The sequence below is a fragment of the Fundulus heteroclitus genome, chromosome 14, assembly GCF_011125445.2.
Source record: "Fundulus heteroclitus isolate FHET01 chromosome 14, MU-UCD_Fhet_4.1, whole genome shotgun sequence".
In the NCBI taxonomy this organism is placed as follows: Eukaryota; Metazoa; Chordata; class Actinopteri; order Cyprinodontiformes; family Fundulidae; genus Fundulus; species Fundulus heteroclitus.
In genome coordinates, this window is record NC_046374.1 from 15401993 (window position 1) to 15545783 (window position 143791).

The 143791-nt window shown below is 41.7% G+C and overlaps 5 protein-coding genes across 6 annotated transcripts in view; 2 read left to right on the forward strand and 3 right to left on the reverse strand.

Annotated features, from left to right (window-relative positions):
- The window catches only part of dnajc3b (DnaJ (Hsp40) homolog, subfamily C, member 3b), a 10689-nt gene extending 5202 nt beyond the window's left edge, over positions 1-5487 (forward strand). The window contains exons 9-13 of the mRNA XM_021319069.2: positions 633-738; positions 842-962; positions 2710-2842; positions 2951-3099; positions 4241-5487. Of these exons, the coding sequence (XP_021174744.2) occupies positions 633-738; positions 842-962; positions 2710-2842; positions 2951-3099; positions 4241-4386 (655 nt within the window). The 3' untranslated portion in view covers positions 4387-5487. The remainder of the gene's footprint in view (positions 1-632; positions 739-841; positions 963-2709; positions 2843-2950; positions 3100-4240) is intronic.
- Positions 5488-5936: 449 nt separating this feature from the next.
- On the reverse strand, positions 5937-9609 carry naa38 (N-alpha-acetyltransferase 38, NatC auxiliary subunit). The gene is made up of 3 exons (XM_012867665.3): positions 9504-9609; positions 8379-8550; positions 5937-6329 (listed from the first exon to the last, which is right to left on the reverse strand). The coding sequence occupies exons 1-3, from the start codon at positions 9585-9587 to the stop codon at positions 6205-6207; spliced, it is 381 nt and encodes a 126-aa protein (XP_012723119.2). The 5' UTR covers positions 9588-9609; the 3' UTR covers positions 5937-6204.
- A 10786-nt stretch (positions 9610-20395) lies between these two features.
- On the forward strand, positions 20396-74167 carry chd3 (chromodomain helicase DNA binding protein 3). Of its 2 annotated transcripts, none has more exons than XM_036146380.1 (40): positions 20396-20955; positions 25209-25330; positions 25408-25596; positions 26010-26137; positions 28002-28240; positions 28371-28504; positions 28586-28715; positions 30332-30507; positions 35261-35530; positions 35900-36103; positions 37236-37459; positions 37545-37676; positions 37818-37914; positions 39336-39527; positions 39608-39805; positions 39905-40042; positions 40166-40287; positions 40381-40554; positions 41157-41298; positions 41773-41904; positions 42024-42141; positions 44449-44573; positions 44668-44899; positions 44991-45175; positions 47695-47872; positions 48099-48164; positions 48496-48581; positions 50352-50485; positions 50587-50731; positions 52174-52336; positions 52456-52604; positions 53719-53926; positions 54003-54113; positions 54199-54330; positions 55202-55310; positions 56649-56781; positions 61205-61400; positions 65519-65682; positions 65939-66065; positions 72149-74167. In XM_036146380.1, the coding sequence occupies exons 1-40, from the start codon at positions 20781-20783 to the stop codon at positions 72427-72429; spliced, it is 6360 nt and encodes a 2119-aa protein (XP_036002273.1). In that variant the 5' UTR covers positions 20396-20780; the 3' UTR covers positions 72430-74167. The 2 variants fall into 2 exon arrangements, with proteins under 2 accessions (XP_036002273.1, XP_036002272.1); XM_036146379.1 differs by having other exon boundaries at positions 20781-20955; positions 48078-48164; positions 72149-72429.
- Positions 74168-89340: 15173 nt separating this feature from the next.
- tnfsf12 (TNF superfamily member 12) lies at positions 89341-100472 on the reverse strand. Its single transcript, XM_012867685.3, has 6 exons — positions 99736-100472; positions 96186-96264; positions 94414-94470; positions 94241-94264; positions 94011-94138; positions 89341-89900 (listed from the first exon to the last, which is right to left on the reverse strand). The coding sequence occupies exons 1-6, from the start codon at positions 99907-99909 to the stop codon at positions 89640-89642; spliced, it is 723 nt and encodes a 240-aa protein (XP_012723139.1). The 5' UTR covers positions 99910-100472; the 3' UTR covers positions 89341-89639.
- Positions 100473-108325: 7853 nt separating this feature from the next.
- On the reverse strand, positions 108326-113513 carry LOC105929766 (diamine acetyltransferase 2). The gene is made up of 6 exons (XM_012867667.3): positions 113185-113513; positions 112850-112901; positions 111286-111369; positions 109914-110015; positions 109782-109822; positions 108326-109693 (listed from the first exon to the last, which is right to left on the reverse strand). Exons 1-6 carry the CDS (start codon positions 113245-113247, stop codon positions 109526-109528), a joined length of 510 nt encoding a protein of 169 aa, XP_012723121.3. The 5' UTR covers positions 113248-113513; the 3' UTR covers positions 108326-109525.
- Between the last annotated feature and the right edge of the window lie 30278 nt (positions 113514-143791).

Genomic DNA, 143791 nt, shown 5'->3' on the forward strand with positions numbered 1-143791 from the left:
TAATCTTTTGTTCTCAAAAACCTTAGCAATCAAGACACTTCAATCTGGAAACGTCTGTTTATGTTTTTTTGTATATATTTCCCTTCTAATAGATTTCTTTTCAGGCGAATCGTCTCATTAAAAATGGAAAACATTGTGCTCTTATACTTCTATTTCCCAAACAAACGGCCATTTAAACTGTCTTTGTCGTCCTTTAGCCGTTATTCTTTCTTTCTTTTTTTTTTTCTTTTTTTTTTAAGTTTCTGTTCGTTAAACGCCATCAAAACTCAGATCTGTTGCATCCATTTATTTTTTTTAACACGTTAGCTCTGAGCAGAGCGTCTGCTCCCTGGAATATATGAATCTGGGACATTTCTCCTCTTCCGTGTGTTGCAACAATAAACTGCCTCTAAAATAGAGGATCTCTGAGACGACTGCTCACTCTGTAGCAGATTTACAGCAACACGCTCCAGCCGTGTAGTTAAACCGAGCAGATGTTAGATCCACTCATCTACAAGCAGCCATTAGGACCAGCGTCCCGCCATCTGCTGCTAGTATTTATTCATCTCTATCAAGGTACCAGGCGATTGGTGCAGACAGCTGTAAGCTCAGGGAGCCACGTCAGCTCTCGTTAACCCTCTCTCTACAATCAGGTTTCGGGAAGCTATTGAAAAATACGAGTCGGCGATGAAGACGGAGCCAAATGTCCAGTTCTACACGAACCTGGCCAAGGAGAGGATCTGCTTCTGTCTCGTCAAGGTGAGAAGGGAGACGCCTCTGCTAGTTTATGATTGAAACGGAGGGATCGGCAGCTTTCTCCTGCTTTAGGCCTAACTCCCTGCTCCTCTTCATGCTGCTGCAGCTTCAGGTGGCCGCCGAGGCCATAGACGTCTGTTCAGAGGCCCACCAGAGAGACCCCCGCAACGCCAACATCCTCCGAGACCGAGCCGAGGCCTACATCCTCAACCAGGACTACGAGAAAGGTAAGGAGGCGAGATGTGCAGCAGACGTGGGTTGATTGGATTACCTGTTTAAACACAAAGAAGCCAGAGGAAGACAGGCCCAGTCAGACACCCTGCAAAAAGAGAACTAAAAATAAGTACAATTTTCTTGAAATTAATGTATTTGCCCTTGATTTGAGCAGGTAAATAAGGTTATTTGCCAATGGAATGAGTATTTTTACCCATAAAATAAGATAATTAGCAATACTGCACTTGAAATAAGGTGATGGAGATGAATTGTTCCCATTTTAAGTGCAAATATCTTATTCCATTGGCAAACAGTCCTATTTATCTGCTCAAATCAAGAAAAGATTTCTTATTTTTAGGTCTACTTTTGCAGTGCATACAACCCGCTAATGTTTGGATACAAGACTCAGAGAAATTGCGTCTCATCATGTATGATCCAAAGACATCAAGAACGAGCCAGAAACCACCGAGGCTCAGGTCTGTCGTAAACGCCAGCGTCGCTGTCCACAGTGAAGCCCGCTTAGCATCCGACCCGAGAGGGAGGCGATCCGGAAAGAAGCGCCCACTCCGAGATGCAGCCGCACACGCGGGTAAAGCGAATGCCTTCAGAGGAGAGAGCGGTACGGCCGCCATGACGGCAGAATGTTTGGAGGCGTAACGATGAGACTCTACGACCTAAGAGCGCTGCAGCATCATGCTGACGCTCAGGTCAACCTTTTCACAAATCTCTAGCTTGATGCTCGTAACTCTGACAAGTTTGGGGCTCCAGCAGGACAATGATCCCATACACACCTTAAAACAGGACCAGATGAAGCAGATTAACATCAGGCTCTCTGAAATGGACTGGAACCCAGTCTCCTGAGAAAAGGTTTGGACCCGTCTGTCAAACAGCCAAACTGAGCCCCGTCATTCCTGTTAGGAAGAGTGATCAGAAACCCAAGCAGATCGATGCCAGGGCCGCGTTAAGGGCTGCAGAAACGATGAGGTTTCACTACAAATGACCGAGGAGCGATCAAACAGAAACTTGTGTGTGTGTTGGAGCACAGGCGTGTAATTCTGACCCAGCTATGCATTAGAGAACGGCCACGATAAATTCAAAGCTGCGCGCCCAGTTCTTGCTTTTGAATTGCACCAAACTTGTTGGCTATAAACTAAAACCCTCCTCCCTGGAAGCGAGCAACTAAAATGCATCATTAAAACTAGGGCCGCACATTTATCGCAATATTGCATGTCTCAAAGAATCGCCTGAAGTGCAATAAGTGATATTTGTTTAATTCAACAAAGTTTGAGACGGCAAAAACTTGATAAAGTTGATCAACTAAAGCCAAGTAATTATATTGCAAAAAACATCACAAGACAGATGGCAATATTTTTATTAAAACCTTGTGTTTGATGGAAGTGATGAATGTTTTTTAGTGTTTGGATAGACTACTAATCATCTGTGGTCTGTGTTTGCTACGATCTTAAAGCAAAAAGACAAACACTTTATTTTATTACTAATATTGTCGCATATCGCAACTTTTCCTAACATGGTCTAATTAAAGCCCACAATTAACGAGCTACCCGCCCCCGGAGGTCAAGCCCTGATAAAGACGCAGCCATGGCCAGGGATCTGATTATTTAGGGACCATTTCTTCACCTGATGCACCGTAATGCAAGCAGGAGGATTTCTACTCCGGCTGTTTTTGTTGTACAGACACCTCGAAGCTTTACTGGATGCCATTTTTCCCTTAAATTAATCTTTTTTTTTCTGGTACTCCAGCTGTTGAGGACTACAAGGAGGCGAGGGATTTCGACGGCGACAGCAACGCCATCAGAGAGGGTCTGGAACGAGCTCAGAAGCTGCTCAAACTCTCTCGTAAGAGAGACTACTACAAGATCCTGGGCGTCAGCAGGTGACGTGTCCGTCCGCCTCCATTATGCGCGATATTAGGCTACTCTCTTTTTAACTAGACGTGGCCGCTGTGCTCAACCACAAACCGTCTGTTCCTGCCGTTCCTCAGGAGCGCCAACAAGCAGGAGATCATCAAGGCGTACAGGAAGCTGGCGCAGCAGTGGCACCCCGACAACTTCCAGTCCGAGGCGGACAAGAAGGAGGCCGAGAAGAAGTTTATCGACATCGCGTCGGCTAAAGAAGTCCTTACAGACCCAGGTCAGGAGCTGGTTTTACTCAACGCAACACTTGTGTGGTAGGAAACACCTTGCAGTGGGAGGGGAGGGGGGCTGCAGAAAGACTCACTTTTGTCCACAGAGCACATCTACACTGCAAAAAGAGAACTACAAATAAGTACAATTTTCTTGAAATGAATGTATTTGCCCTTGATTTGAGCAGGTAAATAAGGTTATTTGCCAATGGAATAAGTATTTTTACCCCTAAAATAAGATAATTAGCAATACTGCACTTGAAATAAGGTGATGGAGATGAATTGTTCCCATTTTAAGTGCAAAAATCTTATTCCATTGGCAAACAGTCCTATTTATCTGCTCAAATCAAGGACAAATACTTTAATTTCAAGAAAAGATTTCTTATTTTTAGGTCTATTTTTGCAGTGTGTGTGTGTGTAGCAGCTGCTTGCATAGCAACAAAATGCTCCTTTTAGCATACAGATCCATCATGCAGGGTTTGGTATGAAGAGGAGGCTGATAGCTTTATACTGAGGACCTCTAAGGCTGCAGCGTTTTAAAGAAGCGTCAAAGTAGAAAGCTTTGGTTTCTCGGGGGTCGTTAGGATCTCCAGTCACAATCTGTGCATCAACACCTTCATGTTGGTGCACAGACTGTGATCCATGAAACCTTTACTGTATTTCAGGACATGTGGATCTCTTTTTCTATAAATAACATTTTCTAAACAGCATGGCATAAATATAAGCCCTACTTACTCTGACATCCCTAAAATAAATGCAGTGCGTCCATCTGCCCTGACATTAGAGGGATTTAGTCACAGTCTGTGCGCAGCCTCTGTCAGTGAGCAAACAGCATCTGGCCTAGTCAAAGTCCACATGTGGGTCCAATGGAGAAGCTGAGGGAAGATTAATGATCATATATCCTCTCCATCCATCCAGCCTGACTGAACTTAGAGCCTTTCTGCAAAGGAGAGCGAGTAAAAGTGTCTTTTAGATGTGTAAAGCCGGTAGGGACACATCCCTAAAGTCGTGCAAATGCATGCCGCACTTTTCAGAAATGAAAAGCTTGAAAGCCACGTTTGTTCTTCTTTCTTTGGTCGGGTTCCTCTGACTTCTTCTTCTGAGTTTCCCCTCACCTCGTTCCTCCTCTCTTTCCCACCAACGGTGTAGAAATGAGGCAGAAGTTCGACGAAGGCGAGGACCCTCTGGACCCGGAGAACCAGCAGGGCGGCGGCGGCGGCCAGAGGGCCTGGCCGTTCCACTTCAACCCCTTCGAGTCCGGCGGCAGCTACCACTTCAAGTTCGAGTACAACTAGCGAGGCGGAGCGGAGCCGGCACCCGCAGACGGATCTGTGCCTCAGCCTGGACGCCGTCGGTTTAGTGACATAAACTAGGACTTTTATTTAACTTCTTCTTTTAGAGGGGGACCCGTGGCTCCTGTTCAACGGTGGATGAAGAAAGTTGAAGGCCTTTGCCTCGGCTCCTCTCTGGGAAGCTGAAAAGGCGTTGAACGAAAACCCGTGGACGTTTCTGCTCGTATTTCTCTTTCTTTGTGCCAAACTCTGAGCCCCGGGCGGACGAGGACGGTCAGCGTTATTCTCCTCGCTCGCAGTATTCTTCAAAGGAACCACGGCTTCGCTGACGGCCGTCGGCCCCCCTTCCACCGTCCCGCAGCGCCTTTGGGAGTCGAGACTTTTTATAGTCGGTGGCATTAACGGCGTTTTGTTGGTGAAACACTGAAACCTGTGGATTTTATATCTGCTTGCTTTTTGATTTTGCTTGAAACTGGTTTCTAGAGGTCCTTCTGTGAGGATAATATATTGGCTTGAGAATGTCGTGTGTGTACAGCAGCAAAAACAATGAACGAAAGCCTTTAAAATGTTTTTATTTTTATTTTTTTTGGTGGTGGTGGGGGAAACCCTCCACAGCCTCTTCCTGAAATGTTACTGCGTTTTTGGTTTTTCTCGGACTCTCTAGACCCAGAAGGCCTCGTTTCTAAATATGACGCTCGGCTGAAGCTTGGACTCCAGTGCACTCCGTGAACAGAATATTTGGATAATATTTATCTAAAACATGAAACTAAATTGTTGCAGGATGAGTTTGTAATCCAGACTCTTAACGTTGCAGCCGCTGAAGACGGACTAAGTAGGATTTTTTTTTTGTTTGCTTTCTCTTTTTGCACAATCTTAAGTTATTTTGTTACCGACATGTTGAAGACATACGCGACTGGAACTGCTTTATTTTGTGAACCAAAATGTGACCATGGGGGGGGCTGGTATTTAAAGATGAGAGGAACAGGTTTGGTTTCAGATTTTCTCTTTAGGGTTTCTGGTTGTGGCATCAATTTCTTCTTCTGCTGCCAAACTGACTGGGTGGAAGTGCTGCAGTGTATTAAAGGATAAAACACCCTCCCATCACCGCTGGTCGTTACTCCTTTGCCTGAACTGAACCTCACTAACCAGATGGATCGCTCTTGTTGGTGGATCCTGTCTCTCTACATGGTGGAACATTTACTGGTGGGTTAAAAGGTTTCTTTGAGCCCATAAAAGCAGGAGTTGTGCTCTTTGGGCCTGAGGGCCGCAGGTTTTCCGATGACCCCGGACACTGAAGCATGTGATCCGCTGGCGGATTGTTTTAATCAAACGCCAGCGGATCTTACAGCAGTTTGCATAAAAACAAAATAATAAAGAGGTTATTAAAGGTTGGTTTCAGCGAGATGACTTCAAAGGCAACAGTGAACGAGCCGCATCCCGGTTCCACGGCGACAAGATTCCTCCATCCGACGGGAAACTTGTACGGTGATCTCAGATTCTGCACAATTTTTAAACTTCTAAAAAAAAAAAAATAAATAAGTGCTGCTGTGTTATAGGATCATAAACCAAATGGTCAAACATCAATTTATTTTAAAACGCTAACAAAGGAAACTTGCAGCCACATATTTGCACAAAACTTTGTCATAAATGCACTTGGCCCGATGAGGCCACATCCACAACTGCTGGACTTCTCGTCCGTTCACCCGGGGGATGGGGTGGGATGCGTCCGGAGCGCTGGCACCGAGGTTCTGCGTCAGCCGCCCTGGAACGTGTTTGATTGTATTGCCCATGACAGGAAACAGTCACACCAATGCTGGCTGGTCAGTGGTTGGCTCCAAAGCCCTCGGCGTCCTCCAGGCTGTCGGCCTCCACCTCGATGGACACCACGTGGTGACCGGGGATCATGGCCAGGCCCAGGACTCTGGGTTCCCCCTGGGAGAACGTGTCTGAGGGCAGAAAACACACAAAAGCTTCAGAACCAATCGCTGCTTCCTAAAAACTAAGTAGTTCACATCTCTGCTGTTATTTCAGCTTTTTTTTTTTTTTTTGTAATACGTTGTTCTGTTTTAATGCATAATCGCACATATACCAATATTTAATAATTTCCTGCTGATGCGGCTGAATTTCAGGCTGTGGGACAATAAAGGATTTGTCCCCTCTATAAAGCATCCCAACCACCAGCCAAACCTTTCCAGGGGCTGGACAATACAGAAAAAAAACATATCGCTAAAATAGGAATCGGACTGATCGATATCGATAATTATCAACAAATTCAAAACATGTATTTTAAGTGCAGCCCTGGCCGTTTTTAGATAAAGAACACTGAATTCAAACACAACCCTTTTTTCAACCAACTTTTCACTAAAACTAAGTCTTAAAAAAGAAAAACACGCGCTCTCTGAAGTCTTTGAAGCTTGGTGAAGGAGTTTTCCTGAATCTGCGGAGGATGCAGTGACTGTAGTATTAACCTAAACGATTGGCTAGAAAACAAAAAGGAAAACTGTTCTTCTATTGACTTTTTACTGACCCCTTTTTTTCTATTGAACTACTCGTCTATTGATCGATATGTCATTATTGAATTATTGTCCAGCCCTAACCGACTGCATTAAAACTCCCGCATCACCTCCTACAAGTCTAGTAGGAATGAGGAAATCCTTTAAGATATTTAGCCATGATTGATTTCAGCGTGTGAGGAAGGTAAATAGAGAAATACTCTGAGGCCTGTTTCTGCTACAAACGCACAAACTTGTTAATTGCAGCGAGCATTTGATCAACTCTAAAGCTCCATGGGGAGTATTTACATGTCTGTTGATAAGCAGAAGATAATTGTGCCAATTTCCACCATTACTATTCCAAACAGCATTCACAATTATTACTATTAGTGTCTTTGACATACAAGATAATATCAGGTTTCTGTGATTTTTTTTTCTCCACATGTGTGACAAATATTCTTCAATTAATCTTTCAAGTGAAAAAAAAACAAAGCAATTTGCTAAAAAGAGGAGAAAGCAGGTGAAATAACCAGGGTGCATCAGTGTTGTGTTCATTTTCAGCATTCAGACTTCTCTGGCAGCGATCACTGAGCCTCCCGGCATCTTGACTCGGTAACATTCCCACTCAAAATCTCTCTGAAGGGAAAATAAAGTTCTGGACTCTGGCTCGCCTTTCTTTTGTGATGTTAGATGCCCGTTTGGACTCGCTGTAATGATGGCAGGTAAAACCGTAGCTCAGGTTTAGCTTCCCAGCAGACACCTGGAGGATGGGGGTCAAAGTTGACTGCTAATGATTATAGACTATGAGGACAACCCCAGTTCCATCTGAGGAAAAGTGGCACCAGAGCACGATACTGCAATACTGTTCTATTGTTGTCTTTGTGCTAAACATCCATCCATTCATTGTATGGGCATGCCTGTCCCTATAAACAGACACACTGGGGGAAAAAACAACCTTACATGCACACACACACGCTGATCCACAAGTTCCATGTTGGTTTTTATCAGATCAAAACACGTTACCGACTGTGTAGGGGAAGGAAGGGCTCTTCTTCGTTTTAGTCTGTGGCTCTAATGTAAGCGTTCACGTTATTATGCTGTAACTGTAAGTGGAAGTTTGTGGCGTTATAGGAATCATTTTTGTGGGAACGAATTAAATTAGGCGCGATACCCGCAACCCTGCGATGAACTTCAGAACCTGAGCATAAATGTTGTTTACTATGAGGAAAATGTTATGTTGAAATTATATATATGAAACCTTTCATTCTTTTACCATAATAGATGAGATGCACAGACCACAACTGCTCTTGAGTAGGAAAAGCTTCCTTTTAGCCTATCAAACACTCCTGATTATTATCGTATAATTTGCTTAGTGTGGAACCAATCTGATGTGAATGCTTTAAAAACACCTCACAAAAAACACACTGGTGTTAAAAAAAATTAAATAAAAAATGGTTAGGAGGGGTGACGAGGTCCCGTGTTCTCCTCCGGCTCCTTTCCCACCTGAGGATTTGAGGAACTCCTGGGCCGAGCCCAGGATCACATTGCAGTCCCGGTCTGTGCAGAGGAAGAGCCCCACCAGGGTCCGCCCGTCCGTCATGCGGATCCTCATGTTCTTGTTGAGGAGCCCCTCCAGTTTCTGCCTGGCCTGGGACGAGGAGGACACTTCGGACTCCTGGATGAGACGACAAGAACGAAAATGAGAGCAAACTGATAGAAGAAGGAATTTGTATCTCATTATCACGACATAGTATCTCATAACAATAAGATCCAACATCATTACAGTGACTTCATCTAGTAATGGTAAAAGGTCTCAGAATGAAAACTATATTGCATTAATCTCATAGAAAAAGTCAAAAATATGTTACTTTTTCTTCTTTTGGATTTTCCCATTAAAGGGGTCGTCACAATAACAATAATAATACACTTTATTTAGAAAAAGGCCCCTTTGAGAACCATCAAGAACACTGTACGGTACAGAACGATAATGCTGAAACAACAATCAATAAAAGTTACAGGGAACCGGTAGCTAATCACAGAGAGAACAGATGGGTTTTGAGTTTTGGATGTTTTAATGACAATAATCATAATAAAGTATACCACAATAATTAGATAATATTTCATGATGTGTCCAATAATAAGGACATAGTATCTCTCATGAGTTTCTCCTGACTTTGCAACATGTAAAAATAACAAACATGATCATTTCTCATAATTAAGGTTTAGCCATCTCATTATTATGAGATATAGATATTTGTTTTTCCTTCCATCACAGTTGCAGAAATGGGCTGAACCGAACTAACCTATTTATCAACAAAACCAAATCCAACTCCGGACTGTTTCGGTGTTTACATTCAGCGGGAAGCGCGAGAAATACCTGAGAGGAATCCGCAGGACTTCTAGTACTTGGTCTAATATTCTGAACCGATGTGACAGACTGTGACAAGAAAACACATCAGATGTCCGAGCTCATCTGTTAGCCGCTAGCTAACGTTTAGCTTCGCCTGGAGCCCTCACAAAGCTCCATGTGTTTGCTATAAAACAAAGTTTGTGCTCCTATTATTCACATTGGAATCAGAATGAGCAAACTGCTGAATACTAAACCAAAACCACCAGAGATATACCTACATGTGCCGAAGGACCATTTTCCTCAATCATTGTGTCCGTTTTTCCTCCTGTTGTTGCTCGGGGAGCAGTTTCCCTGACGGACATGCGAAACCGGAAGTTGCGACATCTTTTTGTTTCACGGATTTTCAGATTAAACAGTTTCACAATTGACGTTTTTTAAAGATTTGATGGATGGAACATTTAGGCAACGTTACAAGGAAAACAGTCTTGGAATACTAATAAATAAATAAATAAATAAATAAATAAATAAATAAATAAATAAAATAACACTGGAGAAGTGTGTGAAATTCCACACTTCTCCAGACTCTAAAGCAGGGGTGTCCAAAGTGTGGCGCGGGGGTCACTTGTGGCCCCTGTGCTGTGTTTGTGTGGCCCTCCAACTAAATTTCAAGAAAGATTTGGCCAACCAGTGCTGGTGGCTTTTGCAGATGGAAACTTTTTATTTTTAATTATTTTATAAATAGAGTAAATCTATTATACAAAAGTTAAAATCTTGCAATTGAATGTTCGATACAACACAAAACATTTGTCTTTTAAAAAGCACGGTTTTTACATTCACTTTAAGTTCCTAGTAAACAGGGCAACTTTTACTCAAATGCAGACTTTGACACTTTAAAATCGGATTAAAATAGGCTAAATACAGTTTAATATATTTTCTTAAAATGGTCATGGTCTCAACAATATTTTTGCATTCAAATACTTTTTTCTTTAATTGAAAAGGGTTTTTTTTTCATTGAAGTGAAAATATTTTTTTGATTCAAGCAACCTTTTTTAATTGAATAATAAAGACACAAATCTACCTTCCTAGGTTAGTATTTTTGGCTATGTGATTTATTTTTATACATTTTTTGGCCCTCGAGCGCTTTCTATTTAACCATTTTGGCCCAATAGCTGAAAAGTTTGGACATCGCTGCTCTTTAGGAATACATTTTAAATAGCTCCAGTCTAAAAATGCAAACCAAACATCAGCGATCGCAGCGCTGTTACGCCTGGCTGTTGGACAGGAGACAAAGCTCCACCAGGAGACATCCCAGCTGAAGCAACAACAGGGATTTTCTCCAGGATTTACACACAGAAAAGTCAAACAAAACCATCACTGCAATTTAAAAATGAGAAATTCACTTCAGCCATGTATTGGTTATATTTGTATATGCAGATATTCCTCACCAGTGGATACAGTCATTAGCTGTATATGGTTGATACTGAAGTCTGATCCCCTGTTTTGATTAAAAATAGGGTTGGCTCGGATTCAGTCATTTTCTCCATGCCAGTATAGAAAAAGATATTCTTGTTTGTAAATTATAATTAAGATAAATCATATTAATTTATGTTGAAATATTTATTACCACTTACTTAAAGCAGGATTAGAGGATATTTGCAGGGAAAAATAAGATAAATAAATAAAATGAAATAAAACACAGAGTGAAAGTTCTGATTTCATATCTTCCTCTAGAGGGCGTGCTGATGCCACCAACACAGGTCAGCAGCGCAGTCGCTTCAGGGTCACACATCCTGCTGAGCCAGAATGGGAATGTTTTCAAACCCCTGACACACTTTTATGTAGTTTATCTGAGTGAAATTATTCAGAGGCATTTTGTCTTTGCTCGGTTTGTTGGATGTAGTTTTGATTTCTTCACAGAATTGTTTTATTCTTCTATTTTCTGGACTTGACCTGAGCCTCATCAAAGAGTGTCCATAAATAAATAAAAACTATTTACCTGCATTGTCATTTTCTTTCTAAAATTCCTATAAATATTGTGTCGTTCTATTCTCCTTTAAATTTGTATTTTTGTTTCAATCTTTTGCTAATTAAAATCCAAAACATTTTAAACTGTAAAATGTATGCATAATTGTTTATAATGATGATAATACATTTAATTTAAAAGCGCCTTTCAAGGCTCTCAATGTCGCTTTGCATGAATAACATAAAAACAAGACATTGTGAAAAAAGATAGAAAGTTTAAAACATTTGGGTCATTAAATAGTACGATTTTTCATAGCATTGGTATGTTTATAGAATCAAGATATTTTTTGTTTGTTTGTTTGCTTTAAACATGGTTTCAAAACCTCAAAAGAAATTCCTTGCCGCTGCAGTTTGAAGTCCTGTTAGACAAAGTGTTAGGATAGCACTACTACCCCTCCCCCAGCTGCTGCTGCTGCACACTGCCAGGCAGCTGGCTGAACAAAGATACTACCATTTCCCCGTGCATGGGAGGTGGATTTCTTTCCGGGTGGAAATATCCCCAGCTGCAAATACCCACAGACAGTCACGGTGTGGAAGCTAAACGGAGGACCACCCACTGTTTGTAAGATGATGCTGTTTTAAAACTACAGCTGGTTTCTGACTGCAGGTCAGAATAATTAACCAGCTAAAATCAGCAGATCGGTATATTTATGTCCCTCGGTAAAGACCGGATCGGTAAATCTCGATAGCGTTTTCCACAACAAGCACTTCAAAACTAATCATGACGCTGGCAGTTGTCTATATATTTTTCCTGAAAACAGCAATAAAAAACAGATACTTACTTCCACTGACAGGACACAACTAAATTTCTATCACTATCTGAGATTTGATCCGACGAAACCTTTTCTGTTTCAGGTCAGTTCAGATGTTCGCTTAAGTGGCAGAATTGCAGGACAGAGATTTTTTGAGACTGTTTTTTTTTTTTACACTTTATTCACAGTTACAAATTTACAAACACTAAGATTATCGTCATTTAAAACAAACTAAGAACACCCCCAGATGATGATGTCATGACTTAGTAAGCTTCTGATAGGTTAATTCACAACGTTTGAGTTAATTGGAGGCACAACTGGGATGTATTTCAAATCAACAACCCTCACGTGAACACCTTGCCTTTCTTTATGCGGAAGCTGAAACGGAAACTCCAAAAACACATCAGGCTGATCCTATGGGCTACAATCTCTCCACACCTGAAGGTGCCATGTTACTCTGCTTTAAACAGTTGTATGCAAGTATAAAACAGCCATCGTGTGGTTCAGGAAGGAGACGGGCTCTGTATCACGGAGATGAACGTGTTCTGGTGGGAAATGTATCAAGCCCAGAGGAAAAGACCTGCTGAAGATGGTAAACAAGATTTCTTATCCGCGGCGGAATGGCCACTCAGACCAGAGGAAAGCGAGATAAAAAGCCAAATCACCCATTTGCAGATGCACTCAGGGAACAAAGACCTTAATCTCTGGCGATGTGTCTGGTGGTACGATCACACTGAAAGTGAAGCCTTTGGGTACAAGATGGTAACATTTGGTGGTAAAAGTCGGCTCAGAACAGCAGCCTGGCTGGGAGCATGGGGTTGGCAGCGTATTATTATTCAAAGTAGATGGCCGGATGAGGGTGGAAACATCTCACCGCATTATTTAGGAAGTTAACGCCAGGGCGCAAAGAGGCCTTCCGAACAGAAAGCAACCCTAACCACGAACCCAGGTCAGTTACAAAGTGGTTTGAGGACAGGGTTTTGCAGAGCCCCTTCATAAAGCCCTGATCTCAGTAACATAACATTAGGTACGAGTGAACCTGACCCTGTTCAGACAGGAGGATTGGGCCTAAATGCCAGAAAAATTATGGAGGGGCGCCTAAAATGCTCGACCCAAGTTGTGCTGCTCAGAACGCAACACTGCTAATTGATAGAGAAGGGTATGTAAACTTCTTCTAGAGTGGATGTGTGCAAAAAGCCGATTCCTAAAACTGGATCAGTTAACCTCACAGCTAAAGGCGCTCAAGTCTCAACGAGAAAAGAAGGACTCCCGACTGAAACATGGCGAAGCGGCTACGATTGAGAAGGGAACTGGGCTCAGACAGGCAGCTCTGATGAGCCGGTGTCTTCCTCTCTGTGTCACGCTGCATAAAATCTGGGTTAGCTGGAGCGCGGCACCCAGGGGAGGCCCTTCCTCTCTCTCTCTCTCTCGCCCCTGACACGTCCTGCTGCCAAACGGATGGAGGAGGCGTTGGGGGGTGGGGGGGGGGGGAGCAGAGGGAGGGAGGCAGCCTGGTAGTCTCCAAAACCTGTGCCTGTGTGTTCCTTTTCTGTTCTGAACATCCACAGTCACGGCTGCAGATAATGTGGGTTAGTGGCGTACAAGCTGCACACTGAGCGAGGTCGTCTCGCCTGCCTCGCCGTCTGGCACCCGCCGACACCTCGCCGGCCAGGGTGTGTGTGTGTGTGTGTGTGTGTGTGTGTGTGTGTGTGTGTGTGTGAGGCGGCGTGGAGGCTCCAGACGCTGCTCTCCCATAGTGTCTCTTGCCGCGCGGCCTCACGGCTCGCTGTCTTGGCAGATGTTTGGGCTTGGCTAGGGCACAGACAAATTCCTCCTCTAGTCGCTAGCAGGAGCCGGGCCGGAGCGGCTCAGGCACCTGTTGCAGCAGGAGAGGAGGAAACCGGCAGGTTGTTGGAGCCGCAGCAGCCGGCCTGGGAAGAGGAGAGGAGGAGGAGGACGGAAAAGGTCATGAATGGGGGGGTCACCGTCCCAGCATTGCTGCTCTCGCCCAGAGGAACAGTCTTCCTTAGGCCAAAGCTGCATGCCGACACCATGGTATTAGGCCCTTAATAGATGATTTATTCAATTCAATTCAATTCAATTTTATTTATATAGCGCCAAATCATGAAACATGTCATCTCAAGGCACTTTACAAAGTCAACTTCAATCATATTATACAGATTGGGTCAGATTATACAGATTGGTCAAAAATTTCCTATATAAGGAAACCAGTTGATTGCATCAAAGTCCCGACAAGCAGCATTCACTCCTGGGGAACCGTAGAGCCACAGGAAGAGTCATCTGCATTGTACATGGCTTTGCTGCAATCCCTCATACTGAGCAAGCATGAAGCGACAGTGGGAAGAAAAACCACCCATTAACGGGAAAAAAAACCTCCGGCAGAACCGGGCTCAGTATGAACGGTCATCTGCCTCGACCGACTGGGGTTACAGAAGACAGAACAGAGACACAACAAGAGAAACAAAAAAAGCACAGAAGCACACATTGATCTAGTAATCTGTTCTACATTAGATGGTAGTAGCAGGTGAGTCGTCTTCTCTGGATGATGTCAAAGTTAACAGAACGCCAGACCAGGTGTACCTACTATGAAGAGAAAAGAGAGAGAACAGAAAGTTAAAGCAGAAATGACAACACATAATGCATAATTGAAGAACAGTAGAACTCAATATAGTGAGAAAATTAGATCCTGATATACTCCAGTAACCTAAGCCTATAGCAGTAAAACTAGCTGAGAGTAACATGAGTCACTAGTTATAATTTTTGTCAAAAAGAAAAGTTTTAAGCCTAGTCTTAAAAGTAGACAGGGTGTCTGCCTCACGGACCAAAACTGGGAGTTGGTTCCACAGGAGAGGAGCCTGATAGCTAAAGGATCTGCCTCCCATTCTACTTTTAGAGACTCTAGGAACCACCAGCAGACCTGCAGTCTGAGAGCGAAGTGCTCTGTTAGGAACATACGGGGTAATCAGAGCTCTGATATATGATGGAGCTTGATTATTAAGGGCTTTATACGTTAGAAGAAGAATTTTAAATTCTATTCTTGATTTAACAGGAAGCCAATGAAGGGAAGCTAAAATTGGAGAAATATGATCCCTCTTGTTGATTTTCATCAGAACTCTTGCTGCAGCATTTTGGATCAGCTGAAGGCTTTGAACTACATTTTGTGGACTTCCTGATAGTAAAGAATTACAATAGTCCAGCCTTGAAGTAACAAATGCATGGACCAGTTTTTCAGCATCACTCCTGGACAGAATGTTTCTAATTTTGGCGATATTCCGGAGGTGAAAAAAGGAAACTCTGGAAACCTGTTTAATATGGGATTTAAATGACATGTCTTGGTCAAAAATAACACCAAGATTTTTTACTTTATTACCAGAGGCCAGTTTAATGCCACCCAGATTAAGTGATTGGTTAAGAAGTTTATTTTTTGAGGACTCTGGCCCAAAGATTAAAACTTCGGTCTTGTCAGAATTTAGATGCAGGAAATTTAAAGTCATCCAGCTTTTGATGTCATCAAGACATGACTGCAGTCGAAGTAATTGATTGGATTCATCAGGATTTATGGATAAATATAGCTGAGTATCATCAGCATAACAGTGGAAATTAATCCCATGCTGTCTGATAATTTTGCCAATCGGAAGCATATATATAGTAAAGAGAATTGGTCCAAGGACTGAACCCTGTGGTACTCCACAGGTGACCCTAGAGTTTGAGGAAGATTTATTATTAACATGAACAAACTGGAATCTGTCCGACAGATAAGATTTAAACCAGCCTAATGCTTTTCCCTTAATCCCTACAGTATGCTCAAGTCTTTGTAGGAGAATATTGTGATCAACTGTATCAAACGCAGCACTGAGATCTAACAGGACAAGTATAGACACAAGTCCATTATCTGAGGCCATGAGAATATCATTAGTGACCTTCACCAGAGCTGTTTCAGTGCTATGATGAGCTCTGAAGCCTGACTGAAACTCCTCAAGTAGGTCATTACTTTGTAAATGTTCACAAAGTTGATTAGCAACTACTTTCTCAAGAATTTTAGATAAGAAAAGAAGATTAGATATAGGTCTGTAATTTACTAACTCATCTTGATCAAGAGAAGGTTTCTTAAGTAAAGGTTTAATAACAGCTACTTTCAAAACCTGTGGTACATATCCATTTACTAAGGATAGATTAATCATGTCTAAAATAGGACCACTGATCAAAGGGAATACCTCCTTAAACAACTTGGTTGGGATTGGGTCTAACATACAGGTAGAAGGTTTAGATGAAGCTAAAATTTTAGATAGCTCAGAAAGCTCTACTGCTTCTAAACAGTTCAAACACTGCGCAGATTCTAAAGATTCCTCCCATGCTGCCTCACTTACTGAGGACGAGGTAATCATGTTTGGGAGGATGCCAATTATTTTATTTTTAATGGCATCAATTTTATTTATGAAGAATCCCATAAAATCATTACTACTAAGAGCTAAGGGAATGGATGGATCAACAGAGCTGTGGCTCTGGGTAAGTTTGGCAACTGTACTAAAGAGAAATCTAGGATTATTTTTATTCTCTTCAATTAATGATGAAAAATATGCTACTCTAACTCTGCGGAGGGTCTTGTTATACAACAATAGTCTGTCCCTCCAGATTAAGTAGGATTCCTCTTGGTGTGTAGAGCGCCATTTTCTCTCCAATTTCCTAACATTGTGCTTCAAGGAACGCAGCTCTGAATTAAACCAAGGAGCCAGCTTCCTGTGAATAATCACCTTCTTTTTCAAGGGAGCTACATTGTCTAATGCAGAACGCAATGAGGAAGTCACATTGTTAGCAAAGGTATCGATTTGTGAATGGGAAGAAACAGCAATGCTGCCATCTACAGGGCATTTCTGCAATACTGAGGATATTAAGAAGGGGACAGACTCTTTAAGTTTTGATACAGCATTATCCGATAAAAATCTACTATAATGGAACCCTCTTTTGGGGGTGGAGAATTCAGTTAGATTAAACTCAAATGTTATTAAAAAATGATCAGACAGGACAGGGTTGTGAGAGAATACTGTTAATTCTTCACAATCAATGCCATATGTCAGAACAAGGTCTAAAGTATGGAGCCGAGAGTGCGTCGGTTTATGCACATTTTGAACAAAACCAATTGAATCTAGGATAGTTTTAAAGGCTACACTAAGGTTATCACATTCAGTGTCAACATGGATGTTAAAATCACCCACTATAATAACCTTATCAGTATTTAACACCAAATCAGATAAGAAATCTGACAACTCATCCAAAAACTGAGTGTAAGGGCCTGGTGGACGATACAAAACAACAAACAGAAGAGGTTTTATTGCTTTGCAGTTTGGATGAGGGAAACTGAGGGTTAAATGTTCAAAAGAACTGTAATTATTAGTTGGCCTGGGACTAATTAATAAATCAGACTGAAAGATAGTTGCCACTCCTCCTCCTCTTCCCACAGATCTGGGAATGTGGAAATTTGAATAACTGGAGGGGGTTGACTCATTTATACTAACGTAGTCCTCTTGTAGCCAGGTTTCTGTGAGACAAAACAAATCAATCTGATTATCAGAAATCAATTCATTAACTAACAAAGTCTTTGGAGGGAGAGACCTTATATTTAATAGACCACATTTTATTATTTTATTTTTAGGTTCAAGGTGAACCATATTGATTTTTATTAGGTTTTTATGATTTGTTCCTTTTAGATCAGTTTTTGATCTGTTAAGTTTTGGCCGTGGGAAAGACACTGTCTCAATAGGATAATGGATGGGTAACAGTACAGAAGCTGCAGAGAGGTGTGTTAAACTACGGCTCTGCTTCCTGGTCTGGACCCTGGGTTGTCAGCATTTAGGAGAACTAATAAATCCGACCAGATTCCTAGAAAGAAAAGCTGCACCATCCAAAGTTGGATGGATGCCGTCTCTCCGGATCAGACCAGGTTTTCCCCAGAAAGTTCTCCAGTTATCAATGTAGCCCACGTCGTTTTCTGGGCACCACCTAGACAACCAGCGGTTGAATGATGACATGCGGCTAAACATGTCATCACTGGTCAGATCAGGCAGGGGACCAGAGAAAATTACAGAGTCCGACATAGTTTTAGCAAACTCACAAACCGAAGCAACACCAACTTTGGTGACCTCTGATCGGCGTGACCGGGTGTCATTACCGCCAGCGTGAATAACAATTTTGCGGTATTTACGCTTATCCTTAGCCAGTAGTTTTAGGTAGGATTCTATGTCGCCTGTTCTGGCCCCTGGTAGGCATTTAACTATGGTCCCTGGTTTCTTTAGTGCCACATTTCTCATTATGGAGCTGCCAATAATTAAGGTCGGCTCCTCGGCGAGATTGTCGCTCAGAGGGGAAAATTTATTAGAAACGCAGATGGGTTGGTGGTGATCTGGGGTCTGTAATCTAGAGCTATGCTTCCTACGAACTGTCACCCAGCCAGCCTGGTTACCAGGCTGCTCGGGTGCTACTGCTTTAGGTTCGCTACGTGAAGTTACTCTATGCGGCTCCGCGCTAGCAAAAGAGCGGCTATCAGCTGGTTTTTCAACAGCACGGAGCCGGGTCTCCAATTCTGACACCCTCGCCTCCAAAGCTACAAAAACACTACATTTATTACATGTACCATCATCACTAAAGGAGGCAGAGGAATAACTGAACATCTGACACATCTGACACGGATTTATAAAGTGTAGATGAGCATTAATGTCATTGCTGCTATCTGTTGTTGTTTGTTTTTTAGTGCATTTCCATTGGTGCCCTCCTGCTCAGGTCTCCATTCTCAAAAGGGATCTTTGATCTTAGTGGGCATACCTTAGATTAAATAAGGGTTTCAACCCAAATAAAACACAATATCCGCAAACTGGGAACACCTGATGGAGCTCTAGTTCAGTCCCATCAGTCGAAAATTGAAAGAAACCCTTAACTTTTCACGTAAAACTGATGGGCTGGACATGGAGGAAGGGAACTCTGGAGGAGAAACAATGCACGGTGGAGGCGGCGTCATGCCACAGGTTTTTTTTTTTTTTTCTTTGGAAGGGACGCCGAAGCTCAGAGATGATGGGAAGATGGATGGAGCTGAATGCTGGACAAACCAGGAATAAGACCAGCAGAACATCGACCCCGAAAATGCAGCCAGCGCTATAATGGAGCGGTTTAGGCGAAAGCACATTTGGTTAGGATGGCCTAGTCAAAGTCCTGACCCAAATCCATCTGAGAATCTGTGTCAGGCCTCTACAATTGACATTCTCCAGCCAACCTGACTGAGCTTCAGTTTTGCAATGAAAATGGGAAAGATTCAGATAAATTCTAGTAAAAAGTCTTTTTTTTTCCTTTCCTAAAAGAAAACCATGTATTCGCCTTTAACTTCAAAATGATGCACTACTTTGTGTTGGTCTCGGTTTCTGTTCATAATGTAACAAAATGGGAAAAGCTTCCCGTCCATTCTGACCGTGTTTAAGTGAACAAAGGCAATCAAAAATAATCATTTAGTCAAAAAAACAAAAAAAGCGCCCTTAGCCACAGCAGCAGCAGCAGTAGCAGCCACCACTTGGGAGGGAGGGGGGGGAGGAGGAGGGGTCTATCTGGGGAGGGATTCCCATGGCCTTACTGCCATCCAGCTGAGCTGACACATCCCGCCGCTAATGAGAGCTGGGATTTACGGCTCACAAACCACGTCCCGCGCGCTCCTCAGACCCCCTGCGTGACTTTCACGCGCGCATTTGAGCGGCCCGCCACGCTCACGGCGGCCGCGGGTCAGAGTGAAGAAGACATCGCAGCTCAGCGAAACACTTCAATCCCCACCACAAGCAGTTAATTTTTAAGCAATACAATCTGATGTAAGTCTGGGCATGGCTGCGGCAGATTTTTTTTCTCCAACCCTCCCTCCCCCTTTCTCTCTCTCCCTCTCTCTCTCTTTCTCTCTCTCTCTGGATCCCTCCCCAGCACTCACTCTGACACGTGAGCGCGCACACGCACAAAGTGCTGCTCCAAAAAAAAAAACATTTTATTATATCCAGCGGTGGTAAGGATGGATTGGGGGGAGGGGGTGCTCAGGAGAATATATCTGATTTATTTGTGTCGGGCTCTGCAATGCAGACAGTGTGTGATCTTGGCAGTGACACTGACTGATCCGGATTCGTGACTGATCCGGACTTGGACGTGTGGGGGGAGAGAGAGAGAGAGAGAGAGAGAGAGAGAGAGAGAGAGAAAGGGAGAGAAAGAGAGGGAGAAAAATGGTGGGGTGGGGGGTTTAGACCGAGAAGAAACAAACAAGTAACAATGTAACTTACATGCAGTCTCATACGCACACACACACACACCCCTTTATTCTTGTAACAATGTGTACGTTTTTAAGGAGGGAGGGGGCGCGCGCAGAGGGAGAGAGAAGGAGAGAGAGAGATAGAGAAAAAGGGAGGGGGGCGCGTTCTGAAATAATATAGTCAGCCATTTTTTATGTAAGGGGATTTTTTTTTCTTATTGGGGGGGTTGTTAAAAAATAAATATAAGAGGGCGGCCATCTTTGTTGCTCTGCCTTAGTGTAAAATATTCCAAAACGCCCCCCCTACTTTTCTCCCGTGCCGATTTGAATATTAAATAAATAACACTCCATCCGCTGCAAGAATTAGAGCTTCGTTGTTTTTTTTTTACCCCCCGTTTTATTTCATTTTTTGTTTTGTTTTCTACGAAAAAAAACAAAAAACAAAAACAAACACTGAGCACAAGGACGGAGCCGCCAATGACAGCGAGGATATAATAATGTCCTCTCCTCTCCGCTCCTGCGAGGAAGACGAGGGCATGGTGGTTAATTCCGAGGGAGGAGATTTTGATGAAGAAGACGACGAGGAGGACGACGGAGAGCTGGACGGGAACGCAAGCGACATAAACTCGCCGGCGGCGCCTCGGGAAACTGCAACACCGCCAGCCGCGCCAGGTACGGTAGACTAGCTGCTAAAAAAAGGGGGGAAAAAAGAAGAAGAGGAAAGGGGGAGAGAGAGAGAGAGAGACTGGCGGACATTCGGGGTCGGGAACACGCTATAAAAAAAACCCGTAATAAATAATAAAACTCACTTTAGTAGCGGGAGGTTTTTTATTTACAGAAGTAACCCCGTTATCTGAGCTATCTCTATCCATGTCCTGTACAGTACGGGTAAGCTCGGGTGCGCGCGCACACACACACACACGCAACAAAAAAAAAAAAAACCGCAACACGAAATAGTTTGCAGCACCTAAATGTCAACGGGGTGCCATGTTTGCAGCTAAATATAAAGAAGGGACGACCACAACTCCTCTCCCGCTCGCTCCCTCCAACTTCCTCCTCCTCACCTCTTCACCTCCCTGCAAACTTTAACCAAACTCGCCGCAGCTTAAGCTCGCATGATGTTCCATCCTCCAGAAAGTTGCAGTCAAGTTGGCCACCACCGCCACAACCACATCTTTTTCTAATGACAGCAGCTCCCCCCTGACATGACAGCGGAGAGGGGGGGACACATGCAAATGAAGGCGTCGGGCTACCGGTGGGTAACACAAGGTCGCCCTTAAGGTGTAGGAAAGCTGCACGCTAGCGGAGGAGAGTTGAAAGAAAAAAAACGACACAAACATGGACTCCCTCGCCAGAGGCTATGTGTATTTGATACCCGAGGAGCTGGTTTCGCAGTGCAGCGCAGCCAAACGAGGAAGAAGCTGAGCCACTATATCCTCCTCTGACATACACAGGTTGAGATAAGGCTCCCCTTTTAATGGCCGCTCCGACTGACCCACTTTAATAAGGACGTTATTTAGACGTTATGAATGTAACGGTAGCCGGAGCTCGCGGCGAAGGCTGCCAGGCTGTGATTGACCGGCAGAGCGGGGATCCTTCTGGAAGTTTCTCCTCCTGACAGCCAACTTGCACTTTGCGCTGAACGTCAACTAACGGTCGCCTGGTCAGCCTCTAACGGCCGCGAAGGATAAACGCAACGGTTGCTTTAAATAAACCCTTAATATGGGGGTAATTGTTAGACTTTTTGGACGGACATGGGGTAATTGTTTGCTTTAAAAAGAAGAATAAATATGGCAGCTTTGGCTAGCCGAGACGGTCTCATGATTTCATGAATGAACATAACGGAGCAGTCCTCCATTGCTTTGTCTTTTCTCGCCGCTGAACCGTGCCAGACAGATAAATGAGTGTCCGTGTCGAGGACTTTAACCCCCTGACGACCTCTCTCAGCGGCCACAGCGGTCCCCCCTCCACCCCACACACACTCCACTCCATCACTACGTCTCCTTTGGGAATTACAGGAGTCGTTCCAGTTCACCGCACCGGTGGGCCTCTTTGAATCACCGAGCCCTGCGTGCGTGCAGCGGCCGCCCCCGGCGTTTCTTCGGCGGATCGCGCTGCTGCACGCTTAGGCGGGAAGCGCGGAGGAGGTGGAGGAGGTGGAGGTGGTGGAGGGTAGAATGTTGTTGCTGCTGCGCACCAACTAAGGCGGGCTGACAATAAAATCCGAAAGAAACGTAGCTTATCAAACAGCCCGTATTTTTTGGCTGCGCTTTAACGCTTTGCTGCTTCCTTTTTGTCAATTCAGCCTTTCTTGCCTGCTTTTAACCCGGGTCAGGAGGATGCGGGTTAAATTGTAAACTCTGTGGTAGAGTAGTCAAACATTGTCGCATGAGTAAAGTATTATTTAGGCCCCACTAAGTGTTATAATGAAAGTTTACTCCCCTAAAAAGTTTCATGGGTTCAGATTTTGGTCAGATTCTCATTTTACTATCAAATATCATGGATATAAGTAAAACAAACACCAAACTGTGCCTTGCAAAAAGTATTAGCAACTTTTTATACACTGACACGTTGATACATTCTATAGGATTAGATGTGACAGCTAACTAGCAGGGACCACGGCACAAAGATAAGAGATTAAAGGTTTACTGACTGAAGGGGCCCAAACTTAAATCAACATTAACTTCATACCAACAAGCATGTTTTGCAAAAATGCTTAAACAATGAATCACCTTTTGAAGCAAGCACAGCCCCAGGTCCTTTAAAAGCTGCGTCTCTGCCAGCCTTTGCTCATATAAAGACTTAATCTTTTTTTCCCCCCATGCTTCTCTGCAAACTAACCCAAGCTCAGTCAGTGTCTGTCAACCTTAGGCAGTCTCTCCGGAGGTCTTCTTTTGGATTTATGTCTAGACTGGGTTATTCTGACTCATGGACACCTTATAGGTCATTGTAGTCCTGGGAGGTGAACCTCAGCGCAGTTTCAAGTCTTTAACAGCCTCCAACAGTATCTCTCCCATCCCTGCAGAAGAAAAGCATCCCCACAACATGATGCTGCACCACCATGTCTCCCAGTGGCGTTATCCTACACCAGTGCTTTGCCTTTAGGCCAAAAGGTTCAGTATTGGTCTTATCTGTTTCTACTGTGTCTTCTGTAACCCCCAGTCGGTCGAGGAAGATTACCGTTCACACTGAGCCCGGTTCTGCTGGAGGTTTTTCCTTCTGGTTAAAGGGGAGTTTTCCTCTCCACTGTCGCTTCATGCTTGCTGAGTTTGAGGGATTGCTGCAAAGCCATGGACAATGCAGACGACTCTCCCTGTGGCTCTACGCTCTTTCAGGAGGAGTGAATGCTGCTTGTGAAGACTTCATGCAATCTACTGGGTTTCCTTAGATAGGAAACTTTTTGACCAATCTCTATGATTTAGTGTTGGGCTGATGCCATTTTTTGGCCCCGATACGATACCAGATACCTGGCTGTGCAGTATTTGCCCATACCATACCGATACCATCTGTCTGAAATTGATGTGTGTGTGTATATATGAAGAACTTTCTTTCTTTCTTTTTTATTTTATTTTGGAACATGATATGATTTAACAATGTTTACATTGAATGCTTCATAAACACGCATCATGTTTCAAAAAGGAGTAGGATGAAGCATAAGCCTATTAAGCCCTACCCCTCAGTTACATGTGTCATGGAGGTAAAGGAAAATATTTACAGTAAGACAAACCAACTTTTTATATATTACTCTTTTTTGTATTCATCAAAAATACTTTTCTTATATTCTTTTTTGAATTGCTGGATGCTTTTACATTGTTTAATGTTTACAGGCAAGCTGTTCCAGAGCTTCACTCCGCTAATTGATAAACTAAAACTTCTTTTCGTTGTTCGAACATACTTAGTTTTGAAATTTAATTTTCCTCTTAGATTATATTTTCCATCTCTATCAGAAAACACTTGTTGTATGCGTGCAGGAAGTAAGTTATTTCTTGCTTTATAAAGAATTTGAGCAGTTCTGAAACTGCATACTACTTAGGGTAGTAGAACTTTTATTGCCTACCTGGAATGGGTAACAGTAGTTGAATAAACTTTTGGCTCTCAAATGCTAAAATAGTGCAACTTTCATGAACTTATATAACATGTATAATACTAGTCGGGAGAGAGAAGGCTGCGTTCAAGTGACAAACATCAAAATGTTATCGGTGCCCTATTTGTTGGTACTCGCCAATACCTATACCACCATTTTAGTGCTCGATCGGGGCCCCATCCCATACTGGTATCGGTATCGGTGCAACACTAGTATAATTTGATTGAATTTGACTTTGTAAAGTGCGTAGAGATGACATGGATCATGAATTGACGCTACATCTATAAAATTGAATTGAATTCAAGTACTTGACCAGGGCACCTTGTTCCACACTCCTGTTGTCCTCTACAGGGCTAGTGGTAAACATTAAAGGGTTCTGATCATGAATAACGAGGTGATGTCTGATTTGCACTGGATTTTATCAAGAGTTTCAGATTTTGATTTGCACAAAAATGTTGAAAACCACGTATAGTTTCCCTGCCACCTCAAACCTAGACACTACTTTATGTTCAGCCAAATAGATCCCAATAAAATGCATTTAGTTTAGCAGTTATAACCTGAAAATACTTTTGCAAGGCGCTGTAAAGCTGATCACCAGGAACAGCTTTGCCACAGATCTGTCGGATCTCCGTGGGGCCGCGCTGTCGGACTAATTCAGCGAGTGTCCCTTGTTCAGATAAGGCCAAGGGTCACTGAGAGCTCTCTGGCTATATGGCTCTGCCCTTTGTTGGGAGTAATTATGTTTAGCAGGGATTAGCTGGTTTATTGGGAAGCGTTTTGACAAGATTATTCGGCTCGCTCTGATAACCCCTTGTTCCCTTTCACGCTCTCCTGAACCCAGAGGACGACCCAGAGATATCAGACAGGGAGGTCCCGTGCAAGAAGAAGGGCCGGCCCAAGAAGAAGAAGGACACAAAGAAGAAAGAGGGGAAGCCGGTCAAAACAAAGAAACGGAAGAAGATTGTAAGTTTAACAGGTTACCTGTGTGGATTTTGTGACTATTCGGCGACCTATTTGAGCTTTTTTTGTCTGCCGCTCAGGACAGCGATGTAGAGCGAAACTCGGACAGGGAAAGAGACTATGGGGAAAACTCGGACAGCCTGGCCAGCGACTATGGCTCAGGTGAGAAAAAGAAAAAGAAGAAACACAAAGAAAGGAAGGAGAAGAAAACCAAGAAAAAGAAAAAGGACGACGGGGACCGAGACAGTAGCCAGGAGGAAACAACAAAGGTAAAGATACTGATTAGCCTCTCTTGAAAAAAAAAAAAAGCCGAGGTATTTTTTTTATTGGGCTGCACAGTTTGGTAGCACCATTGTCTTGCAACAAGAAGGTCCTGGGTTCAAATCCCAGCCTGGGGTCTGTCTGCATGGAGTTTGCATGTTCTCCCTGTGCATGTGTGGGTTCTCTCCGGGTACTCTGGCTTCCTCCCACAGTCCAAAAACATGACTGTTAGGTTAATTGGTGTCTCCAAATTGCCCTTAGGTGTGTGTACCTGTGTGTCTCTGTGTCACCCTATCTGTCTAACCTCTTACCCATCGGCTGCTGGAGATAGGCCCCTATCCCTCCGCGCCCCTGCATGGATAAGCGGCTATAGACGATGGTTGGGTGATTTCTTTCCCTCTGACTGGTGGTGTCTTCTCAGCAACCGATAGAGCAGAAGACATCTGCCCAGCTGGCAAAGGAGTGGGGCCTGGAGGATGTTGACCATACCTTCACAGAGGACGACTACAGAGAGCTCACAAACTACAAAGCCTTCAGCCAGTTTATGAGGTATGGATTCTGTTCTCCCTGCCCAGGATTAAGTTTATGGTTGTAAGGCAGGGGGACATCAAGACCCGCTATAGAGTTTTGACTGAGTTATACTCGGTGTGCTTTCTTAGGGATGTCTGTTCAACAGTTAAAAAGCTTAAACCTCAACACCTCTCACTCCAACCTTTACAGTCTAGAAACGTTGTTTTGTAGTGACTCCCAAGGTTATACATACAATTGGAAATGTAATAATGTTCTAAAAGTGCTTGAAAACATTATACATTGCCTTCATAGCTTCATAATGCTTAGTTAATAGTATATTAAGGATGAGTTGCAGAGGTTTTCCAAAACTTCGATTGGATCTTTAGGGACTATTTTTGAACAAAGAAAGACTCAAAAAGTTGTAAGATACATTTAGGATGTACCTTTCAGACTTAACTTCTTAGCTTTTCTACACTTAATATGACAAAACTGTTTACAACCCCCCCCCCCCCCCAAAGCGTATTATGGGGTGGGAAGTGAAATAGCAACGTTGAGTTTATAGTCAGGAAATACTGCAAAGACTTGGAAATACACTCTGCAAATGTCACAAAGTGCTTAAAGGGGACCTTGGGGAGAGTGTAAAAAGTGTTTATTTCTTTAAAAACTTATTGTATCACTACAAATACCTTGTATTCTTTTCTTCGGAGGAGATGCTCGGAAAAAACAACTTAGTGGTAGAGGTGCTGTCGAAATGGACAAAAATAAAAATTACAAGAGAGTTGAAAATAAATCTTGATTTGTCGTAACTTTTGCAGCGCGACACAGCGAGCCACCGCAGGAAGTTAGAAAAGTAGCAGTTTTATTCTTTAATAGCCCGTTGGTTTAAAAATACAGCAGATTAATGTTGTTGTTAGTTCTACTACAAACTCAAGTGCCTTTTGCTAATTCTTTCATCTTTTACACACCGTGTGCAGGAGTTGGTATTAGCTCACCTGTAAAGGTGTAGCTCACCTGTTTCTCACGCTTTCCAACCTAACCCTCTGCCTGGCAGGGGGCAAATAAACATATGTGTGAAGGTCAATATATACTGTCCTTGACCCACCCTGCACCTGCTATCGGGTGATCTAATAAGGTAGATTAGAATTAGACATAGCAACCAACTCAAAATGACTGCGATACCAACATGGCTGGTCATAAGGATTTAAAACGACGTAAAACATTGTAAGCTAAGGAAATTGGAAAAACAACACCAAGGTGATACTCTTAAGGAACAGTTGAGGTGTTTTGTTATCGCTCTGTGTTTAATTACATGATCTGCTGTGAGACTGTACAGCGTTGTGTCCACCGGGCTGTTGCTTTACTCTAAACGCCCATTAAGGTTTTGAAGCACTTTACCAGAAATAACAGCTCTGGCCTGGCTACAAGCAGTGATATTAACATGTTTATTCTTACTACAGCTCACCCTGTGGGTAAATAAGGCTGAGCTTGTACTCTATTGGGCTTCTTGTTCTCGTGACGCTGTTAGTTTTGTGTCAGGCTCAAGTGACAGGCCTAGTTGGAAATACACACCGATAGTACCCAGTATTTCTTATCTTTCCTCTAATGTGTTCAAGGAGTTGGTTGCCTGTTAACATAGTGTTGGAGCTGCATCAGGTCAGGTTGTTGAATTTAAGAGGCAGCGATGCTGACAGGGTGTGACAAACAGCCCGGGCCTCAGGCTGTGTGGGTAACTCATACCTGGGTTGATGCTCACAACATGAATGAGCATAAAAATAACACGTTTATGTTGGAGACTGCTGTGGTATTTGGTTGCCTTGATTTCACTGAGCCAATACTGAGCTCGAAGCTTTGAGTTTCTGCATCTCGGTGACCGGGGGGTTCATCTCAACTGCCCCCCCCCCAGGCCCATGATAGCCAAGAAGAACCCGAAGATCCCCATGTCCAAGATGATGACCATCCTGGGGGCCAAGTGGCGGGAGTTCAGCTCCAACAACCCCTTCAAAGGCAACGCCGCCGCCGTCGCAGCCGCCGCAGCCGCCGCCGCCATCGCTGTTGCCGAGCAGGTCTCTGCAGCGACCGCCTCGCCCGAGCCCCCGCCTCAGCCGCCGCCCATCAGAAAGGCCAAGACGAAAGAGGGCAAAGGTCAGTGGTGGCTTTCGGTCTTCTGCAGCCCCTTTTTTCTCAGTGTTGTTTTTGCTGTGTTTTCATCAGAAGCAGGGAACTGAGTTGATCAGTGTATTTTTCAGTTTCCAGTTTTTAATTGTCTGTGCAGGTCCGGGATATAAAAAGCGCAGTAAAAGTCCTCGAGTGCCCGACAAGAAGAAAGCCGTCGCCAAGGCTAAAAAGATGGCCCCCATCCGTATTAAGCTACTACCTATAGCTGGGAAGAGGAAGAAGAGCTGCTCCGTGAGTACAATGTCGATACCGACGGAGATTTTCGCCTTCGTTTTATCGTTCCTCGAGCCCCTGCCCTCTTTCCTCCGTCAGAGCGACGACATGGACGAGGAGGAGTCTGAGCAGGAGGACTCCAGCGTCCACAGCTCCTCCGTCCGCTCCGACAGCTCGGGCCGAGTGAAGAAGAACAAGCGGGGACGGCCCGCCAAGAAGAAGAAGAAAGGTAAGAACGGCCACCGCATAAAGCAGGAGGAGCTCTGAAGGCGGTTATGCGTCTAAAAAGTTGATATTACAATTCGGATTCAATCATCTCAAGATGAATCTGTGCTTTTTGTTCGGTGGAGCTCATCTTTCTGTCTTTCTGCAAGTGAGAGAAATCTTTGGAGAGAGTTCAAACTAAAAGACGTTTCCAACAGGTCTCGTCCACGCTGTCTTACAAGACTAGTTAAGTGCATCCAGGCGTAGCGAGGCTTAGGATACCTTGCGGGCGTCAGTCACCCTGGCGCTCTTTTTGAGGTGATGCTGCCAGCTGCAGGAGGCAGGACACAAGCAGCATTTATGTAAAGCAGCGGGCTGCAGGCTGGCCACACGTTGCATTTATTGCATCTGTTTGCTCAAGTCCATGTATCAAAATATTACAAATATTTCAGTAGTAGCGGTGTTATACATACTCTGACTCTATTAGCCCCTCATGCTAATGTTTCACATAATTTTTTGCTTTTCTGTTTCAAATGCATCAATTAAAATACAACATATTATGGTTTTTATTTTTTTTTTATTTTTGTGTGAATATCTTGAAGCTGTTGAACTGGTGTCCTGCTTTAAGGTTATCGCAGCGTGGAAATCTCACACAGGCTCACCAGGATGAGACAGGCTATTGGTCTGTTTAGACCTGCGATTAACGGGCGCTCCGGCTCATCGGGGTGTAAAAAGCTGTCCATCTTTTCTTTTTTTAGAAATTTGTAGTAACGAAGAAGTTACATGTCCTTCAGTGTGTCCCAGTCTGGACTGCGTTCAGACTGCCAAGTTGTCCCCGGGCCCTGTCTGAAAAGTAAACGTGCCTCGATGCGTCCTGAGTTCCCTCACGCCTGGATTTACCTCGCATTTCTTTGGACACCTTCGTCCTCGTTATCTTTGCTTGCATCAATAAACTTTTTTGTGGCTGTACTGTTGAATGGCTGATGGCGGCCATTAGAAAAACAGAGCGATCTGTCTTTTTCTTTTGCAGAATGCCATTTATTTAATTTATTGTCATTGCGGCAATTTAGTCATTCAGGTGTTTGTCTAAAATCCAATATATTGCAGCTAGAAGACAGAAATGTAGTTTTACCCATTCTACCAAGTTCTAAATAATTTCTAGCTGTCAAAACAGGGTAATATTCATTGACCTGGGTGGATGGCTACTTTGTCCGGCCGTCTGCCAACATTTTTCTGTGTTTTCTTTTTCTAATTGCCTGCATATTTGTGGGCCGTTCCCCGAGTGCTTTTTCCAAATGTCTCCGTCAGACAGAGCGCTGTTGTTCTAGCCTTTGGTCGACGTTTAATCTCCATTAAATCCTTGCTTGTGTTGGATGTCCCATTTATAGACGTTGATAAGAGTTTTTCGGGACGTGTTCGTCATGCCTCGAGTTTCAAAAAGACCATTTCGGAGGAATCGGAACATTTAAAAAAACGAGATCCACATAATAACATGACTAGGTAAAGACTGTGTGTAGACTCGGCGTATGATTTTTACAGGATAATATCATCATCGTTGCTTTCCAGACCGCAACATTTTTCATCTACGTGTAAATGAATTAAATCAATGTGTATTCACCCGGTTCATGGCTCTGTTTCCAGTCGCCGGTGAGGAGGAAGGCGACGGCTACGAGACGGATCACCAGGACTACTGTGAGGTGTGTCAGCAGGGCGGTGAGATCATCCTGTGTGACACCTGTCCTCGAGCGTACCACCTGGTGTGTCTCGAACCCGAACTGGACAAGGCTCCCGAGGGCAAGTGGAGCTGCCCGCATTGTGTGAGTACAACGAGCTGAGAGGACCGTCGGCTCTTGTTCACCATTCATGGTTCTGCTTTTAATGTAGTTCAGAGGGCAAATCAGAGGGAAATTAGCCATTAGTCCATTTGAATGACACTCTTCAGAAAACCAGTGGGAAACTGCTGCGTAAATGCTCATTATATATATATATATATATATATATATATATATATATATATATATATATATATATATATATATATGCTCCTGGCTTTCCCATTTAGCAAAGTGGCTAAAAGTAATAGGCGTCTATGTCGCCTCATATTTATACACTGCAAAAAGAGAACTGAAAATAAGTAAACTTGTCTTGAAATTAATGTATTTGCCCTTGATTTGAGCAGGTAAATAAGATTATTTGCCAATGGAATGAGTATTTTTACCCCTAAAATGAGATAATTAGATATCCTGCACTTGAAATAAGACCATGGAGATGAATTGTTCCTGTTATAAGTGCAAAAATCTTATTCCATTGGCATTTAGTCTTATTTACCTGCTTAAACCAAGAAAAAATACTTTAATTTCAAGAAAATTTCTCTAATTTTTAGTTCTATTTTTGCAGTGTACCCCAGGGAAACCACAAAAGTAGAAGATTTTAAAACATCGTTTAGTTGCATATTTAAAAAAAATAATGTATCAGATTCCAAAAAGAATGACAGAGAGCAATTTAAAAAAACAAACAAGAAAAAAATGTGGGATTTATTTTTCCAAAAATATAAACATATTTGACTGAAAGGTTGAATTTTTCAATGTGTGATTGCAATGCTGCAATTAAAGTTACGTCTCTTCAGCAGACATGTCCTGCATGTGCAGCACGCCGTGGAACGTGTGGCTCTCAGGCCGACCTGTGGTCTGAATTATCACCTTTCATGGCCAGTTTTTTGCATGTTATTTCACCAAGTAACATTAAAAAAAGGTGAAACAGAGCGAAAAAGAGGAGAAGGGGTAAATAACAGTATTCTCTCATGGGTATAATTTATTTATTTTAGTTTAAGATCCCCATTAGTCTCTACCACAGTAAGGAGTATTCTTCCTGGGGTCCATCCTCATTATAAAAACATTAGCGAGTACAAAAACAAACACTTCATCACATCCATTTACAGACGTACATCACGTTTAACAACTAGGAGTAGCATCCAATAAAGCATTATAAAAACATTACAGAATACGGAAAGACAAACAGCTCATCACATCCTAACAACAGGCTTACATCCCATTTATTAACTAAGAATAATGCTAAAAAAAACAACAACACAACAAGTAAATAGTTTAAGCCTACGCTGGGATTATTTCCTTATAAACTATCGACTTCTTAAGATTTGTTTTAAAAGTAACGTGATTAGTTCTCGGACTAATGTCATGCAGTAAACTATTGGCAAGACTATTTGCCAGTGGAATGAGTGTTTTTACCCCTAAAATAAGATAATTTTATATTTAGCACTTGAAATAAGATGACGGAGATGAACTGTTCTTATTTTAAGTGCAAAACTCTTAATCCAATGGCAAATAGTCTTATTTAGCTGCTTAAATCAAGGAAAAATGCACTAATTTCAAGAAAATTTTACTTAATTTTAGTTTCCTTTTTGCAGTGAAGAGACTGCGGTACAAGGTACAACGAGTATTGCGACTGATCAGTGACGCGTTTCTACATTATTAATGGGGGTTGTCCATGATTTGGCTTTCATCCAAATCGACCCCCAAAAGTTTAATTTCCTTTACTTGTTCCATTGATTGTTTAGGCAACGAGAGAATCAGCTGTGGTTTCTCTTATAGTCCGTTTAGATCCCAATAGCACGCATTTACTTTTTAACACATTTAGCTTCAACCTGTTTTCCACCACCCACTCATAAGTGGGCATTAGATGCTGTTGTAGTAGATAATTGACCTCATCCTCACTAGAGACATATATACCGTAGTCTCATCATCTGCATAAATAGTGATAGAAGCCTTACTTAAAACAAATGGCATAGTCCCTGTTACCTCCTCCCAGAAAGGTCTGAGTTTAGCACAATGCCACATGCTGTGGGACCATTGTCCCTTTATCCTGACCGCGTTTTGTATTCATATCTGTTATATCTGTTCTATTTTACTGGTGTGATGCAAGTCCTCATGAGCCAGTTATGCCACACGAGTCTAAGTGGGGTTTCAAATGATGGTTCTCAGTTCCAGTGCTCCTGCCATATATTTCTTCTTAGCTTCTGGTTTCACACCCTTTGATTGGAAATTGAGTTTTCTGTCGAGTTAGACGGTAACAAATTTGACTCTGATTTAGTCTGCATTTAATTAGACTGTTTTTGGAAATAGTTTCCTCTAAGTTAGCTTTTTGAGGTTTGGTTAGAGTTTTACTCTGACTGGTTCTAAGGAAGCTTCTAGACTGAATGAACTTGAAAGTATGTTTTTTATTCATATTGTGTTTTTTTTTTTTTTTGGTGGATCATTTCCTTAAACTACATTGGGTTTTCCAAATAAGGCAGAAATACATGAACCATTTGCAACTCCTTTCAGGACCATTGTTGAATAGACAGGGTCTCACATCCCAGAGATACCAGGACAGCTGTTAGGGCGCTCTGACATGTTTGTGTTCCCTAAACTGGATATATATTTTACATATAATATAATCATATTTTTAACATTAGGGATTTGTAGTGGCCTGCCCAGGGTGGATCCCGCCTCTCGCCCATTGACCTCAGGAGATGGGGACCAGCCCCTCTGCAGTCCTGCACAGATAAGCGGGTACAGAAAACGGATAGATGGATGGGATTTGTAGTTTGTTTTACAAGATTAGACAAGTTATCTGAGTAAAGATATTGTGGCAGTAGCAAGTTTAGACCCTCTGACTCCATCACCTTCCAACAGGGGGGGGGCTCAAAATAAAACTTCATTGTTCTTAATCATACCAACCAATAATGCCAAATTATAGTTGGACATTTAGCACCCCCCTCTGGCCAATCTAACCTAAGCTCGACCATTTTTCTAAATAAATCCTATTAATAGTTTTTTAACCTTTGTGAAAGAATCCTCAGGTGGGGACAATGGTACATTCTGAAACAAATCTATTACACCGTTATATCATATTATTGAGCATGCTATTTTTTCTGTAGGGGTAATAATATCCACCTATCATCATTCAATAAGGTCTCAAAGTTAGATCTAATAATCAGATTCAATATCGGCCTTATTCCTATACCTAGGTACATACCATGATCCACCACCCTAAAACACAGAACCTCTGGGTCCTCGATTGGCTTCTCCTTTAGGATCAGAATGAAGACTAAGTTCTACATCCAGCAGCTTTAAGCTGCTTGTCCAGGGATGAAAAGTCATTTTCACCATCTGATGCCACCGGGTAAAGTCTAGGAGGGCAGCAGCAGGTTTATGCAGTGGTTTTAGTCTCGTTGCCCTTTAGGCAGCAAATATTTCCCTGTAGTTCTCTATATGTGGGCAAGCAGAAATCAAATAGTAAATGTTGTTTTTAACCAAGGCAATGTTATAGGCTAGAATTTGGTGAAAGATACAGGTTTGTGGTTTTCTGCGTGCCTAAATATTTCCACTCGTAAAAGGATCCCAGCTTATTAGCGTCAAAATGGGCTTTGTGGTCCGATCCGTGCTGTCGAACCTCCATTCAGTGTTTTTTCCAGCCTGGAGCTCAGGTACTTTAATATCCTCAGTATTGCAGAAATGCCCTGTAGATGGCAGCAATGCTGTAATGCTGTTTCTTTCCATTCACAAATCAATACCTTTGCTAACGGTGTGACTTCCTCATTGCGTTCTGCATTAGACAATGTAGCTTCCTTGATAAAGAAGGTGATTATTCACAGGAAGCTGGCTCCCTGGTATAATTCAGAGCTGCGTTCCTTGAAGCACAATGTTAGGAAATTGGAGAGAAAATGGCGCTCTACACACCAAGAGGAATCCTACTTAATCTGGAGGGACAGTCTATTGTTGTATAATAAGACCCTTCGCAGAGTTAGAGCAGCATATTTTTCATCATTAATTGAAGAGAATAAGAATAATCCTAGATTTCTTCTCCAGGAGTGAATGCTGCTTGTCGGGACTTTGATGCAATCAACTGGTTCCCTTATATAGGAACATTTTTGACCAATCTGTATAATATGATTGAACTTGACTTTGTAAAGTGCCTTGAGATGACATGTTTCATGAAGTGGCGCTATATAAATTAAAATTGAATTATATTGAATAGAAGCCGATGAAACACGCACCTTTGTATATTGTATGTTGTGGCGGCGTTTTTCCCCGCTTGTGAATCACAGACGGGCAGTTTAGGTTTTTTTTTATAGACAGAAAAACGATTTAAAACAGTTTGTATTACAAACACGACAAGTTGTCTGACAACACAGAGCTGGATTCGTCTGCATGAGGGAGAGTTGCACTCTGAGACACAGGGCCGTGAAGATGCGTTGCAGGAAGCAGGTAGGCCCTTTTCTATATGCTGAGCATCCAGGATGCTTTTGACATGGAGCATTGATCTATTTTCCATGAGCTCCTTGAGCCAGAGACACCTCCAGTAGAGGTCTCCTGAGTCCAACTCTCTGACATCCGGTGTCCCAGTAGCCACATTCACACACGAGGAGAACAAAGCAGCTCCGCTGTGTGCACTTGTCTCCAGGGTCCGGACCCTTCAGCGCTCTTGGTCTCAGGTTCCTACTATCGCCGCTGCCAAGTTCAAGTAAAGAGACACAAATCCTTCCCGTCGTCTTTTCTGTTGTCCGCGCAGGAAAAAGAGGGAATCCAGTGGGAGGCGAAGGATGAGGACTTTGAGGACTTCGAGGAGGACAGCGAGGACAGAGTGATATCAGAGGTCAGCATGGGGGTCCCCACGGGCGCGGAGGAAGAGGAGGACGACCACATGGAGTTCTGCCGGGTGTGTAAGGACGGTGGCGAGCTGTTGTGCTGCGACACGTGCACGTCCTCCTACCACATTCACTGTCTGAACCCTCCGCTGCCCGAGATCCCCAACGGGGAGTGGCTTTGTCCACGATGCACGGTCAGTTCGCCTGGCACGAAAACGCACAACGTACACCTGTCACTGCCAAAAGGGAGCTCAAAGTAGGGCAAACGTTCTCGAAATGAGCCTGTTTGTCCTCGATTTCCGCAAGCGTGTATAAATGATCTGCAGAATAAGATTTATTGCACTTCAAATAGAAACAACTCATCTCCATCATCTTATTTTAGGAGCCAAAATACTGATTCCATTGGCAGATATTCTTATTTACCTGCTCAGATCAGGGACAAATACGCTCATTTCAAGAAAACGTTGCTTACTCTCAGTTCCCGTTTTGCAGCTGTAGCTCTATTAGCGCCACAAATCTGAGGTCTGGTTCGATTTTTTTTGCACGTGCTCCCTTTGCTGCAGTGCCCGCCAATCAAAGGCAGGGTCCAGAAGATCCTCCACTGGAAATGGGGCGAACCTCCTCCTCCCATTCCTGTCCCGCCGCCTCCGGACGCCCCTCCTGACGCCCCGCCGCCGCCGCCCATGAAGGGCCGAGCAGAGAGGGAGTTTTTCGTGAAGCTGACCAACCAGTCGTACTGGCACTGCACCTGGATCACCGAGCTGCAGGTGAGAACAGGTGGTGACTCTGTGTTTGGAGTTTCAACTGTCTTTAGTCTAGAAAATGCATAATATGACAGAGAATAACACCCAAACCCCACAGGTGACTGAGTTAGCCTCCCACCAACATAGTCACGCAGTGTTTTGCAAAGGCGCCGGTGCTTTTTCTGGTTTTATTCAAACTATTGCATGGACACGGCTCAAGATGAGACAGATTGGATGAGGAGTTTTGCCTCCGAATCTCAATTATCTTAATTAGATCTAGGTTTGGACTCTAACATTTACGTGTCATTTAAACTAAACCAGAGGTGTCAGACAGCAGTCCTGTAACCCGTCCAATGCGGCTGAAATGCCTCCTCAGCAGTTTGATTACGCAGAGTCCTGCTGATGGCCAAATTGAACCAGAGACATATCTAAAAGTTAGAGGACATTGGCCCATGCTGGCTGGGAGTTTTGCACCCTTGATCTAAACTATTTAATTATAGCAGGACAGCATCTTCCTGCAGGTTCAGGAAGGCGACCCTCTGCTCCTGTGCAGAGTCTTTCTGCAGCCTCTACCATCTACTCGCATCAGCCTCCATGTCCCAACATCCATTATGTAAATAGATGTTGCATTGGGAATATTGCGCGGTGTTGGATTTTCCACCTTTTTTTGGTCCTTATCACCAGAGCATCCTCCTCTACACGTCTGGCTCACTTCTCGCCAGTCGTCCGTTAGGGTTAGATTTGTGGACTAATAGTTGTTTCTCTCACTTGAACCGTTGATCTCTGCAGCTACATGCGACTCCCATGTTTTAGTAATTAATTTTTTTATTCCAGGTCATAGATTGAGCAGATTTGCTCTATTTGCTAAACAGCTCGACTTCAGAGGGCAGCGGGTTGCACTACATAGGTTCTCAGTTGTTGAATAAATGCTCAATGCACTTTTCAGATATTTATTTGTATAAATTGGGAATAAATCATTGAATTTGTGGTTGAAAGGGGTATTTCTACTTTAGCAATATGGCCTATGAAAGAGTCACTGCATGTCAATGGAAAATCAGAAACCTTAAATATTAATCAAGATGACTTTAAAGCAAATACTAAATCTGGCTTCTTCTTCTTCTTATTATTATTATTCTCATGAACTTTCACCGTTCAGCTGGAGATCTTCCACTCAGTGATGTACAGAAACTACCAGAGGAAGACGGACATGGACGAGCCCCCCAGCCTGGACTACGGCTCGGGGGCGGAGGACGAGAACGGGGTGGGGAAGAGCGAGAAGAGACGGGCCAAAGATCCCCAGTACGCCCTGCTGGAGGAAAAATACTACAAGTACGGCATCAAGCCCGAGTGGATGATGATCCACCGCATCATAAACCACAGGTACGGACGACTGCGCCTCTGAGAGTGTGTGTGAGGCAAGCTGCGTGAGGCGCCGCTCACTGTCCCGCACGTGTCCCCCTGCCAGCGTGGATAAAAAGGGCGTCTACCACTACCTGGTAAAGTGGAAAGACCTGACCTACGACCAGTGCACCTGGGAGAGAGACGACATGGATATACCTGAATTTGAGCCCCACAAGGCCAACTACTGGAGGCACAGGTAGGATTCACGCTGGACACACACACGAGCTGATTTGAAACAGGAGATTAGCAAACATGTTAACCCTAATGGGCAGGAGTTTTATCAGAAATAGGTCTTTTCTCTCACAAAGTCCCGGATACCTCCGCTGTCATTTAACAGGGACAACATCATGAAGGAGGACCCCGACAAGCCCAGGAAGATGACGAGCAAGGAGGGAGACGGTGAAGAGGAGTCTCCTCCCTCCCCACTCACAGATGTAGGTGAATGGTGGCTGCGCTTTTCCTAAAAGATGGCTGCTTTCCTGAGCGATGAGGAGTTTTTGGTTTTTAAGTTGAAACTCACTCCAAAAACAGACCTTAAAATAAGTAAAATGTTCTTAAAATTTGAGTTTTTGTCCTTGAATGGAGCAGGTAAATGATATTATCTGCCAATGGATTGAGTATTTTGAACCCTAAAATAAGATAAATAGACATCCTGCACTTGAAATAAGACGATTTGGAGATGAGTTGTTCCTATTTTAAGTGCAAAAATCTCATTCCGTTGGCAGATCATCTTATTTACCTGCTCAAACCAAGGACAGATACACTCATTTTAAGAAAATTGTGCTTATTTTTACTTCAGTTTTTGCAGTGTTCTAACCTGATATTTTTCTGCACAGTTTGTGTCAGTCTCATTTTTTTCCCTTTATGCCCTTCCTAACTTCCTTCCTTACCCCGTTTTCCACAAGTCTCATCCGTCCATCTATAGATTGGATGAAAACGAGCCTCTCATAAGAAGATAATGATGACATTCACAGGGTTCCCACGGGTCCATGAAATCCTTGAAAGTTTGTGAATCTGAAAAAAATAAATTCAAGGCCCTTGAAAGTTCTTGAGAACAGCCAAAAAAACACCTTGTCCTTGAATTTTTTTGTGGGGTTGAAAGTTCACACGGATGACAACTCATGTGTCATTATTTTACTACCACACGATCTTTTTAAATTATGTTGATTCCGCAGACTTTTAATTTGCAAAAGTACGTTCGCTCTTCTTCGTTAGTTGGTAGGCTACGGTTTAGGCCTACGTGCGTCCAATAGGTGACATTCATGCAGTGTTGCCAACTCAGCGACTTTGTCGCTATATTTAGAGACTTTTCAGAGTCAAAAACTAGCTTAATCAAAGATGAAAGTAAGTGAAACAAATTGATATAATTCTGAACATCTCAATGCTGCACTTTTTTCCATAAAATTCTATGAAACGGTAGGCTAATGTACATCTTATATGTATTGTAGTATGGCATAGCCATGTACTGTGGATATAAATGTAGGCTATGAATATTATCAATATCAATGTAGGCTATAAATTAAGTCCACTTTCTTGCATTGCTTCTGACCTAACAACTGCTATGCTGTTTAGTCTTTTATTGAATTTGCATTGTATTAAAATATGATAACCTATTCAGTGGTCACAGTAGGTAAATGCTGCCACGTGTGGTCCTTGAATTTGAGGAAATTGGTCCTGGAAAGTCCTTGAAAGGTCCTTGAATTTGATGTTCACCAAGGTGTGGGAACCCTGCATTCAGTGGAGCTCTGACTCATTGAGGCCTTTAAGAGACTTCAAAAGTTTAAAAAGTAATGGCGTCTCATCGTAGAGCCCGGTTAAATAGACTCACGGTCTGATTCGCTGTCGTTCGCTCCAGCCGACCATAAAGTACGAGGAGCAGCCCGACTTCGTCACGGCGACGGGCGGCACCTTGCATCTCTACCAGCTGGAGGGCCTCAACTGGCTTCGCTTCTCCTGGGCTCAGGGCACCGACACCATCCTGGCGGATGAAATGGGCCTGGGCAAAACCATCCAGACCATCGTCTTTCTCTACTCGCTGTTCAAAGAGGTACCGTGACGCCTTTCTGATTTGTCCCCGTCACGGATTCTGTAGGCGCTCCCGACGCCATCCTGTGTTTTTTTCCTCAGGGCCACACTAAGGGCCCTTTCCTGGTGAGCGCGCCCCTCTCCACCATCATAAACTGGGAGAGGGAGTTTGAGATGTGGGCGCCGGATTTCTACGTGGTGACGTACACGGGAGACAAAGACAGCCGAGCGATCATCAGAGAGAACGAGTTCACGTTCGACGAGTCCGTCAAAGGAGGGAAGAAGGCCTTCAAACTCAGGGTGAGAAGGTGCTTTAAAATGACGGCGGCCATTTTTTTCTCCCCCCCCCCCCCAGAACACAGTCCGTTTATTCTCCTCCTGTCGTTTCCCGTCCTGCAGCGCGAGGCTCCGATTAAATTTCACGTCCTCCTGACCTCCTACGAGTTGGTGACCATCGATCAGACGGCGCTCAAGTCCATCGACTGGGCGTGCCTGGTGGTGGACGAGGCTCACCGCCTTAAGAACAACCAGTCCAAGGTAGCACCGCTCCGTTTGTCTCTGTCTAACAAACCAGATGTGTGACAGAAAAGAAAAGAGGCTGACTTTGTCTGTTTCTTTAACTGTGGAGCTCAGTTATTTCTTTTTATGGTGTATTTTTAGTTCTTCAGGCGCCTAAACGACTACAAAATCGACTACAAGCTGCTGCTGACGGGGACTCCTCTACAGAACAACCTGGAGGAGCTGTTTCACCTGCTCAACTTCCTCACGCCCAATCGCTTTAAGTACGACTTCCTTTTAATAAACAGATGCCTTCCCAACACAGCTGTTGGTAAAAATAAGACATGTTGTCACGTTGAGCCTTTGTCTCTCTGCAGCAACCTGGAGGGCTTCCTGGAAGAGTTCGCCGACATCTCCAAAGAGGACCAGATCAAGAAGCTCCACGACCTCCTGGGGCCTCACATGCTGCGGAGGCTCAAGGCCGACGTCTTCAAGAACATGCCGGCCAAGACTGAGCTGATAGTCAGGGTGGAGCTCAGCCCCATGCAGAAGTACGCTGCAGACTAATAAGCGCTGTAGCCATTCAAATACCAGACACCCCCGCAAAAAAACTAAACAAAGCCCTTTTTTATATGTCCAACACTATTGTTAAAAGGTTACATGTGTTGTACAGCACTGTCACATCAGCTAATTCAGTTTTTAACATTTATAGACCTTTTTGTGTGTGTTTTTTAATTATGGCGTTGTTCAGTTCTTTTTTTATTTTACATGAAATTTAGGCTAAACTCTTTTAAAAGGAACATGAATTGTTTATGTCGTTAGAAGAAAAATACCTGTCAGGTTTGGCTTTAATAAAACTTAGCGTAACAAATAGCTTGTGGGGCGTTTATCTAATTCTAACTGGAGGAATGTTTTTGTCATGTTTTTAAATATGATGAAAATTTACCAGGAAATTAATCTCGTCCTAATAAATTTAGCTTCAATAGAGCGTTCCTCACTAAATAGTTTTTTTTTTTAAATCCCTGTTTCTGTGAGAGACGTTTTCTGTGCATAGAAAATGGACCCTGCATTTGGGATTATTTTCTTTCTTTGTCTTCTCTGCATGATTAATTCGACTAATTTCATGACCTTGTCGTCATGCTTTTAAACACAGGAAGTACTACAAGCTGATTCTGACCAAGAACTTTGAGGCTTTGAACTCAAAAGGCGGAGGAAACCAGGTGTCTCTGCTCAACATCATGATGGACCTGAAGAAGTGCTGCAACCATCCGTATCTCTTCCCCGTCGCCTCCATGGTAAGAGCAGACTTACACAAACAGGTTCACCCCACTTTAAACACCCAGTTGTGCTTGAAATAACCAACAAACCTGAAGCTGCTGTACAGCGACACCCTGTGGTGAGGAGTGGCAGTGCTTCTCTGTGAGTGTTACGTTGTTTTCTGAAACACAGTTATGATTAATGGCAAATCTTGATGTTGCTCTTTGATGTTACCTTTGCTGTCTTTTTATTGCTTTCTTTATCAAAATCTGGGCTCCCTGTTGTCACTTCGTCACTTTTCCAGTTCTGTGTTTTTGTGTTAGACGATCTACTTTTAAAAATCCTTTATATTATTGATCAGCATGTCTGTCTTTATGGTGATTTATGTCCCTTCTGGCTGACTCCCTGTCCAAACAGAAAGGTTAAACTTTACTCCTGTAGGCCGTAAATCCAGCAGACCAGTTCAGATTACCCCCCCCCCCCCGTGCTGCTTCACGCTTGTGTCTTTGCAGGAAGCCCAGAAAACCCCGAGTGGGGCGTACGAAGGATCGGCCCTGACCAAGGCCTCTGGGAAACTGACCCTGCTGCAGAAGATGCTGAGGAAGCTGAAAGAGCAGGGGCACAGAGTGCTGGTCTTCTCCCAGGTAGCGCACACAGAGCCTGGCTAAACAGACGAGCAGCATCCTCTGAGCGCCTCATAAACGCCCTTAAACGTTTCAGCACTATGGTGAAAGATTTTCTCTGTCTCTTCTTTTTTTTTAAGATGACAAAGATGCTGGATTTATTAGAAGATTTCCTGGACTATGAGGGTTATAAGTATGAGAGAATCGACGGAGGCATCACCGGCGCGCTGAGACAAGAGGCCATCGACAGGTTCAACGGTAAGCCTGGAGTCTTGTTGTCATACGACGGGGATCTAAGGATGCCTTCATGCCTTCAGCTCATGGGGGGGGGGGGGGGGGGGGGTGGACACCATGCTGGGTGGAGCAATGAAGCAAGATTAGGTTTCACCAGGCTGTCGGAAACAACGCAAATAACCTTATTTTTCATGTCACAGATAAAGTTTAAAAGCAGTGTCCATCCCAGGCTGTGTTTATTAGGAATCTGCAGTTGGTGTCTGATTCAGTTCACCTTTCAGCTTTTTTAAATGATGCAATTTTCTAATGCCAAGAAAACATTGACCCTACACTATGAAGTCCAGGTTTCACATAGCAGACAGTTCAGTGATGTATATATATGTATTTTTTGCTTGTATATATATATATATATATATTATATATATATATATACACACAAGCAAAAAATATAGGGAAAAAAGTCCTGTGTTGGTCACTATTTGTTAAGTTTTAAACTAGAGACAATCAAATACAGTATGGATGCTTCACAACTTCACTGCCCTACATTATGTTTTCCTCCGGTAGATTAAAGGTTTAACAAACCATGCGTCATGCGTTAAGCAATGTGCAAAGATAATTTAGATCCAGTGTGGGCAGTGAAAGAAGGCTACCTTTGATTGTTTTATTTTATTCTTACTGTAATCAGGATGCAGCGAATCAGATGTCTGCTACCGTGTAAAAAGCCAGCTGAGGCGTTTGTTTATATTTTTCTCACAGGGCTACCCAAAAGTCTGCCACACAAATAATTCAAAACGATCAGAACTAATTCAGTAAAATCAAGCCTTTCACATCGTTGTGGTGTCTCGGGTCACAAGTTCTTGTTGCAGCCCAGTTATGCGCTGTTGGTTTCATCTGATTAAAGCAGAATATCAAGATAAGTCGGCCAGGGAGAGATAATAATCACAGAAGCGATGAAGCATTACTTTAGTTGCTCTTATTGGTTTCAGTTTCCATGTCCTATAAAATGAAAGAGAAACTTTCAAAGCGCATTGAAGCTTTTTTTGACAATAAAAACCTAAATGTCAGATTGTCCCCTGGAAACGGTTAGAGTCGGGTTGTGAAGCGACGACGGTCAGATTACAGCTGGCAACAAAATTTATGAAATTAACAAGATGCAGAGTTTGATCTGCTTGACTGTTTTAATATTGGTAAAACAAAAACACACAGACATCATACACTAGATATCCTGGTTTTGAAAAACAGGCTTAGTATTTCAATAAAGCTGCTGTACATATCTAATGCATTTCAAGGAGAGGTAGAAATAATTTTATTACACTTTATACTATACCCAGTTGATCATATCTATTTTGGACACTCCTCATATTGTTTGATCATTCGATCTCCTTTGCCATCAGACACTGGCTCGACAAAAGTCCAACAAAATCAGGGACAACTTCATTACCTCCAACATCCAGATCAGGTTTTTGCCTAATCTACCCAAAAAATACCTTCTGTAACTATCCTCCAGTCACAGCTAGGCATGAGGTTGATTTTAAAAATACAAAGATTTCACAGTATTTGCACACAAATGCAAATGAAAATCACTGTTACTTTAAACGGATAGAAAAAAACCATTAACAATAATGCTTTCTGCAGCTTTAGTGGTTTGATTTTGACACACAGACTTAAGCAAAGATATAGAGAAAAAAATGTCTTATTCAAATGAATAAACTTGTTGTGCTGGATATTATCCGTTTTTTTGTTCTTATGATTCTACATTCTACATAAACCACAGCACAGCAAGGCGATATGAGCTGTTTGGGCGGTCTGAACGTCTCCAAAGCTTTAAAACCAAGTTGCCTTAACAAAAGTGATGAATGGCTCCCACACAGCGGCTGTCGTTTGTTTCACACGGCTTAAATAGGGTTTTGTTTTCTTGTGAAATCAAAAAATAGTTTAATAGACTTTGTATAGTCAGCTGACCAGGAAGGGCAGCCGCTGCATTACTTTATGCTCCGTACAGCCGGAGAACGCTCTGGTTTCTCCAGGAGTTCACTCGGCACCTCAGTTCACAAGACTTTAACCTGTAGGGATGAATTTCAGGGTTAAACCTGTAATGTGCAGCAGAGCATTGTAGTGATTCACAAACAAGTTGTTAAAACCTCGGCGTACCTTCAAACCTGCAGCTGCCTGGTGTTAATGTCTTTGCTTATGATATTTGTTTTTTTTTTTCTCTGTTATAGGAATGAGGTCTAATCGCTTGTTTCTTATGTATATAAATGTGAAGGTAACATCTCAGCCCTAAGACTGGTTCTGCCCCCCCCCTGCGTTCTCTCCCTCTCGCTCCTGCAGCTCCCGGAGCTTGTCAGTTCTGCTTCTTGCTGTCCACCAGAGCGGGAGGCCTGGGCATAAACCTAGCCACGGCCGACACCGTCGTCATCTTCGACTCTGACTGGAACCCGCACAACGACATACAGGTGCCGCGCCGCTCCAAAAGCGAGGTTGTTGTTTTTTTTCGCCGCCGACTCCACCCTAACTGAACCGGGCTGTCCCCCCCCCCCCCCAACGCAGGCCTTCAGCAGAGCTCATCGCATCGGGCAAGCCAACAAGGTGATGATCTACCGCTTCGTGACGCGAGCCAGCGTGGAGGAGCGCATCACCCAGGTGGCCAAGAGGAAGATGATGCTGACGCACCTGGTGGTGCGGCCGGGCCTGGGGTCCAAGGCCGGCTCCATGACCAAGCAGGAGCTCGACGATATCCTCAAGTTTGGCACGGAGGAGCTCTTCAAGGACGAAGGCGAAGGTGAGAAAACGACGCGTGTCGGATGAAAGTGTGCTGCGGGTCGCCTGCCTCGCCCTCTCTACCAGCGTCTTTTAACTCCGCCCTCTGGCAGGTATGAAGAACAACTCCGGGGACAAAGCGGAGGACGAGGGCAGCGTCATCCACTACGACAGCGCCGCCATCGAGAGGCTGCTGGACCGCAGCCAGGACGCCACGGACGACTCGGACGTCCAGAACATGAACGAGTACCTGAGCTCCTTCAAGGTGGCCCAGTACATGGTCCGAGAGGAGGACAAGGTGAGGCCCGAAAGCAGGGAGGACGTGGCTGATAGCGGAAAGCAGCGTTTTGTATGTCGTTTGTATATGGCACGTTGAAGTTAAGGCCAGCTCTCTCTGTCTGCGCACACTTGTTACAGATAGTGCACGCTCTGGTTTAGAGTTTCTTCTGCAACTCTTGATTGACTAGAATGAGGATCCGCGATAAAACCCTCCAAAGCACACGTTTTAATTCATTTGGACCAAGGCCCGGAAACTGTATGCAGTCCGGGGGTGGAAGCTGCTCTGCTGCGGGAGATTGATTTGAAAGCCGTCCTTTTCTTTTCCAGAGAGCATTAGTTAACCTGGGAACTAAACGCGGCCGAGTTTACCCTCCGTATCGTTTAAAATTTTCATCTCTAAATCAGGAATCAAATCGGAAACTAGCATAAGAATAATTGGGAGTGTGCGTGAAATGGTGACGAAGTGCAGAGCTCTTCTAATCGTCAAAACAAGCGATGCTGAGAAACGAAGACAAACACAAGACGTCAGGGATAAATGTTGTGGTATGTTAAACTAGTGCCAGGTTGGTGAGGGGCCTTTTCCACCCATCGGTGCTACAGCTTACTTAGCGTCAGTTCTCTGTGTTTCCACCGAGGCGATTTGGTTCCCTTGAAAAGGACGCTGCAACTGCTTACTTAGCTCCTGGTGCAGATGGGAGGTCAGAAGATTAGTATAGCGATGCATTCATAGGAACCCGTCATTTAAATTTGCATTAATTAGTTAACTAAGGTGATGCTACATTTCTGGCCCCTGTACTGATTCTGGTGCACCCCCCCCCCCCCCCCCCCCCCCCAGTGCATTTCAAGAAGGACTTCTTCCACCAGCACAGGTGGCTGATGCAGATGGAAGATTGTAGTTTTTAATTAAGGCAATGTTATTACAGGGAAGTTAAAATACTACAATTGAAAATGTTAAGTACAGCACAAAGTATTCATCCTTTAAAAAACACACTTTTGACGTTCTCTTTAATTTCATAGTAAAATCTATGTGATGACATTTAATTACTGAAATGAAAACTTTGGTGCATTAACATCTGCTTTGAATTGAGTTAGTAAAACTGGCTAATTACAGCAAGAACAACTGAACCAAATACTGTTCTTATACATTTATATATATATATATATATATATATATTGCTAGACCAAAAACAGTAAAGTTTATTATTGTTAAAGAGTCTAACTAAATTATTCCAAATAATTAGCAAACTGGATGTTAATACGACAACTGAGCAAAACCCATTTTCTACCCTTTAAATGATCAATTCTGTAGAGCAGGTAAAAAATTAAATATTTATATATATATATATATATATATATATATATATATATATATATATATATATATATATATATATATATATATATATATTTATTTATTTATTTTTTGCATTAATTTTTTGGCCCCTGAGGTCCTTTGACTGGACAATTTTGGCCCAAGTACCGATTAGTTTGGACAGCGGTGTTTGCAGGGGTCCTGAGGCTCCAACACGATGCAGGAACAGCACCAGGCTTGTTAAAGATCCCGCTTGTCTGTTTCTGGCTTAATGCTCACACAGCAGAGGTAATTATGGAGTAATGCAGGGCCACGAGGAATCCAAACAGCTGCTTAGACTCCAGGCATGTCTTAAGACATGCAGACTCTGATAACGTACTTTTATCCCTTTAAATTCAGAGGTTGCTGTCTTTGGAGCAGCGCGTCTGAAAAATTAACTGCTGGACTCGGATCAGTTACTGACTTTGGATGAGATCAAATTGGCTCCCCGTGAAAATGTCAAGAAGCTTCACGTCAACTTTGACCAGAACATGCCCTTCAGAACCCACGTTTTTTTTTTTTTTTTTTTTTTTGGACATCCTCCTTTCACCTGTGCAATATTGCCAAAATCTTAAATTTCCTCTCCCAGAGCGATGCAGAAAAACTAGTCCCTGTTGTTGAAACCTGGATTGCTGTGATTCTTTTATTATCTGGGAGCCCAAAAGAAACGGCATAATAAGCACCGAGCTTATCCAAAACGCCGCAGAGGGAGATCTGAGGAACATTAAAAAGGAGAGATCGTATTTCTTACATTTTTGCTTCTCTTCTCCGCCTTCTTGTTACATCCAGACTAGAATTAGAAACTACTCTTAAAGCCTTGAAATAATCAAGGTCTAAGTCGGACGAAACTCCTGATTGTTCCAAGTGTTCCCGACAGAGCGCTCTGCTGCCAGCCTGCAGGTTTACTTTTGGCCCAGAGCGCCTCCGGCTGTCAGACCTTTCAGTCATCGGGCTCGTCTCCCGCACATGCATCGCAGATCATCAGGGAACATCAGCCAAGTCTTGGAACAGAATCTCAGCTAGATTCGCTATTCGCCTGGCTCATTATTCCAGGTTTTATCGTAGCTAAGGGTCTTGTGTTAAGATCCGCCGGCCCGCCGCGAGGTTTAGGACGCGTTTGGGTTGGCTCCTTCTGCAAATGGGGTGATGTTTGAATGATTTCCTTCCAATCGGGGGGGCCCCTGTAGATTGAGGAGATCGAGCGGGAGATCATCAAACAGGAGGAGAACGTGGACCCGGACTACTGGGAGAAGCTGCTGCGGCATCACTACGAGCAGCAGCAGGAGGACCTGGCCAGCAAACTGGGCAAAGGGAAGAGGAACCGCAAGCCCGTCAACTACAACGACGCCGCGCAGGAGGACCAAGGTAATGAGCGCCAAGTTCCCTCAGCTGCTACATGTTAATGATGACTGTAGGAGGAATATAAGGCAAGCATATGTAGTTTTTTGCAAAAATCCTAAGACGCGCAGAAATACCGCATCGGTTGATTTCTCTGAGAAGTGTTGGGTTGTTTGCACGGTGGAAGGGAGCGGGGCCTGGCCTATTGACAAAGCACCGTGTGCTGTTTCAGAGTGGCATGCTGACATTTCAGATAACCAGTCCGAATACTCCGTGGGCTCGGAGGAGGAGGACGAGGACTTCGACGACCGGCCCGAAGGTGAGGAGCGATAGAAACGGAGAAGAAATATCAGCCGCTCGTGAGAGATTGTCCGAGACACGCCGAGGTCTGTGTCCAATTACGCTTTCACTCGGATGTAGTCGTTACGTCTCTCTGGCAGAGCCGCATGGGTTAGACTGCCAAGAATTCAAACCACCATCCGCCTCCTACATAAAAGATATGGAAGAAAATGCTTCTAACATATCAGAGGGTTTATTTATTATTATTATTATTATTATTCCTTGACATCTACTGGCGATAAATGGCAGGATGAATCCATGACGTTATCTCGATGCCGGTCTTCCTCTCTGACTTGTTCTCTCGTGCACAGGTCGCAGGCAGTCACGTCGTCAGCTGAGGAACGAGAAGGACAAGCCTCTGCCTCCTCTTCTGGCCAGAGTGGGAGGCAACCTCGAGGTCTGTACACCATCTGAACGGCTCCGACTGGTTTGGGAATTTTTTTATCTTGAAGCGGGCTCTCTGGTTATTTCATAACTTAGCACGAAACATTCGAACTCAACCTTGAGTTGAGTGCAAACGTTATCGAATCTCAGAGAAACGTAAATCTTCCTTGTCATCGTGGTATTACTGTAATTATGTTATAGCCATCGCTCATGTTTCGACGCGATTCTTTCTTCATTAACTTGTTGAACCTCCTCAGAAAAGCCTTTCGGTTTAAAATTACATTTTCTTGCCGGATCCCCTTGTAAAAATATTCACATCTCTTGAAGTTTCTCAGATTTTGTTGCGTTACGACACGCTAAAGCTGCAATATCTTTGGCTGGGATTCAACGTGATAAAAAAAGCATACATTGTTTTTAACTTTTTTTTCTCTTTTTTTAAAGTGCAAATCTGATAAGTGCGGAGTGCATTTGTATTTAGTCAAGACTAAGACTGAACCTCCTTTCACTGCCAGGCTTTGGATTGTGTCTCTACCAGCTCTGCCGATAGAGCTGAAATGTTTGCCAATTATTTTATTATTACCTGCACAGTAGCTCAAGCTCAGTCAGATTGAATGGAAACAGATTCCCAGTTTTAAGATTTGTGCCTGGATTGTGACTGTCTGCCACATAACGGAGCAAGGTGGCATCTCCATATCGATGGCGTGCCGACAGCCTGCCACAGTGGCAGGTTCTTGTTGCTAAACTGAAAGGGTCTTTTTATTTTATTTTAGCACATATCTTATATTTCTTTCATTCCTGAGACGCTTGAGCTATTTTGAATACTGCAGCTCTGGCTGCGGTTTTAAGGTCGTTGTCCTACAGGAACGTGAACCCCTACCACAACTGCGCTTCAAAGGTGATTTAAGTTAGTTGATGTAGATGGATCATTTGTGTTTTTAATGAGAGCATAATTATTGCAGACAAATTAAAATCTTCCTTCAATTGCAAATTGGACCCTATCTATTCAATGATGTTTATTCAAAAGTAGGCTTTGATGCAGAAAAATCTACTGTTAACTTGTTTAATGAAATATAATAAATGCAGCAAGTGTTTTGCAAAGAAAGAGGGAACCCAAATCCTGTTTTTAAGCTGACAATAGACAAAAAAATATATAATTTTTTCCCCCAGATTGAGATGGTCATCCAGTTTGCAGAACAATTTGCAATCTAGATGACCGTTTTTTAATAAGGCAAATGTGCAAAACGCTTTTTAAGTTCTGGACCTGCAATGATTCATGCGTCCCTTTCCTACAGAAAATTTGACTAATTTGTTGAATTAAAATATTGCATGATCGTATTTTGTGGAGCAGGTAAACAAATCCCAATACAATTTTGGGGTAATAAAATGTTCTTTTAATGAATGTTTTTTGGCCCTAGAATACTTTTTTACTTTACTTACTTTGGCCCACATGACGAACAGTTTGGACACCTCTGGTTTAGATGGTTTCAGGGTGATGTGCAGCATTACAGCGGTTTACAAGTTGAAAGTTAGATGTTGATCTCATCTGGGGACATCACATTTTTCAGATATTTATATGGAAGAAATATTTTTTGTTTGCACAATTTTGTACTACTTGGTGTTGCTGTATTTCATAAAACTTCAGTAAAACACAGTGAAGTCTGTAGTTGTGTGAGAAACTTTTTCAAAAAGTTCAAATGTTTTCCAAACTTTTGGTGAGTGCCGTATAACTACAATACAAAAAATACAATATAGAAAAATGAAATGCTTTGTGTTCCCTCAACAGGTGCTGGGTTTCAACACACGGCAGCGCAAGGCTTTCCTGAACGCGGTGATGCGTTGGGGGATGCCGTCTCAGGACGCTTTCTCATCTCAGTGGCTCGTTAGGGACCTCAGGGGAAAAACCGAGAAGGAATTCAAGTACGTGACAGCAAGATGATGAATAGCGAGCTATTCATCATTTTTTTTTTCTGGCCGAATGTTCTCACCAACTTGAAGAACGTCTTCCTCTTCCTCGCCAGAGCTTACGTGTCCCTCTTCATGCGCCACCTCTGCGAGCCGGTCGCCGACGGGGCCGAGACGTTCGCCGACGGCGTCCCGAGGGAGGGCCTGTGCCGGCAGCTCGTCCTGACGCGTATCGGCGTCATGTCTCTCGTCAAGAAGAAGGTCAGAAAATGAAGTGAAGGGTGAAAGATTTTTCAAAGACAGAAAAGGAGGGTAGTATGTTTGTCAGGTTTATAGAAGTCACATGACATTTTGCTGTTTTTATCCCCTTCATTTGGCTCGTTATGTTAGCAAAGCTAAAAACACCCAAAGACAACAACAGCGACAAGCCTTCCAGCATATTTAGTCGTTTCTCTCTTCTTTTCCCTGATCATCATGTAACACCGCGGGAGGATGTTTAGTCTAACTCTGCCCTAAGAACGAGTCCTTCCTGATCAGTAACAGCAGGCTGGAGCTTTCAGAGAAGAGTTTTCAAAGAGATCCACAAATAAAGGTTTTCAGACCCAGGGTGACTGTAGATCGGGCAGCAGCGTGCAGCACCTGGTGGTTACGTGTCTTTAAGTATTAAAGCATTTAAAACACGTAGCGATAAATCCTTGTGATTGAATGTAATTTTTGTAAATAAACAGCGGCTGCCGCAGTTTTGCGGCAGTTTTCCTCCAAACACAGCAGAGCACCTTAAGCTGAGTGCTGTACTGAGCAGAGCTTTCTACTACTCGAATGGGACGAAATACACTTTTTTACTACTTAAATACATTTTGTTGCGTAGTTGGAGTCTCTAGGAATGCAGAAAAGTTGAATTCAGTCTCTCCAGGTGATAAGTGGATATCTGTTTGGGTCATATTTTTCAAGCTGTTCAGTTTTCTCTGAACTCTATTACGTTTAGTTTTTTTTAACAATTATGTCACAATATTTGCTGCGAAGCTGCTAAACAAGTTTATGGACTACCAGATTACCAATTTTGCAAATCCACCATTTTCAAGCTGAATGATGCTGAAGCTACAAGCGGGGTGTGAAGCTCCTCCTTTAGATTTAAAGAGACAGCACCAAAACGAGTTGTTCTCAGTAGCACCTCAGAACAAGGGATAAAAGAGGAGCTGTGGGGCAACAACAACAATGAGGAATTCAGACCAAAGCATCGCAGGTCTTCTTTATATGAACCACAACTGAATGATTTCAGTGTGAAAAGGAAGAACTGAAAAGCATGACGTGTCCCCTTTAAAACTCTTCAAACATCAGTAAGAAAACTTTAAAACTGTTTGTAAAAACTGGATAGTGCTCACATAAAATCATGCAAACTCTGAACCAAGAAATTTCCTGCAAATGCGTCCAGAAAGTTGTTTTGACTTCTGGAGCCTCCAGTTCGTCAGTGTATTTTACTTCGTTTAGACATCTTCCACCCGGCTTTGGGTCCGACCTGTTTAAACCTGCAGCCATCCTGATCCTGATCTGCTGTCTGTGCCACGGGGGAATGTTTGATATGCTGCCAAGCCCACCTGGCGTGCGGATATGTGTGTTTATAAGCGATGTAGAAGAGAAACTATGCATGTGCCAGGGTTTTTTTTAAGTTAGACTTTGCTTAGTGTTGTCCTTCTTGTGTTCAGATCCAAGAGTTTGAGCACATCAACGGGCGGTGGAGCCTTCCAGAGCTCAAACCCGAGGTCGGCATCGACAAATCCTCCTCCCGGGGCTCCTCTCCGGCCGCAAAGACCGCAACTCCCACACCCGACGCCAGCTTCAACAACACTCCATGCACCTCAAAGCCAGGTAACCATCGTTATGTGCTGTGGATCCAGCAGGGGGCGCTCCAAACTAAGGCCGCCTACAAAACATGCTGGGCTTGGATTTAATTGTGCACATTTGTGTGTTTGAACACACACACACAGCGACTCCTGCTCCATCGGAGAAGCTGGAAAAGAACGGGAAGGAGGCTGAAAAGGAGGAGGAGAAAGGAGAGGCTGAGGCCTCCACGGAAAAGGAGAAGGCGAGGGAGCAACAGAAGGAGGACGGCAACAAGACTGGCGACACTGAGGAGGTGAGACATAAGTCCCTAAAATGAAGCTGCGGGAAAACATTTTTCTTATTTATTCCACAGTTGTTTCTTTTTCTCATTTATTATTAATTGAAGAAGCTTTTAAGTGTAATTATAGGCTGATGTCATAAAAGGTGAAAGTAAAGTGCCTGCAGAAGTCATTTAAACGCAAATATACTTTTTTTTCTTGAATGACACAACATAATATGAAATATAACCAGATACAACGCCTTCCAAAAGTATTCACACCCCATTTTGTCATGTTAAACACACAAAATTCAGTCTGTTTCAGTTGTATTTTATGTGACAGAGCAACACAAAGTAGTTTATAATGGTAAAGTGGGGGGGTGCTGTGGTGGCGCATGTTCTGCCTCAGCCTTCCACACGTCTGTCCTGGCTGCTGGACCTTTGCTGCACGTCTTCCCCCCTTGATCTCAGCCCCATTTCCTCTCAGCTTACTGTGCCAAAAACAAATATTGTGAAGTGGAAGGAAAAAAGAGTACATGAGTTTTGTTCAGTAAAGGTTTGTTAGAGAACATTAGAGAACAAACAGAATCACAAAGACCAAGGAGCCCCAGCAGACGGGTCAGGGAGGAAGTTGAAGAGAAGTTTAAAGGAGTTAGGCTAGAAAACAACTTCCTAAGCTTTAAATCTCTCAAAGAGCACGCTTCAGTCCATCGTATAAACATAGAAAGAGCATGACACGGCTGCAAAACCCAACATATGACTGAGCATGAAGGCCATTATTCAGAGAAACAACAAAGAGACCCATGGTGACTCTGGAGGAGCTGCAGAAATCCACAGCTCAGGTGGAAGAATTTGATGACAAGACAAATATTAGTAATCCAAAGAGCTGGAGACATTAAAGGAGAGCCAAGAGTTCCCCTCTACAGTTTCCCACTGGCCACGTTGAGGACACAGAAAATGTGGTAGAAGGTGATTGGGTCAGACGAGAACAAAGCTGGATTGTTTTGAACTTCGCCAAAGTGACGAGAAACGAACACCGCACAACTCCTTACACGCGTCTTTCCACCGGTGAAAGGGGCGCTTTACTTCAGGAGCTTCTTTTAAAATAGATTAAAAGATTTTAAACTGATTGTGTCTCTCCTATTGTTAGCTTCCATCCTCGACGAAAGAAATATCACAGAAGGCGTCTCCAGGTCCAAAAACTGACAGCAAAGAAGAGGGTAAGACCAAGGAGGACGACGGGAAGGATCCGACCGAGTCTTCAGCCGCGACGTCAGAGGAAGATAAACCGCCGGAGGAGAGTAAGGAGGAGGCGAAGCAAGACGCAGACGTCACAGAAACAAACACGAACAAGAAAGGTTAGCGTTAAATCCCGACAGCGCGCAAACATAATAAAAAGTGATCTGCGTGACTCAAGGCGGTTTGTGTTTTCAGAGGGAGAGAAGGCCGGGGAGGACGGCAGGAAAGAAAAGCGGGATGAAATACGAGGCACTCCAGAAGCGCCAGAAGCCAGGGATAAAACCGAGACGTCTGACGTGAAGAGAGGTGCTCATCAATGGACTCCGCTTAAAATCTATATTGTAAAAAAAAGTTAGTCATTGCTGTCTAAATGCTGTTTATTATATAACAGAAGAGGGCAAAGGTGAAAAGGACGCAGGAAAAGAGATCAAAGCAGCCAAGGAGGAGACGACAAAGGGTACCGCGAAGCCTCAGACGGAGCGGCCGCGCTTCATGTTCAACATCGCAGACGGCGGCTTCACAGGTTAGCGCTGCTTGTCTGCAGGGGGCATGAGAAATGGCTCATCTTGTTTGAGCTCAGTCATTAAAAATCATCTTGTGATTTAAACAGCACCCCTAAAAAAAAAAAAAAAAAAAAACCCTGAGCGTCACAATATAAGTACGTATCCTCTGGCCTACAGATGAGGCCTGGGCTGCTGTTCTCTAGCATAAGCGTTTTTTTTTTATCTTTCTGGATGTGTGATCTAAGCTTTTTACACGCGTCGTTCAAGAAAAATAGAGAACCAAGAATGAGGCAACGTCTTTGGGAAAAAAAAAAAAAAAAAAAACATAGCGTAGGTTGCCTCGAGTGGGATGAAATGTCATGAAATACCAAAGTGCAGTGTAATCCTTCCAGTTATTAATGTATAAATAAACCGTGTGGTCGGAGATACACGAGAAGTACAATTTTGCCCAAATACCTTTATTGGCATTAGAAACTTAAATAAAATAAACTCCTAAATCGTTACTTGTTAGTTACGCTGAATGTTATTTACATAGACTTACTAATTATATTTAACCTGAGCTGATTTAAAGGGAAAGGTTTAATTGTGCAAGTAGTTTAATAGACTTCATATTAAAAAATAAATAAATAAAAAGGTAGCAGTAGTCTAAACAACATAAAATGCACCACCTATATAAACATAGAAAACATAAGTCTTGCTTTCAGAGCTGCTGAATAATATCACTGAGGCCAAATTTGTCCTGAACTTGATCACGAACCCAGAAAAGCTGCGGGCGTGCGGTGAAAGAAACACCTGCAGCCAGGGACTCGGGGAAGGTAAGCGAAGTGCAAGAAAGCGGCTCCGTTGTTCTCACCTTGTCGCCGGCTTTCTCCCCCCCCCCCCCCCCCGCAGAGCTGCACACGCTTTGGCAGAACGAGGAGCGGGCGGCCATCTCCTCGGGTAAGATGAACGAGATCTGGCACCGTCGACACGACTTCTGGCTTCTGGCAGGAATCGTGGTGTATCCTTAACAGCGGTCGCCCGGGCGATGACCCCGCTTGCGTTTATTTATGGAGGGTGTTTTTTTTTTTTTTTTTTTTCTACTGGAAGTCAGAAGGCCGGCGTAATAAGTCAACAAGCGAGCCAGACCTTTGCAAACAGCAATCTGTGTCTGCTGGACGCTGTTAAAGAAGGCCATTTAGTTCATGCTGTTCCCTCCATCAGGGTAATTAAGGCCGTGCAGCTTTTTGGGTACAGCCTAATACGACCGGCTGACCGGGAAGCTGCTTCAGGCTAGGATACAAATCTACTTTGGGCCTAGCTAAATGCATTCATGAAATGGAATACGGTAACAATTTATATAAATATTAGCACTGAGCTTAAATGAATAGGTTGTTATCTTTGAATTTTAAGTCAGCAACAGAAGTTGGAAGAATCGGTGGAAAGTCGGAGGTTTGTCACCAACCCGAACCTTGGACTCCAACATGGCTGCTTTGTAGTGATCTCTATTATACACTGGAATGCTAATAGCCTACTGATAGAACGAGTCGCTTTGAAGCCACCAGCCGCCATATTGGTACTCCCTATTTTCCCCCAGTAACTAGGGAATATGTGCGCTACAGCATCGAATAACGAGGATTTTCTCATGTTTAAAACTTTTAAAATGTCAAGTACCATATACTTTCATGTTATGTTCTAAAACTATCAAGTACTGAGAAAGTCATGTGCTAAAACATCTTGCATTTTATTTATTTAGATATATATATATGTAACATTTATAAATATATAAATAACAATATACAAAAACATATATTTACATATATATATACATATATACATATACACATACTTATATATATATATATATATATATATATATATATATATATATATATATATATATATATATATATATTTAATATGAATAACATGTAAAATATTTCAGCACCTAATTTCCCAGTAGTTGATAGTGTTAGTACATCCACTGACTGTAAAATTACCTGTGAAACGATTTCACTCAGCCAGAAAACTGCTTGTTGTTGCAACCAAATCCTATGAGATTCTGTGAGAGTAGGGAGTAGCAAGATGGCGGCCAGTGACTTCAGTTTTTCAGGCAAAATCAGCACTCCAGTGTATTATATAGCTCAGTGAGTGCAGTACACTTCTGTCAGCATGTACATAAATAAAACGGTTGCACACTTGATACACTATTAGACCGTAAGGGAAACTGTGGATTTAGTGTTTGAATCCGCAGAAGGCTGAGAATAAAGTTGTTAGCGCTCATTGCTAATAGCAGTTAGCCTGTCCAGGAGAGGGCAAAGCAGGAAGCCGTTCCTCTGGTCCTTGACCGGTTCCCCAGACACGGCTACGCTCGTTGGCAGGACATCCAGAACGACCCGCAGTTCGCCATCGTCAACGAGCCGTTCAAGTCGCAGGCCAACAAAGGAAACTTCCTGGAGATGAAGAACAAGTTTTTGGCTCGCCGCTTTAAGGTAGGACCTTTTTTTTTCTTTTCTTTTTAACGCCTGATGCTTTTTACGTCTGATACCCGAGCATTTTACCCAAATGAGTTGTTTTGTGAAACTCTTTCACTTCACTTGTAAAGCCCGAAACGTCTCCGCGTCTGCGGTCACCTGACTGTGGTCAGTGGTCGTATGACGGATGCCCCTAGACCCACATGTGGACTGAGTGGTACTGCTGACCGCTGCACTTCTGGAAGAGCTCTCATCCTGTTTTTGAGCGCCTCACATGTTTCAGATCCTTCCCTCAACATCCTCATTTACCGTAGCCCCCGCTCCCTTCGTTTCTCAGTCGTCTCCGATTGACCAAATTCTTCCAGCTTTTCTAGAGCCTGATTACAACAGCGCACACCGACGCACCAAAACCAGAACATTTCTCATAAACTCCCTCCTGGATTGTGTCAGCTGTGATCGGTCCGCATGACTCCTTTTTTTGTTTTGCGACACTGCTGGACTCACAACTGATTCACAGTTAAAGTCTGAACTTCAAATGCCTGCATTGACCTGAAGGACTCCTTTGATGTACACACATTTTTATTTTGATACTAAGTAGTCAGAGTTTGTTTCTGAGGAAATGGGCTTTTTTATTTGATGTTTCTCCAGTTTGATGCATTCATATTGATCCTGGAAGCCTTCATATCCAATCGATGGCCGCCCGCTCTGATTTTCAGCAGGTGGCTCAGCTGAAATGTCCATTAATTGTGCATTACCAGAATTATGCTTGGGATCAGACTATTTTGTTTAATTTTTAAGGACCTGTGTATCGTCCTGATAGAATCACAGACGGTGGGTAATGACTGGGTGCTGCACACCAGATACACAGTTTCTGATTACGGGTCAGGAACGTCGACAAGGAGCGTTTTCAGTGTGGAAGCAGAAATATCTCCATTCAGAATATTATCTTTTAATCTAACACTGCAAGTGTCTTTGTTATTATTAGAATTATTTTACTCCCCAGGTTTTGGTATATGTAGTAAAGAATACAAATACTGTTTAAGTTCCTGGAAAAAAATCCTTATTGGTTGAAGATGTACAATTAGTGTTCTTAAATAGTTATAATCCAAGACTGAGATGTGGTACCTATTGTTGAGGTTTTTCAGGAGGATTATGGGGAAAATTAAAGCAGGTTAGGGCTTCAGCGACACCTGATAAAACAACTCTAATAGACTAAATAAACTGGCTTTGTGAATACTTGCTTACAGTTAGCTTTCCCCTCTAGGCAACCTGGAGGTAGATGAAGTTGTGGCTGTGCAGAAACTTTAACACGGCCTATATAGAGCACAGTATGAAAAGTCCAAATCCTTTTTTTAAATAAATTGTCCAGCTCCAAAAACTGTTTGCTGTGACAGCACACTGGAAATATGATGTAGAGCTTCCTGTTCGTCTGAGAAGACTAAACTGAGGTCTGATCGCAATCCATCCATCCATCCATCCATCCATCCATCCATCCATCCATCCATCCATCCATCCATCCATCCATCCATCCATCCATCCATCCATCCACCAATGAACCCATCCATCCATCCATCCACCAATGAACCCATCCATCCATCCATCCATCCATCCATCCATCCATCCATCCATCCATCCATCCATCCACCAACGAACCCATCCATCCATCCATCCATCCATCCATCCATCCATCCATCTATCCATCCACCAATGAACCCATCCAACCATCCATCCATCCGTCCACCGATGAACCCATCAATCAATCAATAAATCAATCAATCAATCAATCAATCAATCAATCAATCAACCCACCCATCCATCCATCCATCCATCCATCCATCCATCCATCCATCCATCCATCCACCCATCCATCCATCCACCCATCCAGGACTGATATAACATTGGCTCAAGACCCACAAATCACATCATGTCTTTACATTTTGTTTGCAGGGAGACCTTTTTTTTTTTTTTTTTTTAGAGGCCTTGGTCAAATTTCTTTTATTGATTCAGAAGATCTTTCAAAGTTTTTCTTTGGATAAAGAAAACACCTGAATTTCATCTTTTTGGACTTTGCTACTGCCAGCCTTTCACAAAGACCCAGGTTGTTGATTTGTTCAGAAACAGTTTGACATTGTTTGTCACGTCAAGGTAATTACCAAAGACCCATTAGTTGCAATTTTGCATTCATTCAGTAAGTCAGCTGAAGGATGATTGATCTCTCATATCCTGGGTCAGCTCCTTGTTGGATTGTCTTTTGTTTTTTTTTCTAAAGGAATAAACGCCAGATTCTGTCTATTCAATAGGAGATGGTTGTTCCGACCCAGCACAACACTGATGCATTTATTTCCAGGGACTACAGTGAAATAGACTAAAAAGCTACCAATGTTCAGAGCAATTTAAGAATTGAAAAAGCTGTCAACATGTATCTAAATAAAACAGTTGCACACTATTAGATCGTAGGGGAAATAATAATGATAATTTGTCCCTGCTTTGTCCAACTCCACGTTAATCCACATCCAGATTTGTTTGTGTTTTGTTTAAAGTTTCAGAGACTAATGTTAGACACTGGGGCTTTTTTTTGTGAATTAGTTCAAAACAATTACATTTCTTTATTGTTATTATTTTATTGCCTTCTATTAGTGGTTCATTTAGCAATATGTTGCATTATTAAACGTAATTTCTTCTAGGGCTAAGTATAGCATACTTGGCAAAAATAATGATTTGAGATTTATTTTTAAAATTTAGTAGGAAGTTTGCAGTTAAAATGAAATTCCAGAGAAAAAAAGATTTAGCTACCCCATTTCTGAGAAAAAGTAGAATCAGCATGACTTGACATTATAGTTTGGAGGACAAAACTAAATGAGGAAGAGATATTTCCTCTCCTCAGAATGGAACAAGTGACATATTTTCCTCTCAAAAAACTGAATCACTCAGTAAATAGGACCATCTTTTTTTTTTTTTTTTTTTTTTTTTTACAATTTGGACCCAAAATAAAAACATTGTTTCGTCTAAAGCAGGATTTTCATAAAATGATACCTAAACTCCACGGGACTTGCAGAATCAGTAAAACATCCAGTATCAAATCTTTAATACCATATTTTTTGGACTATAAGGAGCACTTACAATCCTTACATTTTCTCAAAAATGTATGATGCACCTTATAATCTGGTTGTGCTTACTGACTGATTTTATGTGGTACAATGCGCTCAAAAATCTGTTAAAATGTGTAAGTATGACTTTGGTAAGCAACGAAGCTGCTCCGCTCAATGGTTATTCAGAGCATTACGGTACACTGTGTCACTACCTGATAGGACCCCTGACTGCCTGACTGTAATGCCTAAACTAGAAGTGCATTCATGTAAGGCAGCCCTCAGCCGCAGTACGCGCTAGCAACAATAAACCAAGTAAGTTAATTAAATATGTTAAGTTTATTTTGGCCTTATGTTAGAAACAGGGCATTGTCGTCCAGCTACTCTGTCCTCCCGACAGAGACGGGTAGCTGTCCCTCTCAGGAGAGAGCGGTGTTAGGGAGGAAACACACCAGATGTGTTGCAAAGCAAGGCTGCAGGGAATAAACAGGAAAACATCCTGTGTCAACGTTCACTTCCGGAAGTATCCTAAAATAAGAGTCGTCGAAAATAAAGCGCCATGGATGATGTAGTTGTGACAAGCTAACAAACTAAAATGTGCAATCTGTAATCAGATATGGTCGAGACATGGACTTTTAGGAGATCAAAATATTACTGATACTTTAATACCTTACCCATACATTACTGGTAATTTGTCTTTCTTCAATTACTTACCTATGACGAAAGTTCTTCTCTCTGCAGAATCATGCAGCTGTGGAGCGTACATTTTAGCGTCTGTTGTAAATTTACGCTTTTAAAAACACACCCCTAAGCCGCCGCTTACGTTACGCGGCCAGTGTATTTCCTCCTTAAGCTGACCAGATTTGATTTCTCTAATGAAAACCGGGGACGTCTCAGAAATTTGTTAAACACAGAATCTCTGCCTGGGGGTTGGTTTGTTTTGTCTGAACACCTCTTATTGCGCTAAACCGTTTTTACTCCATCATGATACACTGAAGTCGGGGACATTTCCGGATTCTGTCCCTGGAAAGCGGGGGCATCTGCTCACTCTACCGGAGGGGCGCAGTGATTTTACACACTTGGGAAGAATATGTAATGCGCCTTATAACCCGGTGCGCCTTTAAGTTCCGAATAATATGGTAATCAATCACAACCTTAAGTGATGTAATATAAACATACTGAACATTGTTGTTGCCTGTTATGATTGATCTTTTTCCGTTTGTTGTGGTTTTTGCGTCTCAGTTTTTTTTAAGTGTTTGATGATATCATTTTATCCGAGCCTCCGTCCTTTTAGCGAGCGGCAGGTCGGTGTTTTCAAACATGTAAGCAGTTGTTTTCCTCCTGCCCCCCTGCAGCTGCTTGAGCAGGCGCTGGTGATCGAGGAGCAGTTGCGGCGGGCGGCTTACTTAAACATGACCCAGGACCCGAGCCACCCGGCCATGGCGCTCAACGCTCGCTTCGCGGAGGTGGAGTGCCTGGCGGAGTCGCACCAGCACCTCAGCAAGGAGTCGCTGGCGGGGAACAAGCCAGCCAACGCGGTCCTGCACAAAGGTCAGCGGCAACAATGCCTCTCTTGTGGACACAGTTCTGGTCAGAACTTGACGAACACATCTTGGGCTTGGATGTCGTCTTTGTTTTGGGCATTTACACATTTTTTTTTTTCCAGGATAAGGGTTGTAAAACAAACAAGAATTGCTTGCTGAAGTTTTAATTCATAGTGGGGGTTTTTTCTAATTCAAACAGGGTCAAACTCATGAATAAAAGCTCAAATACTTAAAATGAAGACCAAAGTTCAAACCATCTGATCCAGACAGTCACTATCGATGAAAGGAAATTAATTAGCATGTTTAATAACACACTGGATCTGGAGAAACCGATCGTATAAATTCGTAATAATTACTAAATTAGTTCTCTGAACCGCGAGGTAAACTGTACGCAGTTTCTGAGCAGGTCCCCACATAGGTTCGTGCTGGAAAGCACACAGCTCAATAATAATCAATCAAACATTTCAATAAACAGTCTACTTACCCGTGGTTGGAGCTCAGAAGTACAGCACGCAGATAAAGTGGAACAGCGATCCAACGGCACGGTGGCACAGTGGTTAGCACTCTTTCCTCACAGCAAGAAGGTCCCGAGTTTGTGTGGAGTTTGCATGTTCTCCCCGTTTCTGCGTAGGTTTCCTCCGGGCTCGCCGGATTCCCCGTACCATTAAAGACACGCTGGTCAGGTCGGCCATTAGTGGTGGCGCGCTCAGTCACAGCGGCTCAGGCTAACCCTCCATCTGATCTACGAAATTTCGTTGCACGTATGTTGTATGCATAATGACAAATAAAGCATCTTATCTTATTTGAGCTTGTTCGAGCAGCAACTGCAGCTCTACGTTTACTGCCCAGCTTGTTTATGCTGGTGGGATTTCTGGTTCAAACTCTCACGTGAATACTCGATCTTTCACCGTAGAGGGAACCTCCAGGCAGCCAATAAGTCAGGAAAGAGAAAATCTATACGAAGTGTGGAGGGTCGGATGCAAGCGATGTGTTTCAGCCTTAATAGGTGCCAACAGATTTTAAAAAGCCCCAGCTTCAGATTCAACACCTTCGAGTCGGACGTAAATTTACAGCTCCTCACATGGACAAACCAAATGCACTCTCAAGCATGGCGGCAGCAGCACAAAGTTGGGGAGAGGTTGTTTCACTGCCAGGGGTCCAGCTGTATCTCACTAAGCTGGTGGATTAAGTAGGAAGGAGAGCTTCAGCTCGACAGCTCTGACAGAACTCGGTGTAAAAATAATAATGATCTTAAACACCGATCTAAACGACTCTGGTACATTTTGAAAATGTATGACTCGAAGCCAAGTTCTTACAGGAAACCAATCACAGTTCTTGGATTGACCGCCTTCTAAACACCTCTGTGGTTAATAATATACATACCCAAAAATACTGCCGTGGCAGTGAGATGAATCAGCTTGGTTTTTATGGTCGTATATGGAGCAATTCTGGCCCGGACGGTGTTAAGAGGGAGCATCTACAAGTACTGAAAAAATAATAATGCAGCCAAATCCGTTTTGTTGCTAATCTTTAATTCATCCCGAACTGCAATCACCCTAAAACTGCATTGACCTGCTTCATTATTTAAAATAATTCTGATTGTCTGATTTTTTTTTTTGCTTTTTATTTACAAATCAAGGATATCCAAAGTGCGGCCTGGGGCCCAAATTTGACCTCTGGAATAATTAGTAGCGTCTGGCCGCAGTTTAAGAATGGTGCTAATCTGTCTCTAAAGCAAATTGTGCTGATTCATACGGACACTTTTTGCAATTTTTTTAAATTAGAATTGTTGTTGAAACATTCCTGGTGCTAAGAATAAACTTAGAAACAATTTCTTGACCAACCAATTACTAAAAAATCTGATCTAAAAAATTTTGATGCCTTGCTTTTATTAAGGTAAACCCCTTAATGGTGCCATGGCATCACTGTATAAACCATTTAATCTAGTTGATATTGCTGCATATGTAAATTCTCCAAAGAATTTCATTAAAACACAACGTCAGCTTGTTGTTTTGTCAGGTACTGACAGCGTTGTGGTCGCCTCCTTCCGTGTTGGTACAGAAGTTGTTGTTTTTTAAATCCGTTTGTTGGAAATTCCAGACTTGAATTCCTCCACAGGAAACAGTCTTCACTAAAGTCACCATAAAAGTCTTCTGTAATTCTCCTGTCTTTTGGGAGTGAGTGGAACCTTCGTGTATTTTTTAGCACCCTTGGACATTTCAGCTCCCCTTTTTAGTAACTGCTGTGAAGTTAGTTTAGGGTTGAATATGGGATCGTTTGTGGTCCGCGGCTCCATCGCCGTCTGGCTCCTATATGAGCCGACACAGAGAGGCTGATCTGGGGCTGCCATCTGCTTGCTGCTCCGCCTTCCTCCTCGTAGGTCAGCCAGTAAATCAGCTGGGAGGAGGAGAAGGGGAGCGGAGGGTTACAGCCTGTTTGCTTGATGGTGTGCTCTGATTGGAGCCAGCCATATTACATCATTTGGGATGCCACGTCACTCTGTGCGACTTTCTGTTCCACGCACCTAGGAAAATTCCTAACTACGCGGACAGTTCCATGTGGAAAAAACATGGCGGACAAGCAAGCGTTCCTTCTGGTGGAGGTACGTAAATGTAGACATCTTTATTGGGCCCATAAATATCACCGTGAACAACAAAATGTTAACGGTTCCTGGACAGAATTTGCTGTCACTCCTGGAAGAAAGGAAGAGGCTTTAAAAAGTGAGAAACAACTGTGTTCTCTACTTCTACGCGTAGTGGAGTGTAGTATGCTTGGTGTAGGGGCTCAACGCTGCCCCCTAGAGTACCAGAGAATACTTCTACTTCCTGAGTAAAAGCAGCACGGAGCCTAAATGCTGCAGATGTTGTGTCCGCGCAGAACGTATATGCGTCAAGTATAAACCGGCCTTTAGGAGACACTTTTTCAGGCTTACAGTGAAAACCTTCAAGTAATTAAACTGGTATTTAAAGGGTTATAATCTTGAACGTGATTGGATGTTTTGTACTTTTTAGCAGAGATTAAGTTATTGTGAAAACAGGTAAGAAAGAGATAATTAATCGCAGTTTTCTGGTGTGCGTACAATTTAGCACAAAGGTGCTTAGAGGCTGCAGAATGCATCCTTTTGCTATAAAAGACACATAAAAGATGCTTTTACGCATTTTGCCAGTAGGATTCATGCTACAGGCAGTTATGAAGCCAAACACGGTCACAAAAAAAACAGAAAAGGAAAACATACAAAAATGAGCATAAGAGTAAAATTAAATCTGCGAGTTCTAAAAAAGAAAACGGGACGAACATCCATCCAGAATCGAACCTGAACCTTGAACATGGCTCCAAAAAGTCTGTGCCTAGGCCCATTTATCTGAATATTAATGATGTGTGTTTATGTTGAAAGCTTTTGCAGTCGACTCTTCTTTTTAAGGTCATTGAAGTTGTATGTCGTGTCATCATTTCACCCTGGAAAGAGAACGGTTCAAACAAATCAGTAAAAGACTAAATTAATCCGACATTAACGCTGGCGGTGCGTGTATGTAAACTTCTGACCAGTACTGTGGATATTGTCGGAGACCTTTGACAGAGGTCAGGATGGGAACTGACATCAGTTTCCATGTGTGACAGGCGCTGAGAAGCCCGGCCAAGTAGATTTAGGCAACCGGAATCAGAGAAAAGTTAGAGGGAGAAAAACTGGCAGATAATGACAGGCGAACAATGAAAGAGATACAGATCAAACATCTGTTGTGCAATCCTTCCTGGTGCACCGACCGCACGGCTTCGCCTCCAGAAGGCTCCAGTCGTGCCGAGGAGATGAGCTTTCACGGTGTTCAGTGTTCGCCCCAAACACTTCCTCCCTGGCTCCCAGCCGAACCCGCCCATGTTTATATTCAAGAGTATTGCTTGCTTTTATCTGAGCTGTGTTCATTTCATGTTAGGATGTGATGACATCTAGATAGAAAACCTTAGTCTCCTATAAATACAGGATGAGCATTTTGCTGCATAAAATTCAAATGTAAAAGATATTTTAAAAAAAAGGACTCTTTGAGCGGTTAAGGCAAGAAATATTACTGCAAAGCGTCTAATGAAAGCGATTATGTAATAGAGAAAAACTGCTTTTTGTTGTCGCCGCAGTGTTAAACCAGCTGGAGGAGCTGCTGAGCGACATGAAGGCCGACGTGACCCGGCTGCCCGCCACGCTGTCCCGAGTGCCGCCCATCGCCGCGCGGCTGCAGATGTCCGAGAGGAGCATCCTCAGCCGGCTCGCCAGCAAGGGCACCGAGACGCACACGCCCCCGGTCAGCAGCCTGCACGCACACGCATGCGCACTTTAACACGCAGTCACGAGCCGAAACCTGCTGCAGCAACCCCCCCGGCGGAGAGAGGCTGGAGGGCGTCCAATGAGAACACACTGCATCTCGTTCGGTCTCCCACCTGCTCTCCTCGACTCCACAGCCGCTTATTCAGCGTTTTATCTTCCAGCTTACATAACGTCCAGGCAAGGGGCCTGATCTCATCCCGTGTATTAACGCGACCTTCTCTTTCTTGGTGCAGCCCATACCTCCAGGACCCTACGCCACCCTTCAGAACTACGGAGCGCCCTTCACCCCGGCCCCGCCCAGCGCTCTGCACATGGGAGGGGCCAACTACAGCCAGATGCCGCCGGGATCCTTCATATCAGGTCAGTGGTTCAGGGTACTGGTTTTGCCAAAAGTGATTTAAAAAACAAAAAACACACACACCCACATACGACCGAAGAAGAGATAAGTTCAAAAGAACACTTGATTTTCTGAGGCTCGGATAATTGCGGCAGCCAGAGATGATTTAGTGACAAAAAGAAATCCCACAGGGCTTGATCTGTGTGACGGTTCGGTTGATGATTTAGGAGGCATTTGTGGGTCTTTGCAGGGGGGGGGGATCGGGGATCTTTGCAGAACTAACTGTTGCTGTCTTGGGCGAAGGAACCGATTATGTTTCAGCGCAGATTTTGAGCTGGTGTTTGTCATTAGCCCACTGCAATTGCAGGCATGGGAACTTTAGGTTATGCCAGGTCATGATACTGTAGCGAGTGGGACTCAGTAATTGCAACAGGAAACTGATGCAGCGCATTAAAAAACTAAATGAAGAGACACAACCTACAGTGTATTGCTAAGTATTCAACCCTCTCGAACTTTTCCACATTGTGTCACATTAACGCCACAAACTTTAATGGATTTTATTTGGATTTAATGTGATATACTAACAACAAGCAGTGCATAATGCTGAAGTGTTTTTTTTTTAGTCAGCAATTCATATTCAAGCAACAACAGTAATAGTTTCTGGACAACTTAAGATGAGAAGGGAAATATTCAGTCCTACATTGCTTATAATGTTGGAACTTTAAGTTACAACTTTGCTTGGTTCAGATTCACCTGGCTATGTTAGCCTAAGATATCCAGATATCTTAGGTATTTTTAATTTTAAAACTCTATAAACAGTGTTGTGTGCATTTGTATTCAGGCCTCTTTAGGAAAGTTCTCTTGATTTATACATCTAGCCCATCAGGGTGTAACTTAATCTTCTGTGAAGGCCTCAGAGCTTAGTCGGAGGACATCAAGGAACAAAGACCGAGGAACGCAGCAGACGGGTCATGGAGGGAGCTGTGGAAAAGCTCAAAGCAGAATTAGGTCAGAATATCGCTCGCTTTGAACGCCTCACCGAGAACTGATCAGGCCATCACCGGAAAACGGGAAGAGCATTGAACTATCACAAACCCGGATATGGCTGGTAGCTCTGGAGGAGCTGCAGAGCTCCACAGCTCAGGTGGGAGAATCTGTCGATGGGACAACAGGAGCGTCAGGAAGAAAACATGTTTTCCTAAAATGCAGGGGACACAGCAAACACGTAGAAGAAGAAGAGGTCAAACTGAACCTTTTAGGTTACATTTAAAGGCATACTATGCAACATTTTTCAGTTAATTAATGTGTTTCATACCGTTTTGGATGATTAAATGAGTCATTTCAGGTCGAACAAAGGTTTTCTCGGCCGCCCTGGGGGTCTGTGGGGGAAATACCGTACTTGCAATTGCAAGAGCTCTCAACCCGCACACACAGAAGTCTCGCTTTACGGCGAGAACTCCATGTGTTTTTGCCCTGCCATTCACTATATGCACGCGCAAAAGCAACAACAAAGAACCGCGTATTAACGTCAAATAAACATGCAAGCATATTGAGGTTTTTATTATTATTATTATTATTATTTATTTTTTTTATAATTTTTTTTTTTGAATGTTGGCGAGGCAGTAGCGTGAATTTGGCGAGGCGGCCGCCTCACCAAGATAGCGCTGCAGGAAGCTTGATGTTCATACTTTCACTGTGTTGTGTTGTCATTGTTTGTACTGCCGTTTTTTCCACTTTTCGTTGCGTTGGTCTGTCTGCTAAGCTCAAAACAACCGCGCCTGGCTTGACGGAGAAACCAGAACAGCTGAGCATCTTTATGACAGTGCACTTTTACTTTCGCCCTCTGGGGGGAGCCTCGCTGGAAAATCAACCCCGGTTGCATAGTATACCTTAAAAATGCTATTTGTTTTCAGAAAACTAATAACGCATCGCCTTAAACACAACATCCCAACAGGGGAGCACGGTGCTATCAGGATACTTTTCTGCAACTTGGACAGCGGAGCCAGGTCAGAGGTAATGGGGAGATGGATGGAGGTGAACACAGGGCATTCCTGAGACCTTTACCTGCATTTTTTTCCAATGCAGGTAAAACTGCAAATGGCTAATAAAGTAAATCTGAATCTGAATCTGAATCTGTCTGCCGTGCTCCTTGGTTTGTAGCCCTTCAGAGACCTCAAACAACTCGGGACCGAGGCTGACGCTCACCTTCCAGCAGGACGACAGTGATAAACATGCAACCAAAGCTACAGTGGGACAGATCAGAGGATATCCATGTGTTAAAATGGGTCCAGTGAAATCCAGACTTAATCAAAGTTAAAAACAAAATGTGATAAGAGTTGAAAACGTATGTTTGCAGAAACTCCATCTGATCTGACTTAGCTTGAGCTGGAAGGTAGACCTGCAGCCATACGCTGGGACTCAGGAGGCTAAAGAGGAAAGCATGCCGCACTTCTCACATTTTTATTCATAAAACGTTGTGAAAGCCATGTCTCATTTTCCTTCTACTTTGCAACAATGCACTACTTTGTGTTGCTCTAATGCATAAAATCCATTGAAGTTTGTGGCTGTGACGCGACAAAAAGTAAGAAAGTTGTTGAGAATCTGCAAACCCTAGCAGGTCTTGTTCTCACTGCCATCACAGATCTTCTGCTATCGTTGGGATGCAGCCTGCAGCCGTCAATGGTGAAATATTTGACAACAGTTGACGTTTGAAGAAGCCCTGATCCTGATAAAGATCCAGACTTGATTACTTGGCAGCGTGAACCGCTTTAGTAAAACAAGGTTTAAAAAATGGGCCAGAAATGGGCTCCAGTGGTAAAAGAAATCCCAGGAATTTTTGTCTTTGTATGGTTATGTTGTTGTGGGAAAAAAACACTTAGCAAAGAGAATTGAAAGAAGATGTCCAGGCCTCGTAAGAATGCTATTAATCTTCCAGTTTGTGTTCCCTTTATTTAGTGTAATAGAATCATTTAGGTATTAAATTAGCGGCATAGAGAACTACTTTGCTCTTGGAGGACTGTTTTTATATCTGCAGCACTTAATCACATTCAGCAGCTTGCATTAAAAAAAAAAAAGAAAACGGGGAAAAGGAGTTCATATCTGGAAAAAAAATATCTGTGGCAGAGTTTCTGATGTGGCTGCCAGATAGACACCTGAAATAGACATTACCAAAAAAAAAAAAAAAGAAAGAAATCAAACACAAAACGTGTTGCACTGCTATATTAAGGCATTCTCATCTCTTCGCCTCAAAACCTCAACACTCAGCTCAGCAGTTATAGGATCTAATGACAGATTGTGCAATAATAAAGCCCAGTCTGGACAGACAGGCAGGCTCCCCCCCCCTCCTCCTTTAAAGTTTGATTGGTAAGAGCTTTTGAATTAAAACTGCAGAGCAATATATTTATATATATATATATATATATTTTTTTTTTTTTTTCTCGGGCTGCTCGCCTGCATTTTATCACAGCTCACTGTCACTTTGTGAATTTATTTTCCCATAATTAGTTCGGCAACAGCATGTGCTCACCAGACGCACTCTCTGCCCTGCATGTGCGTTCGTGTTCGGAGATGTTTAGATAGCCGAGATGTGGCAGAGATAACTGGTAGAACCTGATACTCCCCCGGTAGCTTCGCTCCAAAAGAAACCACAACACCCAGCTCTCTCTCTCTCTCTCTCTCTCTCTCTCTCTCTCTCTCTCCCGTTCGGTGTATCTTGATTTTTTTTTTTTTTTTTTTGTAATTGCAGACCGAGACATCTGTCAAAGGCATTGCGTTTCAGCGAGCCAGGGGCCTATCACTGAAAATGTCATTATGCTCGGCCCGTCTGAGTCCGAGTGTGCCAAGAAAACATTCTGACTTTGTACCAAAGGTATTTTCAGCGGGACGCAAACCGCAGCAGGCCTGGTTGTGTAAACGTTGTGTTGGGACTTGTGAACGGGGCGGAGGGCTGGGCCCGGCGTTTGGTCGCTCAGAAATAGTTGTGTTTCTCCGTGGTTTCTTTTTTTTTTTTTTTTTTCTTTCCCTTTCTGTTTCTTTGACTCACCGGCGCCCGTCCTCGCGGCCGTAAGCTGGGCTGAGCCGGGGTGAGCCGAGCCGCGTGCAGTCTGAAACCTCTGGCAGATTATGAGACCGCATTTACAGCCCTGATTGGGGTCGGGCTGCTTCCTGACCTTTCATGATTCAGGCAGCGAGAGGGAAAAAGCAGCAGAAGCAGGAGGGGTGGACCGGAGTTAAAATAACAATTCCCAGATTCTTGCCACCTTGTAACTTCCCTACATTAATGGCAGTTTACCGAAAGAAGGTCCCGCACTCGGGGCACACAAAACGGCTCCAGAAATATGCATGCCCAAGTAAACATCTACGGCTTTAGTAGTGTTTTCTGCATGCACGAGTGCACCGGTCTATGCAGGTTATACACATGGCTGCAAAAGTACTCATACCCCTTGAATCTTGCAGTCACAAACTGCAATGTGTTTTAATGGGACTGTATTTTACGATAGACCAACACAACATAGAGAACAGCTGTAAAGGTTTACAGTGATTAAAAAAAAAATGTAAATCTGAAAAGTGTGGGGTACGTTTGTGTCCAGCCTTCCTGGGTCAGTACCCTGAAGAAGCAGATTTAGCTGCAGGTGTTTTGGGGTGTGTCTCTACCAGCTTTGCACATCCAGAGGATCACCTTTTTAGTCGGTCCTTGTAAAGCAGCTGTAGCCGAGTTACGTCGGATGGACAGTGTCTATGAACATCTACTTTCAAGACTTGCCAACGATGGCCTGCTAGGTTTAGGCCAGGTTGTTCTTACACATTAAAAATGCTTTGATCTAAACCTGCCCGTCGTCGCTCTGGCTGTATGCTTAGGGTTGTCGTTCTGTCCCTGTCTCTTGCCTTTTCCAGCCTCTACCAGGTTTTCTTAAAGTTTTTTTCACCCTGTATGGAGCTCCATCCATCTTCCCACCAGCTGTGTCCTGCTTCCCTGTCCCTGCTGCCGCCATGTTTAACAGTGGCGTTCAGGATTTTAGTCTTCCACCACACATAGTTTGAAATGATCAGAGGTCCATCTTCCACTTGTTGGCTGGCTCCCTTACATGTCTTATGGGAAACTAAAATTGGGACTACTTGTGGCTTTCTATTAACGGCTTATTTATAGTCACGTTTGTGGGGTGCACAGCTAATAGGGTAGCATGCCAACAGATTCCCCAACCTGAGCTGTGGATCTCTGCAGCTCCTCCACAGTTACCGTGGGCCTCTTTGCTGTGTCTCTGAAATGGGCTGTCCTTGCTTGGCCTGTCAGGTTGGGCCATATGTTGGTAGGTTTGCAGTGGGGCTATACTCTGTCCGTTTTCAGATGATGAAATAAACATTCCTCTGTGAGATGATTAGATAACTTACCCCTGCTGTAAACCTCACCCCGACCTGTCTGCTGTGTTCTTTTTCTCTTCACGATGCTGGTTGATCGCTAATGTTCCCGGACGATCCTCCGAACCAGACACTAGATTAACTCAAAACTAATCACACAAGTTGACCATATTTACTATTTATGTGACTTCAGAAGGTAATCCGTTGCATTGGATTTATTTAGCAGCATTAGAGTAAAAGGGGCTATGTCTAAAAAACGTATAATTTTCCTTCAACTTCATCATTAACCGTTACTTGGTGTTGGTCTGCCTCGTTAAAACCCAAAGAAGTTACGCTGAGGTTTGTGATTAAAACGAGACACAAACGTGAACAAGTCCAATGGTTATTGATTATTTTTGCAAGGCTCTGTATAGCAGCAACATCTGGAGCTGAATTTTTTTTTTTTGGAAAACCTTTTCTCGCCATCAGGAGGCTAAGCAGCTCTGCTAATGGACTCACATTCTAGCCAAAGCGTCGTCTTTTAGACGCGCGTAGATTAAAAGCGATAGAGCGGAGCACATGGGAGCACCTGCCCTGCTGATATCCCCACCCTCCCGCCAGCTCCTGTAGCTCCATCTCTGACCTCCCCAGCAGAGGAGGGAGGGAACTTAAAGAGAAGGCCTTTTGGGGGTGTGTAAAGTGTCACATTATCCTGCTCCCCTCTCTCTCTCCGAGCCTCCACTACAAGTCTGCCACTTGTCTGCCCCCACAGAAGCCGCCGCCGCTGCCACTGCTGCTGCTGGGGCCACCGGGGGAGCCGCTGGTGGAGCCGCAGGGGGGTCAACAGCTGCCGGGATTTTCCAGAAGACCAAGGAGCACGATGTGATGCAGCGGCAGCGAGTGGTGGACCTCTGGAAAGACGGCAAGTCAGAAGGGGCAATCGGGCTGGAGCTGAGGATGCCCAAGTCCACGGTGCACAGCATCATCGTCAAGTATCGGCTCAGCAACACGGTGGAGAACCTGCCGCGCAACGGGCGACCAAAAAAGCCCTGACGCAAAGGAGAGGGAGACTCAGGAATGTAGCAAAACTGATAAAGACTGGCTTTAAGAACATGAACGAATAAAACAAAGCTCCAAAGAAGACCTAATAACAAAGCGCTTAGGCACCGCCGGAATGTGAAGCATACAAACATTGAAGAAACAAATCTCACAACACAGAAATTGAAGGCTTGCAAAATAAAAAAAATAAAAAAAAAGCAGTGGCAGCACTTTGACCCACAAAAGAGGCAACTGCTTAAAGAGTGGACCAAAAATAAGCTGGGACAAATGAAGAGTGCTGCTGAGACAAAAAGCCTAAAAGAGTCTGACTGGACTGAAAGGAGGACAAAAAAGGAGAGAATGTTAATGCAATCAGTTTTTTAGGGGGGGGAAAATGCAGCAAAAGGATCTTTTTTAGATCTTCTCATACAGATTTCTTGAGACTTCTTTTTCTGTTTTTAACTTTGAGCCAAAAGATTTCCCTCCGGATCAATCCTTCATCCAGAGGCTGACTGAACAAGCCGGTTCCCTCGATCTGACCCTGCACTCCCTCATTCCTCCACAGTCCTCTCGTCCTACACACACAGTACTGCGCACACACACACACACACACACACACACACACACACACACACACAGACACACAAATATACAAACACGTTGGATCTCTCAAACAACCTGAAAACCTGCAAAGATCTTAGTTTATCTGCTTGAATGCAGGAAGACGAAATCCAAACTCAAATTAGCGAAAGATAAACTGGGCCCAGTTCATTTTGCAGAGAAAACAGGAAAAGAAAGCAAAACTTAACTTTAACCCCATGGATCATCTTGTTGTAGAACTCCTAAGCCCAACCAAGCATAAACCCGAAAAGCCGCAGATATGGAAAACTGATTTGTAGCCTTTTCATCAGAATCAGTAGCAGCTCACCCAACCTGATGAACTGCCAATGAAATATGTACTGTAATGCAAGTGGAACAATATATTTTGCTCCTGCACCTTTTTTTAATGGGAGATTGTCTCCTTACAGGGGAAATCACTCTTTTGAAGTATCTACATTTCCCGTTTTTAGACCTCATGACAACAGCAAGCACTATTTATGAGCCGCTCCTCCTCGTAGATGAACCCTGCAATCTGTCACTGGAAGAAAAAGGGAGACTCGCTTTGAAGCTCGCAGAGACATTTTTGTTCCTCGAGCTACTTTATTGTGACAGCGTGATGGATTCCACGTGGTGGAAAATGTCCCTTGATCCCAGAGAAAATAAAACACTCCTGTCTGCGTTATCGCTTTTTCAGAACCCTGTGCGTTTTTGTGTTCGTGTGTGTGTGTGTGTGCAGCAAAGCTGTGCCTACCGTCTTATTATGAGGAGAAAGGAGGTGCTGTGTTGAATGGGGCAGAATTTAATTTTCAGTTAATACAGTAAACATTTCAGAATCAGGTGTGTGAATGTCATGACACTAAAGCTGAGTGGTATTTCCCTTTAATTGTAAAAGTTGTGTGGCCTGCAATGAGTATACATGGTATGCGCTCATGTGTTAAATCATTGTAAATCTGTGCATTTTGCATGATAATTTAGGAACTTTTATAAAACCTAGCTTACTTTTGTATTTTGAAGTAATGGTGCCAAGGATTCTTTCCCATTTCGATTTTTTGTGAAATACTTTTCCATTGCAATGATTTTGCTTTTTCTCTGAATACATTTAGCCAAAGAAACTGTATTTGATTCACCAAATCTAAACTCAAAGCTAAATGTACAAAAAAAAATACATGCATATATATATATATATATATATATATATATATATATATATATATATATATATATATATATATATATATATATATATATATATATATATATATATATATATACAGCGTAAAACTGAGGTCAAAGGAAAAACTGCTGCATTGTAGCTCAGTGGACTGTCAGAAATCAGGACTAGAATACACTGAATATATAAAGAAGAATCCAAGGTTTTTGTAAATTGATTACGCATGCTCACATTCGCTTGTTTAGAACTAATATAGTAACCTGTATTGTATTTTTTATTTTCCCGATTTTTAATTGGGAAAATTAAAAATACCTAAGATATCTGGATATCTTAGGCTAACATAGCCAGATGAATCTGAACCAAGCAAAGTTGTACCTTAAAGCTCCTACATTATAAGCAATGTAGGACTGAATATTTCCCTTCTCATCTTAAGTTGTCCAGAAACTATTACTGTTGTTGCTTGAAAATGAATTGCTGACTAAGAAAGTTAGCCATATTAGCTTTAGTGTGTAAACAACTAGCTAATAGGGATTACTGTAAAGAAAAATGCAAAATTGGACATTTCATTTTCCTTCTGTGCCAAGAAAAGACAACATGAATAAACTTTATATACATTACATGGTCTGGAGCATTGCATTGACATGATTATATTATTTTGTTTATTTATCTCCTCACATATTTATCCGTCTATCTCCTCCACATTTATTTGTAAAGTTGAGCAAAGCCAAACCATAACTTAAGGACTAATAGAATATCCAAAATGTAAAACCTCAAAACCAAGGTTAAAGAAAACAATATTGCATCTCTGCTCATAAGAGCTGATGTCTGCCTAGCATATTAGCGCAGAATTGCTAGCTAAAAAAGTTAGCCAACATGTTAGCTATATTAGCCTTACCAGGTCAAAATTGGTCAATTTGTGTCTTTACATCAGAGTAAAGAAACTTTTGAAGCTTTCTCCACTTTTGTTGTAAAAAAGGAAAGCGTACATCAGCTTGATTATCATTAAGGAGTTGATAAATTCACTTGAATTTTATCCTTGTTTTCTCATGAACACAGCAAAACTGTTACTATTTAGGGTAAATAGATGAATCTTAACCATGTTAAAAGGACAGCTAAAGTCATTACTGCTTTTAAGTTGACCAAAAACAAGAGCTGCTGTTGTCAGCTCAAGATTAGCTAAAAAAAAGTTAGCTAACAAGTTAGCCCTGTTAGCTCTATGAGATAAAAACTGGTTAACATAGTGTTTTAACATCATTGTCAAGTAAAATGGGAAAAGGCTTTTCCAGTTAAAATCAAGCACATGTACTTTGACGCACACTGTTGTATCAACCTATAGCCTTTAAAGGATTGCCTGCTTTTACTCTAAACTCTTCTACATTTCAGACATACTGTATGTAGAAATGTCAAGGTTTTTATCAAATGTTACGTTTCTTTACAGTTTGATATTTATTTTGAAAGCAGCTGATGCTTAAAACTTCCTGGTAGCTTGACAGTGCCAAGACATAAGTTTGTTGATGACCAAAATCTTGCCTGAAATATGAGGCTTTATCCAAACAAATATTATGCATTCCCTGCAAAGGAGGCAACATTCTCTCAATCACATAGTACACAGCATCTAGAGGAGACATCAAGACTTTGGCTAAGCTTTTTTAATTACTGTGTTGAACTTCAGATGATCCATTCAGCGTAGTTCATAGTTTTGGGTCTTGGAGAGATGACTAGTTGGAGTTTAAGAGATCCTAGACATTGGTCCTCTTCCTTGATGTTGGGTTTGTCTTACCCTGAATGGAAAAATCACTCACACACTTAATTTAGCGTAAGAAAACGTTTATGTCTGCTGCATCTGGGGAGCAGGAGTATGGGTGGACCGTTCAAAAGCTGACCAAAGGTGATTGCATGGTGTTTGAACTCAAGAAAGTCTGCTTTGTTTTATTTTCTTACCTGTTTGTGTCTGTTGACCATGAAGGACAAAATTGCAATCTACTTTCAAATGTCTGCTTTAATACTATCAATCAGGGCATGTTCTCGCATCATCTAAAGTCCAGAGTTGGTATTGTTGATTGATTGCACTCACACTTTCAGCAGGAAAGTTGCTGTCACTCTAGAGTAAAATAAAGTCCCTTAAAAGGGACTTTAGAGTAAAAAGTCTTGTGGCTAAACTGAGCTGTTGTGTATTACGTGCGACCTGTTGGACACAATTGTTTTTCTAGTCCTAACTGCAAAGTGTTTACCTCCACCAGCTAAAGACAGTTAAGCAGTTTTTCTAAAAGGACTTCTATTAAAAATGTATTGCTAGTATTATCTCATTGCAGCCCTCTACAACATGAAATATCAGTAGATACAACCCTCTACACTAGACAGACAATCTCAAACACTTCTTGAGCTTTCCTGATTTCTGGACCAATCTCCTGTTCTACATTTCCTTTGTCTCTTTGTTTTCACATCTTTGCCACTACAGACTTTTTTTTTCCTGTTGTGCACACCGTACTTTTTCACCCAGTGTTTACCTTGATGTTCTTCAGCCTCTTATCAGATTTTGTTTGCTCCTACCACACATGCACACACACTCAGTTATTTTTCTCTGGCTCCTCTCTTGGCCTCTGCTGGCAAAACGCCATACTTTTTCCCACAACTGGTCCTCTCTCAAGCATAGACACCCGCATGCACACAGTTTCCCCCCCCCCCCCCCCCCCCCCCCCCCCCCCCCCTCATCTTTGGCCCAATATGCACTTAACACATCTTTCATCTGCAAGAGGGTGTTAAGACAGTTTATCTTTGCCCGTGGCGCAAGCGAGAGCCGTCCTGCGTTGTTTCTATTCCTGGCTTTTGTTTTGAAACAAGCTCCAACCTCACCGTTTTGCTCCTAGAGCGCTTTCATGAAAACCCACCAATGTGGGAAACACAGGCCCTGTGCTCGCCAGCTGCGCTGTCGTGCAGAAAGATGTTAGTTTTCAACCATGTGCGTCTGTGTCCTTATGTGCCTGTGGATAAAAAAGATGTGTTTACTCATTGCTGGCCTCACTTTCTTCCAGTTCACAGATGCATTTATAAGTTTTGTCCTCATTGCAAACATGATACTGTATGTATTATATGAAACATTGATGTACTGTAATATGCAAGTTTTCTTAATAAAAAATTGTAACAATGCACACTTGGATTGCTGGTTATTGTTGCCAAAACTATGTGATTATCATGTTTTTGTGCACTTACTGCTCAATTTTCAAACATAATGTCCTGGTAGAGTTAGCATCAGTAAACAAAGCAAAGATGGAAATAGTTAAAAAAAAAAAAAAAAAAAAAAAAAGGGCCTCCAACTCAGGCCACATTTACCACAAGCCTTGTTCTACAAAATGTAATGTTGGCATCTTGCTCAACTAAAAATATTTCTGTTGCCTAGATAAACATCTTGGAGCAGATTATAGTATTTTTCTCAGTAATTATGGCTGATTTGCTGATTTGAAAATTTTCTAAATTGAAAACAAGTATACTTGTAAGTTTAAATTCATTCCTTATCCCGTGTTCCCAATAGCTCAGATGTTTAGTTTCAAATCCACCATGTGAATCTACTGCTTCACCACATCCCAAATGTGCTCGATTGGACTGCGATCCGGTGATTGTAGAGGCCATTGGAGTACAGTAAACTCATTATCATGTTAAAGAAACCAGTTTGAGAAGATTTGAGCTCTGTGACACGCTGTATTATCCTGCTTCAAATAGCCATCAGAATATGGGTATGCTGTGGTTATAAAGGGATGGACATGGCCAGTAACATTCCTCAGGTACGCTTTGGAGAGAACATTACTTTTAGTTGGTAAAAAGATCCTCAACACCATTACTCTACTATAGCCTGAATTGTCCATGAAAGGATCATACTTGGATTCATTTTTTTAAAGTGGACATATGCAAAATCCCCTTTTTTCATCTTTAAATACATTTAGTTGTGTACGTGGACTCTCTCGGAGTGCAGAAAACTTGAATTTTGTCTCACCAGATACTGCATAGATATCGCCGATTCTCTTTGGGTCATATTTTTCATTATGATCAGTGTTTTATGAACAGCTATGTCACTGTATTTTTGGCAGAGCTGCTAAACAAGGTCATGGACTTCCGGGCTAACCAAATTTGTGGATCTGCCATTTTTATTTCTTACAGCAACTTTGTAGTCCAACCTGAAGGATACCTAAGCTACAAGTGGTTAAGTCAGAATGTTGGGTTGTTCATTACAACAACCCTCAGCATACTACAAAAATGGCCAAGGGTGCAGTTGAATGCTTTGCAACCTGAGGGTGGGGGGTATGAAGTACCTACTTTAGATGTATAGAGACGGCACCAAAACAAGTTACTCTCAGACAAACCTCAGAACAGGGGTAAAGAGGCGTTGTGGGGCAACAATAACAAAGAAGTCAGACCAAAACATTACAGTTTCACTCTATAAAGACCACAACTGGTCTCTATATCTATAGACTCATTGGGCCAGGTAAATGTTTTTTAACCTTATTTCAGTCCAATTCTGAATAGTCTGTGGGAATTGTACCAATTCATCCCGTCTGTCCATCAGTGTTGTAGTACTCGAGTCCGAGACTCGAACTCGAGTCCGAGTCATTAGCTAAATTTAGAGACTCGTGACTTGACTTGGACTTGAGAACTGATGACTCGAACTTGGACTCGGACTCCTACATTCAGATCATTCTGACTCGGAAATTGAGAAAAAGACTCGACTTTTTTATATCATTAGGCTATAATTTTAATATGTCATTAGAATATTATTTGGTGTATGATTTTAATATCTATTAGTGCAATGTGGTGGAGTGTGGATTTTTTAGTTTAAAAACATGTAGGCTATGCTTACTTTAGTGCAGAACTTGGACTCGACTTGATCAATAAGGACTCGACTTGGATCAATAGTGACTCGACTCGGACTTGACTCGGATGAGTAGTGGACTTGACTCGGACTTGACTCGGATTTTTTTTAATGACTTGGACTTGACTCGGACTTGAACACTGGAGACTCGAACCTGGACTCGGACTCGAGGCATAGTGACTTGACTACAACACTGCTGTCCATTCTTGTTCAACGCCAGCAAGGCATTTTCATCCACACAACTGCCACTCACTGGGTATTTTCTCTTTCTAGGGACTGTTCTCCAGTAACATGAAAGATAGTTATGCATGAAACTCCCCGCAGATCAGCAGTTTCTCATATATTCAGACAAGCCCATCTGGCACCAACATTAATGTCACGTTCAAAGTCACTTGGATCCTCTTTCTTCCCCATTCTGCTGCTCGGTTTGAACAACAGGGGTCCGTCTTCTCGATGTCTAGGAGTCTAATTGCGTTGAATTGCTGCCATGTGGTTGGCTGGTTCATGATGTTTTAACAATCAAATAAAAAAAGCTTTCCCAAGTTCTACCTCTTCAATTTATGGTGGCGACTGGCATTGAACCTAGGTCACTATGAAGAGTGACTAAATGAAATGCATAAATTGTAGATGAAGGTTTTTGGAAATTACTTTAAATCCTAATATAATCAACAGTCTTGTCGCCTTTTAGGTGCTTTTGAAGCTGCATGTCATTCACCTAAATCATGTTTCTTTAAAAACAATATCAATGTCTGCGAGAAAGGGTCCGTGCACCGGCTTTTATAAACCATGAGTAGTGTGTGCTGCTGAGTCGTTCACTGATGTCTTTAAAAGAATAACATACAATGGAATCATATATGCCTTATGGACTTTAGTAATGCAAGAAACAGTGCTTGTCTTCATCTGACTTGTTTTTTTTGTTTTCTGTAAAAGCAATGCTCCTGCTCTACTGTCGAACGCGCAGAAAGCAAAGTCTCTCTGAACCGGCTGAACTGAGCTTGTGTTTCTGTTTTCCCCCCGCAGTCCTGAACGGGCCTCCCATGTCTGTAAAGAAGGAACGGGAAGCAGAACTGCTGCTGAACCGACGGGAGCAGCGCAGCGGAGAGGTCATCTGCATCGACGACTAGACATAATACATGCATACACAGTCGCGCTCGCACACCTGAAACCCATTTCCTGCTAAAAAAAAAAAAAAAAAAGAGACACCTTCAGCTACTTTCCCTACGGAGGGACGTTTTTGTTTTTTTTTGCAGGAGAAAGCAGCACCACCGAAACACGCTCTCTCAGTATTACAACTGCTGAAGACGAACGTACTCAAGCGATTGTGATTGTAGTTGCTTCATTTGAAAATAAACACTTCCGAACATAACTCCGGTTGCACACATAGACGCAAAGCTCGCCGTCACAAACAGTCCAACCTGCTTCCTACTTCTTGTGGCCATTTTACGTCTGCCTCAAACCATTATACTCCTCACGAACGGCCTCCTCAAGTGGGCCTCCTGCTCCTCCTCAAGAGATGCTTCAATCCTCACCTGTACACACACGACCACACACACACTCACGCACACACACACAGATATAAAGAAATCCTAATCCCACCCCAACCCCAGAAACCTACTAGATCTGTCAGTAGACCGTCTCCTCTTCCTAAACCCTCCCTCATAAAGCTGCATGTGAAAATATACTCATTTCTACCAACGGCGCTCCATCCCCCTGAAGCATGCTCTTATCACAACAATGCTGTTTTTTGGAAACGGGAAAAAAAAAAAAAAAAATGTTATCAAGCTGTGCCTACACTCGTTTTAATACTATTTCTAAAGCTCAGAGAGAGGCTGATTCTCTGTTGTGTCTGAGTTTTAACAGCTCCAAGCACAGGTCCAGCTCTTTGTTTTTTTATTTACTTTTTATTTAGCTCTTTTTTTTATTATTATTATTAACGGTACATGTTTAGATAAAAGTCATGTGCAAAGGTATGCTATTATAAATATATTCAGGACTTGTTTGACCATAAAGTATTTTCCAGCATCCTAATCTGCTTCACTGGTTTGAGTTTATGTACAGAGCTTCGGGGCATTTTGAAGGGGGGCTTGTTTTAGAAAAAGCCTCGTAACGACACTATTTTTCAGGAGCCCGCTATGAATGTTTATAACCTTTTCATAATCAAATCAGTGTTATTAAAACCTGTCGACCACCCTCTGCACTTCTCTTACCTTTCCTTACCCACGCCTTCAATTAAGAGTTTTTTTTGTTGTTTTTATTTTTTTATTTCTGTTTCTTTTTACAAAATCCTGTGATTATACTTTGCCTATTTAAGCGGCTCATTTGTGTTCTCTTGTGTTTTTACTCTTCCAGTTATGAGCATTGTTGTTGTCGATGTTGCTGTTGTTCTCGCTGTTGCTGTTCGAGAAAGAGCTTCTACCAAAAGAGACGTTTCTTTGTAACTATAAAGCAGAAAAAAAAACAACTGTATGTGTGCCACACAAAACACAGTTTTGCCATGTTCGTCCCGTTGCTGCAAGGGAACGCAAACAAAGAAGTTGAGCTAACTTCAGCAGTGCATATATTATACAAGAAAGCAAACTTTACTTGCTTGCCTTTTAAGTTTTGGGTTTAATTACGTCTGTCTATAGAAAATAGATCATATGTATCCTAAATGGTTCTACCAACATCTTAGTCCATTTTAGCTTCATAAAAAGTACACAATAGTTATCCAGAGAATCAGAGATGGGGTTTTACGTTTTGCATCATTTAAAAAAAGCCTTAATAAGCATAGCTGAACACATGTAAAGTCAATAAAATGCATTTAGAAACTGATGTCAACCTGTAAATTCTTGTCAGTATCGGCTGTTTTAAGTCTAAAACTGAAAAGCTGGCCTCTCTTTGAATCAACTTACCCCAATAAACTTTTCCCAAATGTTTATTATTTCAAAAAGAAATTGTAACAACCCCCAGTATACAATGTTGAGTCAAGAATAACAAATTAGTTCTTTATCCGCTTTTATTTTGTTCTCTTTTCGGTATTTTTTTGTTGATTTCTGGGTATCTTGTGTCACTGTGTATGTGGTGGTGCAATCAGAGTAAAAACATGACAATGATGACACATCTCCTTATTTTCTCTCTTTTTTTTGTTTGTAATAAAACTGAATGAAACGATGCAAATAGCTGTATTTGTTTATTTTGATCCTAGCTTGTCCTGGCTAGCTAGAGTTAGCTATGCTACCAACAGCTGCACTCAAATCAATAGATTTAGATTTGACTTTTAAATACATATACACTAAAGGAATAGTTCAGCCTTTTAATGAAAGGTTATGGAAAGTTGTTATCAGCAGTCGGTAGCTTACAAAACAGAGAGTTGTTTCACTAGAGAATTAAGCTAACTAACAGCTATTCAGAATGTAGCTAGTTCCAATGTCAAGGTTAGCCATTTTAAAAAACTAAAACTTTACACAACTTTCCCTTTTTAGTTCAGCGATCTTTCTAGATACTTAAAACTGTGTTAGCGCACATCCATTTTCAGTAGCTTTCTATGGGAAACATGCCGACAGAACAGAATGTGCTGGTTTTAAAACTATTTTAAAAACTTTGACTCTACCTTACAGTTTCTTATTGCAAAGGAGCTATGCTTTGTTCTGTTTTACAATACTTGTTTAGCGTTATTGTTACCAACCCAAACATTAAGGTACCTGCTAGAAAGATGAGGATGAAGAGGAATTTTATATTTTTAGCATCAGTATGAGTCCAAGAATATATCCAAATCACCAAAACAATGACTATTTAAGAGGAAAAGCAACTTTTTGGAGTCCAGAGCTAAATATGATAGAAGATCTGTGGGATCACCTAAATGGGGTTCTAATGAGAAAATCCCTCATAACTGTATAGATTTGGAGAACTTTTGCAAGGCAGATTGGGTAAATTTAAAGAAGTAAAGATGTGGGATGCTGATAGACTGGCCAAATGAGACTGAATGCTAAAACTGAAGCAAAAGGTGTGCTTCAGCATAATTTGAAGGGTTATGCAACGTAGTTATTGCACCTTTTTTCCCTTCTAACAAAATTGTTTGTTCTTCAGTTTAATTGTACGGGAATAATGTCAGAATATATTCAATTCAATTCAATTTATTTATATAGCGCCAAATCATGAAACATGTCATCTCAAGGCACTTTACAAAATCAAGTTCAATCATATTATACAGATTGGGTCAGATTATACAGATTGGTCAAAAATGTCCTATATAAGGAAACCAGTTGATTGCATCAAAGTCCCGACAAGCAGCATTCACTCCTGGGGAACCGTAGAGCCACAGGGAGAGTCGTCTGCATTGTCCATGGCTTTGCTGCAATCCCTCATACTGAGCAGGCATGAAGCGACAGTGGAAAGAAAAACTCCCCATTAACGGGAAGGAAAACCTCCAGCAGAACCAGGCTCAGTATGAACGGTCATCTGCCTCGACTGACTGGGGTTACAGAAGACAGAGCAGAGACACAACAAGACAGACAAAAAAGCACAGAAGCACACATTGATCCAGTAATCTGTTCTACATTAGATGGTAGTAGCGGGTGAGCCGTCTTCTCTGGATGATGTCACAGTTAACAGAACGCCAGACCAGGTGTACCTACTATGAAGAAAAAAGAGAGAGAGCAAAAAGTTAAAAGCTGAAATGACGACAGTCATTTCAATGTAATACAATGCAAAACTGGAGAACAGTAGAAATCAGTAGAGTGAGAAAATTAGACCCTGATGTCCTCCAGCAGCCTAGGCCTATCACAGCACAACTATAGAGATAGCTCAGGGTATGAGCCACTCTAACTATAAGCTTTGTCAAAAAGGAAAGTTTTAACATTAGTCTTAAAAGTAGACAGGGTGTCTGCCTCACGGACCAAAACTGGGAGTTGGTTCCACAGGAGAGGAGCCTGATAGCTAAAGGATCTGCCTCCCATTCTACTTTTAGAGACTCTAGGAACCACCAGCAGACCTGCAGTCTGAGAGCGAAGTGCTCTGTTAGGAACATACGGGGTAATCAGAGCTCTGATATATGATGGAGCTTGATTATTAAGGGCTTTATACGTTAGAAGGAGAATTTTAAATTCTATTCTTGATTTAACAGGAAGCCAATGAAGGGAAGCTAAAATTGGAGAAATATGATCCCTCTTGTTGATTTTCATCAGAACTCTTGCCGCAGCATTTTGAATCAGCTGAAGACTTCGAACCCCATTGAATATGCGATTCAATTCAATTAAATTTTATTTAAATAGCGCCAATTCATAAAACATGTCATCCCAAGGCACTTTCCAAAGTGAAATTTAATCATATTATACAGATTGGTCAAAAAAAATCTATCTAAGGGAACCAGTTGATTGCATCAATTCTTGATAAGCAGCATTCACTCCTGGAGAAGCGTAGAGCCACAGGGAGAGTCATCTGCATTGTCCATGGCTTTGCTGCAATCCCTCATACTGAGCAAGCATGAAGCGACAGTGGGAAGAAAAACTCCCCATTAACGGGAAGGAAAACCTCCAGCAGAACCAGGCTCAGTATGAACGGTCATCTGCCTCGACCGACTGGGGGTTACAGAAGACAGAACAGAGACACAACAAGAGAGACAAAAAAAGCACAGAAGCACACATTGATCCAGTAATCTGTTCTACATTAGATGGTAGTAGCGGGTGAGCCGTCTTCTCTGGATGATGTCACAGTTAACAGAACGCCAGACCAGGTGTACCTACTATGAAGAAAAGAATGACGGAACAAAAAGTTAAAAGCTGAAATGACGACAAGCAATGTATAATTGGAGAACAGTAGGAGAACTCAGCAGAGTTAGACCCTGATGTCCTCCAGTAGCCTAATGATGATACAGGTTATTAAATCTTTGTCCACACTCTGAAAGTTTTTCAGTTTCTTAATTCCTGACTGTAATAAAAATAGTCTTCTAATCTTACCAAGACAATCATCTAAATCATTCCAGTAACCTTGATTTTCCTCTTTAATTTTCAGGTGAAATAATAAGGATAAAGTCAAGATTAAAGCAAAAGAACAGCAAAAAAATGTTTATTCAACATTCACAAGAAATGAGTTCAAACAGGGGATGCATCCATCATTTATTTTGCAAATCTTTTCACAAGACCTTCAGGGGTGTTAGATGAATAAGGTAAAAAAAAAAAAAAAAAAAAAAAAAGAATTCTGGGCAGAGATGTGTGTTAAACTGTGTGTGTGGTGATGGGGGAGGAACAAGGCATGTTTTTCCTCAACTATGCGGTTCAGATTCAGATGCAGGAAGTGAAAATTTAGATCACCACTGCTGGTTGTGTGTGTGTGTGTGTGTGTGTGTGTGACAAAAAATGGGGGAAACAGTAAGTACAAGGGATTTAATGTCTAAACTTAAAATAAGATTTCCATTTGAAAACATCAACGTTTGAGTCCAATTAGCAACACAACAATCGCTGCCGTAAAGTGCTGAGGAGAAACCAATGCGGTCCGGCCACAAAAAAACTTCTTATAAACACGAGTGGGAGTGCTGAATCCCACTGCTAGAAATACACCCAGGGAATATTACTCAAAGCCGCAGCGTAGGAGACACATGAGGAAGTTTCATTTACTAAAATAAATGTTTTTAAAGGGTCAGAGAAGCAATCTGGTTAGATCAAGATGTCTGCATTATTATTGTTATATATTAAAAGGGAATCTTGCATTTGAGGTTCAGGTTCACAAAATTTACAAAGCTATACCTTTTTTTAATCCTGAACTGTTGTTCATAAAATAATCTACAAAGTGTTATGGGATAGTAGACAAAAACCTGTCATTTTCTGTTTTCCAAGCAACTGGCCATTTCTTCACGAAGGGTGCCTTAGGCGAGCCCCTCCTCCTGATGGTGCCCACACAGCTGAACACAAACCCACTCCCCTCATCGAGCCCATTGCTAAAACAAACAAACAAAAAAACTTTTATCAAGTATCTTCAAGGTTTGACCTTGAAGATATACCTACTTTTTTTTTCCAGTTTTAATCTTAAAACTTGTTCTAGTGCCAAGAAAGCATTGAACTTGGTATTTTGCATGGGTTTTCTTTTTCTGAATAAGAATGAAGGTTTGATGGATATCACTTTTCTGCTCAGTGTAGAACAATCTGGAAGAGGTCTGATTTACTTTAACGGTGTATGATTCTAAATTTGACATAGTCAAATTAAAGCTAGAATCCAACACAGCATATTTGGTAACATGACCACTGATGTTTGAAGCCCTTATGCTTTAAGCATCATAAAATCCACTTGATTGGTCAGGGTATTCCTATTATTTATATTTTTTTGTCCCTTATCCCTGCACCCATTAACCCTTTTACCAATGTTTACAGGCGTAATTGACAAAAGCTGTTTATATTTGCACCACTTTGTATGAGTAGAGAACTTGTCATGAATGTAGCACCACCAGTTAAATATTTCATAACACAAATTATAAGTCAAGCGTATAAAGAGGTGCAATGAAATATGCCAAATAGTACAGAAATAACATGCAAATTCGGTTGCGCTTAATTTTAACAAACAATTGATTGACTCTAGTTTCACACTGTTTCACTGAAGCCTCCAGTGATGAACCAGATTTTAATGAAAAAAGGTTAATTTGCCAACTAACCATAGGCTTCAAATCAGAGACCAACTTCAGCACCATCAGTCTCCTATGATGTACACCAGTAGCTTATTGGTGCCAACACTGTTTACACCAAAGGGGGACGTCCATTCCCATTGAGTGGACATGCTAATAAGCAAACAAAGGGTACATCCAATTACCCTTTATTGGGTAAGGACTCTTTAGCCAAAGCAAAAGTGTGTCAGCGGTCACCATGATAAGTGTGTCCGAATAGTGCAGTCAGTAAGTAAGGAGGTAGGAAAGGGAGACTGAATGCTTCTTCCTGCGGCTAATGTAGCATAGGAACGCCATAGCAGCCCACCTCACGGAAATGAATGGCAATGTCCGGAGAGAAGAGAGCGCAGACTTACTAGTCCATTTTCGGAAGGCTATTGGCGTCGGATTTGACTTGCCCTAGGCACATGGACGAAGCCTCACTGGAGACTTCGTCTATGTGCATTTCCATTACGTAATGATGTCGAAGTTAAAGGCTGTCTGAAATTGACACATCAGTCCGAACCTCCTTTCCTACCCATAATAGTGCTCTTACTGTTGACCCCATGGAAGGTCAAGGAACAGGAGCTAGGAGTAGGAGCTATACTTAAGGGTATTCGGATGAGGCCAAAGACTTTTCAGTGCTTCTCACTTCAGCTTTTTCACCTCATAGCACCCCCCCTGGTGTGCCTCCCTGGCGGAACAACCATACCACCAATACCAAAAAAACACCACTGACCCCAGCACATAAAGCATTAAAGGAGCAATAAGTAAGAAATTTACTGTAAAATCAACCAAAATCATACTCATTAGTAACCTGGGATGAAAGTAACATTCCCTACGAACAATCGGTCCTCTACATCAACAATGTGTCTTTGTTGATGTAGAGGTAAATTACGTTTTTCTCCTTTCAAACCTAGAGGTATGGTGCAGAATGACTTTGTTGCAGTGTGTAGTCCGTGTTTACTTCCTGGTTCCTGAGCCAATCATATGAGAGTTCTAAGGGTTGACAATTTGGTATTTTATGACAAAAGTATTTGTACAACAACTTACTTTGGCTGAATCGTCTTCACTCGCCATCTTGAATTTAGCTGTGCAACGTTTTCATCTCTATGAACTTGGCAACCTGCGAGCGACACCCTCCAGCGGGGTAGGTGGGTGGGGGTGGGACGGAGGCAGTTTTGTGTGTTGTTCCGATCGGAAACACTAGATGTCATCATTACTTATTGCTCCTTTAAGTATCATCTGAGTGGTCTGATAGTGACAACACTGGGCTAATGCTAATGCTTAGAGCTAATGTTTAAAGAGTTAGCATGCACTAAAGGAAAGTGGGATTTATTAGCGGATTCATGTAGATATCTGCGCTGGAAGTCCTCTACAAATTAATCTGCTGCAATTCTGTTGATAACGACCTGCTGGACACCGACCACTGTCAGGCTGCCGTTATTGGCTAATCAAAAGAAAGACAAGGTTATAGGAAGAGTCTGAAGTAGAAGAGCTTCAATCAATATGCTTGTCAGTGGAGTCTTAGATTGAAACATAGACATTACAAAGAACAAGTTTTATTAAAAAGTGCAATGGTGTCCCAACTATACTAATGGAAGTGTCTTGGCCTATGCTAGTGAGAGCACTTCATTGTATGCTAATGCATTTCAGTATGAAATGTAAAAAAAAAAAAAAAAAGTTTGCTGCGCAGATTCTCAGATATTCAAGTCATGGCAACTACGACAGGCTTAAATTGAAAGTAACTGGATTCCCCCTCAGTTGTTGTTGTATTTTTTTCATATAAATGCGTTTTCACCTATCCAGGAGTCGCAGCTGAGCCAGCTATTTTTACAAAACTATGCTAAGAATAAAAAACCCTGAAATATCAACGTTATGGTGTGACATCTGTTTTTGCTTTTGAGAAATCCTAAAAGAAAACTGGAGGAACCTGTATGGACTCGCTAACACAGGGTGTTTCATTCTTACAGTAATTAGTACTGAATTTCATTACCCCAAACATATTTTCACTTTACATGCTTGCATCACTCGTATCACAGACTTATTTAGCGGTGATTTGACTAATATGAAGTTACAAAAAGTGTGTGAGTAATAGCCATTGCGTCATCAAACAGAAGAGGAACATCCCGAAAAAGGCAGATAAAGCTGAATTTACAGTTTTATGCTTTGCTTGCAATACCTTGAACCTTGACTTTTAAACTATACAATCGTTTCTCCATAAAAAAGAGAAGAAATTCACATCTACGTTTTTTTGAAAAAATGCTCCCCTACGCCCCCTCCCCCCTCTTTTCTTTGCCAACACAGGACTTCAGGCACATTCTGTAAAATAAGTGACTTATATACAAAATATTTGAAGAAAATATAGTCAGGATCATAAAATCAGCACAAAGTTTTTGATTCATCAGATTTCATTCACACACACACACTCGCACTCACACTCACACAAAGGCAGCATTATTCAAGGAGTCGATGCCAACTGGAGAAAGGGTTTATGGAGTTCAGACTCTCGCAGATGTGGAAGGTGCACATCTGAACTGTCAGCTCACCGCAGAGAGTGCAGGCACACTTTATTGCATTATACAGGGGCTACAATGGACCTCCAAGGAATTTTCGTATGCTGTGAAACTCTTTAATCCACAGAACAGCTTCCATCACATCTGTTCTCTCGGCAGAAGTTCATCAAGGTTTTTTTTTTTTTTTTTTTGTTCACTGTAGGTCTTGGTTTTAATCCAAAACTGAGTTCCAAAAAGGCGGCAGTCCAGAGACAAATTCCACCACGGCTTCCACAAATGTCAGCTTTGTCTCTCAGATGAGCATATGTGGGAATAACTGAGAAATACCACTGGCCTTTTGTTTGGCCTTGTAAAAAAAAAAAAAAAAAAATCCTTATATTATCCATTTTCAATGCAAAAAGAGAACATTCTGTTGTAGGTCTGCTGGATTTGTGAACAGGAGCAAAGTTTGCGACAACGATCAGGTGATCTTCAGTTGACTTTAAAGATGCTGAAGACGTGATTGGCCACTGGGTGGAGACTGAAGGAGGGGCCCGTCTTGGCCTGGAGCTCCGCGCCTTTCTCCAGCCGCAGGAGGCCAGACACCTGGCAGGGCTTCACGAAGTGGAAGGAGTGCGGCCCTGCAGAGGGTGTTGTCCCGTAGCCCTCCATGCACTGCAGCTTCTGTGGCCGGGGTCCGTTGGTCACCACGTCCAGCTTCACATATTGAGACTGCTGTTCGTTGAACAACACCTGAGGAGGGGGGAAAAGATGATTGATATCTTATCAAAAGAGGTCGGCAAAGATACAAAGAAATTGTCCTAATGATAGGACCTCACGTAACACCAATTTTAAGCCGTTATGTCACTTTTGGAATCATTTTCATATCAATAAATGTTTTGTTATTGTAAACCTCTACCATAGCCTTCAACAAAATGAAGTAAACTTCTGAACATGACACTTTTTAGATGTGGGGGTTGTTTAAAATAAAACTTTTTTAATAATTCAGTGTTGATAACTAACCACCACTGAACACTTAACGAGACAGTTTGTAACTTTTCAAATACCTGAGAGTTCAATAAAAGCCATTAAAAACGTCCAGTTCTGGAATGAATGGCTGCAGCAAAACAAAAGACTATAAAGACCTTCTAACCCTTCGAACTTTGCCCACATCTAGTATTTAAAAAAATGTGCCTAGGGGAAGGGGGGCCCGGTGGACGAGGGCGCCATGTTCCATCTGGGCCACTAGAGCCAGGTAAACAAATGCTAAATAAACTAACTGAATACTAAGCTACTAAATCACTAACCTGAAAATCAATAGTAAAATGGCAAACCTCCCTATTTAAACAGAGCTACTTTTATATCCCATGGTGGCAGAGCTGACGTCACAGTATGTTTTGAGCCAACACCTCCAATGGAGGACAAACTCATCATCACTGTTTGTGCCCATCCTATTATCTATGATCAGTCAAGCCATCACCACAGAGACAGTAATAGAAAGGACCTTGCCTGGGTGAGGATTAGCGGGTAAGTTATCAAAACCTTTACCATGATAAATATTTCCCCGCATTTGAGGAGAAGAACAGGGTAGCTCTTCCAGTGCGCATCAGACATGTCTATCCACACTTTGCTAAGCACGTCAAAAAACGATCTGCACAAGCATCCAAGCTGAGGCCGTTTTGACGCTCAAATCACGCTCGGTCTGAACACAGCATATCCATGGATACACTATTTTGGCAAAATAAAGTCGATTTGGGAGTGAGTTGTTCTTCACGGATCATCATTTGCTTCACATTGAAGAGATCTGTGCTATTTCCCTGCCAGCACTTTAAAGACCTGTTATTGATAACATCCATCCCTCCCCTTCCGCATAACGTACCCACTCTCTTGCATCCCAACAGAGACGAGCAGGGGAATGGACATATCATTTTGAACTCTTCTCTTTCACCTAATATCCAGGTAAATTTTACTGTCTGAAGAGCAGCCGTAACTTTGTCACCCTCCCGTATCATGTTGGGTCTTCACCGCTGCAGCGATGGAAGCCATTAGTTGCTCCCATAACTCAGCTATTATGCTCACAGCTACTCTCAATTTCTATTCCTTATCCTTCAAATCAAAAAAAATGTAATGTGAATATCAAGGAGGTGCTCATGCAGATGTTTTCTTTGAATACACACTGAATCCATTTTGGACTCGGGTGTCTCTTTACTTCTTAAAAATGTTATTTACAAAGTTTGCAAAGTTGTTCAAAAACTAAACAGTTAGCATAGCTACCTAAATGAGCCAGAAATGTGAAGTTATATTTACAGTAAATCACTATTTGTGAGCTGTAGATGTAGTGCCTGTCCCGTTCAGATTTAACTGTCTTCCACTGAGATTCGGCAGATTTAAGATTTGGCAAATTAACTGCAATTATAGAGCCTGTTGGACTTTGGCGTACATGATCAGCAAAAACAAAGCGACGTTGTTGCTGAAAATTTTGATGGCGATTTTAATTGCAATGAAACCACATTTCCGTGGTTCTTTTCTTTTGTCGTCATTGCACAGTCTTCCTACCTCTCTCAGCTAGCTTTAGCATCTCAGCCGCTAAAAATATACATCAAGTGCAGCCACTGAAAGCAGTTGCTGTCAATCCAGCAGATATTTTAGCGATAGGCAGAGCGTAAAGGCACAAAACACAAATACAGTGGCCCAGTAGCCTTTTGCTATTCTAATATTGCGCACAGTGACGTTGTGACAAAGTTTGCAATGAGAAAGTATGCAGCTCTACTGAAATATACTGTTTCATATTTTGATTTGCAAAAGAGAACACCTGATCCAGTCGTAATATGTGTTTATGATTCTCTGTTTAGATAAAGAAAACATAGAATTTTAATATATTTTAAGTGTGCCCTCTCTGTGTAGTCTGAAAATTAGTTGAATAATAAACTTCACAAAGGCTTTCATAAGTCAACAAGTACAAAAATAATAATAAAAAAATAACCACTCCTCTGTATGAAAAAAAACAACCATTAACAATAATAGTTCACTTTTTGAGTCATGCTGAGCAAATAAAGAAAAATCTGAAATAATATTCTGAGAAAACAAGTATACTCTTCTTTTCTTTTCTATGTAATAATACAAATTAAAATGTTGCAGTTTCACAAAGGCACTTATTTAAAAAAAGAAAAATATATATACTGCACCGTACAGCTCTTTTGTCATCTTAGTAGAACTGATTAGACTTTGGTCTTTTTCTTTGTTGTAAAGAGTCTGTTGGTGTTTTTTATGCATAAACATACAAGTTTTTACACATTACTTGAGGTCCACCTGCTCAGTTGCACACTTGTTTGTTTTTTTGATAATGCTTTTTAATAACTAACAACTGCACTGTATTTTTTTTCTTATGCTGCAAGTTTGCTCTTTCTGCACAGTCTCCTATTTTTATATTTCTTACCCTTGTGTGTGTCTGCATGCTTCCATTTGTGTTTCACTTTGCTGCTGGGACACAGGACTTTTCCCACTGAGGGACAATACTAGATGGGTTTTTTTTACTACTCTACTTAGCATTTTTTGGTTTCTCAACAAACAACCATGACCGTCTTCGCAAGAAATGTGTTGGAAAATTATTTGGCACAAAGCAGAATCCCCTCCAGTGACTCAGACAGCCGGTTCCTCTCACTTTGCATTTTTTACATTTGCATTTTCTGAGGGACGTTCAAAGACAAATTGTGCAATCTTCAGTAACTCTGAGTAACATGTTTTAATTTTGACCTTCTCCAAAATAGTTCCTCTGATGCATCCCAACCTTTTCGTGGTGTAACAGCAAGCTCAGTCGACTCGCACATCCTCTCTATATTTTTCTGTGTCCATGTGACCAGCATGATCTTTGGCAGGTTTTTCAAATGCAGCACATATACCAGCTTTGCACAGGGTGCACTCTGCCACCCATTTGTCCAGACCAGGAAGGCATGGGGGAAATTTATATAGTGATTTGTCATTAAAGCTACCCTTGGTGCTACCAGCGCTGCCCCGCTGTCCTGTCTGCAGGCGGAGGAGAACCGCCCATAGCTGCAGTGTGCGGACTACGCCACACTAAAGGTTGTGGCGTTCCACGCGTCGCACCAACTAGTTTACGTACGTGCCTATCGGTTCTGACATTTTTCGTTTTCTACGAATCCCCTGTTCATCGTTTCACATTTCGGAGATTTTTGTATTTTCATGCAGAACTATTTGGAGTAAGAAAAGTAGTTGTCTGCCACAGAACATTTTGTACCAACGACGTATCAATCTGAACCCGCCTCGGGAACAGCTTGTACCCGCTTTGACAATCCAAGCTTTGAAGGCATTTTCTGAAACCTCCTGGTACTCTACTGGGAAGAAACGAGGCTCAGAATGAAGATTAGAAACAGAACCAATGGAAATAAGGTGCAATATTAAGTTTGCATTAAAAAAAAAGCCCCGATTCAATTAAATAAAAAGTTACATAAGTTCGTTTTTAGAAATTTGTATCGCTATAATTCATGAAAGAAATACTAAAAGTACACTGTGATTTAGGGGTACAAAATGCAAGCATTTAGATATATTCAGTGTCCTGTTCACAGCCTTTCCAATAAGTTTGCGTTTGTGATAAATAATGTAATTAATCACAAATTGATCACAATTAAGCAACTAGTTCTACTCTGAATGTAAGCGTTCAAAGTATGTTTTCTACCCTGTCCAGTGATACCAGTTGTTCAAATATTTACTTTTTTTTTATGTGTTTCCAGTGAGCTACAGAATGCTAAAGCAACAATGTATTACGACACGTTGATAATTGCTGTTTTAAATGAAAGTAAGGTAATATTTGTAGCGTAAATAGCACAGTGGTTTTGTGAAACTCACCTGACAGAACAGGAAGTAGACCCCCGCTCTCTCCACGATGAAGGTACCTTCATCCTTGTTGTACCTCACCGCTTTACTCATATTCAGCGTCCTCTCCTCCCAGCCTTTTATCACGCCGCCTTCTCCGACTGGAAACCCAACCAACAAGCGAACGCCTTGTTAGTTAACTTACAAGCTTTCGAGAAACACTCAAAAAAAAAAAAAAGAGAAAAGATTTCCACAACTCTTACCTTGCTGAGAGGACAGCTTGGTTACTGGCGGAGAGTCGGAGACGGTGATGGAGACAGAAAAGGGGAAAGTCAATTAGGATTTTACGAGTGCAACCGTATAGGGGTATTTGATTCAGAACCACTTCAGCAGATGCTACACGAGATGGCTATAAGGGATCTGCCAAGTCACTTACTCTCGAAATGAGACGCCGCTTTCCTTCCATTGCCATTTCTCCCTCGCACCGAGCCCCCTTCAAGACACAAGAGACCGGCAGGATGTGAGTTTTAAAAACACAGAAAATTACCTCTGCTGGGCTTCATTTTTTTTTTTTTTTTTTTTTGATAAAACAATCACTACCATCTGCATCACGCTAATAACACGGTGGCTTAATTTGCTGCCGTTTATGCTCAGCCCGCCGGGTTTTAACGCACTTAGCAGATGGGCTTAAGGCTTTCCTTTCACGTGCTTCGCTATATTTCCTCAAACTGTTATTGTAAGTCAAAAAAAAAAAAAGCGCATGTCTCTTTTATTTTCCTTTTCGGCTCGATGCGGGCTGATCTTAGTGCCAGCTGGTCGCAGTCATCTAGGAGATAGAGAACAGAGAGAGAGAGGATGGAGAACGGCGGGGCTTGTGTGTCTGGAGGGCTGTGAGGAAAAGGGGGGGGGGGGAGGCAATAAAAACAAGATGGACAGTGGAAAAGTGAATAAGAAAGCATTAAAGACAGGCATTCGGAGGTGCAGCTGAGGGGGGCTAGGAGACTAAATGAGAAAAATGAAGCACTGGAAAAAGAGAGTCGAAAAAGGTCTTTGGCTGCTCCGTGACCCAAAACAGTAGATTAAGAACAGAGTGTAGCAACAGCTACGGCCCCCTTTCCAGACAAATACGATAAATAAAAAAAACAACACGGGGCTTATTTTAGCCTGAGGGGATTTCAAACCCTGATACAGCCTGAGTAGCGTTTGCTCCAACGGCGGAGGACATGGTTTACGCTTCGGGACGGTGCAGCCAACCCACCTGACTGCTGCCATTATTCAGAAACGCTTACGCCCCGCTGCTAAATTAACTCTCAGGTGGGCGACCCTGTCGATTCTGGGACTTTGCGAGGGGGGGTGGGGGGGGGAGCAGAAAAGCCCTCAGGGTGGCCAGACTTTCCTGACTCGCGCTGTCAGTCACAAGGAGAGAACATTACAGCAGTGTCTTTCCAAAAAAGCTGGACGGCTCTGCGGTCAAGTTTCCATAAACTGAAAAAAAGGCTGTTTGGGCGCTGCTTTTTTTTTTTTTTTTTTTTTTTCTCCCCCCTCACTGATATCCATGAAATTGTGCACGGTACCAACAGCATGTCACGCATAGGGCAAACTTGACATGCTGCTCTTTTGATAATGTTTTGTCAGACTTGGACAGAGAATCCGACACAAACCCGACCTAAAGTTTACTGCCGGGCACAAAAGGCAGTCCCGTGATGGTGATGCAAGCAAACGCTATAAATACTTCAATGACAGCTCATCAAATCTCATCACTTTCGGAACGAAATCATAGCCGTGTCGGGCGTTTTGCTCGGGGAGACGGGGTAAATACGTCTGAATTGCACTGAACCAAAAGCGTGCAGCGGGAACCTCTCTCTCTCTCCGCCTCGCCAGCTGGTTTTTTGGGGCTTCGAGGCCGCTCTGGTCAGACCTGTAATTTCTGCGAGGGTAATCCAGCTGCCTGTCTTTTTTCCTGTGTCAACTTTTAGCAGCGGTAGCTCGCGCGGCCCGCAGGACCCGACCAAAGTGGCATGTGGGCCGAAGGCTGGCCAGCGTTTGTGTTAAATGCTCTTCCTAAAAAAACACCAGAGCTCAGCTGGTATGTGCGTATTGTGTCTGACTGTGGCGATCGGAGCGACTGAAAAGCTCCAGTTTTTTTTTGGTGGGGGGTGAGGGGGGTGCTGAAGTTGAGACGAAGCAGCTCTGGCAGCTTTGTATTACCATCTCGCTTGACTCGCTCCAGGAGCAGCTCTCTCTTCTCCAGAATGAGCTGAACAATCGCCTTCCTCTGCGTGTTGACCTGTTGAGAAAATAAACAAGTAACGCAATTAACTAATGTCAAATTAGCTTGTGAAAGCTCTCGTTTAACAAACTTCAACTGTGCAAAAGCGCTTCCATCTCCCATGCACACATCCGAGGCAATTTTTGTGCCAATGCATTTGAATTGGCTGGTTATTTACACAAAAGCCGATGATTACTGATACAGGAAATAAGAGTTTGGAGGCGGTGCGTCGCCAATGAACTTCCCGTGTGAAAGACAAAAATTATAAGTGCTTCCTTTCAGAGGGATTACCTGATAGCAGAAGTTACAAACATCCACACAACAGAGTTCATTTAAAACCGCCGCTAATATTTCATTTACTTTTCTGTTTGACAGTAATGGCGGACTCTCTTTGTCCTCAAAAATCTGATTTTCCATCTTCCCAGCCAGAAGCACTGAGGTTGGAATTCCAACACGGAAAGCAGAACCAAGTTTAGCATCCAACGTGAGAGGCGCTCCACTGCAGTCGCAGGTTTTTCACGCTTTTTCTCTGTACAAAGGCCACATTGGACAAGAGTACCATAATGTAGCGGCAGGGCGACGCCATTTTTATAATCAATGCTGGATTATGGATGTTTTGGACATTTCTTCTTCCTATAATATGAGACCGAGAGCAATGTAAAGAAACCTAAACCTAAGGTCAGTGGATTTAATTCCTAAACCTACTTTAATACCTGCGGCCTAACATTGGTGGATAAGAAACCTAAACCTAACTTCAGTGGATTTAACACAACTTCATTAACTTCCGGTTGGGACCAACTTCCACCGATTTTGTTTGACTTTTGGCGAACGCTTCCAGCATAGATTGTAAAATTGGCGGCGCCTTGCCGCTGCAGTATGGTACTCTTGTCCAAAGTGGCGTCTGCACATAGAAAACGCAATGAAAGTTCAATAATACACTATTTATTAACACTTCTGATGGCGTCAGTGGAAAAGTATTCAAGCAGTCGAGACAGACGATCGTACATTATACGTTGGTGAACATGCTTCTTTAGTCTTTGAATGCAAAAAGGAAAAACAAAACAATGATGTCGTCTTTTATCGATAACAGTGGCTATAACCAAATTACCAAATTACCAAACACCATTGCCTTTCCAACATGTAATTTGTACGCACTCCATTCAGCTGTGACGTCATTCCCAGATCCAACCTCTTGACTTCTCAAATTAACCTTAGTCAGCATTAACCTGACTGGAAATGCTTTACATGTGCACTCTCTACATACAGTATTAAACCGTAGAGAGTGGTATTGTGTCAGAGCTTAGTATAAAGCAGAACCATGTACCTTTTAACCATAGGGGGCACTAGACCTGTGACTTCCAGGTTTAGCGCCCCTGAAGGCCACTCATAACACTGCACTGTCGCATAATTAAACAGTCTCCCTCCGTGTTTTGGAATCTGATAGCAGACCACTTTGCACCAGCAGAGTGAGAAGTCATGGAGTTATTTGTAAAGACAAGGCCACATTCATCCCTCTAGATCGAATCCTACATCAGAGAACAAAACTGCTGCTTATAACCTCATAACAGAACCTCACTTTGAAAACCCTGAACTATCCCTTTAAGACCCGTCTACCAGAGAAATGTCTTGGCCCTTGCCATGCTTGCTTTAGAGCAGCCACTTCCTCGAAGACTTATTGCGACACCTAACGCGTGTTTTCACTCCTTTGCATTCCTCAAATGTTTGGAAGAAATCATTTTCAATGCAGCGTGCTTTTTAAATCCTCGACTGCGGCCCCCACTGGAGCCTCGAAAGGAGGCCTCCGACAGCTAGACGGTGAAAAGCTGCTTGGGGTGTTTAAATTTACTGCTACTGTTGAAATGGAGGCAGAGAGTCACACTTCACTCTCCAGACGTTTCGCTCGCTGGCTCTCATCAGGAGTTGGCAAACGGTCAAACGAACCGAATGGGGCCCCGTGGGGAAGGGCTCCAGCATCAACACTCCACATGTCCAATCTGTGTGTGTGTGTGTGTGTGTGCAGATTTAGCAAACATGTTACACAGTCAATTTAATCCCCTGCAGATCTGAAATCCAGCGGTTTTGTAAATGCTCTGAACTCAAAACCAGAAGAATTTACCATCAGCTCCTTCAGTTTTGGCTCCTGTTTCAAAAATAAATCGTGATGCAACGCGCACCAAAAACAAAGAGAGCGCAAAAATACCTATTTATGACTTTTTCTGCAAGTATACCTCAAATTTCGGTCCTCGCTGAGCCGTGCATGAGGGGTTTCGGTGCAGGCTGCAGATGATTTACACTTGCTGCGCTTCATCGTGCAGCCTGTTGTGTGCCTGAAACCTCTCTCGCTCGCAGTCAGTCAGCGGCGGCATCTCACTCATGTGCCAAATAGTTGAGGCTTTCCAGTAAATTGAGATAAAACCGGAGCGTAACTGGCACCGGGGTGATTAAACAAGACGGCGGGGGGTAGCAGGAAAGACAAGGAAATAACAGAAAAGAAAATAAAATGAGCAGAGTGTTCGCGTTAACTTAGCCGGACTTACTGGGCTGTAACAGACCCGGCCAAAGACTGTATGAGAACCAAAACAGAATCCAATTTGGGGACCTTCCAACGCTCAGCACACCGACAGTAATATCTCTATATTATCCATGTTTAATATGTGTATTATACAGGTGCATCTAAATAAAGAGTAAGCAGCTTGGAGTATATGCCTGTCTGCTCTTCCAGGCTATGGGACCTTGATTTCCAAACTACCTCACACCTGAAAAGAGCCCGGAACAAAAGTCCAGCCATTTTTCTTTTTGCCAAGACACCCTAGATGCTGCCTGCGGTTCAGGAGTGGCTTAACTCGAGGAATCCGATAGTGGTAGCCAACGTCCATGATGTGTCCGTGTTTGGTGGCTCTTGAAGCGCTGACCGCATCCGCAGTCCACACAATCTCCCGGGGGCTTGGGCACATGACACGCTTTTTTTCCTTCCACTCAACTTTCCTTCGAGATGCGTAAACAAAGCACTCTGGACAGCCAGTTGTTTGGCTTTGGGAAGGTGTCAATAACCACCAGCTCAACAACTGTCAGCTCAAAAGTCTTATTCGGTAGATTATGTTTTTTTTTTTTTTTTGTGAAATCCTGTCGTGGCTTGCAGAGTGGCTTAAATACTGTCAAAGCTGTGGAGGAAAGTTAAGAACAGGGGGGTGGAGGGGGGAGACAGCTGTTTAGTTTGCTTATAACTCGTGCCATCTCTGGAAAATACAACACGTTACAATCAGACAAAATCTGCACCACAACACAGTAGGCTAGTAAGTCACAGGAGTAGTTTAACCATACGTGCACCCCTGCAGATTCCCGTAACCGCAGTCACGCAAAGATCTCACCCAACAACACCTGAAATGTCTGCCAAAGTTGCAGCCGAGTGAATAGCGGCCGCCGTGCAAAAAAAAAACGTGCAAACCTTGCACGCGTTGATTGGTCACTTCGCAAAAGTGTGGCACAAACCTGCTCGAGTCGGTCCTGCAGGATCTGGAAGGACTGAGACAGGTCCCGCGTCTGCCGCCAGGTCCACGCCGTGAACAGCGCGCTGCAGGCGGCCAGGGACAGAGCTACCAGGGCCAAGGAAGCCCAGACGACCCGCAGCTTGCGCACTCGCCTCCTCTGCAGAATCCGCTGCATGCTTGCTGCTCTCCGCACAGCAGGATCGCTCACTCGCCGCCGCAGACCTTCCGAAATTCGCGCATTAACTCCATTCCAAGTCCACTCGAATGCGTTTCAGTCCAAATGTCCCATTTTGTTTAGGAGAGAGAGAAAGAGAGAGAGAGAGCGCGTTTGCTCTTTCGCTGCCTTGAAGAGGAACAAATAGGCAGTTTTTAATTTTTGGTTTTTCTTAAAGCAACCTAAGATTGGAGCCTTTTCCCCACATGGATCACGGCCAGCATCCTCCCCGTGTGCAGAGCGTCTCCGGGCGCAAGAAAAAACTCTGCAATCTATGCGCACATCAACTGTTGCATCCTTCTGCTTGCGATTCGTTGACTCAGCGCTCTTGTGTTCCCTTTAAACCGCTTGCTGGGGGGTCAGTCTATTAGACAGACAGCCTGACTGACTAAGCACGCACACGCACACGCACACGCGCACTGCTGCGGGGGAGTGGGGGCTTGCGTGAGACCGCCAAAAAGGTTTGCGCGTAAAAGAAAAACACAGGAGGCGCGCAGGAGCTTCTGCTGCCCGTCAAATCACTTTCACCAAGGGGCATACCTTATGCGTGCCAATCATGTGGGCAGCAGTACCGCTTGTGACCACCAGACGGCGCTCGTTGTGCTTTGTGGAGTGTTTTTTTTTTTTTACGAGATTTTGTATTTGTCTTCACTGCATCGACAGGCGAGGAAAGCGATGAAAGATGGAACAATAAAAGGGCCACAACGCACAAATAAACACGCATCAGTGTTTTAGGTGCGTTGGAAGCAAAAAAAAAAAAAAAAAAGTGTTATTTTGAAAGCAAATTCCAACATAGACTTATGTTTAAAGGGAGTTGTGGAAGTCCTGACATTAAGTGGCATCAAAAGTGCAAGTATTTCCGAATAGGGTGCCTTGCAAATGTTTGCAAGGCACCCTATTCTAAATCACCCTATTTTACATCAATGTATAACCACAAACCAAAATACAATTTGGTGGAACCTTATGAGATAGACGAAAACAAAATGTATTTCTAAATACTCCCCAGGGTCAATATGCTAAACAGGCACATTTAGTTACAGCTGAAAGTCTTTTGATGTATGTCTCTACCAGGTTTGCACATCCAGAAAGTGATTTTTTTTTCTTTTTTTGTACCAACACCTCTTTAGAAAATAGCTTTCTTTCTGGATTTCCCCCCACATCATGATGGTGCCCCCACCGTGTCTCACAGTGCCCATGGTGTTGCACAGAAGTAGTTTTCCTCCACACAAAGCCTCTTACTACGCTTGTAGCAAACTGCAAACAGGACTTCTTTTTTAATAAATAAATTACTTTTAATAAATCCATTACTGTAAAAAAAAATGTCAATGTACCAGTAGACAACACAGGTACAAACATATAACAGATAATGATATAAAATAAGTGCATTAGCGTGTATAATCTTACCCGCAGCTCAGCATTTTAACAGCTATGCAGCAATCTGGTTAATCTGCTTCTAATTTTAAAGTAACTTTAGCCAGTTTTAAAAAAAAAGTTTAAAGGAGTTTCTGACAATATTTCTGTTCTATCTTGCAGCTCTGCAAAATATTTTGAACCAAAGGTACGGCACCCTCAGCTCTCCTCACTGTCTTCTGCAGGGCTTTCTTGTCCGTCTTGTCCCCTCCCTAAAGAAGTCTGCACTGATTAGCTGTAATTGAGAGAAAAGGACGAGCAGAACCCACTAGTTATTTTTTTCTAACTTTATAACAGCAGAGGTGAAATATTAGGCCCCATGCTGGAGAATCCCATCGTCAGTATCAAAGTAAAGCCGCTTTGAAATGGGAAAAACCTGTGCAGTCATCATGAATTATCTTCACCTTTTCTTCCCTCCAAAAATCCTGCCGTTCCTGTTCTTTGATTGGTTGCATTTTTCTTCCCTTCCTGCGTTGGCGCTTTGCCACGTTTTCCAGGGGATGTTTCAGACATCAACAACTGATCAGTGTCAGGAACGGTAAGCGCCGATACGAGCAAGCTTCATTGGAAAACGTCAGTCTAGCTTCTTTTTTTTTGTTTTTGTTTTTTTAGTATTGTTTTGGCATCAGATTTTTTAATCTGTAATCTCTTCAAGTAGTGGTCCCATAAATCAGAACTTTTCTTTCTTTAAAAAACAGATCAAACAAATAGGAGAACCTCCACATTACATGTGCAGCTACGTAAAGCTACAATGCAAAAGTGTCCCAAAAAAACACCTATAAATAATAAAAAAACACCTATAAATAATCCTTGGAAGCCTGTCTCCCGTTTGCCACTGCAGACATGTTCCTGGGTCAAAAGCTTTTCTCCGATTTTGAAGAACGGTAGAGGAAATGTAATGGTTGGGGATGCTTTGATGCCTCAGAGACTGAGAAGTTTCCTCTCTGTGATTAAGCTCTAAAAAAATACGGCTATATATCATTACAGGACTGTCTCAGAAAATTAGAATATTGTGATAAAGTTCTTTATTTTCTGTAATGCAATTAAAAAACATGAAATGTCATACATTCTGGATTCATTACAAATCAACTGAAATATCGCAAGCCTTTTATTGTTTTAATATCGCTGATTATGGGCTTACAGCTGAAGAAACCCAAATATCCTATCTCAAAATATTAGAATATCGTGAAAAAGTATACTAGTAGGCTATTCAACTAATCACTTGAATCGTCTAATTAACTCGAAACACTGCAGGGTTTCCTGAGCCTTGAAAAACACTCAACTTGGTTCAGTAAACTAAATCACAAGTATGGTAGTGGTTAAGAGACGACATAAGATTCTCACAGTAACTGGTGTACTGACCATGGCATTACTGTCCTTGATTGGCCTGCCAATTCCCCTGACCTGAACCCCATAGAGAATTTGTGGGGTATTGTGAAGAAGAAGCTGAAAGACACCAGACCCAACAATGCAAATGAGCTAAAGGCCGCTATTGAAGCATCCTGGGCATCCATAACACCTCAGCAATGCCACAGGCTGATTGCCTCCATGCCACGCCGCATTGATGCAGTAATCTGTGCAAAACGATTCCCAACCAAGTACTGAGTGCATTAATGGACATTTTCAAATGTTTGATTTTGTTTTGCTGTTTATAATTTTTTTTTACTGGGTCTGAGGAAATATTCTAATAGTTTGAGATAGGATTCAGCTGTACGCCATAATCAGCGATATTAAAACAATAAAAGGCTTGCGATATTTCAGTTGATTTGTAATGAATCCAGAATGTATGACATTTCATGTTTTTTTAATTGCATTACACTATCACAATATTCTAATTTTCTGAGACAGTCCTGTATATATGAGGCCGTGTTTTCACAACTTGGCAACATACTGTAGGTGTAGGCGGGCTATAAGAAACTAATGAAGGGGAAAAGAAGGGTAGAACAGGATATCTAACAAATTATGCAAAATCAATTAAATAAGCAGCAGTGTTCGTTGACTTCAAAGCACCTTTATTTAATAAAGACGCTTGTGTATGCATGTATTGCTAAATTCATCATTTTCCTTTGAAAAATAGGACATCAACAAGACATACTTAGTCCTCTCCTAGAAAGGAGCAGACAAAGAGAGGAATGTTCAATCATTCCTCCCTTAATTGTCTTCTCTTATGTTGTCCTCTTCTGTGTTGATCATGTGTTTGTGTTCATCATCCTCTTTTAAGACTCAGTGGTCTGTTTACGTTTTTTCACAAAAAAAAGGTTTAAGCCACACGGCGTCACAGATCCTCCACCGTTCTTTGCAGAGGGCACAAGGTGCGTTTCCACCTTTTCATCCAGATCTACATACCTGAAGCGGTCCAGAAAAGCTCCATGCTTCAGTCTCACAGACAGATTGAGGCCAAATGTATCAGTAAAACGCCACACGTCGCATGATTGAGGAGCAGAAGAGTTTTATTTCTTCGCACGATCCCAAGAAGCCACTCGTTGCACTTCTGTAGATTTCTAACCGTGAGCTTTGGATATTTTATTTTACCTCCACTACCGTCCTCGTTACTGTTAATTTTAATCTCTTATTGTTTAATATGACTGTAAATATGGGAATGCTTCCTGACCACCCATCTGCTTCACTTAAATGGCATATTCTTTTGAGTTTCTATAGCGAGGTGGTTTTCACCCATCCATTTCCTGTATCTGGCACCCATCTCCAGTGGTCATTGGGCAAAAGGCAGTCCATTACAGGGCAAACACCCATGCACACACTCACAGCTAAGAGAGGCCGGTCATGCTGTGGAAGGAAGCTGGGGTACCCAGAGAGAACCTGCAGAAGCACAGGGAGAATGCAAACTCCATGCAGAAAGAGCCCGGGCCGGAATTTGAACCTAGGACCTTCTTGCTGCGAGGCGTCAATGCTACTAACGTCCACTGTGCAGCCTCTGTCACATTAGATTTAAATCTCAGGACAAATAGGAAGTCTTTCATTGCTAAATAAAAAGGACATAAAATCAACTTTAAAAAACTACCGTAACATAACCATAACGTGTCTTGTAGGAATTGTATCAAGTGCCAATAAGTGTAACATTGCTAATTTTGTTAATTCTGGCCAAACTGTTTGGAAAGAATTCACTTTTTCCACACTGGATAACAAATGTACTTAAATTAAAGGCTGACATTTGTCTTAATCTTTCAGTCTGAGATTATGCTGCTGCAATGAAGGATATTTTTTATAGTGCTGTATTTTACACAAACAACTTTGGATATTAAAGTTCTGCAACACACCATTAAGTCTAAAAAGGGACTGATGGTGTAAGTGTGCCCTCTATAGGTGAAATGGGACTGCAGTTTACTTGTACCCTTTAAAAAAAAAAAAATTCTTGATTTACTAGACTTTCCTGATGTAAATATTTTTTCATAAACAGGGAAATCCCCCACTCAAGAAAAACAGACAATATGAACAACTATACACTTACACATCAATCTGAGGTGCGGTATATTTCAGGTTTTATTTCTTCAATAACTGAGTAGACATCCAACATACTTGGGAGGAAAAACACGCACACAGATTACGGGAGCCGTTCACTAAATACTCCCTCTAAATACACTTGAACCCAACATTTCCCTCTCATACCGTCACTGCATTGGTTGCAATTGCATTTTAAGACAAAGCAAATGGCAAACTCATCAGTTTGATTTCTCCTGGGAAAAAAAAAAAAATAGGAAATTTCGGTTTTTGACGCTACTCGTTTCTCACCAGGATGCATCTTAACCAATAACAAAAAAAAGAAGAAGGCAGAAATCCCACAGTGCTTCAACAATATTTTCACTTTGTCAACTTTGGATGCATGTAACCTCACCTTAAACTATTATAGAAACAATATTTATGAACTCAAAATCAATAAAAAAAAATGACTTTGCAGTAAACAGCATTTTGGGAACACTGAATTTGGACCTGGTACAACACACTGAGGTTTTTTCAGGACACAAACATGGATGCATCGTCTACTTATAGCAATACACACAGCTAGACGACTAAAACCTAAACATATAAGAATGTTCCACGTCAGTGATTTATTGCAACTGTATCAGAAAGAAAGGATTTTAAAATGGGTTACATTTTAATTTGTGTCGTTCGCACTCATCAACTCCCACCGATGGGAAATTGCAGGCGAGAAAGGATAAAAATGTCTGTTCTCTCCCCCCCCCCGTTTGTGCATTGCAGATTGTGGCAGCAGAACGAGGGTCAGTGAAACGCATTCCTGTGAGTGGATACATGTTGCTTGAGACGTATAAAAAAAAAAAAAAAAAAAAAACGAAGGCTGAATGCAAAAGTTGCAAAGAAGAGCCAGTGGTTTTCATTTGTTTGGACGGAACAGAAACAATGAAAATAAAACGTAGCATGTTTTCATTAAACTGCAGAAAACTGTACAGAAACAGAGAAAAACCCGATGGTGCAGAACCAAAGAATGCCACTTTCGCTTAAGCATGACAGGCTTAAAGTTGTGCAACGAGCCGACTCAAACTTTATGGGGTTTTTTCCCCCCCTCCAAATTCCACTGAGTGGATTGTTTTGGTTTGAATTTGGGCTTCATCCACTTCCCTGAAAGCTGCACCCCGAGTTTGGCTGCATAGAAGGAGCTTTGAGCTCCGACTGATTAATTCAGTGCAAATCGACACAAAAACACCACGTATAACACAAAGTGAACAGCACATGGCAGCCGCTCTAAGATCAGGGCGCTGCAGACTGACTCTTGTGGTCAAACAGTAAACCTACTATCCACTGATTCTGTAACAGATAAGATATATGAAAGATATGCAGGCATCTAATGCAGGAATTAGGATTACTTTCTTACAGTTTGCTTTTTAACTTCAAAAAAAGCTAAACAAAATCACACGTTGCACAGTAAGGGTTGTCCACAGGATTTGTCACAAGGATCAGAACACCATAAAACACAATTTATCTTACTAAGAGTGGTAGGTGGTCTGGTTTCAACACAACGACTAAACAACATTTGTTTTTAACTGGAAATAGTCCCAAGCAGCTAAAGTTGAGCCATGGGAAAGTGAAGCGGGCTTCTTTCAGCCAGCTGACGGACGGTGGCGATGCAACGGCTGGGCGAGAGTCTGCACCGCTATGCTCTGTGCTTAAAAACAGTCTAAAAAGGGAAAACCTCTGGTTGCTCTTGGATTTTATCCAAACAAAACAGAGCTAAACTAAAGCAACAGCATAGTGGAACATTTTAGCCGATAGCTTATAACCTGCGTATTCATAGTATTTCAGGTATGTGACTGCCGTGCTACTGTGGCGGGCCTAAAACAACTGCTTTATTAAGGCAGCCCGTAAGGGACAGTCTTTCTCAGAGCTCCAGTTCGGTGACGAGTGTCATGTGAAGAATTCATTACTTAATAATGCTGCCGGGATTTAAAAGCACTGACAGCTATATGTGATCTGGATTAGGGCTGCAGCATATCAGAAAAACATGCAATTACGATACTATTATTTAAAACTGTGCTGTCGATATCAATTACAACTTCAGCAATGTGTGAGCATGAAGGCCTGTTAGTTTGTCCAGCCACATAAAGTATGGACACACTGGCCGTTGTTTCCTGACACTAGAAACATGTTAGCCTGTCAACTACTGCCTGCGCCCAACTATTCCTTTGTGGCTGCGATGTCGCACACTCCGACATTAAAGGCGAAGGGGATTCCATATATTTTGCAGCTCTGATCTGGACGGGTAAATGATGGCACCACTTGAAGTGGAGAACGAGAAAATGTTCACGAGTGCTAGCTGAAGGGAGCTACAAAAGGCTAACTTGTGTTTTGCAGACTTGGTCATATATACAGTAGGAATAATTTGGCCCATTATTGTCATGTCCTACCAGTAACGTTGACCCTGAACGTTTCCAGTCACCACCAGCTAAACCATGAGCCACCGCCGACTAGCATTAGCATTTCACTGTAACTCCGCTAACAGGACCATAGGATCATATACGTAGACGCGTCATAGGGCGCAGGTTCGTACGTCAAAGTCACCGCCATATTGTATGTGGAAGTTAAGTTCTGTTGTAGTGAACGTGGATCACAGAAGATGCCTCATTCCTGTGCTGCATAGAAATGTATTCGGGCTGATTTTACTACTTGTATCTGCCACGAAGCTAAAGGGATACGAAAATAAACTTGTAATATTGCAAAAATAAAAATATTACAAATACAAAGTATATTCTGAGATTAAAGTCCCTCTGATACTGTTTAAGTGACTGAGTAACTGCAGATTTGCCAAATTCAACATGGCGGACGCTCTGACGCATCGCAGCATAGGCAGAACCCGCACAACGACGCGTCTACTCTTATATTATGTCTATGAACAGGACTACAGCTAAGCTAAGCTAAGCTAAGACCGGTCATCAGGATGGCGGGCCGGCAGAGGAGCGCTACAATTTTTGTCCTTCAGGTGGGGGTTTTCCAGAAATTCTGACACTACGCAACTATGAACACCAACATACCCACCAGACGTTTAAAGAGTTCTACTGCAGAAAGGACATTAACAGCACACCATGATGACTTTATGAGTCAACTAAAACAGAGGAATGCAGCGTTCCACATTTTAGAGCAGGTTTCTTTATACCTAAAATGCTTGGTCCTCCACTTAGAGGTTTAGTGTTAGACAAAATGAGCGGTGGCTCTCTACAAAGTATGTGCTTTTATTCTGATGCAAAATTTAAAAAAAATTTTTAGCAGTTCTGAATTTTTGCAGAATTCAAAATTGTGTTGTTTAGATAGCAAATCTGTGCTCGGCTAACAAGCTAACCTTAAATCTGTTGGATTCAGGTAGCTGCAATCATTGGAAAAAATTCTGACCTTGAACGCAGTTATGAAGAACCAAGTATACCCCATGAGTCAGGAGCTTGCTGAGGCCCTTTCAGTGAATGTCCTTCGTATTGTAAGTCCAGCCCAAAGCATCACCTCTCCACCACCATGCCTGAGAGCTGGTACTTAGTGTTTGTGCAGATGCCTTCAATCATTTTTATTTATTTTTTTTGCCAAACATCTCCACATCTGTGTTTTTCCACCGTGCTCCTCGAGTTACACGGCCCTGCATGTTTTGGTTGTTTCCCTGCTTTAAAACACACCTCGTTCAGATGCCTGCAGTTCAGCAAAAACCCGTTGATCAGCCGTGTTGACCCAGGGAAACATGTAAAACATGCAGGGAAGCGTGCCTTGAGGACCAGGGTTGATAAAAAAACCGCTCTACAGAAGGACGACACAATTCCAGGAATATTATGGTTCATTTACACGTGACTTCCAAAACCCAAGTTGTGCTGCCATATTCTTTTAAGAGAAATGTTTTCTCCTATTAACAAAGCACATTTCTCCAGTCTTTCTCTGTTATGTCATAAGCTTTGACATTTACCACACTAACTGAGGCCCGTAGACTCTGACGGTCCAGTGAATTTAGCAGGATACTAAATCGTGGGACCATTCCTGGAATTTAGGAGTAAGCTTTCACCTTGGATAACATTGACAGAGATCAGATTGTTTGAGGTCCTTCCCAGATTGATGGACTGTGGCAATTTCTTCTCTTCTGCCATTGCTGATGCCTTTCCCTTTCTTGGCATTGTGTTTTCAAGCAGCAGCGTGCTCCACAGAAACAAACTGGTGGTCACACAGGTGCTTGAACTTTAAGCATGGATATGTAATTAGCAGTACCCGGTTGTTACTAATCCATTTGCATCCTTTGGAAGCAACAAGAGGGTACAAAGGTTTTTCCCCGTCACTGTACTCACAGACGAGGAAACGTGTTTTTCCTGCATCTAGAGATCTGGATTTTTGTGCATACAACCTTTCAACCACACTTCTGAGTAGAATGGGTTTTACGCCGAACCCATTATAGTGATTTAGGATTTTGTGTTAAGAGGTCATAAGATAAACCAGGATAAAAACAGATTTCCTACTAAAAACATCCTTAAAAAAATATTAAAATATACGCTATCCTGATTTTATTATCCTCGATACAAAATAAGATTCCCGTCTGGAGACTTTTTGCATAATCCTTTCTGCAGATCTGACGTGCATTTTAAGATGGCTTTAAGGCCCAGTGGATAAGGTAATCATAAACTAAAAAGGTGCTAAAGGTTTGACTGACCTACGTTTTAAAAGTCAGAGATTTGGATTAAGGTTGTGCCAGGTGCTCCAGGGCCTCGCCCTCACAGCGCATGCAGTGGTAGCCCATTTTATCTGTGATGTCGAAGCAGCCTTGGCTGAGGTAAAAGTCCAGAGATGACTTGTTCCAGTCCAGAACCGTAAAGTTGAGCTGGTTGCATCCAGCTGCCAGTCCGAGCTGCAGCACCCCAAAAAGCGAAAGAAACAGACATCAGTGATGAGGCTGATGTAGAAGTTTTACATCACCATGCTTTGATGTTACTAACCTGTGCTACCTTGCTCATAAGTGCTTTGCCGATGCCCGTCCCTAAAACGACATACGTAGAAGTTAACATTTTACATGCATGCATGTGAAATGTTAACAACAAGAGCAACAACCTGCAAAGAACACCGTTTACCTCGAAATTCTGGCATCACATACAAGTCCTCCATGTAAATGGCTCTGCCCGTCCAGGAGCTATAGGAATAGAAGTAAAGTGCATAGCCAATCTTCGTGTGGCCTGGAAGTGAAATGGTAACAGTTAGCTAGCTGAAATCTCCCAAAACCTCGCGGCACAATGGGTTCACCGATGAAACCGAGCTTGAACTGTTCAGGCGTAATTCCAAAAGCTACCTCTGGCACGAAAAAAAAAAAAAAAAAAAGCAACACTGCAAAGCAGGCCTGTACGATTTTGACAAAAAATCTAAATTGATGTTTGCAAACAAGGACTATTTAAAACTAGAAATTTAACAGTTTTTATTAATCAGAATATTATTATTCAAGAGAATAACTTGCTTCACATAAAGTGCAACCAGCAAACCAGTCTATGTATTAAACAGTTGGATCGGTACTTAATGCTATGGAGGGATTCCTGAAAGTTTCTGGTAGAAAATATTGGTTATTTAAACTCTAAAACAAGCAAAAATAATAATAAAAAAATCTCACTATTGGAACTATCTTCCATGTGGAGGCAAACCCACTTTAAACATATTACCGACACCTGAAGGACATGTCTTATCAATTAATTGTTACATAGACAAAAACTGCCGACTTCTGCCATTTTGAGATTATGTTTTTTTTTTTATTGCAATTATATTGCAAACGTGATTAATTGTCCAGCCCTACTGCAAATTAAAAAAAAAGCACACAACGACACATTTTGTGCATATCTAGCGTTTTTTTATGCTTAGTTTTTCACAAACTTGTCCATTTTGACTTTCTCTCTACTTATCAACATAATGTCATTTTCATGATATAGTGGAATCTGTCATGTGTGGTCACATTTCCGAAAGGAGAAAGGACCAGACCCCTAAATATGTTAAAACCTTAGAATTGACAGAGGGTGAACTTTCATTATTCCTGAGACTGCATGTGCATCAAAGCAAAAGTACATATCTATGAGCATTGTGCTAGAGGCCTGCATTATCTAAGACACAAAAGCATTCTGCCCCTCCTGAGTAGAGAGTCAGAAACCGGAGTCCAGCAGAGGGTGATCAGTGATGACTGTATGGAAAAAAGGTCGAGCTGAGCAGCGGAGCACACACTAATGAGCTTCATTACTGCACACGGAGGAAACAGTGCATTAACTTTATTATGTAAGAGGTGAAGAAAAGGAAGGAGGACACATCAGCAGCATCCTGCTACATTAGGGAAACAGGACACACCGTGTTGCATTTAGCTGCTAATAAGCCCGGCACTTTAAGCGGGCTGCACCGGACCCCCGGCCCTCCTCCGCAGCGTGACGGACTGGACTGCGTCCCTGCTGCCATGAGCCGGCAAGTTGCTCTCACCTTCTTTGGTTCTGTGCTGTTCCGGCACCTCCGCGACGATCCCGTGAAAGAACGGGTTCTTGGAAAAGCCGTCTTGCTCCAAGTCTGCCAACAGTTGACAAAAGAGGCCCGAGCGTGAGAGATGTGTGAATGTGCCTCCGCGAAGCAAGGGTGTTAAATCCTGCGTTCTCTGTGATTTTTAAATCTGAGAGTTCTCGCTGGAAGTGTGCGCTGAAGTATTTACACCTCTTTAACATTTTGTCAGATTACAATCAGAAACCTGATACATCACTACAAAGAGGAAGGAAAATGATAAATGATTTTCATTATTTTTTGTATAAATATCTGAAAGGTGTGGCATGGATATGTATTCAAGCCCCATTTACTCTGATGCCCCTGAATAAAATTGACTGCAACCAGTTCCTTTCAGAGGTCACCTAATTAGTAAATAAGAGTCATCTTGTGTGCAATTTAATCTCAGTAGAAATCCAGCTGTTGAGTTATTGAAACCATGTTCTAAGCTTGGAACATCCTACAGAGCTGTTTATTCAAAATAGGATAGTAAGGGTGTGACACAGCTACAAACATACCCAGGTATGTGTCAAAAATGTAACTTTTTGACCTTAATCTCGAAATTTTATGTGGGAAAATAATATATATTGCAGGTCACCCCAAACGCAGCAGCCCCGCCGTAAAACACGGTGGAGGCTGCATCATGCTGTGGGGATGCTTTTCTTCAGCTTTAAAACCTTCCTTTTTACACAACATTTTTATTGGTCTCCTTTAATTGCTTTGTTTCGCTTTTAGTTTTCTTGCGTGTAATTGCCTTAAAACTTTTACTTGTGTATTGTGATTACATTTTAATGTCCCTCTTCTTATTTTATCCGTTGTCTATTAACTGTAGAACAGCGCGTAACTGATAAAACCTGTTAGTATTATTATTTTCATGCATCCCAATAGGCCTAGTAGACTGAAGAGAAAGGCTCGCCACACCTTTCAGACTCTTTTTTTGGAAATAATATACAGTTTTAAAGTATTCTTTTATTTCCATTTCCCTTGTGTGAGTTGCTTTGTGTTAGTCTATCACATCAACTCCCAAGAACACACATTCCAGTTTATGCTTGTAGCCCGACAAAAATAGAAAAATTCTATACATTTGAATACTTTTGCAAGGAGCTGCACAGATACTGTCTCTCTTGCATTTTATATAAAGTCCATAAACATCTACAGTAACTCCAACCGTCTGTTAAAATCCACATCAATACCAGACATACACTATGCTCGGCACCTTATTCGTTTCTACTGTTTAGAGAAACACCAGGCATCAGCTGTGACCTTTCATTTATAATCTGTTACAGTTATTTAGTATCTCAATGGTATTTACTTCCTTATTTAAAATGTCTTTTAATATTAATGTTTTTTTTTCTTATTATTGGTCAACCAAAGTCACGTTTAACAGCCTTTTTAAAAGATTTCAAACACATATGGATATATATTGATGTTATAAAAATCATGACAGGATTAAGGTGGCCCAGTAAACTGGTCCCAGATGAACCATTACAGAGTATAGAACAGATGACGATACCTCTCTGTGTAACTCGAACATGGTCAGCCACCTTCTCGTACTCTGCCAGTTCCTGGAAAGGAAAAACATCATCATTATATATATATATATATATATATATATATATATATATATATATATATATATATATATATATATAAAACATCATGCCTCATACATTAAGGCAACAACATTAAGGCCCAACAGTTTTAACGAACCGTGGGCCCATCCGGAGACCGGATACATGCATTAATTAGATCCAAAACAACAACACCGGATGGTTAATGAAGACACCTCGTGACGTAAAGCCGGAGCAACTCGCGGCCAGGTCCGCACGTGCGCACGTGTCTGCTCACCCTGATCATCCGCGCGATGTCCTTGCAGTCCTCCACGTTCGCGGCTCTGATGGAGAAGTCCATGTCTGATGATGGGTACCCCGAGGGCTGATGCTGATGGGTCGGGAGGGCTTTGACCGGGAACACGGGACTCGTCCCCGCAGCTTGGACCCACACGGCTCGGTCACCCTAAAAGCAGGCTGGAGCTGGAGGGACTGGGCAGAGAGCGCCCTCCTCCAGGAGGGAGGCGTCTGCACGAAGCAGACCCTCTATCCAACACGCTCCTCCTCTCTGAGTCTCATGGCTGTGCTGAGGTTAAAGTCAAAGACAAGTAACGTGCTCCTGTTTGAACTTTCGGTATCAGTCAGTTGTTCACTGTTACTGTGTTTTATTTGTTTTTTTTTACGGTGACAACACAGTTTTAATAGTAAAACAAAACCAAAACACAAGCCACATGTGCGCCGGTAGTCCATTTTTCCTTCGCCTCCTGCAGAGCTCACCTCAATCCACTAGGTGGTGCTAGCAGCTCAGCTTTATTTCAATTGGTCCCTGATTGAAACAAACCAAAAAAATAAATAATGCAGAAAGTATTATATAATGAAATAAACTCCAACAGACTAAAAGTTGAATTTAGTGGGGGTTTTTTAAATTACAAAATAAATGTTGTATTTCACTTTGTTGTTAATAAAGACAGCATTTCATCCAGCCTTTTTTTTTTTTTTTTTTTTTTTTTTTAGAAGTAAGGTTCTGCAAAAGGGCTTTAAAGAACTAATATCTTTAATGGACAGTTTCCAGTCCGGACGAATTCAGTGTATTTACAAGCCCAAAGGTAGGGTTATGCCTGGCAGGTATCGATTTAAAATAATTTATATGCAACCGGGAAGTTTGTTTCTGGCAGGCAAGGAGACAAGAACCTCCTAAAAGAGACTGAAACATTATAAAACAAGTAGCAATTATTTGACGAAAAGAACCAAGTTATGTTATTTTTTTACTAACATTATATCAAAAGTGGATTGACAGAAAAAAAATCTATATTTTCAATAATCAGTGCCATTACAGCAGCCAAAAGCTACAATTTAAATTTTGATCAGGCTTATGAATGTTTCCACACCTATTTACACAATTTAAAGGGATTAGCTCCAAGTATTTAAAACTGGAAGGCCTCTTTGCCATCACCCTAATCTATAGCTCCCTCCAAAGAATCACTACCAGAACCAGATTTAATTGACGTCTCTGGCTGTACCTCTCCAAAATTTTAACATTACTTTCAGCTCAAAGATACATCTTGGTAAAATTAAAAGATTACTTTAAACCTAAATCTGCCAGGGGTATAAAAAATTTGGGGCATAGCTGTATAAAAACAAGGATCATTTAAACCCTCACGGTTAAAAGAAACAACAGTTTAAACTGTATTTTGAACATGTCCATTGTTTCGATGTCCAATATCAGTACGATATGACACAGAATTATAATTGGTGGCATACTGGCTCCTACCTCCATTTTCCATCCATCTCCTTCTTTATAAACAACCCTTCAATTTAAACACAGAGATGGCTTAAGTCTTCATTTAAAAGTGCCTGCATAAACTAGCAATGACATCTTTATGAAAGGACTTCTTTATGATGATAGAGGTGCACTGTCTGACTAGCCATTAGCTTCATCTGAAAGGAGGCCCAATTCATTTAGATTGACACTGAATGAAGACACCAGAAGAGATGCATGCTGGAAGATATTAACTCTTAATCTTTTACTAGAACCTCACTTCAACTCTAATGAGATGAAATACATCTCTTTAAGGATGGAGTAACATGTATTACCAGTAGGGGGCGTCGTTGACAAATGTACAGTTTTGACCTGGAGGTAGAATGACTAATAAAACCACGAGGAATTATATCTTTCTGGAGAATGAGACCCCCACTTTCAGTAAGAAGACTATTCAGACAAATGAAAATATTCTTTAAAAATCCCAAATGTGCATTAAAAACAACATTTTGTTTGTATTTCTGTCTTTTAGTAATATTTCCAGACAAAAGGTGAAGCCCTGAGTTTGAGAAGCTGATGCAACTCTGTCACAACTGCCTTTGGGTGTCTCTATGTGACGGAGTGAATAATTATAAGGGTATTTAATGATAATCTTAATTTGTATTTAATTTTTTAAAATTCACTTTGCATTAATGTTAAAAGAAAATAGAAAAAGGTTTCATCACAGGTTATATGTAGATGAAACAGGCAATAATGATGACGCACATTGTGGATATGTCATCAAACTGTGAATCCCCAGAAACGAAAATAAGCATGAGCTCATGATTTTTACACGCTTTCACACGGGCCAACCACAAATATACACTAATCAGAGGAACTGAGAGCAGCTTGCTGGGAAACTGTTTAGTATATCCAGTTACTTTTGCTATACTGTTTTAGATATCAGATATAAAACACTATTTAATAAATTGCTCAGCTTTTGAGTGTTTTGGTTTTTTCCACCACACAGGCACTAAATAGAAATGCTAATTCTATGCTCAAATCTGATCATGAACTTAAAGGGGACATAACATGCTTTTCAGTTCTTCCTTTTCACATAGAAATCATTCAGTTGTGGTCTTAATAAAGTGAAACTGTAATGTTTAAGTCTGAATTCCTCCTTGTTGTTGCCCCACAGCTCCTCTTTCACCCCTTGTTCTGAGGTGCGTCTGAGAGCAACTCATTCTGGTGCTGTCTCTTTAAATCTAAAGGAGGCGCTTCAAACCCCGCCCCCCTCCATGTTGCAGAGTGTTCCACTCCACCTCTTTCAGCCATATTTGTAGTATCCGGGGGGACCGTGTGATGAACAATCAAACATTTTGACTTGTAATCAGTCCTAAAAATAAAACAGGCAGATTTGCGACATCAGTAAACTGGAAGTTGATGACCTTGTATCGCAGCTCTGCAGCAAATACTGCAATGCAACTGTTCAAAAACGTAATGGAAAACAGAGAACAGCTGAGTGGATTGAAAAAATATGACCCAAACAGAATATAGAGCTATCTATGTAGCTCCTGGACAGACTACGTTCACATTTTCTACACTCCTAGAGACTCCAAGTACACGGCAAAATATACTCAAGGGCTAAAAATGCTTTTCCAAGATATGTCCCCTATAAATGAGTGAAGCTGCCAGTTTGTATGAGAGAAAAGGGTTTTCATTCTTCAAAAACATGCATCGCCTTTTTGAGTGAGATTCCAAGTTAAGACATAGACTGAACCACAGCAAATAGACAAAGACATTTTCCTTTGGCAGTGGCTGATATATGATTGTGTTCACTTTAGAGATGGATCAACTAACAAGTATTAGGAGCTCGTTCTTGTTTTTTTTTTTTGTTTTTGTTCCTTAGTGTTTCTCGGTTGACTCTGATGGCTACGGGCACTGCACCTCACTCATATTCTAATTTAACAACCTGAACCTATTGTATGAACAGCTTGTTTTACTTGTGTTGTTACACCTTGCGTGACATTTTAGCATAAAATCTTCGTTCATTTGATTTTAAGCTTTAGAAATGTGGGATATTAACAAATAAGCAATTTCTTTTTTTTTCTTTTCATACATATGTAAAGTAAGCACCAGCAGTCCGTCCAGATGGATGCGGAGACGATGTTATACCACCGGTCAAAAACAGAAACACAACCTGTCTCTGTCTTGCCTATAAAAAGCAGCAGTGTTGTAGTTTCAGCTCTGCATTGCGTCGGGCTAACGGTTCTGCTGCACCGCCTCCACCTCTGGGCGCACTGCAACCTTATCTTCCGTACGTTATCAAAGGCCGCCCCTGTCGTGGTAAAAAAATCACAGAGCATGGAGCCAAAAGTGAACAGATACTTTTCTTTTCCATCTCAGTTTTAACCTCAAAAGTGCTGACGTAAGGTCAGCGATCAAAAGTATCACGGGTGAACAAACTGCACGCACAGCTGATAAACGTGAAAGAGGGGTTTTTGTCACGGTTTATATGAAAAGCGCAATGTTTTGCGATGCTAAACAACGAATGGACTCTGTTCCCTTAAACTGTATATAATTTCTTAAGAAAAACAGCACACATTAAAGCTCGTTTCCCTTTACAAAAACACGCGGGCGCTTCCACGTGTAAAACCGGCTGTGACCTAATAGCTGATGGCTGATTCAGAGAGGTTGTGATTCCTACGCCATTAGGTATAGCAAACCTGGTCGTGGTTCAGTGCGTAAATTGTCTCACTAATACGTCTACCTCGTAACGTGCTGATTCCAGGCACATGTTACAGTATAAATAGGAGGCTCTGGATGCTTGAAGCTAAATATAAACCCTATGAGCTATTTGTCACAGTACACGGCTTTCTGCAGAGTCTAGGGTGGGGAGGAAATGAGCAGAGAAAGGGGGAATTTTTCTCTTTTTTTTGTTTTTTTTTTTCTTCCTGGGCTCGCCTCAAAATGCTTGGTGGCCAGCTGTCTCTGTAGGAAAAGAGCAAAGCCAGCCCGTGTGCCTATTAATAGCTCCCGAGATAGACGGTGTGTCTCTTTAAGGCTGACTAACGGGCTCCTTTCATACGACGCGGGCAGAAAAAGCAGAACATTGCCACCGTTTTCATCAGCGGCCTCTCCGCTGCTGCTGCTGCTGCTGATGACGTGCGTCAGACGCCCCTGACTGTTTTTACAGACGCAGACGGAGGCCTCGGAGGCAGCCGGCAGTAGAAACGTTGTAGAGAACGTTAGTCAGTCGAATGTGAGCAAGAGCGAGCGGGGCCTTGTACTCGCCTACACACCTTCAAACAATGTGGCAAATCTCAGAGAAAAGGAGCATTTGAGTGCATCTGGTGCGTAATTCCAACGTGTTATCATTCCCCTCTTGCCTCTGAGTAATGCAGAGGAAGTATTACGTCTGTGATATTGCCGTCTTGCGACGATAACCCCAGGATCCTTTTGTTCCTTTTGAATCTATCTATATATATATATATATATATATATATATATATATATATATATATATATATATATATATATATATATATATATATATATATTATATTATATTATACAACCAATATTATATATTATATTATATTAGAGTTTCACCGATACCGATACCGCACTAAAATGGTGGTATCGGTATCGGCGAGTACCAACAAATAGGTCACAGATACCATTTTGATGTTTGTATGTCACTTGAACGCAACCTTCTCTCTCCCGACACACACTAGTTCTACTGGATTCAATTTGTATTAGTCTTTTTCCTGCTTTAATAAGGTAGCAGCTTGACAAAGCCATGATAGCAATTATTTTACATCCAAGTAGTATGCAGTTCTTCATATATACACACACACATAAATTTCAAAGTAATGGTATCGGTATGGTATCGGTATCGGACGTTACTCCACAGCTAGGTATCGGGTATCGGTATCGGGGCCAAAAAATGACATCGGCGCAACACTAATATATATATATATATATATATATATATGTATAAATTAGAAAAGTTAACAAGAACCAAGAAAGAAACATTTTATAATATTTGGGGAAAATGGATCAGGTTTGTATCCCCCTTTCAAGGTGGTTTTGTATAATTCTTGGATCCTAACTATATTGAGGCACTGTATTGACCTTCTGAAATTGGAATATAAAATGGCTAGATATTAGTTTTGCTTACTGAATATGTAAAAGGTACCTGAAGCTCCCATTTAACGCTACCATGTTGTATTTTTTTTTGTATGTAAAATCAATAGGTTTTGTGTGTCAAAACATATTGTAATGTTTTTCATCCCTTTCAATTAAAAAGTTGAATGGGTGAATTCAAGGTCATGTGGTGAATGTCTGAATAATTCCTCTGCTGTTTCCCCTTTCGCCGATTTGTGCCCCTATTTCGTCACCGTAAACAAACCCTTTAGCATTCAGGAGCCTCAACCATTGCATGGTGGTACGGATTGTCATTACAGTTAAGTGTGTTCTTGAATTATGAAGAGAAATGGTCCTAAAGGTTCTCAATTTAACCGCATATTGCTGTCTGAAAACTCTGTTTCACTCTCTGTTTTCATTAATTGTGGTTCTGACCCTCATTTAAGCCCATTGATCGTTATAAAATATAACGGATTTTGACTTCTGATCAGACCAAAATAACTCAGAGTGATGTCCTGCTGGTAAATACTACCTGTTGGAGTCATCAACAGATTGTAAACATGATATAGAAAATGACTCTAAAGCAGGTAGGAGACACGCCCCTGACTGGTGCAAAAGGGTAGTATGAAAAAAACCCTTGGAAGACAGTGCAGCTTTGTACCCAGGAAAAGATAAAACCACTAAAACTGCAAAAGACAAAGCAGTGGCATCCTCTTTAAAAAAAGAAAAAAGAAAACAGTTCTGTCATAAAGCCGCTAAGATGAGCCTCTGACCAACATACCTCTAGGGCACGGGTCTCCAGTATGTTATGTTAAGTGGAACGTTGCAGGGCCCATTTAGAGAGTAAAGTGTGGGGAATGTCCCATTTTAAAGGGGTAAACACATTTTGATGTGTGAAACCTTCCCAGAGTTGTTCAGTCATCACGTTTGACCTGTTTTGTTCCCCTTGTATCTCCAGATAAACTGAACAAACATAAAATCAGGCTCTAGGTCGGTTTGAGGATTTAGAGCCCGTTTTGTATTCATGCTTTGGATCTCTGTTCTAAAACACATCCATTTCTGACTACCCATTGGGTAGATGTGTATTTCTCTTTGTCGTTAATTATTTTTATAAATTTTTTTGGGAAAGATATTTTGCTAAGAATTTGGTTGTATATTATTGTGGTTGTGATGTTTCTGAGTCACATAACCACATTTCCAATAGGGCAGAGACGACCTTAATCTCCAACCTGAAGCCTTCTGAGGGTCTCAGGGTAGAAGTTAGCCTAAGCCTCTGTGACCTGAATACATTCTGCTCTGCCTAGTTTTTTGTTTTATTTTTAAAAAAATTTCTATTATCTTTGTCCATCTTCGTGTTTCCTATAATTCTTCCAGTGTAAGACCTCATTGTTTTCCACCCAGTTTTGTTCTTTGTCTTCTGGATGTGTGCCCACGCCCAGCTTCTGGAGAAGTTTGTTTGTTTTTGAACTAACTTCCCAATCTCTGGAATGCCTGAAAAGATTTTGTCCCCAACACCGACTTTGACTTTTCTTTCCATGCAACTCTTTCTTCAAATCCGCGTCGCTGCTCTGTTTAGAAATGTTACATATAAGCTAAACATTTGTCACTCTCACTTCCTCCTTCCCACAGTCGAGAACTGAAAATAAGGCGACACAAAATAGAACATGGATGTAAATAGGTTCACATTTATGAGCTTGAGAAGGAGGATTACATAGATAAGAAAAGCAACTTTAGGCCAGAGGAAAGGATGTTAATAGAGTTTTCTGAATAGATTTATTTTCAACTTTTTAGATTTATCACAGGAGCTCTGTCATTGTGATTTTTAATGTAGGAGCAGAGTAGCGACGTCATTATTTAGCCTGTCCCACTCAGATCAACCTGAACAATACTATAAATGGAGAATGAAATAAGCGCAGAGTTACTAAGCACTAACGGCTATCTACCTGCAGTCTGAGCAGGTTTCCTGTCTCGTTAGAGTAATTCACGACTTAAAACTGGGATTTTTATCAAACAGTTTTGAGGTCTTGGTGCTTTAGAATAAGAAAAAAAAACAAAAAAACTAGTGAGTTCATCACACCAAGGGGGGATAAGGAACAAATTTCCCAAACAAAGTTTCCATTGCCTGTTTGCATGTGGAGTTCATGGGGAGTGGGCAAACTCCTGCGACAATCACAGTAAAGTGTAAAAATTAAAGTTAAAATTGAAATTAAAGGTCTTTTTAAAAATGATCTCGATTGCATTTGATCACCTGTTGTTCAAAATTCAAAAGATGTAAACTGATCAAACCTGAACTGGATTTTTCTACCCACAACAGAAACCTACAAATTAAATTTAGAAGACGTTTGTGTTTTTGAAAACACAAACCGTATGGTCGCCCTAAGGCTTTTTCAGCACTGGGCCGAGCTTAGAATGAGACGATGAATGTTTGCCCGAGAATGAGAGCACAATATATGAAGAAAAAAGGTTTTTACCTGGGTTACGGATTCTTTAAAACTAAGTTTCTGATTTCCAAGAACTAAAATAATTAAACAAATGTTATTTTAGTTTCTCAAAAAGTTATTGAAATACGTTTGCATCTAATTTATCTCCAAATACTTCTTTGTCAGTCTGTTGATGTACATGCATGACAAACTTAGGCAGACAACATTTTCAGTTCCTAACCTTTCTGATAAGTCTATTTGTAAAACATTATAGTTTGGTGCATGTGTGCTTGGTTGTTTATGGCTCAATCCAGTGGTCTGCAGGCTTTAAACCCAAAGAGCCCTCAGTCCACCCAAATAAAACCTGTTTAGAGCCCCACATCTAATGTGACCTTTTGAAAAAAAAAGGACAACTTGTAGTTTTTGTTAAATATCTACTCTAGGTGATTTGTTGTGATTTTTAAAGAACCACAATTTTATTTCTACTTTTGTAGTGTTGAATTAAAAGAAAATATAAAACCTTTTCAAAAGAAGGGACCAGTATGTTTTCTTCCATGGGATGTTGCTATTTTTTGGAAAACGATGTGTTAAAAAAGCACATCGTTTCCGACCTAATGACAAGATAATAAATCTAAAAAAATATATTACGGAAGGTTTTCAGTGTTATTCTGTTGTGGAAATTCACCGCAATTACTCCAAGGAAAAGATGGAAAAACTACTAATACTGCTTTTACTACATCTACATTTAAAAACTGCTGTTTTTATATGTTTGTTTTTTTTGTAATCTGTAGGCAAAGTTTTAAAGAGCCATTGAGGAAGTGGCTGGGGAGCAACAGGCTGCAGATCCTTCTGGTTCAGAGGGTGGAGCGGCCCGGGTGCAAACGGAGGACCCGCCAGGGCGGCACCTTTCATGCAACAAACGCCACTGTTCACCAACATCGCTGCAAAGTAACATACGAACTTGGGAAACAGCCAAATTACTGCATCTGTGAACAAATGCTCTTTTAACCTGGTTGTGGACACAAATCACCCACAAAGAGTGCGTTTGACATGGGAGTGAAAAAGATAGCCGTCAAACAAGAGATGAGCCTCAACTCAGTTCCCGAGCGTTTACCATCAGCCAGGGTTTCTCCAACCTGATAGATATAGTGTGTTTAGCTTATTATTAATAACTTATTGGTCTGTTTAAGATGATTAACTAAAAACAAGCAATTGGGCTAATAATAAAAAATCTCCATGTAATCTGCTTCACAATCAGGCTGAGGATCATTGGCAGTAGAAATGTTTCGATTTTTTCCTCCATGTACGGTTGATCCAGGAAATTAATAAAGCAGTATTATGTACATGTATTATGTACACATATTTCAAGAGAAAAACAACGTGTCCAGAACTCAGGATAACTCCCAGTGACCAAAACTAAATGTCCAGAATTGCCTCACTTCTGTTAAAAAGCATGAACCGACCCTTTATTACATAACCCTGTAAACCCTTGTTCACGCCTCGGGATGCATGGCCTCCCTTGTGCCGGCTGTAAAAGGTCGGTGTGGAAAAATCTGTTCAGCCAAGTCCTGTTAGTGTCATTAACCCAGCCAGACATGTTCCTGAGGGAGCTTCTCCAACTAAACCCGGGTCCTCCAGGCTAGTCAGGGTGCCGGTGGAAGCTGTTCTGGTTATTTCCAACAAAAACCTAAAGTTCCAGTAACAAGTTTACAAGCGCTCATTATGAATATAAATATCAGAATAATCTTGGACTTCGAAGGATATTTTTTCTGAACCATTTTGTTTTTGGTGTTACACAACAGACAACCACGATTGACAAAAGCAACAAAAAGCTTTAGCTCAACAAGTTGATTCTACTTTGCATTTTCTCCAACCTGCACGGGTTCAGAATCGTATAAACGGGCTCAAATATTCACAGGCCCATTCAAGAAATTACAATACTATCAAAAAGTTCATTCACCCAATATATAAATTACACAGACTGCCGTTTTCTAGTCTTTTTTTTTCTCTTCATTGTGAGGAATTTCCACTCATGGCCAATGAAAACATGACATTTAAGACTATGACGTCACATTACACCAATTATAAATTACTACTTTAATACAGAAATGTGAGCATAATGAAAAGTGTGTTTAATACATGCCTAAAGGTTGTCAGTTTGAAAACGTACTTTTAATCTGACAAACAATAAATATACGTATGAATGTACATACGTCCCGACTGATACATTTTAGTTAGCAAAATGTATCAGTGCTGGTATAATTCTGCTGGACTTTAGACCACTAATCCTACCAGAATCTGTAAAGTTTATTGAAATGGGGTTGATTCTTGGCACAGACCAAGGTTTTATGCACTGACTGTACATACATTTTTCAATAATCTAGTAGAGATTATGGGCAGAATATAAAATGTTTCACATTTATATAGCTACACAGCAGCTGCAGTTTGTATAGTAGCAATAATAGGCAACGTCGCTTGATTAAAGCCGGATAAGCCTCAGAAAATAAGATCCTTAACATAAACAAGAACAAACCTTCATGTTTTATATCCAAAAACACGACTAACCCGACAAGGAGGGAGATCTTCCTACCAAACAACACTTAGAGCTGCTTTGTTTTTCCCCTGTGATAAGGGTTAGGGTTAATGTTAGAAAAAAAAGCATGGTCCTATAATTGAATCTGCCAACTATAGGGACAAGAAATAGTGTGTTTTACAAGTTTATTCAAGTGTATTTTTTCTCTTAAACCACACTAAGAAAGTAAGGAATACATTCAGGATAACAACAGATAGGAGAAAGGATGACCCTCTTAGTTTGGCCTTTTTCATTCAGGTATGGGTCAGACGTTTTATTCACACCACTTCTGTTTGCTGAACTATCAGATTCTAGATTATAACTAAAAGTGCAGTTCCAGTCCTGGATGACCTCTTTTTATTTTGTTACTAGTCAGACCTGTAAGTGATATTTTCTGTAACCTTAGATTCCACCAAAACCTCCTGTGTCACTTCTGACCCGCTCTGATTCTGATCAGGCAGCTCTTATTGTTTCCCAAACGGCCTGAGAAAGTGGGACCGGCACACTCGCCGTACGGATTCAAGTATCTGCTCCACAAGGCCTTGCAGGAAGCCACATCCTCTTCCTGTTTAGTCTAAGCTCTGATTGGTCCCCGAGCTCGAGAGCAGGGCGACAACAAAGGGTCTGGCATTGTGTTTATCAACCATAAAAAGCAGTCAGAAAATGAAAACAGTCAAAACAACAACAGAAAGCCTCCTTCCCCTCCTCCTACGTCCTCTGAAATAAAACCTTTTAGGGACATTTTTTTTAGCTCTCCATCCACGGTAGGCGGCATCACCAGAGCGTTGTGTTTCTGTTAATGATTCTTTCTAAGTTTTTTACACAGTTGGTTAGTATTAAATATTAAACTTTAACATATGAGTGTTAAGTTGCTCTCAGATTCAGCAGAATTTAAAACAAATGAGGAATTCCCCCCACAGAGACTTTTCCACCTGCCTGGCTGCTTGTTCAAGCCAAGGAAAGGAAATTAGCTCATCCGCAGATTAATGCAAGCCTCCCGTTAAGATAACCGAGTGAGAGAGAGAGGCAGACATGGTGTCATTCCCTCTGCTCCCATTAACATGCCTTATTAGGACATCTGCAGCAGTCGTCATGAGGCAGATGTTGCTTTTTTGAACCCCCAACCCTTCCAGACAGCAAGTCTGAGTCATGTGATTCCCCTAAAGGTCGGGTCACTGTGTGGACGGCTCACAGCGAGACTCCTGCCGAAGGACGAGTTCTGTAGAAAGCGAAACAATAGCTCCGCAGGTACAGTTTTTCCGCAAAAAGATAAATAGACAACCAGGTTTCCTGTTAGGAAGAGAAAAAAGTTCTGCGTCCTGGCACTGCGACAAGGCAGTGTCCACTTTTGACACCGTTGGGTAAGGTTTCCGCGTGGGTTTTGTAATCCCCGGGCAAACATCTAATCTGCGCTATCGGTCTGGGCTAAATTACAGCATTCATAAACTCCTCCGACACACACACAAACGGCCACTTTATTAGCCTCGTATTTCTGCTCTGGTGACAACAGTTGTGTAAACCAATCAGCTTCCCGTTCTGGTTCCAGATCTGCCGGTCGCATTTCCTGTTACGCTTCAAGGTACCAAAGGTGGGTCAGAACCGAGGTCAGCCAGCATGGAGCGTTTACTGACAAACAGAAAGTGACGCGCAGGTTTGTTTCAGCAGCAAACAAGCTGTTTGCGTTTGATTTTTTTTTTTTTTCACGGCCCGAAGCGTCTTTCCGTTTCAGAAGGTGACTTACGCATCCGCAAACAGGTCAGCACTTCCGGATAAACAGTGCTGGGAAAACGTCTCAAGTCATCCATCAGTTCCTTCGGCTCTTCTTCCATCGAAGCAGACTTTCCCTTTAAAGTGGTCTTGATTTTAAATACAGCTGCTTTTTAACTCCCTTTTAAGTCCAAACATCTCTTGGATATTTAGTTTCAGCCTGTTACTCACTGCGACATACAGTGAAAGTCTTCTAATTTCAGAGCACAAAGCAATGTTGCATCTACATGACTTGAACCTCCATCACATTATTGCATGTCTGCCTTATGTTTCTATTGCATGTGATGCCTTATAAGGCCTTATAATGCAATATAGCGTACATAACACACCAATACAAACCTTCCTGCATATGTGATCCTTTAGCATATGTGATTTCCAGATAAACATGTGTGTCTCAACTCTGACAGCCTAATGTAAATTTAGTTATAGAGTTAATGTAGTTAGATTTAGAGCCAATAACTTTATTGACTTTACCAAATTAAAGTAATTAATTAATGGATTTTTACACCACTTGTTTGGATTAATTTAGCTTTATTAATGTCCATCAGAGCATTTTTTTCACTCTTTTTATTACTAGTGTTCCTGTCTTTTCATTTCATTTGGATTTCATAATTCTTGCTGCACAGCATTTTCATGCTACTTTTAGTGTCTCCCACTGACCTACATCAATACAATTGTTTCCACAACTTTTGAAACCAACATTTTTTCCTTGGCCAGCTCAATATTTCTTTCTTGTTTGTTTTGCTGTTTTTGCGTTTTTTTTTTGGTTTTCCATGACCTCCTGTTCTTATCTTATGTATTTAATAAAAAGTGCTCTTTAAACAGAGGATAATTTTTGAATTGATTGATGGATTGATACATAACAAATGCTAGTAGTCATCACATGTTGCAGCAATGAATGATTAATAACATTTCTTAATCTCATGAAAGTCTATGCAGGTGCTCTGTCTGCATTGGTGAAGATTCATTCATCTTCCAGAAGCTTAGCCAATAAGTATTTGACCGCTGTAGGGCACGCTTAGACTGCTAAGAGCAGAAGTGTCATTAGGGTCTTGGGCCATTTACAACCCTTACAACTGCACATCAAGAATAGTAAGTTTCCTTGTGCTCTGATTAATTTTATTGTATACCTTTCTTTTAATAAAAGGAATGTACAAGACCCTTTTTTGTTTACTGATTCCTATTCTATGAAAATCAAAAACACTTCTGATTTCTTCTATAAATTGCCAATTTATTTAATTGTTATTAATTTTTACATTTCCAGTAATATTTTTTTCTTTTGTGTCCCACAAGTACTTTCAACTTGATAATTTTGGCAAAGAAGGGAAAAGGTTTTAGACACTCATGGCATCCAGAATTAGACGCAATAACCTACTCAGACGGTGGTTTAATCTCAAAATTTGGAAAACGTAATAAAATGAGATGATCACATCTCAGCACACATAAAGAACACTCTTCATTCTATTATACAAACCAAGTCGGAGTCAATTGGGAGACACAAACACGCTTCAAAGAAAAGACAGGACTTGATGTTCTAAAAAAAATTTGGCTTTATTCTTTTAAGTCCGGCGTGACACACGTTTTATGATACTAAAATACCTGACAACCAGGAAACAAGGTGAGCGTAGTTTTAAGGTATAAATCTGCCATCGTGGGAGAATCTGCTTCCTTTGAACAACCAAATAAAAAAAGAAATGTGGGGATATTTAGATTTGACAGGAGTAGTATAAAGGTCTCAAGCCAATTCGCCTGGACATGGCTGTTTTTACCATGTCTACTTCTAGTTTGTACCAGTAAACAAACCACTGAGTATTTTCTACTGGGTATTAAAGTTGAGTTTGATTTAATTTAAAAGGTTAATCTAACTAATGTTCCACTGACCTGAACTCCAACAAACTACGGACCAATAGATGATTGCAGCAAAATAACTCTTGATTAGACAAACAATCGATGTGTCAAGTTTTCATGTGACATAGTTTCTTCTGGTTCTTTTTTTCCTTGGAGTCATTTGTGTTTCACTTCCTATCGGCACTCTCCCACAAGACTTTGGCTGGACTTTAATCCAGCGTCAGATAAGAACACCATTAGCTTTGTTGTTGTTTGATGCTAAATACCCATTTCATACCAACACAAATTAGAAAAAGTTGACGAACAACAACAACAACAACAACAAAAAAGCTTTGATTCTTACTGCTACATTAATATTATTTTGATGTTTTATGGCTGACAGAAAGAATCCAAGGTGTTTAAATACAGTAATGTTTATACCGGATCCCTTTGAGGCTCCTGAGAATGCAAGCTCATTGATGTTGCACCAGTTATACACTAGACTTATACAAAGTGCTTTACATGACATGAAAGGAAAGACAAAAACACAACAACAAAGCCTGAGGATAAAAGCATTGCATAAAAGAAACAAATATTTCAGACAGTTTTTTTGTCAGACGCTTTGATCGAAAGCCGCTGTAAACAAAAAATGTTTTCCGTCCTGATTTAAATGAACCAGTAGTTTCTACACATCCCAGGTTTTCAGGGAGTTTCTTCCTGAGGGGTCTAGAGATTAAATGCAGCAGCATCTGCTTCAGTTCTGGTCCTTAGAGCAGGTAAGCAGGTCCCTGGAGACCTGAGGAGGCTACATGGTTCATATTTGACAAGTAAATCAGAAATGTATTTAGGCCCAAGACCATTTATTGCTTTCTAGACCAGTAGCAAAACCTAATCTATTATAAACATGGAGCCAGTCAGCGCAGTGATTTAAGGACAGGTTCAACATGATTTGTTCTCCTGGTATTGGTCAGGACCCTGGCTGCAGCATTTTGAATGAGCAGCAGCTGCCTGATTGATTTTTACTGAAACCTGCAAATACACTGTTGCTGTAATTTAACCTTCTAGACAATAAAAGTACGCACCATTTTTTTTCTGTATCCTGCTTGGAAACCCTTTATTACGACAACGTTTCAAAAAATGGTTGTATGCTGATTTTGTAACAAACTGTTGTGGTTGGTAAAATTAAGATCTGAGCCTAAAATAACACTAAGGTTTCCCAGATCCTCTGTGGTTTTTGGCCCCACTGAGTCCTGTTGAGAACTAAACTCTGTAGATGGTTCCAAAAAACTGTTATCTCTGTTTTCTCTCTGTTAACCTGGAGGAAGGTCTGACCCATCCACTCATTTATATTAGGGACACGGAGGTATACAGTTGTGAGGCAACAGAAGACATTATAGTTGCCTCTGAATAAATCTGTTTCAGCACTTAGGTGTGAAAGTCTATTTGTGCTCTAATCGTTGAAAATAAAGAACTATTTAATTTATTTAATCAATGACAGTTTTTGATGCAGACCTGCCTCAGAGTCTGAAGATCATAGGTTTCCTTTTGTACTTTGCATTTACTCAATGTCTGAGGTTACCTCATTAGAAGACCTATTTTTTCCAAACTAAAGCTTATTTTTAGACATGCTGTGATCCTGAAATGTCAGAATGGAAAGAAGGAAAGTTGACATAAAAAGATGACATATCTTGCTTTCAGGCTGTATGTGGTTACATAGAAGTTATACTTTTTTGCATTTTCAGTATTCACAAACACTAATAGCCTATGCGTACTGTTTTAGGGATACGTGCTCAAAAGAGAGGAAAACACTCAACCCCACTCGGTCTCTAAAAGAATTAATGCTGGAATATTAAAAAAAAAAACATTAAAATAGTTGAAATAATGAAATCCTTTGATGTCTTAATGTTTTCTCATTTTCTTCATTATACAATTCCTCACTTGTGTCCTAAAAACGTCCCAAGCCTGAACACCTTGACGCAGGAATTTGACCTTTTTGATCAGCGGTGGTTTACCAAACAAACAGTCTGCCCTGTTCACAGACCCTCAGCAGCAAACAGCCAAAGGGATGGTGCACCTTTTCCCCAACAGATCGGGCATATTTCCAGCAAGATCTCCAGCATGAGTAAGCCCCAGACATACAATAACACATATGCTGCTGTAGAAACATCCTGAGGAAACCGCCTCTCCTTTAAGGCATTATGGGAAGGAGGCATCAAAGCCTGGGACAAAGCAAAATAACTGGGAAGCGTTTAAATTACCGTATGAGGCCATTAAAGTTTCTACACCCCTCAGATAATGAAGTCAATATCTGTGGTGTGGATTTTTCAATGCCCAGGTTATAAAATGCTAAAAAAAATAAAATTATTTGACACTTTTATCTTTTTGATTTATTTTCCCCGAGTCCTTTGAATTTCCCTAAATAACAGGAAAACTTGATTGTTATTCCAGCAGAGATAAAGCCCACAAAGGGTTTCTTCCATGAAACCAAACGACTGCTGCACTTATTCAGAAAGGTGTGACCAGAGAAATGTGTGATATGAGTGAAAAGCACCGGATGTACATGTCAAACTCATTTAGTCGGTATTGTCAACGGAACAGCTATTGTCCAATAGTGGTGAGGGAAAAATTCCTGTGAAAACAGATGGAGAAACAGAGGGGTTAGAGCAGGGGTGTCAAACATACGGCCCGCGGGCCGGATCCGGCCCGCCGAACAATTTAGTCCGGCCCTGTGGCTAAATGCATTATATCATTTTTTTCCCCCCAGAGTCCTGTCTGGCAATGTGGCAATAATAATTGTTGTCTTAATGCCAAAAAGAGCTCATCAGATTTGACTTTCACAAGTGGAGCAGTATAGTGCTCCGCTTGATTTATGAATGTGAATAGTTTTATTGTGAAGAATATCTCATGTGGAGAATATCTCAAATGATATGGACACTACAATGGGAAAGTAGGAGAGGAAAGGAAGAACAAGAAGATAAAAAAACAAAAGGTGAAAGAAAGAGGAGATAAAAGGAAGAGAATGATAAAACAATTATAAAAAAAAAACATGCACTTCGTTTAATTGAAAATATGCAGTTCCTATATTGTCCACGAGGGGCGCTGTGTTTTAATTAGCAGATTAAGCTTCAGGTGTGGAAAAATTTAAATAATTTCTTAATTTTTATCTGTTTGATGTATTTTGTCATGCAGGACAGTGTTTTTAAGTTCCAAAAAATGTGAATAAATGTTTTTCAACATTGTATAATCACTGTGATCAGTTCTTATAAATAATGCACAAGTAAATGTTTAACTGAGTAAAATTATTGTTGAAATTGCACATACTTTTCTTAAAAACGCTGAGGTTATTCATGATATATTGTGTAAAAGTGAAATTAATTTAATATAAAAATCAACAACAAGTCCACATTTATTAGTTCTATTTAATCTTGCAATGAGTTTACTCGTGTGGCCCTCTTGAGATCAGATAAAGCTGTATGCGGCCCCTCAACCAAAATGAGTTTGACACCCCTGGGTTAGAGACTCGCCCGGGTCCTGGTTATTTTGTCCATTCTCCATCTCCTGCTTAAGCAGCTCAGACGTCTATCTGACTTTTTTATGTAAAATAAATTAGCTGTTTGTGGGACGTTCAGTACCAAGCATGCATGAGTTTGTACCCACCTTGGGGACATTTTGTTCCTACTTCAATAATCTTTCATGCAATTTGTTTTTTTTTTACTTGTTCACTGAACAGAACTTTTAGGGGTTCAAGTCTTTTCACCCCTTCAACACTTTATACTTTTACAATTTTAGTATTTTCGTGCCTAGCTATTTCTGACACAACAGGAGTCCTCCTACATGAGACATTTCATATTGACTATAACTTAATTCATACTCTCCTCAGGGAAATTTTCTTAACAACTTCATGTCAATTCATACTTATCTTAGATACTTTTTCATCAATCTATACCGACCTCGGGGATATTTTGGACCAAACAACCTTGGGTCCATTTCTTCCCATCTTGAGTATATTCTAACATCAATTCATTTGAGGGATTACTGCACAGCCATGGACATTGCAGACGACCCTGTGGCTCTACGCTCTTTCAGGACGAGTGAATGCTGCTTATCAAGACTTGATGCAATCTACTGAGTTTTCTCAGATAGGACATTTTTTGACCAAACTGTACAATCTGATCCAATCTGTATAATCTGATTGAATTTGACTTTGGAAAGTGCCTTGAGATGACATGTATCATAAATTGGCGCTATATAAATGAATTGAATTTCAATCATGCAAACATTTCATACTGAGCATATTTGTCAATTCACACAACCATTTTGAGATGTTTCACACTTAATGTACGTCAGTTCACACTCACCTTGAGGACGTTTCATACCGTCCAACCAGACGTAATTTCTTAAGGTCAATACATACTCCGCAAGAACAGAGAAATTTGTTCTCCCTCCCACGGTTGCAAGAGCATGTTATTTTGTTCTTGCACCCCTGCTTTTGGAGTTCTTGGAGCTCATTCTTGACACATATTCTGGGCAGATATTTTTCCTTGTGTGGTCTCAGAGGAATTTGCGAAGGGGAAATGCTGCAGTGTGAGAGACCTATGAAGACTTCCTAGGATTTCTTGGGAAATATGAAATGGCCAGACCAGAAAGAACGTCTCTTTGTTCTCGTGGCGAATGTAGGCGATAACAAGCTTTCCATACTCACTTTGACAAGCAATGATCTAAAATAGTTTTGCATAGTCTGCTTATATTTTTATTTAAAAAATGGGATTATCTGACGATAAATAATGTCAAGCAGTTAAACACTGCCCAGTTTTTTTGGTTTGATCACAAACAAGTAATTTATGAGTTAATTAGTTAATCTAGCTACAGTTGAAATGTGGTGTTAAATCAAATCTTAATCAAATAGTTACAGAACTCTATTAAATTCTACAACAGATTTAAGTGCTTTTATGATTATGAAAATAATTTAATATAAAATGGGGATCTGGCTAAGCGGCAAAATGACCTGGAGCGGAGCAACTTTCAAATGCCTCCATGTTTCACAAGAGCACTGGCATTTATTTTTTTATTTATTTTTTGGCACAATCAGACTCATCGTTACAAAGCAAAACCTCATAATGCCTTGAGACAAAGGGACAAAGTTAAGGAACACATACGACAGCACTTGAGGATAAACCTAATGTGTGAAGCAGCCTGGCCTACAATGCTCCTGACATAACGTACATGGACCGCGAACATAAAGAAAACTACTCCCATCGTATTTCTATTGTTGGAAACATGATGCAACAGAACAGTGAGTGAAGCTATCGTTCCTGTTTTCATATTAGCAAGACTCGTTCAGCTTCCTGTTTGGCCATGGTTCAAGGAAAGTCAAGTTTATTTGTATTGCACGTTTCAGTAACAAGACAATTCAAAGTGCTGTACGTGAACAGAGCACAAGAAAACATACAGAGGAAAGCACATTGCAGTGGAACCAAGAGAAGTTGGACTACAAACTTAATCTAATGAAGTTTCAGTGGACTACAAAACTTTAAATTCAACATCATTCAAAGGCAATTCTAGATAAATAGGTTTGTAACGTTAATTTAAAGGAACTCGGGCTTTCAGCACTTTTACAGTCTTCTGGGAGTTTGTCCCAAATAAGTGGAGCATAAGAACTAAACGCTGCTTCTCCATGTTTGGTTCTGGTTCTGGGTATAAAGAGTAGGCTTGAATCAGAGAACCTGAGTGGACTGGAGGGTTGATACTCTGACAGCAAATCTGTGATGTATTCGGGTGCAAAGCCATTCAATGATTAATACAGTGTAACAATGAGCCAACGTTACATGTCAAATTGCATATTATTGTTTTAAAAATGCATTAATCTACTTTCTTAGTCTTAGTGAGGACGCAGGCAGCAGCGTTCTGGGTCAGCTGCAGCTGTCAGATTGACTTTTTTGATCACCTTTTTGATCATGAGATTTGTTCCCCCAAACTCTATGCTTGAGAAAACAAAAATTGGCTGTGTTGACCTAAACCCACTTGTTAACCTATTTGGGGGTATGCTTAGAGTCAGCTTAGGATTCCATGGGGTCACGGACTGGTAAAAGGTGGAAGATCCCTGCCCTAAACCATCCATAACAAAATAAGATTTGCTGTGAAGGTTAGCGAAATATTAGTCTAGCTAATAGCAAAACTAACTTATCTGTGGAACTACATGGATAAATAGCACTAAGCCACTTCTCTCTTCCCTATTACTTTTCTCATAGGTCAATTATTTGTCTCTTCATATGTTTTTTTTATGAAATCTGAATCCTTTTTTATTCTGTTATATGTAGAGAAACATAGATTTCTTATCTCGGTAAATATGTGTCCTTTGAGATCATGCTGTTTCTCTTTATTCACTTTGAAATGTGCCGTGCTTGTGTCATGCCTTGAATCATGCCCATATTTGGTCTAATTTTGTTAGATTTTATTAGTATTTGAAATTAAATTTTATAATTCCCTGTAATAACTTTAGAGGTAGAACAAGACCTTATGACACGTTGCATACATGAGACACAAGCGAATCACAGCATGTGACTGGCCAACTGTTAGCCGCTAACGATGCTAAAGTTAGCATCTACTTGGAGCTTCCTTCCTAAACTAAAGACATATTTCACAGATCTATAATACGTTTTTGTTGAATCTGATTATGCTTTGTTTTAAAATCTAAAATGCATGAAAGCATGCTGAATCGATTGTTTTAAAACCCGGTTTGAGATCAGTTGCATCTTTATCCTTTTACTGAAAACACTAAAAGCATTCTTTTTACTTTTCTGTATGAAGTCCTACTTAGCATTAGTCATGCAAAAAAAACAAAAAAAGAACGAAAGAAAATTAGAGGACAACACTTAGAGAGGTCAAACCTGGACTTTTCACAATATATTGCAAATATCTTATTTAGTTTTTGTTAATATTGTGAATACACAATATTAGGGGCCATTGGGCTTATCTCATGAGCCCGATGTATTGATTCATTCTTAGTCACTTTGCATTGTTACGGTCAATTTTATTATATGTTTACATTTTGTAGGGACCTAAATTCCAGCGCAAATTAAAAGTTTTATCTAAATAATTATTCTGGACAGGAGGTTTAACATGTTTAACATGAAACGCCTGATAGAATTATGTATTGCTAATACAACTTGCAAATTATTCAGCCGGTTATTCAGCAGTTATTGAGACATTTTTTAATAATATTACATAGATTCCTGGTAGTTCAGAGGAGACAGCCTTATTTTGTGTCAGTTAGTCATAAAAAGCTTGAGATATTTCTACCTGGACCAGCTGGTAAACCAGCGTGGTAACTAGCAGCTCCAGCAAAGGTTAGCTAACGGTTCACAGCTCTGGTTTGGGTAAATGTTCTCTTCCCTAAATGGGACTCGCAGGCAGTAAAGTGGAATATAGCTCCGACAGGTAAACGCTCGTGTGTAGATACACTTCACTTGATTTAGGATGCCTAGAAAAAACAGAGAACCGGCTGTAAAACTCTTATACAATGAATGGATGCAGGCTTGTGTGTGGTGGGTTTTTTACTTCCTTAAACTTTATGTTTGCCATGCTTCCAATAATAGAATAGTTACATCCTTGTTCCCAAGATAATGTACTGAAAAAAAAGACAAGGACAGAGGTTTACAACCCTGCAAACTAAAAGGCAAAACTTCAGTTTTTTTCCATGTTATTCAGGACACAGCTAGATTTTAGAGTCTGGAGTTCCTTTGCATTGAAATAGCTTTCAGTTGTAATATTTTTTATTTATTTTAGAGTAAAATCACCAAGGATTCAGTTTCATGTTTTTTGTGCCAGTTTTTTGTTTTTTATTGTTAGCAGAACTGATACTCTCCTAATAGGGTGTTTTCAGCTGACGTCACGCTCACGAGACTACTCAGCGCGTCCGCCATATTGGGTGGCAGTCGTTTCGCACTGTTGACCTGCATTGTATGACGCCTTAGGCAGTATTGGAAGTGAACAATGGGGAAAACGTGTTTAATGGTTGGTTGCATGGCCCGTGGAGGTGGAGATCAACGCTTTCTATCGCCTACCAGCCGTAATAGTGAATCAGTGTGAAAAAAAAAAAAAAACAGCTGTCTGAACAACGCCGTCACCTATGGCTGACACGGATATCCAGGTCCGATTTGGACGGTGTTAAGCTGGAATACGCCAGAGTCTGCGGTGCTCACTTTGTCACAGGTAATTAACTGTTAAGTATTTAAAACATGTAAGAAGAATATATTAATAATAGGGCTTGGGCGTTATGACTTATTACTTTCCGCGGCTGTCATGTTGACTGCCTCCGCCGCCTCTACTGCCTATTACTACCGCATACTGTACTCCCTCTCTCAGCCGTGTTTTAATTTGATTAATTTCACCTTAACTTGATTTCAACCATGGTAAACCGTTGCTGTATTGTGGGCTGTAACAGCGCAACACATGATCGCCATGGGAAAAACATAGAAACAGATTAATTTTCCACCGCTTTCCTGCCTGGAGGCGCAACCACGGAGAACAACTGTTAGCGATAACAAAGAGTCGTCGGCTCGCTTGGATCGCGGCTGTAAGTCGACCGAACATAACTTTCCACAGTATCCCGATGTCAATGAGAGTGTGTTCTAAACGTTTGAAACACATAGCAGCAAGTTAAAAGTACATTACATGCGCGAGTGGTTGTTAGCGCTAACGGTTAGCAGCTACTAAACTAGCATGTGCTAACCCGTCTGAGCGCAGCTTACCTTTGAACGAGTTGCTGTGTTCCCACTGTTTGCTGGCTTTATGATCTGCAGCTCCTACCGGCGCCAATACGGTAAATACAACTTAATTTTGCACTGGTCATTGTTCTGCTTAAATAATTAAAGCCGCGAGCGGCGTCGATCGGCCTTGCAGCCAAGCGCCTTCGCGCACCGCCCGCCGCCGGCGGGCGGTGCAACACATTTGCGTCGGATTGTTTACATTTTTACCATCTTATTAAAACTCACCCGTCCACGTATGATGGCGATTTCCTTGATGTACATAACCAGATGTGAACTGGTTGTGAGCCTCTAGATCCTTGTAAGCTCTCATTTCCTCAAGAGTGTGCAGAGGGTTTTCACCGAACACCAGGTAATGCATCTGGATTACGGCTAAACAAGGCACCGTGGAGGGCATACGGGTCCATATGGTCGATCACGGAACATTTCCTCAGATATACGTCCTTATCTGGTCGCTCTAGCGTGCTGGCGTACTTATCCATTCGCGATACGATAATACGTGTAAGACAACTAGAGATAAGGAAGTGTGCCACCCAATATGGCGGACCGGAAGTTGGCCAGTGACGTCAGTGAAAACACCCTATTTGCAGCTCAGATGTGAGCAAATTTGACCATTCGGTAAGCTTTTAGTAATTAAGTGCTGCTTTTGAAACTGCTATCTTTCGGTCACTCTGCTTGTTGAGGAGGTTGGAGATTGGCTTTGTCCACACTCAAAGGGTCGTAAGCACCTCCTGAGAGGGTTGCTAATGTGTCGGTTTCAGTCACAAGCAATACTCGGTACATTTAAAGCCAACAGCTGTGAATTAGCATCAGAACAACTGGGTGTGTCTATACCAGTCCCACTGATAATAATACTGTTATCCCCATGTTTCTGTGTCCCCCAAAATCAAAATGTCTGCCCCGGTGCTGACACACAAGGTGCAGAGACACATGTTGGCAGGTCCTCTGTGTTTGTCACAAAAATGCACCAAAAAACCTTGGATTTTTCCATTCATATCTCTCCACCTTCTCTGGAGTTTAACATGCCCCCAAAAATGGATAATTTTACCATCTTCCCAGCCAAGTCGAGTCAACACATTCTGTTAACAAGATTCCTGGATTCTGGACATGTTAGACCACCCCCAGGTAAACTCGAACATACTTGGGGGTAGTGAATCTTGTGATGATACTGCTTTTGGCTGGGAATATAAATACATCCTGGACCTGTCCTGAGCACAAGCTATTTGGGTGTGCTACAGCTAATAAGCCATATGTTACAGCCCCGTCTTACACCTCAGCTAACTGGGCTCCCATCTAAACAATCTACCACAGCTAGCCGGCCCTCCACCTCTACCAAACAGTCCTCCACTTCAACTACTTTGCTACTAAAATAGGAAAAAAGATAATATACCATATTTTAATGAATCAATATGGGAAATGATGAAGAAAAGAAATTTTGCCCTAAAAACTTTTTTGAAATCAGGGCTCGAAACGAGTCACGATATATATATATATATATATATATATATATATATATATATATATATATATATATATATATATATATAAAATTTAAGAAACAAGGTCACTACGCAACTAAGAGCTGCTAGAGTACATCTTTTTCTAGATATAATAAAAGAGGCAAGGGGAAATAATAGAGTTTTATGGATAAACTCTCAGATAAATTCAGCAAATGAGACAATTAAATAAAAATAATCCAAGGGGATGATGAACCTGAAAATTGGGTAATTGCCGAGCATTTTAATGCATACTTAAAAATAAGTACACATTTTACAAACCAACACCCCGAGCAAATTTTGACATGTACTGAAAGTTCCCTTGAATTAAAACCTACAAATGAATTTAATGCAAACAAAGTTATCTGATCTTTATCAAATTTTAAAGCAAAGGATATACTGTATTTATGGACTTGACCCCATATTCCTTAAAAAAATATCTGTCGCATTTCCTATTACAATAATTATTAACAGCTCGTTTGATGAACGCAGTTTCCCCACTGCATTAAAATCCGCAATTATAATTCCAATTTATAAATCAGGAGATATAAAACGTTGTAAATAATTATAGGCCAATTAGTATAATTCCTGTTTTCTCAAAAGCCTTAACAGTTAACATCACACCTTGAAGAAAAAGCCCTTCTGCACCCCATGCAGTTTGGCTTCACAAACAAGCGCTCTACAGAGACAGCTTGCTGTTACCTTCTGGAGTCAATAAAGGCAACCCTTGATACAGGAAAGGTGGTTGGCGCTGTGTTTTTAGACCTGCGTAAGGCTTTTGATGCTATAAATCACACTGTGCTACTATCCAAATTAACTATGTTCAAACTCGCCATGGTCACCCTTATTTGGAACAGATTTTACCTCGATGGGCGCTCTCAGTGTGTCTGTATTAATGGTGCGATGTCACAGCTGGGAGCGTGCACCATGGAAGTACCACAAGGCTCTGTCTTGGGGTCACTGTTGTTCAGTTTATATATTAATGATCTCCCATCCGTGTGTGATGGTGTAGGTGTACAGATGTATATGCTGATTACACTGTCACCTACTCGGATGGGAAGGACCCTGAACAAGTGGCAGCCAAATTATCATTAGTAATCAACCGAATTTCTGTACTACTGAATGGAGTCAGTCAATTAACAAGCGCTTTGAACTAATGATAGAAAGCCACGACTATATCGTCAGTGCTAAATACTTGGCAAACATAAAATGCTGAGAAAAGGAATGAAAACAACTCCCTTCATATGGTCACAATGGCCATATCGTGTGTCGCTGTAGCAGACACCAAAGCCGCCGTGTTTTGTTGTTACCATTATATCTGCCTAGGCAACGTTCGGTACAGATTAGTTTACACTTTACCGCTCTACAAAGTTTGTCCGAATCCAAGATGGCCGCAACGCACTGCGCTGTTCTAAATGTTGAAGTTTGATATCATCTATTCCTGCTAACACATTGTTGTTGTAAGAACTTACAGGTTTCTTATTTATAAGTTTAACATGAGTTTACCTATATTATCAATAATTGTGTAATATTTACTCTACACTAACTTTAAATTAGACCAGTTTGTTCTTTTTCATTCCTAATTATTGTGTGTAAATCTATCTGTGTCTTTGCCACTGTCATGCATGAATTTCCTCATTGTGGGACAACGAAGGAATTTCTTATCTTAAAAATGATAGAGTCCTTTGTTATGTTCATAAAACTGGGATTTTGTGTCTCTAAAGTTGGAGCAGGGGTCTGACAAGCCCCAGTGTTGCGTGTGTTCAAACTGGAAGTCGGACAACCAGAAGGAGTTGCTAATTGCTGTGGTGCAAGCTAATAGCAATGCAAATAAAATGTTTTTCCTTTATAGTTTAAACCATTTCGAACCTAGCAACACGTCAGGAGTGCAGAGAAATGTCTATATCTTCAACGTTCGCTCCATTTTATACATATGACAGCCATATTGGATGTTGTACTCAGAGAGCCAGAGAGCTCAGACTTTTCCTGTCATAATTCCACCCTCAGAAGTTGCTCTTGATTTATTATGGACAAATAACATGTTGGATTAATACTAGCTAATGTGTTAAGACTTTAGCTGGTCAGCAATAGGTCAAGACTTTGTAACAAAGTGGCATTTAGATAGTGATAATGCCATCATCACCATCTTTCACTTTTGGTATGGACTTGTTTTGCTGTTGCAGTGTTTTGGTGCAAAATCCTAACATTTAAATCGTGGCCCAGATGTTCCAGTTTGGTTTTATCACCCAATAATACATTCTCCTAGAAGGTTTTGGAAAATCATAGCCAGGTCTGGATGTTTTCTTTGGAGAAAACAAATTCTGTCCTTCAATCCTACTTCTTTGTCCTGCCATATGGAGAATTCATGAGACAGTTTTGATGTTCATGTCATGTTCCTACAGGTCCTTTACTGTTACCAATGGCCTCTCAGCAGCCTCCCTGACCAGTTTCAGTCTCGCCCCTTTCCACCGTTGGGGAACAAATGTCCAGTCTTGATTAGTTAGTTTCAGTATAAATATCAAGCGTAAACTGAAGAAGAAAAGTGCTGAAAATGAAGGAAAATGTGCCCCAACAAAGTTTTAGGGTGTGCACATTTAACAACCAGTACAGATAAGCTGACTATTAAACGATGAACAGAGCCGTGCCCGATAACAACTAATGTTGGAATACAAGACAGCATTCAGATCACGTCTGATGAAAACATTTAGATTTTAGTATGAAACATGCAAATTGAAGCAATCCTCCTATTTAATCTCATTTGAGCAGAGATTTGATCACCAGGATCTTTTATAAACAAGGGTCCAAACGGTGACCTTCTTCTACTATTGAGCCAAATAAGTGTGCCCCTTGATCACAACAACAGATAGACTGCAGCAGTCTACTCTACAACATGCCCTGTGTCTCTGCAGCAGCAGCAGCAGCAGCCCTGGCTATGTCACGACTTGGATGCTAGCTCTGCTTTCAGTGCCCGCCCTATAGGGCGTCTCCCATCTGAGATGGTCCATTATGTCAGCAGCGGCCCAATAATAGCTGCAGTGTACCATGCTTAGCAATGAGGCAAGTGTGACGTCCAGAACTTAACCGTTGTTGGGCCAAACCCAGAAGAAACAGGGGCCCTACTGTTTCCCCCCGAACCAGACACACCCCAGCCACACAGAACCAGACACGTAAAGATGCATACACACATGGAACCGATTTAAGTTTTCCTCTGCCACTGTTCATGTGCCCCCAGGATAAACACTTCACTGAGCCAATGAGGCCAGCAATCACCATTATAGATGAGCTGTGACGCAATGTCCTGATGATGAGAGGTAGTGGCTTTCAGATGTTCCCTTTAGAATGGGGTTCTGCAGATGTCGTTATAAGGAAATGTGAAATTTGTTCCTGGGTTTAGAAAATAGCTCACATTTTTAAAACACTGCTGAACACATTTCCAAGCTGCTCCTTAAAACATTGGTGCATATTATGGTCAAAATCTCAAATATTAAAAAAAAATACATCTGTAAAACTGGAATACTAGTCATGCTGTCAATTTAACTGAAGAATGATGAAACCAGACCAAAAAAAAAATGACTTTTAAAAAGTTAAAGGAGCAATAAGTTAGAAATTTACTGCAAATTGAGCTTAAATCATTCTCATTTATCACCTGGGATGGAAGTAATATCCTGTATAAACAGTCAGGCCTCTTCATCAACAATGTCTTGGTCAAGTTTTTCTCCTTTCAAACATAGAGATACAGCCCGGAACGACTTCGGCTCAGAGTGTAGCCCGTGTTTACTTCCTGGTTCCTGAGCCAATCGTATGAGAGTTCCCAAGGTTTCCAAAACAGAGCACAGCATTTGGTATTTTATCTCGGCAAAAGAGCAGCAGCCTGCTAACATGGAAGCCGGTAAGAGAAGCGGACCAGAAATAGAACAAAATACAACAACGTATACCTTTCCTGTGGAAGTAAAAATTGAGCGGGGTTTCACAAAAGCAGCGGACCATTTTGAAACGCCATATTAGATTGTTGACAATGGCAGGCTGTTATACCGATTTAAGCCACTTGGTGTCATTATTACTTATTCCTCCTTTAACATTGTTCAAATCAAATAGTTAATCTAGACTACTTGAAACACAATAATAAACTGTAATTTATTTTGATGTATATACCTTGTCGCCACAGTAGATGACAGCATTCCCTTGTCCTTACTTGATTCATGCAATGGCAACAATGGTAAACCCTCTGAATGGTTCCAGTCAAACCTGTTAGATAGTATTTCTGCAAACTGAAGAAACCTTTGCATAAAGGACTGTGATGTTTTTGACTGTGGGGTTGTTTTAGAACAATGTCTTTTACTTTGGTCTTGGCTTCTCTCACATTACCATTTGGGTTTAGGTTTAGTTTCCAGGACCAGTTAATCAGGATTTATACAAGTTATCTACTGCAGGTAAGGCTTTGCCCCTTAAAGACTTTAAACAGCATATCACTTTAAGATTCTATAAATGCTTGTGTGCTGATTGCAACAAACACTGACAAACATTTGTCAGTGTCAGAGCTGTTAGTTTCCAGATAAAATGTTTTCTGCTTGTTTTTGTTCTTCGGGTTAAAAAAGTTCACCACCATTCCGGTTTTTCCATCTCAAAGAGAAACCAGCAAGGCCCAAGCATAGGCATGCGTGGCTTTTGGCTGATGCAAACAGATAAATCTGAAGATGATTAGATGAGGGAGGAAAAGGAGATGTTATGCTTTTTGAAACTACATAACAAGAAGAGAATGGGGCCTACAGGGGAGCCTTGGAGCACCCCCTCAACTAAGTGGGGACACCATGTTGGTTTTAAAGGTTCACAGTGGTGAACATTGTTTAAGTTATTTAAAAAAAACAGGGGTTCACTAAGGCTACGTTCACACTGCAGCCTGAAGTGACCCAATTCCGATTTTTTTGCCCATATGCGACCTTTATCTGATCTTTTCATGACAGTCTGAACAACACAGATCGGATTTTTTCAAATGCGACCCAGGCCACTTGGATATGTTGTCTGAATCCGATACGTATCTGATCTTTTCAAATGTGACCTGTGTCTGTACGGCCTGGTCGCATTTATCCGACCTACACGTCACCGATACTCGACAAACGTCACTATTCTGCGTCCTGCTATGCAGAAGCGGGAAGACAGACAACACCCATAGCGGACTACAATGAGAAGAGCAGTCAATGGAGGGAAAGCTCCGGTTAGAAAATAAATTAATGACCGCAAAATGCGCACCAGCATTATAATCCATGTTTACTTCTGCAAACACCGAGGACGCTTGCTACGTGTGACGTCATCGCGTCCTCAAGTGCGCATGCGGGACACTTCGGTTGAACGCATTCAGTTCATACAGGAGATGACATACAAGGCGCATATATTTGGAAATGTGAACGGACACTCAAAAAAATCCAACTTCACAAAAAATCGGATTTGAGCTTTAAGACCTGCAGTGTGAACGTAGCGTAAGATTTTGGCCCCGCCAAGGTTAGCCATGCGCTTTAGCCTCCTAGTGACTAATGCTGCTTTATAACAAATAAAGATACAAAGAAACGTATTTGTACAGGTAAAATATTAACTGTTTCCAACCTCTTAAATGAGTTTAATTTCAGAAATCTTGACCTAAAACTTTATTGTCCCAAGTTTAAAAGGAACCTTGTTGTAATTTTTGACTGTGCCTTTAAATTCGTATTAGGGGGTCAGAGGTCCTGGTGGGGCCGATGTATGGCAGCCTCGCCTCTGCCGGGGCAGCCGTGGCTATTAACATAGCTCACCAGGTCAGGGTGCGAATGTGTGTGTGAATCAAGAATCTTTTATTGTTACCGTGATGACATTTTTTTCCAGGAATTACACCGGCTTAGGGTACGCACAATAAACAACAAGCAACTAACAATGGGTGCAGGACAGTTTTTATAAAAATTAAAAACAAAACAGTACAGTGTTTAGGGTCTGCTAGGACTTGCACGAGTTCCGAAAGTCTGTCCTATTTAAATACGAACCGTGCAATGAAACAGTCCTGATAGTAAATGTGCAATATATAAACCTTAATATACAGAACGGTGCAATTAAACATTCCTGATGGTTAAGAGTGTGTAAAAAGTGTGCATTCACAGTAGTGATATTGTAACGTGTACAGAGCCAGTCTTCTCAGCATGGGGTGAT

Bases quoted from the DNA above. Each gene is read 5' to 3' on its own strand.
- naa38 (XM_012867665.3), bottom strand. From the start codon at position 9,587: ATGTCCGTCAGGGAAACTGCTCCCCGAGCAACAACAGGAGGAAAAACG. The intron at 8,551-9,503 runs GTAGGTATATCT...CGTCTCATCCAG, and splicing joins AAAATGGTCCTTCGGCACAT to GAGTCCGAAGTGTCCTCCTC. The intron at 6,330-8,378 runs GTGGGAAAGGAG...TTCTGCCCTCAG, and splicing joins GGAGTTCCTCAAATCCTCAG to ACACGTTCTCCCAGGGGGAA.
- chd3 (XM_036146379.1), top strand. From the start codon at position 20,781: ATGTCCTCTCCTCTCCGCTCCTGCGAGGAAGACGAGGGCATGGTGGTT. The intron at 42,142-44,448 runs GTAAGCCTGGAG...TCGCTCCTGCAG, and splicing joins GGCCATCGACAGGTTCAACG to CTCCCGGAGCTTGTCAGTTC. The intron at 44,900-44,990 runs GTGAGAAAACGA...GCCCTCTGGCAG, and splicing joins CTTCAAGGACGAAGGCGAAG to GTATGAAGAACAACTCCGGG.
- tnfsf12 (XM_012867685.3), bottom strand. From the start codon at position 99,909: ATGCAGCGGATTCTGCAGAGGAGGCGAGTGCGCAAGCTGCGGGTCGTC. The intron at 96,265-99,735 runs GTTTGTGCCACA...TTTTCTCAACAG, and splicing joins TGCAGGACCGACTCGAGCAG to GTCAACACGCAGAGGAAGGC. The intron at 89,901-94,010 runs GTGAGTTTCACA...CCCCCTCCTCAG, and splicing joins TCTACTTCCTGTTCTGTCAG to GTGTTGTTCAACGAACAGCA.
- LOC105929766 (XM_012867667.3), bottom strand. From the start codon at position 113,247: ATGGACTTCTCCATCAGAGCCGCGAACGTGGAGGACTGCAAGGACATC. The intron at 111,370-112,849 runs GTATCGTCATCT...AACTGTTGGCAG, and splicing joins TGTTCGAGTTACACAGAGAG to ACTTGGAGCAAGACGGCTTT. The intron at 110,016-111,285 runs GTGAGAGCAACT...TTTCACTTCCAG, and splicing joins ACAGCACAGAACCAAAGAAG to GCCACACGAAGATTGGCTAT.